We start from the raw sequence: 137,418 nt of genomic DNA, 5'->3' as shown, positions 1-137,418 counted from the left end.
GGACTCGCCTGCCCCTGCCAGAGGTGGGTCTTGGGGGGGGAGGGAGGCACCCCCATCCTCCCTCAAATGTCCCCATCACATGTCCCCAAGATGGGGCAAAAAAGCCAGCGCTGCAGGGCCTGCCCTTTCCCCCTTGTCTCTAATCTCGGTTTTGCCCGTTTCCGAGGAAAGGAGGCTGCCACCAGCATGCCATGTGGCTGCCACCCTCTGCTCCCCAGCACTCACGTTGCTGCTGGGGGACCTCTGTGTTGGGGGACACCAGTGTCCCCCGAGCAGTGCCTGCCAGGAGGAAAGCTATGGCCCCAGGTTGCTCATCCTCTCGCTCGTGTCGGTGTGAACACGCCACGTGGCTTAAGAAGAAGAAGCCAGAATACCAAATGGCTGGACTCATGGTCCTGCCGACACCCGGGGGACCACCGGCCACCACCGCATCGCCTGGCCGAGGCTCTCCCTCCGCGGCACAGCCTGCACGCCCAGGACAGTCCCCAGCTCCTTCCTCAGTCACACCAGCCCTGCCTGGCATCGCCCTTGCTCCCACCCGCTGCTCACCTCCAGCCTCCGCCGAGCCGCTGCCCCGCTCGCCCGCCGAGCCGCTGCCCGTGGGTGCCGGGAGGACGGGAGCAGGCGGGCGAGGGCTCGGTGCTGCGATCTGCCTCCCCGGCGGCGCTGGGCTGAGCCAGTGCTCGGCCCTCCCCGCGGTTACAACACAGCGCCCTTTCCCCTCTCCAGGCAGGCTGCCGCTGCAGGAAATGTCCTTTTTTAATAGCGGCTGGGATTTGTTTCCTCCCTGAAATTCCCCGGCCCCACGAGGCCAGCCGCGAGGCCAGGCCTGGGCTTTTGAGGGAAGCCTGAACCCCCCAGCTCGAGGGCTCTGCCGCCAGCGCCTCGGGGCTGCCCCGCTCTCCAGAGCAGGGCTGAGGGCAGTGGGCAATGCTCAGCCCCCTGCGGGGACCCTTTCCTCTCCCCCTGGCCCCCAACAGCCTGATCTCCACCAGCTGTCGGGGCTCCATCCCTGCCCCGGCCAAGCTTTCATCCAGCTCTGGTCATCAGCTACCCAAGCAGCCCTGATGCCACCGCCCGCTGGCCGAGGGACTCATTGCTGGGTGACACCAGGCAGGGTAAATCCTGCCCAAGGACACCCCCAGGTGCCCCCTCCTGGGTGGCAAGGGCTGGGATGATGGAGGGGAACGTGCTCTTGCTGGAAGGACTCACCCAACTCTATAGAAATTTAAGGGACTGACCCCAGGGCAGCTGCTGCTGCCTGTTGGGCGTCCCTCGCCGGCAGCGATCACACAGGGATGCTGCTCGCTGTCGCTTTGCAGCACAAGCTGGTGGCAGGACAGCTCCAACGCTCCTTCCCACCTTCCAGCTCTCCCAGCATCTCCATCCTGTCCCCCACGGACCATGGTGGCCTCCACAGAGGAGAGGTGCCTCCTCGCTCCCCTCCTCCCTCCCTCCCTCACCAGCGCTGGTATTAAATCAAAGGTTTATGAGAAAATGGAGGGGCCAAGGGAGATCCTAATCTGGTCGCAGGCTGATTAACCCCGAGTTCAGGCTGGATGCTCAGCTATAAATAGCTCTGCCTTCCCTTTCCCATCTCCCGGGGCTGCGGCGTGCCTGCCCTTTTATGGGCAAAAAGGCAGATTTGGAGAGTGAGCGGCCCCCATCTCCCATGCTGGGGGCGAGCCAAGGGGGCCCAGGGGGATGCTGCTCTTTCTCGCTGGGCTTTGCTGGGATAAATTATAATGCCAAGAACAAAGGAGCAGGTTTGGGGGGCTGAGAGCAGGGGATGGGTGCAGAGGGGAGAGCGCATCTGGTTTGTGCTCCTTCCTCCCGGGCAGGCTCGCCTGGTGCCAGAGCAAGGGAGAAATCGCCTGGTTTGGTGTCTGTGTGGAGGGCCAGGGTCGCCCGCACCCCGCTGGGTGGTAGCATGGTGGGGACAGCGGGAGGGAGCCCAGGGACTGACGAGGCCTCTGCCACCTCCAGGCTGCAAACAGAAGCTGACATCTCCCTGTTTGTCACCCCGGGGCAGGGGACCGACCCCGCCATCCCTGCCCAGCCACCACTGTGCCCAGTCGGTGAACCCACTGGTTCCTGCAAAGCCGCTGGTGCCAGCTGCTGCAGCGAGGGGCTGAAACCCTCCAGCCACACTGGAGCCTGGCTTGGGGGTGAGAAAGAGCCTCCAGAGGGGCAAGAGCAGCAGGAAGGGGGTTCACGGCTGGAAGATCACAACCAAGGAAGAGCCAAGGCACACAGCAGCCCAGTCATCGCCTTTCCCACAGCCTCGGCTCTTCTCCGCTGCCCCCAGCCCACCGACCACCATCTCCCCATCCTCAGCTGGTTTCCTCCTCCCAGAGCTGCCTCCCGCTCCGCGAGGCAGCACAGCCCCGGCCTCTCCCCAGCCTGCGCTGGAAGGTGTTTCGGGGTGCGGGGAGCCCACCGGCCGGGGCTGATGTCTGGTGTCCCCGGTGCCGGCCCCGGGGCGCACGGAGCGTGGGAGCGGGTGCCGGCACCAGCCCTCCCGCTCTGTTTACACGTCACATTCCTGGTCCGGAGGAAGTGGTGCAGGGGTGAAGTCCCAGCGGGAACAGGCCGTCACGTCACCGGCCTCCAGCCCTCGCTGGGAAGGGCTGGTGGGAACCCAGAGCACTGCAGGGAGAGCTCCCCGCGGACACTGTTCTCAAGAAGTGCGGGGCGGCTGCTCCAGCATCCTCCTTGCTCCCTGGGCTCGGCTCCTCACCCCGCTCTCGCAGGGCTCCCAGCCAGAGCTGGCCGGAGGAGCGGGCGGAGGGGATGCTCCTGGGCATGGCAGGCATGCAGGAGCTCACCCGAGGCCAGCAAAGAGCCTGGAGTGGGAGCGGGCAGGGAGCAGCGAGGGTCCCTCTCCTCCCGCGGAGGCATGGCCGTGGCGTGGCTGGAGCTCATTATGCTGCCAGTGCTCTTGGCTGCTTATCAGGGCTTTATCATCTTATCTCTGCTCCAGCAAGGGAGAGGGGGAGAGGGGGGGTGTGCAGCATTGCCTGGACATGAGAGGAGCCGGGTTAGTAAATCACTTCCCCCACAGGCCCCAGCTCTCCCAGCCCTGCCTGCTGCCCGCCCGGCCGAGCAGGAAAAGACGCTAAAAGAAAATGCCCTGAATGGGTCGAGCTCTCAGCAAGCAGGAGATGGGATGTGGAAAAAGATCGAGCACAAAAGTTAAACCAGGACTGATGCTCAGGCACCGTTTCCCTGCAGCGCCCGCAGAGCCGGGCTGCCCGTGCCTGCAGACCCTCCAGCAGGGTTGGCCGGGGGGGGGATGGTGCAGCTCCTCTGCTCCGGTGTGGCAGAGGTGGAGGTGGGGAATAATAAAAACGAGATCTAAAAAATAAGGTTCAAAAAAGGAGGGGAAAAAAAGCAAGGGCAAATCTGCAATGAGGGATCCCAGGTAAGAAGGCCAGGCTGGAAGAGAGAGATGTTGCCCCGTGTACCAGCGACTAGCCAGTCGGTCCCACAGCAAGGACCAGAGTGACCCATTGGCTACCACGGAGCATCTGCCCCACGCATGGCATGGCGGGTCCCACAGCCCCAGACCTGTCCGCTGCCGTCCCTGGTCCAAGGGGAGCTGCTCATCCACCTCCAGCAGAGCTCAGCCCAGGGAGAGGCGCTGCGGACCTTCACCACCTGGCCCTGCGTTGCCCACCGTGATGGGGTGTTCCAGCAGAGCAGGGAGATGCTCCCTCCCAGCGCTCTCGGGGTGCAGACCTGGCCACCTGCACGCTGCTGACCGGCACCCCCAGACCCTGCTGCCCGGGGTGGGAGGCCTCCGGCATTGCCAGCACATCCCACCGCCCTGCAGCCGCTGGGGAAGGAGTTATCAGAGCTGTCACACCCCGATCCCAACACAGCCTCAGCCGGGGCCGAGCCCCCTGAGATTCACAGGGCAGATTGCTGGGGTAGATGGCACTGTGCACAGCCCGGAGGAGGACAGTGCCCCGCAGGGCTGGCCCTGCCCCGGGCAGCCCCACCAGCATGCTGCCTCCCGGCACACCGACCATCTCCTGCAGCCCCGGCACTGCATGGCACTGTGCTCCCCTGCTTCAGCGACCGCAGGACAGGGAGGACGTTGGTGCTCAGCACCTCCTGCCTCGCTGTCTCACACCGAGCAGAGCCTGGGCAGGCTGGCTGCCCCCCGCTCAGTCCCACCGCACACGGGTCTGCTCACCTGCCCAGCTGACAGCGTGCACAGCGTGCACCTGGTGCGGGCACGGGGCTGGCCCGGGGGGCTTGCCACCCCTCCAGAAACCCCCTCGCCATCCCCACGGGCAAAGTGACCGTCTCCAGCTTGTCCACCAGCATAAAGCAGCTTTGTTTCTCAGCTCCACACAGCAGCAGGAAGATGCTCGCTGGAGCCTGGCCCTGCTGCACCGGCGCTGCGATGGGCACCCACCGTGCTGCTCTGCAGAGGCCAGCTCTGTCCCGGTGCTGCTGCTTCTCCCTGCCCCAGGACAGCACTGGCACAGCCTTGCATGGCCACATCAGCTCCGTGCTCAGCTCTGCCGGCTGCATGGGCTGAGTGTGTGCAGCGGGGGTTTGGCTGCTGCTGTCAGGAAGAGTCCCTGTCTGTCCCTGGGGCAGCCCAGGGCACCCACCGGCCCCTTTCCCTGCCCAGGCTGGTGTGGCTGGGGTGTGGGGCAGAAAAGCCCAGTTCCCCCAGGTAACTGTGTCCCTGACTCCGCATGGGGTCTGACCCCAGCCTCTGCCCGTTGTCTCCGTGACCATGACTGTGCCAGGTGAGCCTGGCCCCGCACCTGCTGCCCCTGTCCTGAGCCAAAGGGATGGAGTACCCCGGGGGGCTGGGGGGGCACTGGCACCTCCCAGCCGGTGACCCCCTTGGTGTCTGGTAGGGGAGGAGGAGGAGGAGGAGGCCCTACTCCCCTGCACCCTCCTTGAGCCAGGCTGGCAGACACTGCCCCAGCTCCCTGGGACATCCCCAGAGCCGGGCAGGCAGCACGTCTCCATGGCCCGGGGGACGCCAGAGGCATGGAGGCAGGGCTGAGTTGAGCCCTGTGAATGTACGTGGTCCTGGGCAGGCAAAGGGGTTCGGGGTTCAGGAGAGGTGAGTGCTCCCCCAGCACCCGCTGGCCTGCAGCCACGGGACGTGCGTTGGGCTTCATCTCCCCTGGCTGGAGCCTTCCCCTGCGCAGGATGTGCTCCGCTCGCCTCCTCTGCGTGCTCCTGGCCAAGGTCAAAGGATGGTGAAATGGCTCCAGAGCTCAGATTTCCAGCCTCTTGCCTCATTGTTTGCTGCTCGACTCCGGCTCGCTCATGAAGACGAGCTTTCGCTGCTTCTGCCCCGCACAGGTTGAGGTGCCGGGGCTGCCCCAGGGAGCACGCTGGGGTCCCCAGCCCAGTGTTCAGCCCCCTGCTCTGCCTGTGCCCCTGCCTGGCAGCAGCCCTCCCCTGCCAGTAGGCACAGTGTGCCGCGGGCTGGTGGCAAGGCTCAGCGTGGCCGTGCTCACCGGGAGCTGCGGCAGGCTGCATCGCCGGGCTCCAGGCACCGGCTGCCCCCAGCTCAGCCCCGGGAGAGGACGAGCAGCAGGACACCGGGGGTGAGCAAAGGCGGGTTTCGCTGGGGATACAGAGGAACAAGCCTCAGAAAAGCCTGATCAGGAACAAGGCTGGTTCTCAGATAGAAAAGCAGACCAAGAAAAGGGGAAAAAAACACCCCCTTAATCATCTCCAGACTGTCTCTTGACAAGCATGGAGGGAAATGCCACTCTATCCAGCAGCCACCCAGAGCTGCAGCCTGTCTAGACACAGCCTTCCCCGAATTCCTGCTGATAACTACTTGGGAAATCTTTTGTGGAGGTGTCTGCCTGTTTTTGCTGGAAATTAACTTCTCTCCCGTCGGCCGGCAGCAGGGACACCATGGCATTGCCCTTCGGCAGGGCAGCCTGGCCGGCGTGTGGAGGCGGGGGAGCCGGGGCAGGCACAGGCAGGGTAGCCCTGTGCCTGGGACACTGCCGCTGGGACAGGGACACAGGCCATGTTGCACTGGTGGGTCCCTGTCCCCATGTGCAGCATCCCAGTGCTGAGATGCCGCAACTTCCCCGTGAGCAGCCGGTGACAGCAGGAAGCCTTCGAGGCAGAGCAGGATGGGGACAGACTGGGACCATGGTGGCCACGGCTGCCCTGATTGGTTACAGTGCCCTGGTTACTGTCACTGTCCCTTTGCAGAGGGACACACAGCCCCTACAGGAGCTTGCACTCCCAGGGATGGCACTGCACCCTGTCTGGACCTGCTGTCCTTGTGCTGGACCGGAGTGACAGCTGGTGGTTGTCCCTGGGGCAGTGGGAGATGCCCTGCAGAGGAAGGAGGCGGGGGGACATGGCAGCTTGCTGCCACATGCCCGCCAGGCACGGTGTCCCCAGGTGACCTGCTGGGAGAGGACAGCCACTGCTGCGCCCTGGGAGCGGGGGGACGGTGCGGCGCGCAGGCAGCCATAACCCAGGCAAAGGCAGCACCGTGTCCTGGGAGGGATGGGCAGGGAGGAGGCACAGCCCAGAGAGCCTCAGGAGCCTTCGCAAGGCCAAGCTCAAGGCTGTCTAGAAACAACCCGTGTCCGTCCTCCCATGCCATACGGGGCCAGCAGCCCTGCCATCGCCTGCTGCACACCCCATGCCCTCTCCATCAGCCCTGCGTCAGGCTGGGGCTCAGCCGCTGGCTCCCACAGGGTGACCATGCTTGGCAGCTGCTGCTGCAGCTCCAGGGGGCTGAGGATGCGGCATCCATTCACCCAGTGAGCGACGGAGCCGGGGAAACGCCGGCGGCCTGGAGCATGCCAGCAGTGCCGGCTGTGGGCCATGACAGGGGAGCAGAGTGAGGTGGAGGCACCAGCTGGGCTGGGGTGCCGAGGGCTGTGGGTCGTGGGGTGCTCTTGGTCGGCATGAGTGCTCCGGGTAGGGTGGCTTCAGCACCCTGTGAGCCTCCGGCAGTGAGCCCCGGCCCCGTCCCCTCTGCAGTCTGCGCTCCCCAAACAACGGCAGCAGCAGAGCCGGCCGGAGGAGCCGAGCAAGCGGCCCGTGGCCCTGCTGCACGGGGAGCCCACCCGGGCTCGCCTCTGGCTTCCCGTTTTTTCCATCCTAGACATACACAGAGCACACAGCAATTCCTCCCCCAGCCCTGGGATGGCCCTTCCCTGCCTCCAAAAATCTGGGTGAGCCCTGCCAAGCCCCTCTCCCAGGGCCAGGACGGAGCTGTGGGGACAGACTTTGGGGCACCTCTTTGCTCAGGACCTCCTGGCCCCGAGGCGGCTCCGGCCTCTCCTTGCCAGCTCCGTGCCCAGCGGGTTTCCCTCAGGCACCCCATGGCCGTGCTCCACTCGCCTCCCTCCCTCCTCGGGCACAGCATCCATGCACTTGGGGTGGGGGCACCCCTGCCCACCTCCCTGCAGCCGGCTGGGCTGAGCACCCACGGCTGGCAGAGGGGGATGCTGGAGGAGCCGTGCCCACACCCGGGGCAGGCACCAGGCAGAGCAGGAGCACCCATGCTGCTGGGGAGTCTCAGCACCAACCACCCCCTGTCCCCGCCGCCCCACGCACCCAGCACGCCCGCCCGTGCACCCACCCGCTCCCTCCATCCACGGGCACCTACCTGCCGCCCCTCACCTGCGGTGGGGCACCGCGGGGACACGGGCACACGCCCGCCACCTCCTCCCGGCACATTATAACCCGCCACTGGGACCCCGGCACTGCCAGACGGGGTTTTTTAAGCGGCTGGCATGGGAGCCCTCGGCAAAAAACTCCTTCCAGGCTGCTCAGAAGCTGGAAAAACCTTTTTCTTTTTACCTTATATGAGCTGCAGGAGGAGGCCAGGCTGCCGACGGGCACCGCTGTCAGGGGCGCCGAGGGGATCCATTGGCTGGGGTGCCGTCACGTGGCCCCGCCGCCGCGACCCGCCGCCGCGCAGCCGAGTGTTGCTTTTACCCCCTAAGGAAGGGCTGCTTGACAATTTTCATATTTCTTCTAAATTTGGAGATTTCAGACAATGCTGGGAGGCTTGGCTCGGGATGCCAGAGGCCCATGTGGAAGTCATTAAGTCGGAGAGGGGGAGCGAGGGAAGGAGGGCTGGGGGGAGCGGGGGGGAGGAGAGCGGCCAGGGCTGCGCTGGCTGCCAGCGACGCGCCTGGGAACCCAGGCCATCCCGCCCGGAGAAAGTTGTTTGCAATAACTGACTTCCTCCGGGCCCCGGGACCGCGCACGGGGGGGACGCGCATCCCACCGCCGGTGGGGCGGGGGTCCGGTGGGGCAGGCTGTCCGTGGGGCTGGGGAGCCGGGGCGGTGCTGGCGTCTGTCCCGCCGGCCGGGGGAAGGAAGCGGAGATGCTCCCTGGCCTGGCTGGAGATGGCTCGTGATTCCCATTACTTTGAAAAGCTCCATCTGGCCTGGGAAAAAAGGCATTTCGGCGGCCATGGGGCTCTTGCCGGGCTGCCCGTGTGCGCGGGTGAGATCCCTGCGTGCCGGTGGGGCTGGGAGCCCCGTGGGACGGCGGTGGCCAGGCCAGGGCTGCCGGGTTGGATGCACGTGGCACCTTTCCCCGGGTTTTAGCAGCACGGGGAGCTGGTGTGGGAGCTCCATCACACGGGGCTGCGTTGGCCCTCGCCCCTCCTGGCCCCGCATGTACCATGAGGCCATGTATGGCCTCCAGCCGGCTCTGGGGCCCCATTAATGAGCAGCCAGTTGGCAGCTCGGGAGGGAAACACCTGGCACTGAAGCGCCTTCATCCTCCTGCACCGTCCATCAGCCCCCGGCATGGCGAGGAAGGGGGTCGCCTCTGCTCCAGACACCGCTGCCCTGCCCCGAGCCCCTCCGAGTGACACGGCTGCTTGCAGGGCTGTGCTGGGCTAATCCGGGCAGCAAAGCCAGCAGCGGAGCGGGGCTCCGAAGGAGGAGGAAGCAGTCGCTGCGAGGTCCTCTGCAGCAAGCGATAACCGAGGGAGAGCTGGGGAGCAAGGGAGGGCACCAACAGCTTCTCCCCTGGGTTTTCCAAGGTGGTATCACTCCCCGGTGGAGCAAAGGGCTGGTCTCTGGGGTGTCATGCCCTGAGAGGTCCCCTGGCTCATGGGAAGGAGCTCGATCCTGAGCCATGCATGGTGGCAGCAGCTGCTGAGTGCTCTGGCTGCCTGGGGATGTGCATGCACTGCCCGAGCCTCAGTGGGGACAAACGTGGAGCAAGAGTCTGGCAGGGCAGGACTTCCACCAGGAACATATCCCGGAGGGGCCAGGAAAGGAGAAGGGTCCTACCATCCCTGGGCCCCTGAGCCTGGGAGCTGCGGCAGCCTCAAATCCAGGACCAGGACCCCTCTGCCATCGTGCCAGGCTTTGTACAGCAATGGTGTGGAGTGCTTGGCGTCCCTCCTGCTTCCCCCAGACTTATGCACCACCTCAGCACCAAAGCTACAGGAGCCAAACATCCCTGCAGCACCTCTGTGTCCCCCCTGGGACATCCCTCCCACACTGAGGCCGTGGCCAGCCACCAGCCACACCACTAGCCCCACACTCATGCAAACCGGGTGGCCACCAGCCTGGCACAGCTCTGGATGTCTGTGGGCATCTCTGGAGGGTCAGGGCTGGAAACGAAGCCCTGCTGCCCGCAGCTGGCAGGGACATGGGTGCTCAGAGCCATCCACCTCCCCTGGACGAGGTGAGAGAGAGCAAGCTGGCAAAGCCAGCCCTGAACTCACTGGCCTGGTTAGGCTCAGCTGCTGGAGAAACACCCACCGCTGGAAAGACGGAGCGTGGGCAAGTCACTTTGGGAGTTAAAGAGGCGAGGAGGGGAGGCAGTGGCTGGCCAGGCTGCTGCGGAGCACCCGGCTGTGCCAGCTGGCTCTGGGGATGGCACCCCGAGGTGCGAGCTGGGGACAGCGGGGAGCAAAACCAGTGCAGAGGAGCTGTACCAGCAGCGGGGCTCAGCCGAGCGAGGGGCGAGTTGTCCAGAGGTTGCTGCCCTGCCAGCTGCAGCGGAGAAGCAGCAGGAAACCCGACTGTGCTTGTTGCAGCACTGCACACACACACACTCACATGCACACACTCACACCCTCCCTCCACCCGAGGCACCCCGCGGCAGTGAGCCCCGCAGCCAGGCCATCACAAACCAGGCAGGTGCAGGCACGGCCGTGTGCCCAGCCCTGCTCCCTGCTCTGCACGGGTGCGGACCAGGCATGGGAAAGCAGCTGCCAGCACAGCCCCAGAGGATGCTCAGCATCTGCCAGGAGAGCAGGGACTGGCGTGGCAGTGTCCCAACCTGCCAGCACCGTGCCCCAGCCCCAGGGAGAGGCAGCTGGTGTCCTCCAAGGAGCCAGAGCCACCAGCGAGGTACCTGGCTGGGAGTACGAAGGACTTCCCTGGGGCTGCTGGCTGCAGGCTGGGGGGAAAAAAGCCCTGCCTGTTTCAGTCCCTGCACACACAGATGCCGTGGCCTGTGGCAGGACAAGCCTTGATCTTGCCACGGCCCAGGATCAGCCGGCTCCCAGCTGGCCTGCCTGCAGTCACCGGGGCCGAGCCCGGGCTAGGCTGGGCGTGCGAAGGGAGCCCAGCCCTACCGCTTGCCGCCCCGCAGCTGGGGCACCCTGCTCCCTCCGCGGCAGATAAGCCCTGGTGCACAGCACAGAGCTAGGGCAGCACGTGTGGCACGTCCCCAGGACACGCTGGGGCTCCTCCCTGGGCGCAGAGCCCTCCCACGCTGCATCCGACCCCTGTACCCCTTGCTGTGTCGGGCACCCTGTGCCCGCAGGTACCGAGCTCATCCCCATCCCGTGCCCTGGCAGCCCAGCAGCCTCCCAGGAGCCAGCACTGTGCCGGCATCTCCCAGCCCCCTCTGCTCACCGTCCCCTCTCCCCTTGCTCGGCCGTGCAGCCCCTGCTCTCGGTGGGCTGGCTTTGAGTGAAGCACAACTAACTGCTGCCATTAAACAAACCCTATAATTAGAAACCAGGTTTCCTAAATGAAGTGAAAAATGTAACGTTACCCTCTGTTTGTTCGCTGGATGCTGCTCTCTTGTTCCATGACCCAGAGGGGTCGTGCCCTGTGGTTTCTGAGAAGCCTTAATAAGGTAATGTTTAGGAGGTTACTATCTTTACAACTCTTGTCTTATTACAACTCCATAAGAAAAACATTTGGGGCAAAGCAGGATTCCTCGGCGCGGGTTTTTGCTACTCCTTCGCTAAGACTCTGCCCAGCGTTCCCTCCTCGCGGCAGATTCAGTTTCAGTATCTCCACAAAAGCTATATATTTTTCCCACCCCCCCACCAACCTCCAGCCCCCTCAGATGGGCGTGAGAGCCTGGGTGGTCCTGGGCAGCTGGGACAGCCCCGCTCCCGTCGCAGTGAGGGGGACAGCTGGCTGCTGGCTGTTCGTGGGGCAATGCCGTGGGACAGCGACGGAGCAGGAGCCCCTGGGCAGGCTCTGCGGGGCTGCTCCCTCCTTCCCGAGAGCCCAGGGAGGGATAAGAGAAACCCCTCTCCCGCGAGCCCTGCTAACGTCCAAACACACCAAATTTACAGCCTCGGTGTCTGCTGCCCGACAGCCGGGGGGGCTGCGGGGGGCAGGCAAGCATTTCTCAGCCCGTGTGTTATTACAGCCCAGAGCAGGCAGCCCCTGCCTCCCTCACCCCCAAGCACGCACCGGCTCTGTGGCAGGGGCAGGACGGTGTGATTAATGGGCGAGCTGGGCTGGAGCAGCTCTGAAGGTGACCTTCAGGACCTGCCTGTGCTGCTTTGTAAACCCCTTCCCTCCATGGGCTGTTAAAACAGCAGCACGTAGGAGCAGAGGATGGGCACCAGGGCAGAGACTTTCTGCCCTGACTTCAAACCACCAGTTCCCACCCCCGGTGACAAGTCCCCAGGAGCTCGGGGGTCCCGGCATGTGCTGCAGTGGCCCCATGCCCAGGGCCGCAGGGAGGTTTGACTTGAGCACGACCTGCCAGGGCAGACGTCAGTGCCACCGTCGAGCTTTCCATTTACCTCCGCCCTCTGCCTTTCCCTGGGAAACTGGGAACTTGGATGCCTGCCCCTAAGCAAAAGCCGCCAAAGCCCTAAAAATAAGAGGCTTTCTCCTCGCAGACCTGGAGGGCATCACTGACCTGGAAGCACGTCCCTGGGAGCTCCCTCCAGCCCCGTGGCCTTGCAGGGAGGGCGGTGGGGATGGCTCCAGGCTGCTCCGTGTGCCCCGCATGGGGCTGGAGGGCCAGCCCTTCCCACAGCCAGGAGCTGGATGCAGAGAGCATCCTGGCAGGACTGTGTCTCGCCTTTGCCATCCAGCACGAAATGCAGCCGCCCCTCCAAAGCGCTCAGGGCTTGGTGTCCAACCACCGCGTTGGCTGCCTTAGGCTGCAGGGGGAAGTAAAACTGGGTTATTTGGAAACCCAGCATTGCCCGTCCATGCTCTGCGCTGTACAGGCTGAGGACAGGAGCCCAAAGGGCTGGGGGAGGCGAGAGGGCAAGCACAGGGCACACGGAGGGAGGAGGGCATGGGGCCGGGTGATAGGCTTGGCAGGCTGATAGGACCCCTGGGAGGCTGATAGTGCCTTGGCAGTCCCTGCAGCCTCCCTGCCTGGAGGAGACCACGGCTCTGCCCTGCTCGGTCCTACGGGGAGCTGGGGCTGCCCCATGCAGAGCACCCAGAGGGGTCCCACAGGGACCAGGGTCTGTCCCTGCTGTGCCCTTGCACTGGCCCCTCCAGTCCTGCCCCACTGCTGCCATAGGGTGAGCCAGGTGTGGTGCAGCCGGAGCAGGGAGGTGCTGGGGCAGCTGCCTGCACCCCTGCACCGCCCGGGCGCCGTGCCTGGCAGGGACGGAAGGAAGCGGGTGTTTCCAGCACGGGGAGAGGGAGAGCAGGCTTTTTCCATCAGGTGCTCTGTCTCCAGGAGCAGAAAGGAAAAGAAAACAAAAGGCAGGAGAGGAGCGGGGCAGGAGGAACCTGCACGTCTGGATCATGTAACCGGCGACGTGCTGTAAACGCTGGGCGGCTGATGGATGCGCCGGCGGGGCCGCGGCAGGATGTGCTGGACACGCACCCTCCTCCCAGCCTTGCGGGCCCAGCGCTGCCGGCAGCCGCTCTCCCGACGCCTCCGGCCCCCCGCGAGCCTCCAGCCCAGGGTGGGCAGGCTGGGGTGCTGCTGGCCCCAGCCCCAAGGACAGCCCTGCACAGCTCTGTCTCCTGACGCCAAAGCCTGGCTGTTATCTCACGGCCGTGATCCAAAGGGCGTGATTTACAGACAGCCCCCAGCATCACCCAGCCACCCGCCCGAGGAGGCAGAAGGGCCTCCGAGACAGCTGGATTAGGCCTGTATAAATAACACTGTCCTTTGATGCAGAACTTGACGCAGCAAGACCCGGGGCTGCAGACAGCTCATCCAGTCCCTCGCAGAGCCACCGTGGTCACCCCTCCTGCCTGCGGCACCCCGGGGCGGCTCCACGGCCACGGACCCGCATCGGGCAATGCCCTTTCCTTCCCGCAGGAAACCCTTCCCCGGGTGGGGACTCTGGGGACAGCGCCAGCGTCACGGGGGTGCGGGAGGGGACGGGTCCGTGTCCCACGGATGGCTGCCCCGGGGACGGCACCCACCCCGCTCGATGCCAGCAATGATTTCCTGGCCGCCCTCGCCAGCCGGGCCGCGGCTCTGTGTTTATGCAACGGCAGGAGCCGGCAGAATTAAGCACTTTTTGTTTTTCCCTTTTTTGAGAACAGGGAGTTTTAATTCCCACCAAACAATGTTCTTTTTCCAGCAAGCTTAAAATAAGCCTTTTTGGCCTGGGCGTCTCTGGAGCCGCTCACGCACCGAGCGGGCCTTTGTGCAAATATGGCTGTGAGTGCCGCGCTGCTGGCCCGGCTGGGCCCTACCTGCCGGGGGGCAGCGGGGGGACGGGGAGGGCCCCGGGCTGGCCCCCGCACCGGCGGCCCTGGCCCCAGCCCTCCTCCCCGCCGCGGCGTGGGGCTGGCTCTGGCGAGGTCGGCTCGCCGAGCACACTTGTGTCTGATGAGTGGAAAATGTTGCTCATCAGAGATAGGAGGTGCCGCGGTCGTGCCAGGGCTCCCCGCCGGCCCCAGCCGCCTGGCCCACGGGCGGGTGGGCGCTCGGGTGTGTGCTCAGGTGTGCTGGGACCTCACAAACCCTGTGGAGCATCCGGGCTCGGGAGCAGCCTGGTGCCCGGAGAACCACAGAATCACAGAATCAGCAAGGTTGGAAGAGATCTCTGGGATCATCAAGTCCAGCCTTTGACCTAACACCACTGTGTCAACTAGACCATGGCACTAAGTGCCACATCCAGTCTTTTCTTAAACACCTCCAGGGATGGTGACTCCACCACCTCCCTGGGTAGCCCGTTCCAATGTCTAATAACCCTTTCTGTGAAGAAATTTTTCCTGATGTCTAACCTGAACCTCCCCTGGAGCATCTTGAGGCTACATCCTCTAGTCCTGTTACTAGTTGCCTGGGAGAAGAGGCCAACCCCCACCTCACTACAACCTCCTTTCAGGTAGTTGTAGAGAGTGATAAGGTTTCCCCTCAGCCTCCTTTTCTCCAGGCTAAACAATCCCAGTTCCCCCAGCTGCTCCTCATAGGACACACCCTCCAGACCCTTCACCAGCTTTGTTGCCCTCCTCTGGACTCCTCCAGCACCTCAATGCGGGCCATGCCCCGCAGCGTGGCACCAGCAGTGATGCTGCCCACTGCCCACCACGGGCAGAGGGGACCGCAGACCCTATGCCAGCAGCTCCCGCCCCGACAGGGACATTCCTGCTTGTGAAAAAAGGCAAAAAGCTATTTTCTGCCAGCTTGGGAACTGTGGTCTGATCCCCCCCATTCCCTTACCTGCAGCCCCCGTTGTGTGCTCCGCCGTGTGCTCCCTGGCCAGCACATCCTTTCCCGCTGAGCATGGCCAGCTGCCCTGCATCCCTCTACCCCGGGGGACCTGGGGCTTGGCTGGGGACACAGCAGCGGGTTCTGTGATTGTTACCCTGGGAAATACGTGCCTGGGTTTACTTGGGGCAGGAAGAACCCATCTTCACGGCCCCTCCTGCCCTCTCTGGGGGCCTGTTCCCACTCTCCAGGCTCTGCTTTCCACCCCAGTTTCCCAGGGCAGCGGGGCAGTGTGGTGGGGAGGTAGCAGGGATGAGCACGTACAACAAAACCCGAAAGCACATCCCCTCTCCCCCCCCAGGTAACCCGCTCCCAGGGGAGCCGTGCGGGGGTTTACAGCCCTTCCTGGCCACTTACTCCTTCGCCTCTCCCCATGGGGCTGACCCCAGGGCACCCTGCTCCCACACCATGGACAGCACAGGCACACGGAGCCCATCAGCCACCCCATCCCAGCTGGGAGGCAGGGGCTGGCCATGACCCAGCCGCCCGCGCACCCCGGCCCCTTCCCTCATGTGAGGCAGTGGGGAAAAGCTGACCGTGCCTGCCCCCGCCTCCCCCAGCTTATCAAATTTGGCCATGTCTGAAAAGCTCTGGTTTCCTTTTCACCAAAAAGATCAAAACTGGGTAACTGGCTGCCGGTGTGGATGCCTCTGAGCCTCTCTCATGTGTAAACAGCATTGCCGAGCGCTGACACAACGCAGGCGGCTGCGGCACTCGCAGGCAGCCAGCACCCTCCGGGCCTGGGGCTGCCCGCTGGCCCTTCTGGGGGGGTCACGGAATAGGGGGTGCAGGCAGGGGCTGGCTCAGCACCCCAGAAAAGGCTGGTGGCAGAGGGCTGGGTGCTACCGTACCACCCAGGGCGGCAAAGGCAGTGGGCTGCAGGGCCCCTGCTACGGCCAGGTCCCCTCTACCAGGTCCCCAAGGTGACAGAAGGGACACGCTGTGCTCAGTGCACAGCATCAGGCCGCACCAGAGGGGATGGCAAGGACCCCGAAATACTGTGCTGGGGCTGTCCTTGGGGACGTGAACGTGGGCCAGGGCTCCCCTGCGGGTGGGAGCAGCCAGGCTGCGTTCCCTGCTGCACCCTGGGGATGGCGGGGCTGGGAGGAGGAGAGGGGCAGTGTGAGTTGGGGGTGCAGTGAGTTTTACCCCATTTGTGGGGTTTTCTAGAGGCCCAGTTCCCAGACTGGGAAAAGGAGGTGGAAATTTCCCACCACGCTACAAAGCACAAGGGCCTTCAAACCCCTGGGGACGTACGGTGAGATGGGAGGCAGTGGGAAACTCAACACGTGCTGCTGCAAAAGCTGTGGAGGGAGCGGGGTGAAAGAGTGAAAACACCCGAGAGAGGTGGAGCAGCCCCCCAGGGCCACCCAGCCTGTGGGGACAGGAGCCCTAACGATGTAAAGGGCCCCTCCAAGGGACCCTGCTGTCCATGAGCATGGGGCACAGCACTGGGCACCCCCGGTCCCACGGCTGGCTTGGGCTGGCAGGGCAGAAAGGATGCAGGGAGGGATGGAGGGAGGGATGGAGGGAGATGAGGAGGGATGCAGGGAGGGATGCAGGGAGGAATGGAGAGGAGGAGGGATGCAGAGGGAAGGAGGGATGCAGGGGGAAGGAGGGAGGCCGGCGGCGCGGTTGAGTGGCGGACAGCACCATCGTGTGGCTCAGCGGCTGCCTGGCCGCAGGGACAGGGACAGCCCAGGGCAGGGGGGCTGCAATGCCGGGCTCCTGCAGCCCCCGGCCCACGCCCAGCACCAGCCCCCTCCCCTTTTCCCTCGCCCCTGGGACGCGGCGGCACAACCGGCACTTCCCGTGCCTCAGTTTCCCCACCCGCAGCACCCTGCACCCCAGTGCTTGGCCCGGGAAGCCTGAGCAGCACAGCATGGGGGGGGGCGGGCAGCACCCCACCACTGACACCCACCACCGACACCCACCGCCCTGCAGCTCCGGGGCCCAGCCCCAAGGCCAGCCGTGAGCAGAGCTGGTGTGTCCCCACTGCCAGGGTTTGGGGACAGGTCTGAGGACAGCAAGAAGGGAAGGGTTTGGGGGCAGACAGACCAGGGGTGCAGAAAGTCATGGGTGCCATTGCCTCACCGCTGGGCAGAAGGGCCTGGTGGCTCCTGGGGACACCAGAGCTGGTGGTGGCACAGGGATGACGGCAGGCCCTCAGCTGTCCCCACAGGGACAGCAGGACAGCCCCAGGCTACCTGCCCACCCTGCTTCCGGGGCAGGACACAGCCCACCCTGGTCCTCACACCAGCCGCTGCTCTCCCAGCCCAGCAGCCATGTCCCTCCTAACCCCAACCGCCATGTCCCTCCTTTGCCCCGGTATGGCTGTGACCACGCTGGTGGCACCACCAGAGCCCAAATCCCCTCCCCCGGGCAGGGCTTTGCCCAGCAAGCCCCTCGGGGCTGCCCGGTCCAGGTGGGACCCGCCACTGCCCTCAGCCCCAGCCGCAGGTGGAGCCAGCGCCTGGGGAGGCGGTGGGTGGCCGAGTCCCAGACCACGCTGGCCCCCAGCCCCGCCGGCGCCGAGGCTCCCTGGCACCTCGGGGACCGGACACACCTCCGGCGGAGCGCAGCCGGAGCTGGGGCTTTCCCTTTTTAGCTCCCCAGCTCTGGCCACACGGCAGGACGGCGGCCGGCAGCCCCTCCGCCGCCATGGAGCGGGCTCCAAACCTGGTAGGTGACTGCGCGGCGGCTCGGGGCTCGCTCCTTGTTTTCCTTCTTTAATATAATTATTTGCACGCTTGTTTACGGGTGGCTCCCTGGGTTTGTTTGCTTTGGCGATGCACACTGAGGGCTGCCAGGCCCCACGCTCCCACGCCTGGCACGGCGAGGATGCAACAGCCTCGGAGAGAAAAGCTGTGACAGTGACCGGACAGCGCGGCACCGGAGGGGGAACACAGCCCCGGCTGCGCGGTCCCTGCCCTGGGCACCGCACGCCCACGGGACGGGCTGCGGGACGGCGGGCAGGGTGCGGGATGGCGGGCAGGGTGCGGGCCGGCGGGCAGGGTGCGGGGCTGGCTGCGGCCAGCTGCAGGGACACGAACAGCAGGGGACTACAGAAAAGCAACTTTGTTCGCTGCTGGGCAGCCTGCCGGGTGTCAGCACACGGGAGCCGGGCCCTGCGAGGCCGGAGGGAGAAGGAAAGGAAAAAGCATCTTTCTTTCTCTCTCACCGTCCTCGGAGCACAGAGGGAGGGAGAGGAGGGTTTGGATAAAGATCCCATTCTTGACTGTCTCATCTCTAAAGCTCCTTTTAAACCAGAGGCTGCCCAGGTACAGCCCGAGCTGAGCACGTACCCATCCCTCCCAGCACGCAGCCGTCGGGGTGGGCAGGGAAGGGACCGGGCACCACTCAGATGGCACAGGCAGGGGCACTTTGGGCAACGCAAATTGCCAGCTGCAACCAGGGCGAGGGGCTTTGCAGCCACACGCGTGAGCTGGGGCTTGGGCTAGGGGCTCACCACGACCACGTGCCCACCACCCCTGCAAACTGCCCTCGTGTGCTTCCACGGGTCTCGCCCACAGGCCAGCGTTGCCCTTTGGGGGTTGTGTCTGCCACCCCAAAGGTAATGCAGTCCTGCCATGGCCTGGTGACCTGTGGGAGGTGGGAGAGCTGCCCTTCCACACCAGCCCTGGGCAGCCATGCACCATCCTCCTTCCTCCTCAGCTTCTCCTCTGCATCTTCACCTTTGCCATGGTCGTGGTCCCTGAAGCGAAGGACCAAAGCAAGACAGCAAAGGGCAGGAGAAGGGGCCCATCACGGCCCCCCACGGCCGCTCCTGCCCTGGCCTGGGCCCCAGACGACCCCTACACCTCCATGGCAGACTACGAGCGCAGCATCCAGGACATGGTGCGCCAGCTGAGGAACAGCTCCGAGCCAGGAGACACCAAGTGCCAGGTCAACCTGAGGCTCTGGAGGTCCAACAGGAGGAGCCTGTCCCCCTGGGCCTACAGGTGAGCTTGGGGCAGGGACCTTGGGGACATGCATAGTGGCTCCGTGCCAGCAAGCGCCGTGGCGGCCACGGCTCCAGCATCACAGGGCTGCGGTGGCTGCTGGGGGTGCGATGCGATGCAGCATCCCGCTTCACCCCGCAGAGGCATTGCCCTGCCCGTCCCCAGCCACCCGCCGCCTCCCATCTTACCATCTCTCCAGCCATGTCTTGCTTTCCCTCTCCTCCAGCATAAACCACGACGCAACACGGATCCCGGCAGACATCCCCGAGGCCCGATGCCTCTGCACCGGCTGCATCAACCCCTTCACAATGCAGGAGGACCGCACCATGGCCAGCATTCCCATCTACAGCCGGCTGCCTGTCCGCCGCCTGCTCTGCCAGGTGCTGGGCGAGGTCGGGCACAAGGCCTCTGGGAAGAAGTGTCACAAGAAGTACCAGACGGTCATGGAGACCATCGCTGTGGGCTGCACCTGCATCTTCTGAGGTTGCAGAGCTAACCCCTGCAGCCACGCGTGGGCATCTAACCAGCTTGCTCTTGCTTCCTGAGCTTGCCCAGCCCTCTGGGAGAGGGTCGCCCAGCCGAGCATCAGGGCGAGGAGAGCCCCTGTGCAAGGAGGTGGCAGCTCCAAGAGCTCCCCGAAATCCCCCTGCAGCCTTCATCAGCCTCAGCCCAAGCAGCAGCTTTGGGGACACCCAGCTCTGCAGCCGGCCTCGCAGCAAGACACTGCCCCGAGCCCCCTCACCTCCACAGAGGAGCTCAGCAGGGTGGGCTGGGGGAAAGAGGGAGGCAGCTGCCCCAGACCCCTCTGACTGGGCAGGATCAGGCCTCCTCCCTCCCCAAAGTCCCCGTGTGCCTTTGTTCGCTCCATCAGTGCAACAGCCCGGCCCTCCCCAGCCCTCCCCTGCCCACCTCCGAGTTCCTCTGTGCTGGGCTGGGCAGCCCAGGGAGGGGGGAGGCGGGGGGTGGTTTGGGCGGCTTGAGGTCCGCAATAAAGCGCATCGCTGGCCCCTGTCTGAGCCGCCCCTTGCCTCAGCCCGTCGTGCTGCCCCCCGGGGTGGGTGCTGCCCAGCCTTCCCCAGCGAGGCTCTTCTGCCCCCCAAAACACAGCCGAGCCCTGGGCTCGGGGAAGCCTGGATGCTCCTGGACACAGGGAGCACCCAGCAGCAGGCACCTCACTGCAAGCCAGGACCTGTGACAGCCCACCCTGCACGCCCATCCCCGGGGTGCCAGGCCGGTGAGCAGGGCTAGGCTCCACCCATGCATGGCACGGGAAAGGCCACGGGACCTCCTGCCCCAGCCAGGGGTCAGCCCCTGCCACCGAGTTTCCTGGGGGCAAGGCCAGAAAGGTGGGAAAGGCAGAGCAGGAGCAGCTCGCTGGGGCACAGGTCCCTGTTCCTGCCATCTGCTGCTGACACCAGCCAGCCTTGTCCTTGAAAGCCCCCAGAGGTCCCTCCAAAGAACAGATGTGCAGTGGCCTTTTTTCATAGGAAAAGGCACAGCGTCCTTCCAGTAGAGCCTGGGGAGGGGGAACAGTGAAACTGAGGCACGTGGCACAGACACGCAGCAACACTGGGCAGGGACTGTATTCCTGCAGGCAACACACGTTCAAGTCGTCCAGGACACAGCCCGTCCCCTCTCCCCCAGCCCTAAACCCTTGGTGTTCCCAAGGCAATAAATACTCCCCAGGCTACTACATGCAGAATCTCCCAGCCCACCGCACGCCCCGGGCGTCACAGCTCGGTCTTCACCTTGTGCATCAAGTCCTTCTGGTCAATTTTCTCCAGGTCCTGATGCCAGCGGTTGTAAGCCAGCAGGGCCACGTTTTTGGCTGCCACCGCTATCATCTCCATGGAGCTGGCCACCCACTCCACGCCACTGAGGTAGAAGAGGTTTTCATGGAGCATGATGGGCGGGAGGGACTTGGCGGCATCGTAGCGAGGATACGCCTGCCACTCTGTCACCTGCACCGAGTAGTAGGACCTGAAGAGGGTCTTCAGCTGCTGCTTGTCCAGTGGCTGCTGGGAGAGGACACGCCACACCGCGGCCTCCTGGGGCTGCTTGCGACGGAAAGCCGCTGAGATGTTGACAGGACAGATGTTGTCCATGGCGTTGAAGAAGAGGTCGGGGGTGTCGGTGGTGAGGATGCTGGCGAAGGGGAAGAGCTTGGGGTCGGGGAAGCCGAAGTAGGAGGAGTTGAGGTAGCCGTGCACCACGGAGGTGACGGAGGGCTGGAAGGCTCCAGGGAAGTCAGCGATGGGCGGCTCAAAGTTCTCAAAGGTGAAGTTGCTCCTGCTGGGGTGCAGGGGAATCGTCACCACCACCATGTCGTAGAAAGCCGAGCCCTGGCCTTCACTGCCCTCGTAGTGCACCTGGTAGAGGGCTCTCCCCTCTGAGAAGAGACGGACAGTCAGGAGTAGCCCTGAGCCCCAAGTGGTATTGCCCTGGCCCCCTTTTTTCTAGCACAGCCTTCATCCCCTGGTTTTCCAGTACACACCAGTGCTGGACCACAGCATCTGATGGTTATGGATGAGTTGCTGATGCTTTAGGGCAACAGAAAGAGCATTTTATCAAGCCTGTGAAAGTTTCCAGAGAAGCCCGGCCTAGTGGGGCATGGAGGATTGGGGCAGTGCAGCCCACCCGCCAAACCCCAGCTATCCAGCCCTTCCACTGTGCTGGGCTGGGGAGCAAGCAAGGATGGTGCCATATAAGGGACCTGAGGGACCTCATGAAGGAGGGAGAGGAACTCCAGGGCCAAGGTCTGTACCGTAGGGCCCCCACCAGATCAGACGAGGGGAGGGAAGGAGATGGACAGACCCTCCAGGCCCTTGCCCAAACGCTTTACCAGGACCAAGATGCTCACCAGCCTCCCAAGGCTCCCCCTCTGCCCCAGCACCCCCATGCTGCCACCACCCACCTCCCGCCCCAGCGGCACCCAGAGCAGACCCCACGCCCAGGCTCACCCGAGCTGTGCAGAGAGATGCCCGTCACCCTGGCCGGGATGACGTTGGCTTTGGTCAGCTTCAGGAGACCCGAACACACGAGCTTGTTGCCTCCTTCCACCGCCCAGGTGCTGCCCTGGGCCCCCGCCAGCGACATCGCTCCTGCAGAGAGGAAGAGGAGGGTGGCTCAGCAGCCTGCCCGCAGAGGGGATGCCAGGAAGGAGAGGGGGTCCCCGGTTTCACCTGCGAAGGCAGGCACCAGCACCGACTGCCCATAGCTGGAGCGCAGGACGGCCGCGATGACGTCGTCCACGAAGCGCTGCGTGACTCCCACCTCCAGCAAGGACTCGGCCACCGAGCGCTGCGTCATGTTGACGAAGGCTTCACCCCCCAGCGAGCGCAGCAGCTCCTCCAGGCTGGAGAAGGCGTAGCCGTATGCCTGGTACTTGTAGATCCTGGAGGGGACAGGAGCACAGGGCACCCGGTGATGCCCCAGTGCTGGGGAAGACCCCTTGTGCCGCTCCAGCCCCACAGGCTCTCCTACCTCATGAACTTCTCCATCACCTCCTCCACCCACATCTGCAGGCGCAGGAAGCTGATGCCATAGTGCCACCAGAGACGGAAGAGGTTGAGCAGGTACCAGTCGGTCTCCTCCAGGACGAAGTGCTCCCCGCTGAATATGGCGCTTTTCCCCGCCACCTCACGCCGGTGCTTGAGGCCTGCGGGGAGCAGAGGGGTCCTGGCCCCACCAGGCTGGCACGCCACCCTGGGGCTGGCCAGCCGCTGGGAAAGGCCAGTGCCAGACACTGCCGCAGAGAGGATGCAGGCAAAGGTGCTCTCAGAGGAGCATCAGGGAGCATGAGGCCCCAGGGCACTGGGACCCTACCCAGACTCTATATGTCGGGGCATCCTGTGGATTTGCTGCTGCGTACTGGGACAAACTGGTGGGAGTTCCTGAACACCCCACCCCCCCCCGCCAAACTCCACCAGGACCCCTCGCCCTGATCCTCTGCTGGGCCACCCCATCTCTTCCAGGGTACAACAGGGCCAAGGGCGCAGGGACAGCAAGGGGGCCGAGGCGGACTGGGAGGAGCCCTCCCCACCGCCCCAGTGCACAGCCCGGGGGCACCCCAGCCCCCTGCCCCGGGAGGGAGGCCACGCAAGCGCTGGGGTGCCCGCACTCACCCAGGATCTTCACGAACTCCTGCATGTGGAGGCTGAGGGCGTGGATGGAGGCTGCCCTGCTCTCGTACTGCTGCTTGTTGACGGTGACGGTGGCCAGCCGCCCGCCCGCGCCTGCCGCCTCGTACACGTCCAGCTGCACCTGCGGCCCGAAGTGCTGCTGCAGGAAGTAGGCGACGGCCGAGCCGCCCAGCCCGGCGCCCACCACGGCTGCGGGCAGAGAGGGGCGAGGGCGGCCGGGTCAGCGGCGCGCCCCGAGGGAGCAGCGGGGGGATGCTGCCCCCCCCCCCCCCCCCCGCCCCGCCCGGACCCCCGGGACCCCCGGCCGCGGGGAGGGAAGGGGCCAGCGCCGCCGGCGAGGGCGGGGATGCCGCGGGGGCGGCGCAGGGATGCTCCGCGGCGTACGGGTGCCGGAGCTCCCCTCTCCCACCCCCGGAGGCAGGCAGGGAGGAGGCCGGGTGCTGCCGGTACCCGCGACGGGTGCCCTCTCCCCACCCCGCACGCTTTCCCCCCTCCCCGCTCCTACCGATGCTGCGCGGCGGGGCGCGGGCGGCGACGGGCGCAGCCAGGGAGGGCGGCGAGGGCCGGCAGGAGCAGCGCGGCGGGCGGCGGGGCCATGGACGCGGAGAGCGGGGCCCGGCAGCGCCCGCCCCCGGCCCGCCCCCTCACCGCAGGCTCGGCCCCCGCGCCCCTCGCTACCGCCCCGCCCCGCCCGGGCAGCGGCTCGGCCCCGGGGCGGGCGGCGCGGTCCGGGCGAGCAGGACCAGGCCTGCCCCGGCGCGTCTGCCGGCGACGAGGCGAGGAGCGGGGAGGGGAGCGGGCCTTGTGCCGGCGGAGCGGGGGTGCGCAGCGCCCGGCGCCCCGGGGCACAGCGGCGGTACGGCAGCGGGCCTGTGACAGTCGCCTCCCAGCGCTCGCCCTCGGAGAACCGCACCGAGGGTCACGGGAGGCTCAACGTCCAGCAGCGCTGGGTGCGGCCCACGAACAGCCCCAGGCAGAGCCCCGGCGAGGATCCCCGGTGCCCTCCGGTCCTCACACGCCAGCAGCAGCCCACTCGCAAACAACCCAGCGCTGAACCAAGGGCCCAAACCCAGGGCCCCCCCCGGCACCCCCACTGCGAGCGTGCTGGGGGCTGCACCGGTGGGCAGGGCTCGGGCCAAGCTGCTGCCGGAGAATGTTTTCCACGTGGGGCGAAGGCGCGGTGCTCAGTACCCGGCTGAGGGGAGCAGGATGGATCCTGCAGTGGCTCATGCATCAGCAGGGGCACTTCAAGCTTTCGCTTGCCCTTTCTGCCCTGGGCAAAACAAGGCGCCCGACAGCCAGCAGCTTGTGCCATGGGGATCCCATGTGGGAGCTTGCTGCTACTTGGATTACAAAAGGTAGCAAAGGCTGAGCAAAAGCTCTGGAACAGGTAGGGCATGTAATGACAGACCCAGAGCCTGGTGTAGCCCAGGGCTGGCTCCGTACCTGGTGACAAAATTTAGTTTGAGAATCGGTCATTGGAACTTTGTCTCAGGAGAAACACAACACAAGCTGCTTCAGAGCTCCTGCATGGGGTAGCAAGCACCACCTAGAAACTCAGGCGTGAACATTTTGGCGGGGGGGGGGGGAGGCACAGCCAAAAACTACTGCTGCTCAGCCCACCCAAGTCCTTACAACAGGTAGTATCAACCCACCAGGATGGGGAGACAACGTTCCCAAAGCAGCTTAAAACACAGCACACAAATAACTTTGCAGCATGCCTCAGGTTTTAACAAGCTCTTACTTAACCAGCCTGATTTCACCGTGGTTGTGGGCGACAAAGAGATCTGGCTGTACACGCAGCACAGCTCCCAGGAGCTGGGTCAGCACCGCTCCCCATCGCCGCCCTCCACGGCAGAGCGTGCCCTGCCTGCAGGCATTCTGCAATACCCTGCTGTAAGCAAAACGCTCTTCCCCATGCTCAGGAACTCCAGTGCTTTTCAGCAGATGGAGGTGGCTGTGGTTTGAAAACTCCCAGCTCTCACTGGTGCTGCAGAGAAAAATCAGCAGAGCCCGAACTAAGGCAGCAGCAGGCAGCAGCATGGCCTGGCCTGGGCTGGTTAGTGGGCACCGAGCAATGCTGGCACAGCTGGGAAGAGCCCATACAACAGGATGTGGTCCCTGCTGACCCAAGGGGGCTTTGCTGGCAGATCTTTAGCACAAAAATTGAGATCTCACCCCAGAAACACCATTTGTAAATGGTCTTTTGCAAAGGTTGTTTTCTAGTGAGCAGTGCCCAGGGGCATTCAGAGCTTCAGGAGGACAAGGCAAGCAAGGCCCATTGACGTGGCACCAAGTGCTACGAGACTAAGGCAAAACCGGGAATGGAGGCCCGGCTATTTTTGCAGAGGACACGCAAAGGGAGAATGAGATCTGCTACAATCACACCCCCACAGAGAAAGCCTGTTCTTCTCTCCAACGAATCCTTGAAATGATAACCCGCCCGTGGGTTAACAAGCATTAACACACAGTGCGCATTAAGCCATGTGAGTCGAGCTGCCGTACAGTCTGCCTGCTGCAGCACACTGCACACAAAAGGGCAAAAATGCAGCAAAGCAGAGCTCTGAGAATGGCAAAAATAGAACCAGGCATCAAGTATGTCAACTGTTAGCAGAGGCTCCGCAGAATGAACCGCCGCCAACGGCTTGGCAGATACCTTGCTCTACACGATGGTCCATGTACCGGGAACAGACATGGAAGCAGGCATGGAAGTACCAGCACACCACACACCCGGGGAGTTTATCAGTGCAGAAATCCCTCACAACTCACCAGCGTGAGGAAAGGTGACACGCACGCACGGGTGCATCTCTTGGAGTCCACCTAAAGGCTTGTTAATGACATGTTCAACAAAGTTCTCCACTGCTATGGACTACAGCCCTTATTTTAGACAACCAGAACACTGAGAAACCTTTCAACCCGCAGTCCCACCGAGAGCCACAGTCGGAATGAGCAGCAGTTTGTGGCAGGGAAAAAAGGAAAAAGAAGCAACTGCAATTCTTTTTTTTTTTTTAATTAGCAAATGGACAGTTATCTGGACATCTACAGGAAATCAGCTCTTTCCAACATTAACTCAAATGTCGTTGTCAATTACTTGCACCACTCCCACGCTTCAGTCTTTGTCTTTTCATACAGCCAGAACCTTTGGGTAAACAAAGAGCACAGAAACACAAAAAAATACAATATATACAGGCTTCCCCCCCAACTAAAGGGACTCAGATTTTTGGACATTAGCAACGCTTTGTTCATTTGACTTTGCAAGTAATATAGAAACATTTCAAGTTTGAAAATAAAAAAAAATACTACAATATTCACATATAAAACTTAAATACATTTGTTTAAAAATTAAAGGACTGCTAATAGCTATTGATTTATCCCAGCTGGCTCTTTCAACAGAAGCTCTGCTGACGAAGCACTGAGAATTTAAGGTTCACAAAGTGACATTCACATTCTGCACTGCTCCTGGTCAGTTAAGATGCTGCCACACTCATGAGACAGTGCCACTGCAGACTCGTCCAGGAGTTCAACTCAAATACGTCCCACTCACAGGGCATGGCAAGGTCACAGACCAAGACAAACGCCCACGTACAGTGGGGCTGCCCATCTCCTGAGAGCACAACTGCAGGTCCACCCATCACCACCGCACGCACGTCTCATCTAGTTGTCTGCATTCCCAGCCTGAGCTCTTCAGTGCATGGCTGAGTGAACAGAATGGAATTGACTAAGAGGTACGGGACAACTCCTCTCCTCTGCTATTCCGTCCCTGCTAACGTATTCCTGTGCTTTATTAAATAGTCGTTGAACAAAGTGACTGGAGAGAAAAAGCGCATGGGTCAGTCTCCTCCCTGGTGTAACTCTGCAGAGTGCAATGGAATCGCACCAACGGGGACTCTGCCCCACCATGCTGAGTGTGCAAGCTTTACACAAACAGGGCAGACAAGGGAGCAAGAACCTACAAAGGAGAAATTCAATCCACCCTGACACAATCTCATCCATGATAAAAGAGATCATTAAGTGTGCTTGAAAGGCAAGAGAATCAAATTTTGCCTAGGAAATCTGGATTCTGTGATGGAATCCAGGTTTGGTTACTTCATTTTCACTTCACCATTCAAAGGAAGCAGAAACTAGGACAAACGACAGGTACAGTATTTCTCTCTTTGGTAACTTCTGTAAAAGAATCTCTACGCAATGGGCACGTCTTAGAGTAATCATAAAAGCTCGATAATATCTTGTAGAAGTTTCATAGATTGAAAAAAACTGGGGCATGAACAGGGAGATGAGCTTGCCCAAACTGAAATGGGGCCTGTAGGAGGGTGAGAAAGACTGCACAGGAACTGGATCATTCAGATTCCTGCTCTAGGCACACAACAGTGCCTCAGTGAAAGCACAAGCTGAATCAATAACCTCTTATTACAGACAGAAGGTCTGGAGTGCATTTTAGGGTACTTTAAGGCAAAAAAATGGGTGAATACTAGCTGAGGAGACAGGCAGGCCTGGCAAATAGTGTGGAAGTGGATCAGGTAGCTGTAGCATACTTTTACAGTCAAGTGGCTCTGTGGGTCAGTTTAAAGAGGATTTGGATCCCATCACTTCTGGTCACACACTACTTTTAAATCTGGCTCAGGTAAGCTGCAGCCTTTCTATGACCGAAAACTACCTGTTGTGTAAAATGCCTTTGCTTTTGTTTAGTTCCTTATAAATATTCACATTCAAAGTTAGGTTCCATAAGCAGCTCTCCCCTCATACTGCAAAAAGACTCAGCTGATATAGCAGGGGCTGAAGAGGCAGCAGAGAACCCAGCCACTCCTTCCAGCTGAAGACACAGTTTCCTCGGAACAGGCTGCAGACAGTCTTGAGGCAGAACAGCAAGACCTGCACTGCCACGCTTTGTATTTTACCTTTCTTTGTCCTGAGTAACAGCGTAACCTGGTGACCCAGTCAGCACGTAGACCAGCAAAACAATGACCAGGAAGTCCTGTATAGCTCTGAGATTTCCAACAACGTGATAAAACAAGAGCACTGAACAAGTGGTTTGTCCAAAGCGATCTAACGCTGCCATGAAGCACTGTTTCAGGGTTGAAATCTGAAGTACCTGCCTGAAAACCTAACACCGCAGAGGCAGAAAACCGCACTTCAAGAAGTATCCACTACCGAGTCACCCACATACAGCTGTCACTAAAGCAGCTTGCAGGGAGCATCTCAGAAATGAGCATCTTCCTTAAAATCCTGGCACACCAACCAACTAGCTGCACATAGTCTCCCCAGATGAAAGTGTCGATAGCTGCCAATTGAAGGCTGCGGTAATCTTGAAGTCCACCACAAAAGGATTATGCAACTGAAGCCTGCAAAGGAATGGGAGAAGAATAAGCTTTCTTCCAAACCAGTGATGGCATCCACCGTAAGGTGGATCTCAAATAACTGTGAGGCCACAGATCCAATTCCAGAAAGTAAAAAGGCAGGAATTAACAAATCAGGACAAACAACCTGAAAACAACCATTCCTGCCTTGGTTTTGTGTAGTGCAGACCACAGGCTGGTTCATATAACCCTTCTGTTGTTATACTGCTTGCTGCTCTGTAAAGAGTTAAATTCTGATCTTACTCACTGACTGCATCCTTTCAGCTGAGATAAATGGACTCCCAGGCAAAAGGACCACTGGGAAACACATATGCCATGCTGTGACAACATGCCTCCAAGAGGACGGCTTGAGGTCAGCTTTCACTTCCTCAGCCTTCTGCTTCTCTTGCTTTCTTGTCACTGCTGCTAAAATTGGTTCAAGGGCACTTGAGACTTTTAGTAGAAAAGATTTTTCTCCCTGCATCAAACCCCAAAAGGTTTAATATTTATTATGACCATGCAAAAGCAGAATCTGAATGTGAACTGGAAGTTAGTGTTAACCGAGTACCATTACTGGGGAACTGAGAAAATAAAACAGTCCAGATTTCCTGCTTAAGGGCATATCTGCATTTTGCCAGCAGCTGCAACAAAGAGCATATCGTTTACCATGCTTGAACACTGCACAAATACCCACCAGGGAAAAGAGATCCCTCCCCTCTAAAATATACTTTTTGGTTGGAGAAGGAGAGATTTGAGAAGTTTTCTGGCTCCACCAAGAACCACTATTGCCTGTTTTACCTTTAGGAACAAGGAGGCCAGCTGAAGTTTTACCTGGAGAACAAATATTAACACGTTAAAATTTGACCGAACAACTGAATTCTCTTTAAAACCTCATCCCTATTCAACTGTAGTATGACAGAGATTTCATTAATTCGGGATTGTTTTCCTGAAGTGACATGAGAAAAAGCTGCCCCTAAATGTCACTTCAAGTGATCATCTTCATTCCCACCTGAGGGGTCTGGGGACAAGGGAAGACACCAAAACCAGCCTGATAATAATACTCAGCCCTTTGGGCTTTTCCTCTTCTGAGTGCTTTGCAAAGAAAAAGCCTCACCACATCCCTGTGAGGTAGGTCAACGAGTATTATTATATTCCCTTAACACAGATATAGAAACTGAGGCAGAGAAGTTACTTTCCTGAAGGCCACTGCAGGAGTCTGTCTCAGAGATGGAACCAGGAGACGATTCCTCAGCTCTCAGAGAATTTCCCTTTCTCTCCCGTATCTCCCCTCTTCCCCACACAAGTCTTAATGGAGAAATGAGGAACGGAGAAAGAGGCTACAGCGCCATGTTTCTGACAACTAGCAGAACTCCTAGTACTACTCCACATACTCCAAAAAGGATTATTAAATATACAAGTACCTTAATTCATGGCAAAACGAATGCACACATTATAAAGAAGCCAACATAGAATACAAACCTAGCTTAATAAATAAGTAAAGACATGCAGCTGCAGTTGTGACTGAGTGCTGAGGGGTCCTCAGCTCAGTAAGGTCCCAGATGCCAATGGGTAAGCCCACGTCATTCCTGTGACTCTACTGCCACGCCGACAAGTGCGTGTCTGATAGTGCGACCATGGAGTTTATAGCCATCCTGAGTCACCAGTGCTATCGTGCCCGGCTGCATTCCCTCGGCTGGTACATGGCAAACTATTTCATGGTCATATGGATCGTATTTGCCACCAACAGGGTTCATCTTCTGAAGGCCATGTTTGGCAAACACACTTTGCAATTTGGCCTCTATGAGGGAGAGGCCTTCATAGATTTTCTTCAGGGTTGGATTTGGATTACAAGGCTCTGCTTCTTCCGCGGCACTCTCGGCAGTCTTCTCCAAGATATCCGCTACCTCCACAAGGTCTCTGCAGAAACTCTGGATCCCTACAGGCACAAAGAAGCAAGAAGTAAGTGAAGGGCAGTTTAGAGAACATACAGAGCTACAGTACCAATGACAGGCACAAAGTCACAGCAGTTTGAAAGCACCTTTAAAGGTGCTAATTGATTTGAACTGTTACTTCAGCAAAAGCAGTGTCTTCTGTATCCTGTAGGCAAAGTTTTATCATTGCATGGGTAGTAATCTAAAGACTCCCCAAATCCAGGTATATGCAGGAAAGGTACATCTATACACATCAACATATATATATATATATAAAATACCTGACAAAGCAGAGCATTAGTATTTCACTCGAAAAAGTTCTTGCAACTAAGACATGTCATTTAGGACACTGTTCCACACCCTCTCATAAGAGTCCCACAGACATAAATATTTTGCCAAGCAACTCACACAAATGCCCTTGCACACCGGGAACAAACACAATGGGGGGAAGTAAAAACAATACATGACCATTCAAAAGGACATCCACAATTTTATTCATAAGTTAAAACTACTGTGAAAGGACCGGACAAAATGGTCCTTGGGTCAGTCATGAGAAAGTCATACAGTCTTTTTCATTAGAAGAATGGGTTTAGGTCATATACACTTCCAGAAGTGGTGTATTACGCTGTGCAGAAATTTCAGGAAAAGCAGGCTCCCTCAGTTACACAGATGCATAACTACCTTACTGGAAAGACACATTAGGAAAACAGAGAAAGAGAAACCATACTTTGGTGCTGTCTATACCTGTACATACATGTTTGAACGTGCACAGAACAAAGCATGAAGGAGAAGCAACAAAGGAGCAGACAGAAGCAGACTGATTACCAACCATTTCCTCTTGTACCAGATCTGTTTTAATGCTTTACAGACCCTTGTGCCTCACTCCACGAGCAACTTCTAATACAGAACCTCATTTTTCTTATAATCTGAAACATAATGCATCTAAAATTCAAAGAGCTAGAGAAAAAAAACAACTCAAAACCAATGGTGCTGATTATCCCACAACTCAACAGCCATTTTATAGCACAATGGGTGGACTGGTAAGAAAAATACAGCAGCTCTAATTTCAAAGCTACTGCATTTAACTAACAAAAAATCTCCCGAGATTCATAAATTATGGAGAATAACAGTTTCTCATTCTCAGAGATGGTGCTGGCAGAGTGCAACGATTAAGCAGCAGTTTCTTCCCCCTTCACCTGCCTCCATTGTCAAAGCTACAAATCCAGCTCACTTCATTTAGCTCACTGCTAAAATATTTATTATAGAAGTTTTAAAGAACACCTGATATAGGAACTGACAACCTTTGTCCCAGGCAGGATCTATCTCCTGAAAGCTAGAGCAGAATAGAAGAGGCTGTTAGTATAGTAAAGGAGATCACAACCTGATGACACAGCTAAGAGTATGAAATACATCCTGCCAGAGCCAATTCTCAGGATACAGAAGAACCTGTAATTTCAACCAAGTGAGCAGAACTACACTCAATTGCATGGGGTTTGTTTTATTAAAAAAAGATCACAAAACAGTCACTGAGATAAACCTGATAGGACACAGCTGGACATACAGAAAAAATAGCGAGTAAGCCCAGGCACCAAGAATCCAGGCCAACACCATGACAGATTTTACAATGAACGAGGGCAGGATGGGGGGAGAGAAAAGCTGCTGATCAGCATTTTATGCTCAGGCAGGCAGGCCACCGCGGCGAACACAGCTTTGCCTCACTTTGCTTACCAAAGAGCTTGGCATCTTCCACAAACTTCTGAGTTCTCCTCCGGACATTCTCAGAATCTGCCAAAGCTTTCCGGTATCGCTCCTGTAACCACAATGGCAAGGGGAGACATCAAACGAGGAGGTAAAACCCATTTCCTGACAAGCTGGCAATCCCTTAGAAACAATTTAAAAGAGCCCACTTCACACTGGAAGGTTGTGCTGGGCTCCTGCGTTTTCATTACATGGAAACCCAAGACCCTCTCCGACTGATTAATCAGGACAACTTCAACTCCCACAAAAGACCCACGTGAAGGGCAGAAGCATTCAGGGCGCAGCTCAGTTGAACACATTGTCAGGCTGCTGCTTTTCGCATGACTCACTGCGGCTATGGAGACACTCCTTTCTCTAGCAGGCAAGTTATGGTCTCAGCAACAGATTTGCAACCAGCTGATTTATCGCTTGGTGCAGTAGTACTCTCATGGCGACTATCTGCAGAATTGTGTGCCCAGTGCTGTGATATTTAATCCTCTCCTTAATCACAGCTGTTCTTCAAAGTCCCTATAACATGATCCCTACCATTTCCACCAGACCACTGTCACTAAAGAGGACTTTCCTTCTCAGACAATCTGGATCCAGTGCGACACAATGTGATGCTAATCAGGACAAAGCTACTGCCATTCCCTCTGTAGTATGCTGTGAAAGAATTGACCAGACCATCTCCAACATACAGTTTTGCCTGCCAGGATCATACTATCAGTGTCTTGCTCCTAGGTACTACTGACAGATGAGGGAAGAACATCTCAGGGAGGCAGACTGTACTTTCACAGAGCACCCTCTCACACAGCACAGCTGCTCTGAAGGCTCCCACAGCACAGCAGCATTGTGTGCGTGTTCTAGGGCTTACAGAAAAAGCTAGGGCTGAAAGGCAGACCGAGTCAACGGGACTAAATGGAAGACACCATGATGCACCAGCAGCATACTCACAGTTAAATCCCGGACTTGCTCTTCCAATTTGATGGCTTTGTGCTCTAAGGCACAGTCAGAAAGGGGATGCTTGGGCTCCTCACGGGGATCTTCTGGGCCACACTCATCTCCAGTACTTCTCTGCTGAGCTGCAGTGCTGAAAACACATGGGGACTCCCTGAAATACAAACTAGTGACAAAGAAGGAAAGTTAAGTAATGACAGGGTCAAAAAGAATTCTAGTTTAATGTCATTACTAAAAGCAGGCCTACTTAAAAAAGGTACACAGGATTCTAGATAAAATTTTAGCTCTTTTCAGAAAATATCAACAACTAGCACAGAAACACAGCGACAGATGCTTTGAAAAATTCTTTTATTTCAGACTCACATGTCACTACAGAGGCTGTACACCACTTCTTTGACATACCTCGAAGAGAGTCACATTTTCACAGGAAAACAAGTTGTGGGTTCATTTTTGCTGACCTCCCAGTACAGGTGGTCAATACCAGATGACAAACTCAGAACATTTTGCAAGGTAGTCTTGGAAAATGAGGCAAGTGGTATAAAGCTGTTTTTACAGTTATTTAAAAACCCCCAAATGTTCTGAGCAAAATTCAGTAAGTTCTGCAAACCCAGGGCACTTGACAAGGTAGGCAGGCAGAGCCTAGCCTGCTACCTAAGATGGTGCAAGCGACTGCAAAAGCCACACCAGCAGAATGGCTGTGGATTTCTGTGGAGCAATTCAACAAGTAAGGAAACACCTACACATCTCAAACTGCTGGCTGATGGCGGGTCCAATTCTCAGGTGCTCTGACCCATTTGTTCTCCTGGGTGCAAACAGACATAGTATTTGGTGTATTCAGTGTTCCTCCTATTGAATGAAAAGGAGGAGAGCTTGAACCTTTTGCCAATCAGTTCTTACAAAGTAGGAATCGCTAGACTGTGCCCAGCTTTCATGTCCACTGCACAAAGAACAGTTCAGAAGCCAAAGATGGCTGTCAGAGACATGACCAAGGTGTGTGCAGCCCAGATGTTCTGAGGCCTTACGCCAGGACCTTCACAACTCTATTAGCTGTGTTTGGAAAAGGGACTGAACATGCCAACTGAAAATTGTCCCTAATATTCTCCAACAGTTCTGAACACTTCAACTGATTTTATCTCTACTGGCAATGAAAGAGTCCCACAGGCAAAAGCAACCAAAACAAGCCCAAGGCTCAGGTGCTGAAGCCTACCTTATTTCCAATGACTTTTTCATCCTAAGTAGGCTTTTCAACTAAAAAGCACACTTGTCAGCGGTTGGTGCTGGTACAGCAGGTGGAGCTTGTCCAGGCAGCGGACTCCACAACTTGCAGATGAAATGATGAAACAACCAAAGAGTCACATAATTGGATTGAGCTCTATAAACACTGCCTAGGTGCTTAGCAGCTTATTTTATACTGTAACAATCTCATAGGTTTCCCAAAAACCAGAAAATAGAAGTCTGGCTGAAAACAGTTTGGTGAAAAGATGATCAAAACCAGCATGCAAGACACTTTGAAAAATAAAGGAAATATTTTTCACTTCACTCTGTTCTTTTCCAGAAAGCCCTTCACCTGCAGTAACAATGCTGCCACTCCAACAGCAAAACCAAGAGGTTTCACTCCCCCTCCTATACCACCTGCTTTTACAAACCGACCTAGACAGGACCCATTCCTGCCAGCACGAGGCCAAAGCCTCAGCCCACCTCCCTCTCACGCCTTACATCAGGAAGAGAGCCTGCAGAAGAAAGTTCAATTTACTTCCAAACCAGCTTCATTCAGGAAACATTTTAGTATATGCTTAACAAGGAAGGGTGTCTCCTTTTTTTGGGAACACCTGGGCTCCTCCTCTGAGCAGGGCTTTCAACATCACCTTTAACAGAGGGGTTTTGCATATACTAAGTACACACCTACCCAGTGAAATGCAGTATGGCACAGAAATCACTGCACTGGCACTGACTCCTGTGTTTATGCAGCACAATTCAACACTGCACAGAGATACTAATTGAGGCCCCAGAATCAATATAGCCGAGTTCACATTACCAGGCCTGCACCATTAAGCTTTCTTACTTTTCAGCAAGGCTATATTTCTTGGGTACAAAGTCGCAGAAATGCACAGCTTTTGTTTCTGGGTCTATCAAATCAGTCATGAGACCCAAGTGTTGTTCAGCAACCCAGCTAAGCTGAGCTTACAGCAGCAACTGGAAGGGACAGGTTTGCTCCCCTTACTCCAGTACCGGAGCTGTGCAGAATGAAGGCTCAGAGAGTTAAACCAGCTGAAAACTAACCCTGCAAAACAAAAAGACTTTTCTGTCTGGGTCCCTGAATAGGTTTGCTGACAGATCAGATGAGTGCAAGTGCCAGTACAAAAGAGAAGACAAACACGTGAAGCCTGGCGAGATGTGGGAGGGAGAATATGGGGAAGGGAAGAGGTGTCTCCCTTTGGGTGGCAGCCAGGACTTAGGCTGGCTCAGCTCTATGACCAAAGCACAGTTTAAGAGATTTGTATCTGCCCAAAGACCACCAAGCATCTCCTACCACTCCCTGCTTAGCAGCCCAGATGTTCCCTATTTTATCTTTAATACAAGGTTGCTGAACGTCCCACAACACTAATGACAAACTTCCTTTTCCCACCTGAAGACATTTGCATATGCAATTTTTTTAGTACGTGGGTACTTAAAACACGATCAGCATGTCACACCACTCCTTTTCAACACATTACATGCCAAATACAAGTCTGAAAGTGCTTCTGCTACATACACTTGCTCTAGAATACGACGTTCCTTGCACTAATCTTTAAAGAACCAGGCAAGGGGCTGTCACTAGGCCCTTTTCAAAAAGCTGCCCAGCCACTGCGGTTCTGGGTTCCAGGAATGCCAACACAGAAGAAACCCCCAAATTTTAACCCTGGCTGCAAAGAGATCTGTTTGGGGCACAAGACCCCATCTTGAATGATTTTTAAGATGCTTGTCACATTTGCTTTGTTGACTAGTTAACATAGCGCTTCTTCAAAGTTACAGAAAGTAGACTAAACCGGAGGTGAGGACAGAGCAGGACTCCTTCACCAAGCCTTCAAAATAACCCCTGAAGCCTTAAACAACTGCAAAGCTTTCTTTCTAAATAAAAGGTGTGTTCGTGGTAAGCACCAACTACAAGCTTTGTCCTTTATCATCTCACATTTCGTTTGAAGTGCTGCAGGGATGGAAATTAGCCATGCTACAGATGAACCAAAGAACCTGAAATGCAGCTGAGAAAGCAGCCTTGCTAGGCACCTCACAGGTTAGGCTCCTGTGTCTTAAAGAAGCTACACAAATGAGTTAACTCTTCTGCACCCAAGAAGCAAAGGTTAGTGAGTCATTTCCCTCTGCAAGGGATTTACACTACACTAATGGGTGTGTTTCGGTGTGTAGGAGGAGAGGGGCATGAATGAGCTGGTGCCTCAGCTACAGGGACCTGCCTACGTGAAGCAGAGAGCTGCCTGCATGGACTCCTTTCTCCAGCTTGTGAAACCAAGTCACAGAACACTCCCCCGTGCAGTGAAATGCCTCGGGTATCACGTGCTGTTCAGACAAGCCTGCCTTAAAAGTTGCAGGCAAGAAACAAGAACCACAGACTGACCCCAAAGGGAATTCTTAAGAGGGACTATGATGCAGAATTGAAAATGGCGCTCAATTTACTTCTTGCTCCAGGATGAAAGAAATGCTCCGCTAAAAATGGCAAGTGCTATTTACAGTCTGTCCACTGCACTGTGCTCCATCTTCTAAACACAGTCATGATCACAGCTGCCCTAAAAATAGGCAGAAATCCCACTGGAGGAAGTTGACACATCCTGAAGTGACAGACACGTGGAAGTCCCAGAGCGTGTGAAGGGATTATACAACTAAGCTGGTGACACAAAAAGATTTACAAACTGATGTCACAGAAAGCCAAACAGATAGATGTAGCAGATAAGTTGATTGTATCCATATGGTTTAAGCCAGTTGTCCTTAAATATTAGAATTTAAATGATGAGAACAGGCCTCTGTGGTCAGAACAATAGCATCACCTCTTTCTGGAGCACAGGCACCATGCTGGAACATCCAACACCGACTCTTGTCATGTTCCCTCTGAGCACAAGGGTGCTATCCCATCTCCCCTTAAGCACTCCCTCCTCCTCCTCCCAAAGCACACAAGTGCTGAGACACACAGAAACATCTGCATTAGTGTTTTAGCTCAGATGAGCGTGCTTTGGAAGGCAATATCCTAATTACCCCCAATTACTGTGCTCTGTTTCATCAGGGAGTGATACCAGAGATTAATACTATGTGGATTCCTCTTCGATGAAACTGGAGAACAAGCTTGTGCAGCACTCCTTAACGCAGGATGGCTGTAAACTGGGCAGCAGGCTCCCAGACTACAGCGAGTCCACGGCAAGAAGTCCCCGAGGTGCGTCCAGCACGGGTGTCTGGGCCCCACCACCCACTGCTCCACCGTACGGAGCCGCTCCTTGTTGGCTGTGACACGAGCACAGCCAGAGAACTTGCCTACAAAGAGGAGTTTCACACTGACAGCAGGTTCTGGCCATCCTCCACGAAGGAAGCCTGCTCACCTCCCATCAGACCAAGTCACCTATTTCCAACTCGGTGCACCTTTTGAGAGGGGCAAAGCAATTTTCACATGTATAAAAGCTGAAAGACTTTCAGACATACATCTTTACATTTAGTCCCAAACACGGTTGCTTCCATTATGTGCTGCAGAATTATTTTATTGTATTTAAATGGTCCTTTGTTTTTTGTTTTTTTTTTTTCAGAGAGAAAACTCTAGGACAAACTATCATGCATTTTGACTTTTTTTTTTTTTCCTCTTTTCACCTGCCCACATTTCACTTGAATAACCAAAGCAGCTGTTATGGATTTCACCTTTAAAAGACATATTCCACAATGTCCAAAAATATGACTGGACATTGTTTTTCTGTCTAAATATTGACACAATTACCCTGACCCTCTTCCCTTGAGCATCTAAACCACGCTGAAAGTACAGGTGCTGCATCACTACCAAACATAAAACCCGAGGAGCACACTGAAGATATGGTTGGTGAATAAATGAGCCAGATGGGCAAGAAGAGACACAGAAATCACCCGTGGATACACGTAACGGCAGGAAACAACGTCACAACGTGACTTACTGACCGCAGAAACGCTTCTCCCCTTAAAAAAAAAAACGAAAATGAATTTTGCCTTAAAATGTCAACTTTCACAGGGAAGAGCTTGCTTATTGAGAGCCCATGTCTGTTCCAGGCCTTCTGGGGAGCTAAGGGCCGGCAGCGTGCCCCTCAGGCGGGGCAAAGCGGAGACCTCCGGGGGGACGGAGCCCCGCGCCGACCCACACGCGCCGGGCCCGGGGCGCTGCCACGTCTCGCACCGAGCCCGCCACGGGAGGGGAGGGGTCAGCGCGGCGGCCGGTAACGGCTGAGGGAGCGGGACGACACAGCTCCCCCCCCCCCCCCGCCCCCGCACTCACACCGCCTCACGTACCTGCCGCCCCGCGGCGAGCCGCCGAGGGAGAGGACGGTCCCGAAGCGCCGCAGAGAGCGGGCGGCCATGGCCCCGCAGAGCGGCTGACTGAGGGAGGGAGGGGAGGGACGCGCCGGCACCGCCCGCCAACTACAGCTCCCAGCAGCCCCTGCGGCGGACTACGAGTCCCGGCGGGCAGCGCCGCAGCGGGGGATGGCGGGAGGCTGCGGGACACCAGGACCCCGGGACACCAGGACCCCGGGGCTGGGGCTGGGCACGCTGCTCACGCCGCCGCTGGCTGCGCAGCTTAGAGGCGTAATAACACCACAGGGTTCACCTCTTGTGCAATAAAGACTGAGAAGGGCTTGGGCCAGCAAGCTGACCTGGAGTGGGACAAATGGCGAATAAATCATAGAATCACAGACTGGTCTGGGTTGGAAGGGACCTTAAATATCATCTAGTTCCAACCCCCCCGCCACGGGCAGGGACACCTTCCACTAGACCAGGTTGCTCCAAGCCCCGTCCAACCTGGCCTTGAACACTGCCGGGAAGGGGGCAGCCACAGCTTCTCTGGGCAGCCTGGGCCAGTATCTCACCACCCTCATAGGAAAGAACTTCTTCCTAATATCTCATCTAAATCCACCCTCTTTCAGTTTAAAACTGTTACCCCCTCATCCTATCACTACACACCCTTGTAAAAAGTCCCTCTCTAGCTTTCATGTAGCCCCTTCAGGTACTGGAAGGTGCTATAAGGTCTCCCCGGAGCCTTCTCCAGGCTGAACAGCCCCAGCTCTCTCAGCCTGTCTTCAGAGGAATAATAAACATTAAAAACACCTCCAAAACCTTGGCCAAGTGTGTCTTTTAACTTAGGGCTACCTCATGGGGGGGCCTACAGGAAAGACAGGGAGGGACTGTCTATCAGGGCATGTAGTGATAGGATGAGGGGTAATAGTTTTAAACTGAAGGAGGGGACGAGCCCACCCCAGACCTATCCTGGACCATTTCACCATGAGTTCACCCACCGTGCTCCCTCCAGCCAGAGGATGGGATGTGCCAGTGTTTTTATTAAAAGCTGCTTACCTGGTTACTAACAAGAGGGTTTTGAAAGAGCGATCTCAAAAGGTTAATTGTGGCAGTCGTTAGCATGAGTGAGTGATGGGCCTGCTCCCTTGTTCTCGCCACAAAATCCTTGGCCTTTCCTTTTTATTCCTGTCCCTTGTTTCTGCCTGTGCTAAATGACCTTCTCCTATTTCTCTTTTTTTTTGTTCCAGTCCCCTCATTTGAAAGCACTGTTTTTTTTAATTTTTAAACTTCCCTTCACTCCATTTTGACCACATGCCTTGGCAAACTGTGTCTGACTGCAGCAGCAATACTGTGGAAGTGCTGTTGGCCAGGAGACAACCCCATCACTTTCCCTGCTGCCCCGAAAGCTAGGATGGGGCAAGGGCAGAGCGAGCCACGCTGCCTCCAGCCTCCGCCCTTTGCAGCACTTCTGTTTAGCAAGGTTGAAAGCTATCCACCATTAATTTGCTTTCAAATGCTGACACTTGAGCTTTGTTCATTCCCAAGGGAAGCCAGCATGCCCTCACCCTTACTGCCTGGAGGACAAGAAGGAAATATTAGACAAGGGTACTTGGTTGAGGCACAGCGAGCTCGAGACACGAGGAACCCTGAGATAAGACCCTGCGGAGCTGGAAGCAGTGAGCAGGGCGAATGATCAGCGTCTCCAAAGTGTCTGGTTCTGAATGCCAACACCGAGGCAGCCAAAAATCCCCAACGAGTCCGTGGTCACTTTGGAAAGTGTTAGCTTGGCCTCCAGCGTTCCCAGGGTGGCACAAGCTGATCCTGATAAATATGAGCGCCTGCCGGGCAGCGCTGACTGCCAGCCCCCAGGCTCTCCCCTCCTTCCTTCTGCACCACCACAGGCACATACACCTTGCGCCAAACTCCCGGCCCCGGGGGAAGCTCCCCCCAAAGGTGGGTTTCCCAGCAGTATGCGACACTGATCCGCAAAGGACTCCCCTTCCCCACCCACCTCCCAAATCCCCCTCCCGCACCCTTCCCCATGGTTTATAGTGTTGCCCACGAGGCAGACGGTGCCACAGTGACGGGGCGTGGGAGGGCATCCCTCCCCGCATGCCTTCCCAGCACCCTCCCGGCGCCTTGGATAAAGGGGGCTTGTAGCTCCTCCATGAGCCCCAGTGTGCAGTGGGGGCTCAGCGGGTGTTCCTGCAGCCAGGCTTAAGTCTGCTTCTTTTCCCATTCCTGCGCAGAAAGGAGAAAAGCAGGGGATGAGGAGACATCACTGGAGAAGTCAGCACTGAGCCCTTCAAGGGCTTCCCTCCCCACTGCTGCCCTGGTCACCGTAGAGGCAATGCTGTCCCCCCTGCCCACCCAGCCCTGCACCTTCCAAATCTCTCTGCAAGCTGGGCTCGTGCCAGCAATGAGTGCCACTAAGCTGGGCCAGCCTGGCTGCAGGGCACCCTGTCAGTACCCCCGGCTTTTGGGGTAGGGAGCGTCCCCCATCCCCAAATTCTATGGTCAAGGAAGGGGGACAGGATAAAGGATGAGATTTTCCATGGGGCCAGGGAGGAGAGGGGGAGCGCAGCAGGACCTTGGCCTTCCGCAGCACGTTTCCCTTATTGGCAGGGAGGATGGAGGGACTTCTTTTCCTCAGTTCGGCTGCACAGTTAACGGGGACCGAGTGCTCAGAGGGGCTCCCGTTTGGCTTATTTGTAGCTTCCTGTGGAAAAGGGTGAGAAAGAAAGAGGAGGATTTAGGAGATCCAGGGAGCAAGGACAGCCAGTTAAAAAAGAAAAAGCTCAAACTGTCATGAGGTCAAAACTGATGTGGCCAAACTTAACTGACACTCTGCTTCCCACCTCTATCCCCAATGGGACAAAGCATCAGGGTTGTCACTTCCTCCCCACGTGCTGCTCCCCCTGCCACCCCAAGCACCGTGCTGGGGGAAGCTGGCGCTGCCAGAGTGAGGAAGAAGGGATGCGTACCCCATTCTCAGCCTTGCCGGTCACAGCGAGCCCCAGGGCCGGCCCTCCCGCCAGCGACTGCTTCAGCTGCTCCTTCACTTCGGTCAGCTTGAGCTCCAGGTCGACACGGCGCTCCTCCTTCTGCCGGCACTGCTCCTCCAGCTCCGCCACCTGCTGCTCCAGGTCCTGCAGCTTCGTCCCTGCTTGCACAAGCACACCCAGCTCAGCACCTTCGCCCGGGGAAGAGGTCGTGAGGATGGAGAAGCCACCCATCCTCCTGGACGGGGACGCTAGATGGGGCTGCCAGCCCGGCAGCGTGCTGCAGCCGGCCTGGCTCGCGGCCACAATGCCACCGCCAGCCCAGCATCCCCAGCCCAGCCCAGCTCTGCAGCCTTCCCCCTGCACCCGAGTGCCTTCGAGCAGCCCCGGCCACAGCACTTGGACGGCACCGACCTACCCGTGCTGCCCTTCAGGGCTTCCCGCAGCTCTCGCTTCTCTTTCCGCAGCAACACTAGCTCGCTGCGGATCGATGCTTTCTCCTTCTCCAACTTCTCCTTCTCCGTCAGAAATCGCCTGGCATCCTCCTCAGCCCGGTTCTTCCCGTACCTGTACTGGTTGGCATCTGCACGCACAAGGAGAGCCTGTCATGGAGGCTGTGGCCCTGGCTGCACCGGTGCCACCCACAGCCCAGCTGAGCTGGCGCAGCACAACCCATCACCCATGTGCTGGAGCCGACCAGCCCCAGCCTGGCCGCAGACCCCCTTGGGGGAACAGCGTCCTCCTGCACTGGCCAGGGCCCCCCCGCTGAGGTTTGCAGCTGAGGGCCCCCACTCACTCGACGCGTGCCTCTTCACTTTGACTTGCGGGTCCACCCGCCGTGACTTCTCGCTGCAGGAGGAGGCATGGCGCTTCACCTGGGCTCCTGCTGGCCGCCCCGGCTCCTCCTCGGCCTGTGGTGGGGACGGGAGGGGGAGCGTGCTGAAATACCTGTGGGGCCATCGCAGCCTGGCCGAGGCTACCCGAGGCATCTTCTGTAGCCCGGACACAGTGATGGGAGGGGGCGAGCCCCTGAGCCACACTCACCTGAACCTTCTCGTAGGGGACGTCATCGTACACCACACGAGAGGAGTCTGGCCGGTGGTCCTGGGAGGAGCTGGCCCACCTGCGGGAGGAGGGATGGGTCTTTCTTTCCAGGACATCCCTGCCAGCCCCCCAGTGAGACCTTGCATCTCAGAGGGCTTCCTGCTTTGCTCTCCCAGCTTCACTCACGAGCACTCTACCTTTCCCTCCCCTACCATGCATATCCCTTAAGTCCTTCATCCTTTCCATCCTGCCCAAGGGAAGCTGCCTGCTTTGGGAACCACCAACCCCTGGGATTCTGTCCCTCTCTGAGATCACAGCACAAACTGTGTCCCAGTCTGTGCCTTTTCTAGGGAGCACCCAGGGCTGAGGATCGCCACCCCCAGCCCACCGCTCTGCCCCCGGCACAGCCCATGGCACAGCAGGAGAGCAGCCTTACAGGTAGGAGTGCCTCACAGCCGTCACTATGTTGGCAATCGTCTCCACATCCACATAGTCATAGTGCAAGGCCTCCGGTGCCGTCTGCGAGCCTGTCTCCACCAAGAGGAGACCCAGCCAGCGGCCCAGGTCTTCTGAGCAGCTTGCCTGTAGGAGGGAGGAAAGGGTTGGGGTACATGCCAAGGTCCCGGCCCCTCGCCCTCGCTCCTGCCTCCCAACACAAAGTCCCACTGCAGAGAAGGGCCCTCCGACATAAAGCATGTGGAACTGTCACGGTTTAAAGTACATGGGCATGTACAAGAGGTCCCAGTCCCAAACCCCCAGCTGCCCCCCTGCAACCTGCTTGCTTCAGCCCTGCCAGCCTCCTCCCTGCCTCCAGCCCACGGCTGCCCGAGGCTCACCCAAACGATGCCCTGGTCTTCCTTAACATGCAGGGGAGAGGAAAACAAGGCACCGCTTGCATGAAAGCATTGATTATCCCAGGACATGCTCCCCCAGCTTGGCAACCCCCTCGTCATGGGACCAGCACACCCTGCCCACCCTGCTGCCTGCTCACCTCTAGTGCAGCCACCTCCTGCCCGTTGCGAAGGATGCGGAAGGCAAAGGGGTGTTTGGGGCCCAGCCCCGGGACCACCTCGCAGCCCCGGAGGACGATGGCGTTCACGTGGGTCCGCAGGTCAGTGCGGTCCTTGTGGAAGTAGAGGGTGTTGCCCTTCAGGCGACACCAGCGCTCCTTCCAGCACTGGTTAACCAGGACGCTGAGGTAGCCTGGGGGACGGCAGGGCCGAGGGAAGGGTCTCAGCGCCTGCTTGGGCAGGCTTTAATGAGACATGGCTGTCCAGAGCTTATGGCATGGCTCCCTACTCATTTGGTCCTTCTGTGCCTCAGTTTCCCCACAGAGAGCCAGCTGGGACACCCACACAGTCACCTGAGCCTCTTTTCTGGGACACAGGTGACCCCTCACCCCTTCCCCACGCACCACAGGAATTTGCAGAGCCAGGACCAGCACCATTTCGTATCCCAAAGGAGCATCACAGCTCTCCATCAGCTTGGTGAGATTGCCCCCACCCCACTGCCCCCTTAGCCCCCGCCTACCCCCCCATACGGCCAGGCTAGGGGGAAGGGTGCCAGATCCCCACCACTCCCAGCCCCTGTGAGCAAAGGTCCATCTCTGCCCCCAGCCCGCACGAACCACAGCAGGGGATGTCCTCCTCGGTGGAGGAGGTCTGCGTGTCCTCGGGGGAAGGCTTCTTCTTGGAGAAGCTGATGATCCTGGTGATCTTCTTCCCTGCTGCCCGACTCATCGAGCCCTTCAGGTCAGCCAAGCCGCTCTTTTTGCCCTTTGCTGGAAGGAGAACAAAGTAGCTGTGTGTCCCGGGCGCACGTCACCGCATCCCCCCTCACCTGGAGAGGATGCTCCCCTGCTGTGGTGCACACAGCTGGCCCCAACAAGCCCGCCTGGCTGGGGGCAGGGGCCGTACCGTGCTCACCGGGCTCTCTGCGGGATGCTGGGGACCCGGTCTCGCCCGTCGCCACGCTGTCTGAGTCGGAGGTGTGCTTCTCCTGCGAGAGCCGCTGCGGGGGAGCACAGCAGGCACCTTGTCAGCAGCGGCCCCCTGCGCAGCCCCCAGTGACGGCCACTATCGGCCCTTTGTCCCTCCTGCCCGGGGCTGGGATGTCCCCCCGGTGCTGGGGGAGCCCCATAAGCCCGGCAGACCTGCTGCAAGGACGGGAAGGGCCCCCCCGCACAGCACCCGGAGCTCGGTGCTCCCCCTGGCCCCCATTCCCCAGGCTCGGCCGCAGCAGCCCCACGCAGCACCTTGGCAGGGCAGTGAGAAACCGTCACCTTATCCAGGTCCATCTTGCACGGCATCACCGGGGAGGTGGGGGCTTCCATCCCACCCGCTGCCGGACTGCTCGCTTCCTTTATCACCTGCGGAGACAGCCCCCAGCAGCCGCTCAGAACGGACCCGAGGGCCAGGGCTCCTTTCCCTGGCTCAGCGCACTCCTGCCTCACTGCCAGAGCCGGGCTGAACCTCGGGGAGCGAGGTCCTGGTCTCTGCAGGACAGGACAGTGAGCGCTGCTCGGGGCACAAGCCTGGCTTGCCCCGGGGGATTGCGTAATCCTTGGCCCCTTCAACACTGCAACAAGTCTTGCAGATTTTGTCAGAGATTTTGGAGATCTCAGAGGTGAAGGACTTGGGTGCCAAGCCACACAGCCATCCTGCCAGCGCAGGACACCTCACAACCCCCTGTTTTACAGGCAGGCACAGCGTGGCTTGCCCAGGCCGTGTAAAATGACCCTGTTCTCCCACGTTTGGGGTACAGCTGGGTTTGTGGTGTGCACAGAGGCTCCTTTCCCACCCACGGCCCCTTCCCTGCGGCCGCTGCATCCCGCCCCTGAACAAAGGCAGGAAAGGGCCACGGGGAAGAGGAGGGGAAGAGCAAACACCCCCACACCGAGGGGCTATCAGCGCCGGAGACGCCCAGGCCCTGGGAAGCAGCTGGCCAGCCTCCCCCCAGACGATAAGAGACAGGAGCAAAGCCCCCTTCCCCTTCCAGCGGGGCAAGACCTTTCCCAGGGCAGCCCCCTCCCCGCCCCAGCCAGGGAGGATGCTGAGGAGAGCCTGCGGCCCCCCGGGCGAAGCGGGGGGTAGCCGTGGTACCTTCAGCCACTCCTCAGCCTGCTCCTTGCTCTGCACGGCCAGCACCAGCGCCTCGGCCCCCGGCAGCGAGAACCGCAGCTCGTGCTTCTTGCGCCGCCCGTCCTTGGGGACGTAGATGACGTTGCAGGTGCCCAGGGGCACCTCCACATGTGGCTGCCGGTCCTTGGAGCTCTTGTAGCACTAGGGGAAGCAAAGGGAACAGCTCAAGGCTCAGCCGAAACCTGCCTGTCCCGCTGCCATGCCGGGTAGAGCTGGTGTCCCTCTCAGGGTCCCTCACAGGTGGCACAGATGGAGGTGGCTCAGTCTCTGCGACAGCCTCGGTGGCGGAGGGCTGCAGGGTGCCCTGTCACTCTGTGGGGTCCCAAAAGAGGGGAGCCCTCTGTTCACTTGAAAGGGGAGCGAGGGCAGCCCCTGCATGTGCTCTGCGGGCAGTCGCAGCCTTGGGGCAGGGTCTTGGCTTGGATAGTGCTATTTTTCTATAGCCTGGACCTGACCTCCCTCCCAGCCCACCAGTGGGTTTCTGTCCCCCGCCAGCTCTGGGCTCACCAGCAGCTTGCTGTCCCGTATGATGGTGAGCTGCTTGGCCCACTGTCCGAAGCGCTTCTTGCGCAACAGGAAAGCGCAAATCCTGCAATCCTTCACCAGGTTCATGGAGGCTTCCTCCGATGGCCACTGGTGTGTCAGCTGCTGGCCCTTCCCCTCCTCCTCCTCCTCGTCATACGACTCGTAAGAGCTGCTCATTGCATCCGAGTCATTGTCTGGAAGGAAGCAGGAGAGTCACCCCAAATGTCACCCCCGGGCCCTGCCTGCCGGGCATGCTCGCACGCTGCCAGGTCTCCCCGTGCCCAGCGGGGTCCAGCACAGAGCCTGGGCTGGGTGCCGTGATGGACGGACTCCATGTCAGCCTCTGACAACAGCAGTGTTTTGACCCCAGCCATCTCCATTTCCCTTCCAAACCAGACAGGATGCTCGTGGGCCAAATGCCAGTCCCAGGTGCATCTAACCAGACTCCTGGGCTGGCCTATTTCTTTGCAAGCCTCAAACCTCGAAAGCCTGGATTAAACCTTCTACGCGCTGTGGTGTCCCTGCCCCGGCTCTCCTCTGCCGTGGCAGAGGCAGCTCACACAGGGCAAAAGAGCTGCATAGGCAGCGACGTCCCCTCCCCATGCTGGTGACAGATGGCACCGATGACATCCCTTCTGCAGCACGAGGGCTCTGGCTTGCGTGACAAACAGCACTCCACGCTCCTCGCTTTTTGCCCAGCAGCCTCTGATACGCGAGAAGTTCTCCAGCCTCAGCCCCACCAGCCCCCAGCCCAGCCCTCAAGCCCCCATCTTGGGGCTGGACTTTGCCGAAGCTCTCCCCTCCCCGGCGAGGGTACCCAGATACCTACAGGAGTTTTTTTGCTCCCCGTTCATCCTGGTGACGGGGTAGTTGCTGTCTGCATCCTCGTAATAGCCATCCATGATGGAGTTGGGAGGGCTGGAGCTGTCTGCGGAGGAAGCAGAGGGCAGCTGGGGCTTTACACCTGGTTCCCCCCCAAGGATGCTCCGAGCAGCGAGCCTGCGAGCTGGGGCAGAGCAAAGCACATCCTCCCAGCACTGGTCCCCCCACAGCTCTGGCCTCTCCCCATCACCCCCTTCCCAGTCCAGCTGGAGCAAAAAACTCCTTGCAATAACAGCGCAGCGGGATGGGAAGGAAGTGGGACAGGAGCGATGCCGGTGGGAGCAGCGACGTTTCCTTCCCTGGGACAAGGCGTCACGCCCGCCGAGGGCTGCCTGCTCTGCTGGGCGGGCAGGCAGCTGGGGGGATGCAGCGGGCAGCTCGGGGGGTCCCCCCACCCTCCTGCCACCCTGGCATGGAGCGGGACTCACTGCGGGAGGTGATGTACTCGGGAGCCTTGCCGGGGCCCAGGGGCAGGGCTTCCTCATAGTAATCCTCAGGAGGGGGAGTAGTGGGCAGCGGTGGAGCAGGGTCCACGGGAACCTACAGCAGAAACACCACCAACATTAGCCAGGCAGTGGGGAGGGTCACGAGTCCCAGCAGCTACCGCGGTGGCAAGGGACAGGAAGGGGTCCCAGCCCCGGCCACCGCCCCAGGCAGGTGCAGAGCAGACCCCGCAGGTGGGCAGTCAGGGACTCACGGTTTTTGCTGTCTGGCTCCTTGCCAGCTCCAAGCCAACGCCATCACCGGTGTCCCCCTCCTCCTCCTGCATGTCCTGGAGATCTCGCAGGTCACAGTCTGCCCAGGGGTAAGTGGAGAGGGTGAACGGAGCAGGAAACCCCAGAGCTGCCCTCCCCAGCCATGCCCTCTCCAGGGGCCCCCAAGGCAGGCACCCACGGCCCTTCACTGGGAAGGTGCTGGGAGATGGGCACCGCTGGTAAACGCATCTGGGCCGGGGTGTGCATGGACCCTGCCATGGCCAGCCCCTACGCAGCTCCAGGGGAGTGGGAGCAAGTGCCCGGGGTGAGAGTGCCCACCCCAGGCACAAGGACACAGCTTTCACTCTCCTCCCCTGGGGCACCCCAAGAGTCCCCGCTGTCAGCAGGGACCCCGGGGCCAGCACTACACCCACCCAGCGTGACCCCTGGCCTGTCACTCTGGGTCGTCCACACGTACCAAACTCCTCGAAGAGCGACTCCACGAAGCTGGTGCCATTGCTCAGGGACGCCGTGTTGACGTACATGTAGTTCCCGTCCTTGCCTGGGAGCGAGGGGATGTTCTCAGCCCGGGGGTGGGCAGGGTGGCCAGGGCGAGCACCAGCACCCCTCCTCCCCACAAACACCAACCCAAGGACACAGGCCAGCCCACCCCACCGTGCTCGGGGCACTCCTCCGGAGCAGGCGCCTGGGGATGGAGGAGCCCCCAGGGCTGCTGCTGCCCCCCAGGAGGGCAGGAAGGTGGGAAGGCTGTGAAGCCCCAGGTGCACGGCCCTCGTGGCCTTCCCGCGGAAACCCCTGCGCTCAGCAGAACCCGGCGGCAGGAAGACCTCTGCGAAACAGCCTTTCCGCAGGGAGCGGCCCCCCCCCAGCCACGGCAGGGCTGACGCCAGCCCCTGCGCCCGGAGCGGGGGAGAAGCTGGGAAGCGAGAGCGGGGAGCAAAGTGCCCCGAGGGGCTGAGCAGGTGCTGGGCGCTGGGCACAGGGGCGGCTCATCCCTGCCCTGCAGATGGTTTTCCCTGCCCCGCTGGGGTTTTGGCCCAGGGCAGGTGCTGGGGACACCCACTGCCCCTGGGGACAGCCACCAGGACCACGGGAGTGGGACACAGACCTGCCGGTGGCTGCAGCTTCTGCAGGATGGTGGAGACAGCCAGCTTCTTCTCCTGCGTGGTGGCACTCAGGTACTCGTGGTCCAGCAGCTTGAGCAAGACACTGAGCTCTGGCAGGAGCTGGTCCAGCACTGGGGGGAGCAGGAAAAAGCCCATCAGCCGGGGTGATGGGCTGGTCTTTCCCAGCTGGCCCAGCATGGCTCAGGCGGTGTTTGCTTAGTGCGCACGTGCTCCTTCCACGCACAAGCTCTTCCACCTGCACGTAGACACCGGGATGCAGCCTGCTGAGCCCGTGAACGGAAACACCAGCTCTGCAGGGCTACTGGAACGCTATCAAAGGGCTCTGTACACATTTTTCCAAGTAGATAAAACTACACCTTTCTCTGCCCAACAGCACGTCATTGCTGCTGGTGCCCCCTCACTGTGGCAGGTGCTGGGTGGTGACGAAGGGAAGGAAGGAAGGAAAGGAAACCCAGATGCCATCTCCAGGGCCACCTGGCAATGCCACCCAGGGAGATATCCTCCCACCCCTCGCCTGCTGGAGGACATTCGTATTCCCCTGCTGTGCTCAGACCACCCGTGACCTCCCAGCCCAGTGCCACCTCCACAGGGTCCCCATACACAGGCTAGAGTCAGGGCTCACCAACAGCAGCTCCTCTGCCCTGCTGTCACTCCTCCCCATACCATCCCAGCTCATCCACACCACTCCAAGGCCACCCCACTCTTCCCTCCAGGCATTGAGTCACTGCCCCAAGGACAGTCCTTGCCCCACACAGGCACCTGAATGGTGCCCGGGGAGCGGATGGGGACTGCAGCACAGGAGGGGCTCTTCCCACCCGGCTTTACATTAGCTGAGCCTCAGACCAACACACACAGTCCCAGGACAGCCAAGAGGGTCAGAGCAGCTGAAATCTTGGCAAAAGGAACTGCACCAGAAGCCACCGCTTGTCCGCTTTCCAGTGTGTGGGATCCCAGCACCCACCAGCTGATGCCTGAACACAGCATCAGCCTGGCAGAGAGAAACAGGCAGGGGAGATGGGGAGCGCCCAGCAAAAAGCAGGAAAAGAGAATCCACAGCAAATCACCATCACAGGCACAACACATAAAATTGTGGGTCTTCTCTTTGATGTGCTGATTCATGGGGTTACCTGTGCAGCAAGGCGCCAGAAAACACTTGGGCGTTTGCATATCAGAGCAGGGCTACAAAAAACCCCTCATCACTGAAAGCAGTATTTATGGTGCTGGCAGCAGCTGACCGACAGCTTTGGGAAAACATGTTGGCCAGGGATAGGGAGGACGGGGAGGACTTGAATAAGGTGAGCCCTGGACTCCTGATCTCTCATGAGCTCCCACACCCCCAGTCCTGCACGTGCACCAACATCCTCATCCCAGGTCTCTTCCTGTACCTTATCTCCTCCGAGCAGGATAAGACAAAACTGAGCTGGATCCAAAGCCAAGCTCCTGTTTTACCCAGGACCATGCACCTGCCCAGCTCCACTGGCATCCAGGGTAGGTCCTGCAGGGTCCAGCACCTGCGGGAGAGGCCAAGCATAGCGACACCAGCAAACCTGCAGCTCTGGAGGCTGCAGAGGGCAGAAAAAAAAAGCTGCAGTTTCTTGCAGTGCAAGCGTGAGCAGGATCCCTTCTCTTGGCAGCAACCAAAAGTCATCGCAGCGCAGCTGGGGCAGCACGCAGCTGGCTTTGGGTCTCCAGGGACAGGAGGAGAGGCCAGAGGTGACCGCAGAGGCAGCTTGGATGTGCTGCCTGATGGCGATGGCTTGCAGGGAGGGGAGAGCGCGTGTCCCAGCAGCACGGAGCATCAGGGATGCCCTGCCTGGGCTGTACCCGTCCCCGCTGCTGCCCCTCCGAGCTCTGCCAGGAGAAGGGCCCCAGCAGGGCAGAGCTGGGCAGCAGTGAGGGCTGGGATGGGGCATATTTCCCAGGGGAAGGGCAGGATGCTGTGCTCCTGCAGCTGATGGGATCCTCGTTACTCATGTTCTTTAACGAGCTTCTGCTGGGCCCTATCCAAACACCACATCCTCTCTGCCCAACACCCATCAAAAACTGGGCTGCTACAGGCTTGACCGAGGATTTTGGGTGCCCACCTTCCACCCATGCGAGCCACGGCCCGGAGCGACTCTCCCAGGATGGGTGGGGAGCAGGCTGGCACTGCTGCCCAAAGCAGGGACAGCACAGTAAAACCAGCTGCTGTTTCAAAGGTTTTCGTCTGAAGGGAAGCCCAACACGAGTGGGTTGATGCACATCAGCACCCAGCCAAGACGAGCCCCCGGGCAAGGAGGCAGCGTGCCCGGCCCCAGATCGCTGCCTCACCAGGACACGAGGCAGGATGCGGCTCACAAGTCTCTTCCTGCTGCCCCAGCCGATGGGCTTCTATCTCCACAGACCTTCTGCTTCCTCCTCCCTCCCCAGCGCCAAGCTAAACAGCAGCCTCAGCCCTTTCGGCAAGAGCAGCTTTGCCAGTGCCCATCTCTGGTGGTCAGGCCAAACCAGGACAGGCAGCCCCCAGGCAGGGGAGAAGCCTCAGCACAGCTCCAGAAGGAGCAAGCAAGCCTGGGGACTGGCAGCATCCCCCAGCCCACGGGGAAGGAGAGGGCAGCCACAGGGGGAGTGGGGTTCCTTCTCCTTGAGCTCGAAAAACACCCCACAGCAGACAGGCAGCCACGAGCCCCAGGTCCTGCTGATGCTCTGCTTGTTGCCCCCCTCCAGAAAGCACCTCCTGGGGTGGGGACCTGCTCTGGCCCTGCGAGTGCCTCATACACGTGAGCGAGGGTAAGCACTCGGCTCCCACAGCCCTCTCCTTGCCCCTCTGCAGAGGCAGAAGGGGAGGGAAGAGGGGCAGATCTTCCCTGGGATGTTCTCAGAGTGCTGCCCAGGCAGGATGGGAGCAGGGTCCTGCTCAGCAATGCAGTGGTGGCCTCCAGGCCAGGTGAGACATCCTCCTCTGCAGGGCTTGGCGGGGCAGGGGACTAGCAAAGAAGCAGCTGGGACAAAAAAGCAAGATGCTCCCCTGTCCACCCAGCACCTGCAAGCATCTAGGGAGTCACCCATCTTCGTGCTGCCCCAGCTCAGCAGGCTCCCAGCTGGCCCTGAGCTCCCACAGAAGAGATGGGGACCATGTATGTTCCCTACATTGGCTTCCCACAGCACACTGAAGCCTAGGCCACGGGGCTCACCAGCATCCCCATCCCCTGCCGCGTGTAGGACATCTCCCGTCACAGCTTCGGATCAGCCAAGGGCAAAAGGGCAAGCGGGTTTCTATTAATAGTGACAAAGCAGGCGGCGAGGGGGGCGAGGAGACCCCGCTGCTCACAAGGAATGAGAGCGCCCGATAAGCGAGGTTTGTCGCCCGGCGTGGCAGGCGGGTGAGCTCATCGGCAACGCCCCGAGCGCCAGCTCTGAGCCAGGGCACACGGAGCACGGCACAGGGCGAGCACTGAAGGCGCCTTTGTTTCCCCCCAGCTGAGCTGTCCCCTCCATCTCCCTTGTTAAACATCCTCCAAATACAAGGGGTGGGGAGGGGGGGCTGTCAAAGGGGCCTGTGATCGCAGGAGGGTGCATGGGCTGAGCCCAGCCTCTGCCTGGGGAAGCGGAGGAAGGGAAGGAATTAATTTCCTACGCTTGTTAGGCTCCCAGCCGAAATAAGGTTAATGGGGTGGCTGCAGGAAGCAAGGGGAGATTGCTCCAGGGCTGCTGTGTGGAGGATGTGACTGACCCAAGGTCACCTGGTGAGCAGGGACTGGCACGTTCCTGCTGCAATAGCTGGTGGGAGCGAGCACAGACCCCGCGCCAGCCACCGTCCATGCCCACGCCACGGTGGGCAGGGCACCAGGCTCGTGTGCCGAGGGTGGGCGCTGGTGTCGGGGCACAACCCTGCCCTTGGGGGCTCTGGCAACTGCAACGTGAAACCATGGAGCCCAGGGACAGAGGTGGTGGCAGGACATCAGAGGGCTCCTGGGGGAAGGTGGCACGACGTCAGGGCAGCACGACATCAGGGCGGCCACAGGCGCTGAGCAGGTGACAGCCAAAGAGGGACCTTGCGTCCCCCGGCGCCGAGCCACCGCCTCGCTCGTGGGACACCTCCGGCCTCGCGCCTGCCTCTGGTGCTGACAAATGGCTCCCACCTGCTGCTTTCTTCTGGGGCTTCTCTTGCAACCAAAATCCTGGGGGGCTGCACCGCTTCGCTGGGCTCAGGCTTTGGACACAGACGTCCCAGGACAGGGAGAGACGCCAGCCTCCCCTCCCAGAAACTCACTCCACGTTTGCAGCCTGTCCCACTGCCGTGGAGGGGTGGGGAGATGTCGGAGAGGTCTCTGAGCCTGGGAAGGCCAAGAGCCGTGGCAGCAGATGGCTTTAGCGTTAGCTAACTCGGGCTGGATGGGCTGGGGGGGGACCCAGGGGAGCTTTGCTGGGACGGGGTGACCTGGGGGACCAGCACCAGGACGCTGCTGCTGTTCAGGACAACGGGGCAGTATTTCCTCTGCTGCTAAAGCCTGCCCTAGAAGCAGCACCAAGCGTGATGCTGGCAGAGGAGCTGCATCCCCTCCAGCACCCCACCACCTCTCTCCACCCTGCACCCAGGCCAGTTCTATTTTTAGACCCTGCAAGCGCTCCCCCCCTTAGGGACCCGCGTCCACAGCGCGGAGATAAGGGTCCGGGCGCAGCCTGCAGCTGCAGAGCCCATCTCCCCCTCCCTGGCCTCTGCTCCGTCACAGGAGCAAAAATCGGGTCTTGCTCCAGCAACCTGCAGAGAGGAGGAAGAGGAGGAGGAGGAAGAGGCTCGGGCCAAGCCAAAGCAGGAGTTTCCTGGTGTACGGACTCAGCTTTTGCAGGGGGAGAGATAAGACAATACACGTGGAGTTGTCACCCCAAGCAAAGCCGGTCAGCAGCCTGAAAGAGAGCCCTGGGGAGGGGAGATGCTGCTTCCCAGCACCGTAAGGCTGTGAGGCTGCTGCAGTGGGAGGTGCACGGGGACCCCCGTCCTCCGCCTGCCCCCGGCCACGCTTCCTCCTGTGCCAGGTGAAGGCTGGGGGCAAGGGGGGCCGGGGGGAAATCGGATGCTGGGAGTAACAGCCATTGTTTGTAGCTAAAATAAAAACCAAGCAAAAATAAATCCTTCCTGTTGGCGCGGGCAGGGCCCTGGGACGCTCTGCCTGCCTGCGCAGGGCTCCTTAGAGCCGCCCCCGGCAGTAAACAAACGGTTCTAGCTCCTGGGATGCCATAAATAGGGGGGGTGTGGGCCAGGGAAGTGGGCACAGCCGGGGGCTACCCCGGCACCCAGTGACAGCAGCGGAGATGCCCCAGCCCAGGAGGAGCCCTGCAGGGAGGTCACCTTCCCTGCGGGACAAACAGACCCAGCGCTGCCAGGGGAGCTGCTTGCAGCCCCCAAACTGCTCTGCCCTCTCCACGGGCTGATGTTGAGCTGCCTGCAAGAGACACCCAGGCGCTGGGATGTGCCTCCACACCTCGCTGCTTGCCCCCAGCCTCCTCCTGCCCCAGCACGGGCTGCGGGCATCACCGGAGGGGTGATGCCCGAGGTGGGTGCTGACAGCCCCCTCCAGCGCCCTGCTTCCCACCCCAGCAGGGCCAGCTTTCCGCTGCCGCTGCTCCCTGAGGAAGACCACGGCCTCCTGAGCTCTTTGCTGAGCTCCCGGGGCAGTTCCTGTTCCCACTCCCGTTCCCAAGGAGGTTTCTTTCCGACGGGGAGGAGGCAGGCGCGCAGCCGGCAAGGAAGCGCCTCGGTGGGGGCGGTGCGGCGCTCCCAGAATTGTTCCTTTGTGCAGAAGGCAGGAGGACAGACCGCTGCCTGCCTGCACCCTGCCTGCACCCTGCCTGCGGCCACCGCTCCTCCGGGGTGGGCAGGACGAGCGCCCTGCCAAGCAGGCAGGAGGAGGGCAGTGCTCAGCCCCCGGGGAGAGCAGGGGCGAGCAGGGTGTCCCTGCCAGCCACCATCACCAGCTGGGCATGGGGCAAACTGGGATGACTGGGACGGGCTGGTGGGGCCAGGAACACCAGCCTGGAAAGTATCTCCTCCTGCCAGCACGGCTATCTGTACAGCTATGGAGCAACTTGGCGTGCTCCAGCCCAGAGGGTTTTTAGAGAAGAGCCAACTATTAACGATCACACTTGAGCTCTGGCAACATCCCGTAACAGCGGAAGATTTGCTAAGGGGCCACTCGATGCACATGAATCATCTCCTCCCTGGAAATAAGGGCCCCTTGAGTGAGGCGGATGAGGGGAGCGTCTGACTCGACATCCAACAGTGCCAGCCCCCCACCCTCCCCGGCTCTCCAACTGCCCCACCAGTGCCTCTTCCCACCCCTCGCTGCGATTAACCTCCTTGCCGTTAGCCCCAGGACCCCAGAAGCTGTCCCTGCTCCCCCAGTGGCTCCCAGCTCGGGTACCACAGCATCCCTGGGCATTGTGGAGCACAAGGTGAGCTCAAACCTTTTGACACATGCCCCAAACTCCCGGCACCTCCCTGCCGCCTCCCCACCACCCCACAGCACACCCCACACTCTGCCAAGCCAGGCTGCAGCAGGCAGGGCAAGAACGCACATCTCCTGCGGAGCTCATTATTGTGACCTTACAATAACTAATATTCTTAGCTGATAACCTTGGGAAATCAGTCCTGGGAGATGAACGTGAAACCTGCTTGCTCAAGGGGGCAGAAGGTCCCCCACTAGCTCTCCCTCCCAGCACAGTCACCCACTGGCTTCTCCTCTTACATGAAGGAGCCCGCAGGGTTCGCAGTGCCCCTCTGTCCCGTTCCAGCCCTGGGAGAAGGGCCGATGAGCCATCAGAGAGGTAACACAGCGAGAAGGCTGCCCTGGCTGCCCTGCTGAGCCTGCTCTGTCTGCGGCCCCATCTGCTCTGGGCGCACGCCCCAGCGCTGGCAGCGGCTCAGGGCGGGGGGTCCCTTCCCAGCACGGCCCCAGTGGCACGGCCAGCTCAGCCGCCTACAGCAGCGCTTGTGTGAAGGGTCCTGCGTCTGGCCCAGTCTCCTGGGTATAAATAGCTCTGCAGAAAGCCTTATCGCATGGCCTTGCTCCCAGCCGCTCGCCAACCTCAGCAGGGACCGGCCGAGCAGCAAGTCCAACCTGCGCCACACTCTCCGCCACGCTCTCCCCAAGCCCTCCTGCTTCACCCTGGCCTTCTGTGCCGAAGAACCTTCTCGGGGTCCTTACCACCCCCCAAAAAGCGGAGAAGAGCAAGGGGAACTGCGGCGCACGCCCGGGGCTGGCGCTGTGCCTGGTGCACCCAGCCAGTGCCGAGAGCCCGGGCACGAGGGGATCAGCCACAGGAGCAAGACCCCAAACATCCCCATCCCAACGCACTCTTTTCTGGAGGAGAGACAGTTTCACATCCTCCCCACAGTCTGGCGCGTGAAAACAGGAGGCCTGAATAGAGAGAATTGTAACAGCAGAGGCCGACAGAGCTTGCACAGGGCAAAAATTATCACCCTTGCTCACGCCCCTGCTAGCCCACAACCATCGCTCACTGCTGCGAGGCCAGTCAGGCCTCTTCTCTATACAACCGGATTAAAGGAGAAACTGCCGCACAAGGGGACCACGGTGGTTCCCCTCACACCCAGCCCCGTGCCGCACACCCCTCGCAGCAGGTCCCCCAGAGGCGTGCTGCCTGCGGCGCAGCCCCACGCCGGGCTGGGGCTCCCCGGGCGATGCCCACGCTCAGAGCGTGGCTGTGGGTGGGAAATCTCCCCCGCGCCCAGGGCTGCGGCATTCCCCCAGGGCTGCGGCACCCTCTCCCCGTGTGGCGCCCAGTCCCCTTGAGCACGGGGGGTGTCACCTCCCCAGGGAGCCCCCAGCAGAGTCCGGGGACATCGGAGGGGCCTAGGCTCTCTGAACTGCCATTGCTGCTGGATGGAAGCCCTGGGGCAGCCCGTGGTGGGTTGCAGGGTGTGTCATTCCTCACAGTAGCTCACACTGAAGCGGAGCGGCTTCACTAGTGGTGCAGGTAATAATTAACAGGCTGATTAAATCACCCACAAACATCTCCCGTGACCCAGGCAGATAATGACCCTCCGGTGCCCCCTGCTGCAGCCTGAGCCCTTCTCCCGGGGCTGCTGGGGCTGTCCCCCCTGCTGATGGCATGGCGGACAAGGACAGCAGTGGTTTGCTTTATCTCCCCAAAAGCAAACTTTATCCCTCTAACCCGAAGAAGCTGCAGCTGCCCAAAGCCCAGAGGAGCAGAGGGCGGTTTCTGGATCAGTAAGAAGTCGAGCAAATAAAAGCACCCAGGTGAGGTATTGCTGAGTGACCCTGCTCACGTCCCCACGCGGGGCACAGGCAGCCTCCTCCCTCTGCCTGCTCTGACCCTGCCCCAGACCCCCCAACCCCGGGGGCTCCTAACCCCAGGTACAAGTTGTTTCCAGCCACAGCTCAGCCCAGTCAACACAGCCCTGCAAATACACGTGGACCAGGTTCAGTCCTGCCAGGCTACGTTTCAAAGCTCGGTGCCAGCCTCAGCGGGCGCATGGAGGATGCTTGGCAGGGCCGGGCTGGGAGCAGGGCTCGGAGGCTGCTGGCTAGAGAACGAGTTTAAATAATGAATGAAAAAGAGAAGTTTGAGATGCCCTTTAAAGGAATAGTCAGGCAGGGGCGAGACCTGCTGCGTAATGTATAAAAACAACAAGCTTCAGGCAGAGGGGAGATGTTAGGATTAGCCAGAACCCAGAATAAACTGTGTTTTCTCCAACCAAAATTTTGGTGTCAGCCTTTTCCAAACAAACTCCGCAGCGCAGGGAGCAGCAGGTTGGCCTGGGCTCCCCTCGGGCACCGGTGCCACAGCCATCTGCCCACGCCTGTGACATCTCTGTGCGGGCAGAGGGCTGGGAAGCCGCTCCGGGTCACACCTTCCTGCCCGCTGCTATCTCGGGGCTGGGGGGACCCGAAGCTCTCACCTCTCTGCAGCCCTTTGTCTCCACCAAACCTCAGGCTCCAGGACAGCAGGAATTACAGCTAATTACAGGCACCGTGGTGGGAAACACGCTGGCTCAGCACCCCAGTGCTGATGGTGGCTCTCCCTCAGACATGCCCTCCCCACTGCCCTGCAGCCAGGCAGGCACAGCCACGTTACCTGGTGGGTCCTCCAGCCCCCAAATCTCCAGAATGGACACCCCAGCCCCACAGATGGAGGTGGAAAGCTCTCTGCATCCCAAAAGGCTGCTCCCCATGTCCTGTACATCCCTTTTCCCGAAGCCAAGACCTAAAACATCTCGGATGCAATACCCGACCCGCAGGAGTGAGACTCAGGGAGGCTGTCAGGGCTGACACATCTTTCTAGGAGGAAGAGTCACACAAGGCGGTTGTGCCTGGACCCTCAGAAGCAGAGGAGGGTCGGGACCCTCCCCGAGCAGGGTGTGGGCAGGGAGGGCATGGGATTTGCAGGCAGGAGCTGGTGGATCAGCCACCAGCCAGCTCTGCTTTCCCAAATGCTCTCCACCACATTGCACAATGCGGACCCCTCTTTTCTGCAGCAGTGGGAGGAGAAACCACAGACCCCTGTGAGGGAAATATCCCCACGGAGCTGGGAGCGGGAGACAAGCACCCAGCCTTCTGTGTTAGCATCCCTGCCTGGACCCCAGCAATGCCCAGGAGCTCCGCAGCTGTGTCAGGCACGAGTCCCCCTGCCCAGTGGGGCAATTGGGACCCTCTCAGTGGCCACCCCAGCCCTGTCCCTGCAGGAAAGCAATGTTCCCAGGCCAGGGCACAGCAGACGGTCTGTGTGTTTGGTGGCCGGGGCCGTGCTGCCCCGGAGGACCCTCGGAGGGCAGGATAAGCGTGTTTTCTCAGCTGAGAACAGCCCTTCCCTTTCCTTCCCTTTCCTTCCCTTGCCCAGGCCGGGAGCATCAGGTGCAGAGGCAAAGCCATGGGCCGGCAGCGACAGCATTTCCTACCCGCTTAACCCCTGTGGGGCAGGGAGGCAGGAAAGCCAGTTTATCCCAGTGGGAAAGCTGGGAAGCTTGAGCACAGGGGAAGATGGGACTGCTCGTTATTGCTGATGGCCCCGTCGGTGCCGGGACTGGTTCACCATATCTGCTTTTAACTCCAGGACACAAAAGCCAGCTAGCAAACCTGTTCCTAGGTAACTTCTATTCCTGGCTCTGTGCTTTACAACCTCGGTTCCCCAAAGTGTACGATGACACTGGGACCACATGAAAACAGGAGGCTGAACCCACTGGACAAGGAGCCAAAAAGGGGCTGTTCCCCCATCACCAAGTTGGGTGGGTTTAATGTTCAAAAAAAACCCAAAGCCATTCTTCAAGCTGCTCCTTACACATCTCCTGCTAATTGCCAGCAATCACAGCATACCAGTGTCTCCCAGAGCTCCCTCCTATCACTTCCAGGATCACATGCACATGAAACCCACTTCAAAAAAAAAAAAAGTATTTTGGGCATGGAAACCCCTTGCAGCAAAGCTCTGTTTTCGTTCCAAACTGTTACGAAATGTCAGTGCTCTCCCTCGCCTGCCAAAGAGCCTGCCTTTGATGCGATGGGAGGCATATCAGGAGCAAGGATGGAAGGGGCTGCAGCAGCCGTGCCGTGGGGGGAGCCTGGGGGAGGGAGGGCCAAAGGAGTTATTTTCATCCTTCCCCAGCATGGAGGCTGCAGATCATCAGCGCGGTGTCTGTGGAGGGACCCCAGCTCCCCGAATGCCGCCGCTGTCAGCGCCGCAGGGTGACGAGAGGCAGGCTGTCGGTGGCTGTGGGTGCCCTCCCCGCGGGTGCCCGGGCGGGGGTGCCGGCCCCTCGTTTGCACAGCAGCAGGGCAGGGCTGGCAGAGGCAATGCAGAGCTCCTGGGGAGGTTTCCAACCGAAATGTCCTGCTCCTGCCCTGGAAGAGTGACATTTAATAGATGTTTTGCAGGACTGACAGCTGTGCTGTTAATCTTCACTGGAAGAAGGTTCCTTACGTGCAGGAGATGCGTGTTCCTCAGGAGAGTGCTTTAGCTGTGCCAGACCAGACAGTAGCTGGTGTAGGGAAGGGTTAAGGGGTTAGGACATGAGTCTGGGATGCCAGAAACCACTTCAAGCCTCCACTCTGCTAAATCATTATCTCCTGTCCCCAGCAAGTTATTTGGCTACTGAACAACAGGCAAATCTTGGGTCAAGCCCAGTTTTCACTCCCTGTCCCTCTCTGAAAAGCCATCCTGCTGTTTGGAATGAGACAACCTCTTCAAAACCTTAAACAAAGTTTTCCTGGGCTGGGATAAGACCTGGCTGCAAGCTGCAGGCGAGAGGATCTCAGGCACATGGGTGCCCAGCGCTGCTCCGTACAGCGTGCGTCAGCCCCACGGCTCGGCACATTCGCACCGGAAAGCGGCGTTTCCAGGTCAAGATCCGGGAAGGAGGCAGGTTTTCCAGACAGCCCAGGCAGATAGGACAGTCCCCAGGGTCCCTGGCTGGAGGACGCTGCCCCCGCAGCAGGCAGTAAGGGCACCGGCCCGCTCCATCCCCTCTCCAGCAGCCCCTGCCGCAGCAGGCACAGCCAGGCTGGCTGCCACAGGGATCCAGTACCTACAGCGAGACCCATTTCCCCCAGTTAAGGGCAGCATTGCACATGGAAGGATACTGGAAGGTACAGGGGAAAAATAACTCCAGTGTCTCCTGCTTCGCTTGGCATCAGCATCCCCGGGGCCACCCTCCCAGCCGCTTTGCCCCGCACGGTGGGGCCGGGGCAGCCCGTGGTGGGCTCAGCCACCTTCCCTGCACGCTCCCTGGCTATAAACAGGCCCCGGGCAGCTGAGTTTCCAGCGGAAGGAATGGCTGCAATGCGGGGGAGAGCTCGGCACTTGCCCGGCACGGTAACAGCTGGCCCGATCTGTGCTTCTCACCCACTCCGCACCCCCTTCCACTGGGCTACGTGTGTGGGGCGGGTGGGATTCCTGGTCAGGAATGATCCGGGCTGCCTCCCACCAATCCCACAGCCTCCCCATTCCTGTGGGCGAGCTGGAGCCAAGTTTATCCCTGACACATCTCCGCCGGCTTTGCTGGATTTAGACCCCCAGATAACTTTGGTGCAGGACCTAAATTCTGGAGGCACAAAAGGTCAGGGAAGAGTCACTAATGAGGAGAAGCCATGTGTGAGCACAGCCGTGCTCGAGCAGAGGCTCGTGGCACAGATCACCTCCCAAATCACGCACACGTGCACTTCTCCATCAGCACAACCTGAAACAACTCCACAAACAGCCCACAGCACAGATTCCCCAGGTCAGATGCTGGTGTAGAGCTGAGCCCCGCAGCAGGTGCTGCCCAGCCTGCCGGGGGAGGCAGCAGGTTCGGCTGGAGTGTGGAAAACAATGAAGAAGCTGGTGGGTCATAAAGCAAGAGCAAGTCAGGGGCTGAGCAGAGCTCCAGGTGAAGAAAGCGGCTGCCAGAGAGCAGGCAGAGGCTGGGAACGGGGCACAGAGCTCCTACCCACCTCTGGCCAGCACCCCTTGCACTAGGAAAGGGAGCCTGGCGAGACCCCCACACCTTCCCTCCACGAGCTGCATCCCCCAGAGGGATCCAGTGGCTCTGAGTGATGAGCAGGAGGGTCTGGAGGAGGTTTACATTAGCCAAGAGCCATCCAGGTGCCAACAGCAATTCATTACAAGCACTCAAAGCAAAGCAGGCAGGCACTGCCGCCACTACCATAGAAGGCACCAGCGAGGGGGATAAAACAGCAGAGCGGCTCTCCCCAGCAGGGCTGGCCCGCGGAGTGGCTACACCGTGCCCAGGCCTGTCCCCACGATGCTCCAGGATGGTTTCTGCAGTGTGCTGGGCACCCCCTGCCCTGCCCTGCAGTGAGGTCCCGGGTTTGATTTTTGGGGTGAGCTGGGATGCAAACAGAGTAACATCTCACCAGCAAGGGAATGGGGAAGCCGAGACCCTCTGCTGTCCCCTCTCCCCTCTCCCCATCGATGAGGTCCTCTGGGACCCTGAAGGACAGCTCTGGCATCATCCATCATTTGACAACACTCCCCCTTCCACAACATCACCCTCCTTCAGAGCCAGCAAAGCCACCCTGGCAGGCAGGACAAGCCGCAGCCATGGGGGAAGGCTGCCCCTGTCACCATCCCTGTCCCCTCCCAGCCTGCTGGGCACTAACACTGCTCTCCAAGCACCAACACCACAAGCTGCAGCCCAAAAGTCAAACTCTCTCATGCTGCATTTCTACTCTGGAAACACCACCCCATCTTTTTACACGGGGAAGGGGAACTCTTGACCCTCGGGGCTTTCTGGTGCTGACCCAGAGCTGCAGACACAGCATTGCCTGAACCACCCTGAGAACTTCAGCGTGGTCCCAGCCTGCAGAGGTGGACCGATGCAGCGAGCAGCAATCCCATAACTTCCCCTAACAAGGAAAGGGATGCGCGACCCCCAGCCCCCCGGGACCGGGACGGGCATCCCCGGTCCCGTCCCGTCCCCCCTTACCGCTGAGACGGTCCATGGTCCCGGAGCCGCGGGCAGCACCGGCCACCCCCGGAGAGCAGCGGACGGGCGAGTGTCACCGGTAGCAGCAGCGCGGGGGGGGCCGGGTCTTGGCTTTAGAAGGGGCCAATGGCTTCATCCGCCCCTCCCTCCGGTGCACGGCAGCGCCCAGCACCGGCACGGCTCGGCACGGCATCGAGAGACCTCCTGCAAGAGTTTGTCGTCCCCCCGCCATCGCTGGTGACCCCCCCTCCAGGTGCAGCCCTGCAGCACCCAACCTCCCTCCACCCTCCTTACACAGATGAGGGTGTTCCAGGGTTCCCTCCCACCCCGTGCATCCCCCACCCTACACCACATGTGTATCCTTGAGCATCCCCAGTAGTGGCAGCACCCAGAGATCCCCTCCCCGAGGGTGGGGGTCCACCTCCCCCTGCCCGCTGCCTGCCCGTGGGGGTTGTTGGTTTGGGCAATTCCAGTTTGGGTAAAGATCCAGGGTCAAGGCCCCCCCCCCGCCCAAAGGCACACCCATTGAGCAAGCACAGTGCCCCCGTACCCCCTTGCCCCCTGCTCCCCCCCACCCCAAATCCCTTCATATCTGCTCCCTGATGGGGTCCTTCATGTGCCCAGCCTCTGACCAGCCATGGTGCTCATGCCACCGTCACTGACACACCCCCCCCAACAAAGACCTCAGGGGACACCTGGGCTTGGGACAGTTGTGGGGTGAGAGAGTGTCCTGCGTATGGAGAGCACGTGGCAGAAGGGACGGTGACTCCTGGCATCCCCAGGGACAATTTCTCACAGCCTCAGGGGCTGCAGCTGAGCCCTCCTCTGGGGACAGCAGGCTGTGACAGAGATGTCATTCAGTTTCACACGTACCCAGTTATCACTTGGGAAATAAATAATTGAAATATTAGACGTGCATTAGCAACTGGCCTCGAGGGCTTCCCCATTCGGGGCACCCTTAGCCCAGGACAGTACGGAGGCAGCAGCCCCTCTCGCACCCCGCTGTGCCCGGCTGGGAGCCAGCTCTGCCCTGCTCCCCAGGCAGCTCCTGCTGGTCCCTCCCTTCTGGATCGAGCCCCATTTTCCTCTCGTAATGCGGGGTCACCTCTGGGGCTGTGGTTGGGGCACAGGGCACACGGCTCCAGCTGCTTTGTGGCTGGAACTTGTGAAACAGCCCCAGGAGAGCGTGGGCTCAGGCAGGGATGGTTTCCAGGGCAGGCGCTGACGCCCCAGCCACTGCTCGCTGGGTGCAGAGAGGTGCTCTCTGCACACCCCGGGGCAACGGGAGCCCACGAGGGTCCCACGGGGTGTCTGTTGCCCCTGAACGGCATGGGCCAGAGAGACTTCCTTGGCTCTGGGAGATGGCACTGAGCCCTGCCTCAGTTTCCCCATCTTTGACATGCAGGTAGTTGCAGGGAAGAGTTAGTTACTGTCCATAAAATACTTTGAAAATTAAAAGAGTCCTGTTGCTGTGTTATTATTATTAATAACAATATCCTCCAGGCTTTATCACTGAAACTGCTGCTGGAGATGGAAGTTTCTTATAGCCACAAACGGTTGAGCTTGATTTAAGGAGCCGTAGTTTATGTGAGTAAAATCATTATAAATAAAATTGGTTCATTTACTGCTGCACTAAAGCAGACAGGAGCAATCACCAGTGCAATATTGCCATCTCCACCTCGGTCCCCAGCCTCTTCCATGCCAGCGTAAAGCTCCCGGAGCTGGGGCTGCTGCTGATGGGAGATCTCCTGCCCCGAGCACCCTGTCACACCCCTGCAAGGGGACCCACATGTCTCTCTTGCCTCACACAGGAACCTGGTGATGGCTTTTTGGGCAACCAGCTGGGTGGCCTCAGCACCCAAACAGTGCTGGTGCTGATGGCAGGGAAGGCATTTGATCCACCTGATGGGGGACATCAGGACAGGAGGGTTTCAAAGAGGACAAGAACAGGCAGAAGGAAAGCCAGCCCGTGGCATAGTGAATGTGAGACCCTTGCTGTCCCCTCGGAGGAACCCTGCTGACCCAGCTCTTGCAGAGGTGGCCCGTGGCTTGCTGGCCTGTTTGGGACTGCTCAGTCGTGCGGTATGCCTGAAAATGGTGCCAGAGAAGCAAATAGGAAACCAGAGCAGCACAGATGACAGCAGGAAAGATGTTTGTGTAGGAACAACCCTATTAGTTTAAAAAAAAAAATACACAGAAGCAAAAAAAAAAATCCCAATAGTTTGCAGTGAGTGAATGCTGAATGGCCCTGGTAACGGCCTTCATTCCTGGAGGCTGGCAGAGGGATTCATCGGGGACACAGACATCAGTGATGGGGTAAATTCAGGAAAACCCCCACAAAAGGCCCAGCAGTTGGTGGGACTGGCACCCCCTGTCCCAGCCTTGCCCCCAGCTCCTGGCCAGACTGCTCCCACCACTGCTCCCATGGGTGCCCAGACCCCCGAGCAGCAGGGCTGGGTGCTCACACCACCCCGGCCCCAGGACCGGGCGGCATCGCAGCGCATCTGCTCTCGGGGCTGTCCACCCTGGACAAACCTGAAGAGCAGCAAGAAACTGCACAAGGGAGGCGGCGGCTGGGGTTGCTCTCATTGAAGCAGGGCTTGGTTTTGGGGCGGTACGGAAAGCAGCCATCCCAGCACTTTGGGAGGAGAAACTGGCTCCTCTTGTCCCCATGCCCCAAGCTCTGTGTTTCTGGTCCTGAGGGTGAGGCTGAAGGTGGCCCCTGTGCAGGGAGGGCATTTCCTGCAATCGTACCCAGTGCCTTTTCCAACCCATACGTAACTACACAGACCAGCTGAGCAGAGGGGGACACGACCCCCCCATCCCAGAGCCCCACGCTCTCCCCCAGCCCTGGGTGCCGTGGCTGCAGCAAGAAAAGCCACCCGTGCCCCGTGCCCCCGTGGGGCAGCAGTGACAGACACCAAGTGCTTTGGGGCACACGTGGCTTTAGCCCCTGGGAGAACCCAAGGACCGATACAGAAACCGGGCTGGAAAAGAAAAGGAAACAAAGAGCATAAAATGATCTGCGAGACTCCACTTCACTCTCAGGGGTGCAGAGGGCGCCTCTGCCCCGTACAGCACCGAGAATCATACAGAGCTGCCATATAGAGATCTGTCTATGTATATATTTATAGGTATGTATATATTTATAGTGCACTGCATTTAAAACAGCCGGGCCTGCTTCTTCAGCTCGTTCCTCTTCCACAGGGCCAGGCGGTCGAACTCGGCCATGGTCATGCCGAAGATCTGGTAGAACTCCTCCTGGGAGAGGTGGCGCTGGGGAGAGAGGGGACACTGGGACAGGGCTGGGGACCGCGGCCACCACCTGGGGCCAGCGGCCACCACGCGGGCTGCAGTGGGGCGGGAGGGCATGCGAAGGGGTCTGATGGCAGCCCCTGCCCAGCTGGGTGCAATGGGGCACTACAACCCCCAGCAGTGCTCCTTGGGAGAAGGGGAGCACTCGGCTCCCTCCTGCTCCTGCCGAATGCACTTGTGCCGTGGGCATGGTGACAGCTCTGCCCACCCAGCGGAGCAGCAGGACCACCGTGACAGTGTGCTGGCACATGTGTGCTCCTGGGGAGCCGTGGAGATGCTCCTCACACATCCACAAGCCCCTCACAGCCCCATGCTGCCTGCTGGGGCTAAGGGGACACCCCACGGGACTGGGTCTCTCTAAGCCCCAAGATTGTCCCCAGTGGAAAAGGCTTCCCTCACCTCTAACCGAGTCCTGTCCACATCTTTGGGTAGCTGGTTCCTCCCCCTCGTCTTCACCAGGAGCAGCTCGTAAGGGTATATCTGCACAGGGACAGGAAGACCATGGGGTAGCTCCGGAACCAGAAGAGGACAGTTGGGGTACACACAGGAACGGGGCCATGGGGTCACCAAGGCAATGCCTTCCCCTGCCACATTTAGCAGTGTTTGGGTGACACAGCTGGCCCAAGGGCATGGATGGGACAAGGCAGAGGGGGACTTGCTCTCTGGGTGACTCTAATCTTTGAACCAATTGGTGGCTCTGAAATAGCAACCTGAAGGTCTCCTGCTTGTTCTTCAAAGCCAGGAGAGACCCAGGGACTAGTGTGAGCAAGGAACCACGAGCACAGCCACCCTCTTCCCTTCCTCACTGGGGAGAGACTTCTGCTCAGCCAAGCGCTTGGGACCCTGGCAGGAAGGGAAGGTCTCTGGTCGGAGCCCCGCAGTCCCAGGACGGGGCTCTCAGGGCGGGCATCGAGTGGGAGGAAGGTGGGGCATTGCGGGCAGAGGGCAAAGCTTCCTCCTGAAGGGCCTGGGGACACACAGGCACGTCTCTGGGGCTTCCTCTGGGTGGTACTTGCGCCTCCGGCTGGCAGCCGCTCCTTGGAGTGGGAGCATCTTACCTTGTACTCTGCGGGGAGAGAAAAAAGACAAGAGAGACATGAGCCACGCTGACCCCTCCACTGCCAGGATCCTCCTCCCAGAGCTGTGGGGACCCCCACCTGCCTCCCCCTTCTCCCTCCAGCCTGGACCCCATTTTCTGGAGCTGCCTGCAGTGGGGTAGGCAGCCCCATGGCATGTGGCTCCATGCCTACGGGGTCCCCTGCCCGCGCTGCTCCCCAGCCCTGCAGCGCCTTACCTCGCATCCCCCAGTTCACGGCATTCGTGCTGTCGTAGTGGAAAAGCTCAGCACTGGGAGGCTGCGGGAGGGATACAAGGAGGGAAGAGTAAGAGGAGGTCCCCTCCAGATTCTCAGCACAGCACCTCCCGTGTCCCCAGGGAGGAAGGCACCCACCCACCCCAAAGCAGGACCCGGTCCCCACACCCAGCAGTGGGGAAACTGAGGCACAAGGAGGTGAAGTGACAAGGCCAGGTCACACAGGGGCAGGACCAGGTCTGCCGACCCCCAGCAGTTGCTGCCCCAGGGTATAAAGCAAAGCTCTCACACTGGGAAGCAACACCAGTGCCCCTCTGAAACGGCCCTGCACGACATTCAGGGCAGGCACCTCTGTCCTGCAGTGCCTGGACAGGGCACTTTGGTCCCCAATAAGGGTCATTTTAGATTGGCACACACCAGGAGTGACAACAAGGGTGCAGAGAAGGGGCGAGCAGGACACCCTAGTCCTGAAAGGGGAGCACGAGGGGCTTTGAGGAGCCTGGGGACAACGATGAAGGGTGCAGAGAAGCCTGGCAGCGGCCGGATGCAGACAGGAGGCACTTACCCTGTGCAGCCCGTTCCTCCGATAGGCAGGGAGGGAGGCTGACTTAGAAATGAGGGGATCTGCAAACAAGCCACCAAGGTACATAAGGGAAAGTGCAGGGGCAAGCCCCACACCCTGGGAGAGCACCCGCCAGGCCAAGCCTACCTGTGTGCTCACACATCCCTACCCAGCTCCAAATTCACCCGGCTCTGTCTCCTTCCAGCTCCAGGTCATTTCCAGCCTGGCTTCCTCCTGTGCTGATATTCCTCAACCCAAAATCCCTTTCCCATGGCAGCCCTCCCGCCTCATCCTTCAGCACAACACGATCTCCTCTCCATTTCTCTGACTTGACCTCTCCCAGCACTGCCACCAGCTCTGCCCTGGCCCAGCCTTTCAAGGGCTCCTGCTTCTCTCCCCTTCTTCCCCACCACAGTCCCAGCATCTCCTCCAGCTCAGGCTCTGGTCCCCGCAGCCACAGGGGACCAGCACAGAGGGCTGTGAGCTCACACACTCACCGCTGTCGGCCAGGTAGTGCGTCCGGGGAGCTGCAAGGAGAGCAAAGCCGGGCGTCAGGGCGGACCGAGCGCCCCGCGCCACGCAGAGCTGCCCGGCTGCCAGCCCCGCGGGTCCTCCCGGGGCTCCTGAGCACCTCCGAACAGCCCCAGCTCTGTGAGGGCAGGTGTGCCACGAGGAAGGAGAGCATGGAGCGGCCAGTGGCATCCGTGCTGCCAGGGTCCTCAACGCCGCCAGCCCCCCTGGAGCCCCAAGGGCAGAGGGGGTGGGTGCCCTGGGTGCTGTGCAGTGCGAGCAACACAAGCAAGAATGGCAGCCCCGGGGCCAGTCAGCAGGTCTGGGGTGCCAGGAGGTCCCAGATGTGCCGTTAACAAGGAGGTACACACACAGCGAGCCCAAACCAGCTCAGAGCAAGCCCAGCATGGCTGTGCTGTGAGATTCCCAAGGGACCCTACGACCACTCCATGAGGCACCTCACGAGGCTGCCCGGACAGACTGCGAACACCCTCCGGGCGATGCCCCATCCCAGCCAGGGCACAGGGAACGGATGGAGCCCTCCAGAGAGGAAAAGAGCCTCCCAAATCCAACTCTGGTGCCCAGCACCTCTCCCACCACTCCTTCCCAGTCCCCTGTTCTTCCCTCTCCACCCCAACAGACTTCCCCCAGGGGCTGGGTGGGATGGACAGACGGACAGGGCTGTCCTTACAGCCGTTGAGGGAGCCCTCGTAGCCAGCCGTGTGCAGGGCTTCTCTGCTGCTGGCGGAGCTGCGAGGGGGTGTCCAGGGGTCTGCGTAGGAGTTGGACCGAGCCTTCATCTCCTCCCGCAGGATCAGCCTGCCGATGCTGCTCTGGATCTGGGCAGGGAGGGAAAGATGCTTCGCACCCCTCCTTTCCCTGCCCAGCCCTCCCTGACCACCGGCACATCGCGCAGGGCACGGCACCTCCCGGCACAGCCTCGGCATCTCCCATCTGCTCCCTTGTCCCCGAGGATGGGGTGCTGGGGTGGGGTGGCTCGGCAAGGCACTGTGCTCCCCCTCCTTCAGGCCAAGGGGAGAAGGATGGTGGTGGCCCCTTCTCGGGTGGCACAGCTGGGCTGGGCCTCCTCCCCAAAGCCAACCGCCATGGGGGCGGCTTGCTGCCGGCTCTCCCCTGCCAGGCTGCGGGCAGGGACATCACTCACCTTGTGCATGCCCCGGTCGTACCCATCCTCCTCGCCTCCTGACGAGAACCTCCGGGCTCGTGGGGCTGCAAGGAGACACATGGCAGGGTCAGATGGAGCGAAGATGGGGGCAGGCAGGGAGGAGACAGTCCCCAGCTGCATGGGGACAGCTGAGTCCCAAGGGCTTCTAGGATTTTGGAGTCACTTTGGCAGGTATCTCAGCCCAACCCCACCTTCAGGTCCAGACCCAACTCAGGAGGGGTTCTCTCCCAGGGAATGGCTGGGTTTTGGGGCAGGAATGGGTTTCCCTTTCCCCCTGCCCAGTGGGGGGCTGTTACCTTTGGGGGAGCCTTGGAAGGACCAGTACTCTGACTCGGAGTGGTAGTACGGGTCCGGGGAGTAGGCAGGGCTATACTTGGATGACTGTGCGATGTCTTCGCTGGTTTTGCTTTTCGTGGCTGCAGGGAGGTTGTCTGCAAAAGGAGCAGGCAGAGCTGTAACGAGGACCCCGTGTCCCGCCGGCAGGACTTGCAAAGATCCACCCCGGGACGAAGGCAAATCCTCCTGCCTCCCCTCTCCCCAGTGGCCACCAGCAATTTATGTCCGGGACAGCACAGAGCAGAGCTGGGAATCCCTTTTGAAACTGCTGACACCTCCTGGAGACAAGGGTACAGAGGCAGCCAGCGGGGCCGGTGACAAGCAGAGGGGCTGTCGCTGACGTGGCTGGGAAGGGACCCGAATGGCTCATAGCCCACAGCACCACGACAAGCTCTGTCTCCTGCAGAGCGCTCACCCCAGCCCCAGCACCACCAGTGCCACCAGCCTCCCTATGCCCGGGGCTGTCCTGTCACCCGGAGAGCGGTGAGGGGATGGAGGAAGGCTCAGTGCCGCGGGGCAAGGGCTCTGCCGGGGGAAGGCAGCAGCGGGCTGTGCAGGGTGGGGAGGAGAGGGGCGATCCCAGCAGCTCTGGCAGGGGCTGGGCCCCCCACGGCAGGGCCACAGAGCTCTGCTCAGGCTGGGGACCGAGCCCTGGAGGCACACGTGGGAAACCCAAGGCAGAGCCCTGCTCCTTTCCCCCAGAGGCCAGGGGCTCGCAGGGGAAGGAGCACCAAGGACAGACTGTGGCAGAGCCATCCCACCACCCCAAGCGGGCACAGGGACCCTGCCAACGGAGCTACTTACAGCAGCGGGTGCAGCCAGCAGCGGGGCGGTGGGAGTTGGGCAGGTGGGGAGAGAGAGCCCAGGGAGAGGGAGGAGACACAGTTACTGCTCGGGGGGAGCTGCTGTCCCTCTACGCGCCGAGGCAAGCGGGGACAGTGCAAGCCACCCCACTGACACCGAACACCCCCATGCTTCCTCCCCACACCTCAACACCCCCCAGGCCTGTTCTACCCTGGAGCATCCATCCAGGATGGGCTGTGATTTTTCTGCAGGGCTCCATCTGAAACTGCAAATTACCTTCTTCATCCCCTTCCCACGGCTGCTCTGGCTCCTGGCATCAGCAGCGGCCACCCTTGTCCCCTCTGCCACCCCTCCATGCCCTCGCTCCCCCTCCCACAGCTATCCCTGTCCCCCACGCCACTGGCAGCCTTCGCCTCCATCCCTCACAGCGGGGATGCGGTCCCAAGCTGCCCTTTTCTTGCACTGAACCCTGCACTCTGCTGCCCACAGGAGAAGCAGGAGCATCAGCCCTCCAGAGCCCAGCACCCCAACACCTCGCCTTGACGCCTGCTCCCACCTCCCACTCTGCCCCTAAACGCGACTCAGCCAGCCCAAGCCCCGCTTGCCCTGCGGAGCGGAGGCCGGTGCGCAGCACGCAGACCGTACCGTGCCGCTTATAGATGGGAGGTTTCCGGTAGATGTTGCTCTCGCCGGCAGCTGGTGGAGGAAGAAAGAAAGGGAGGGAAGAAAGAAGGGAAGAAAGGAAGAAGGGGAGGTCAGCATGGGCATGCTGAGTGGACAGGACAGAGGTCCTGCGGGAGATGCTACCCTCACGCCACGTTTCCATCACACAACCACCTCCGGGCCCATGTGCCCCCGGGAGCGCAGCCCCGGGCCAGGCGGGCGCAGGATGGGCGGCAGGAGCGCGGTGCCGGGGCTGCCCTCGGGCAGCGGGGCGCGGAGGACATGCGGTGGGTGCCCCAGCGCCAGCATGCACGGCGGGGCGGCGGGCACTGCCAGCCCCGGGAGGGACGGCACCACCAGAGCCACCGGCCGCCCCTTCCAGCCAGGCACCAGGGCTCACGCTGGTGCGGCTCCTCGGGGGTGCCAGCGCCTGGAAGAGCCCCCTGCGAGCTACCTGGGGTGCAACATCAGCCAAAGCCTCTTTCCGCAGCCGAGAGAGACAAGAGCGAGCTGGGAGGGAAAGCGAAGTGGAGCTGAGAGCTACAGCCCCGCGCAGGGCAGGCAGTGGAGCAGGGAGGGGGCCATCCATAAACCACCGACCGGCAGCGGGGCCGAACCCTGGCAGGGGTGGGGTGGGGTGGGATGGGAGCAGGGGACCATGGTGGGGAGCCTCTAAGTGTCCTCACGGTGCTGTCCCAGGGCATCAGCTATACGCTGTGGAGGGTCCCACGCTCTGGAGGAGGACAAGGGCAGCGGGAAATGCCTACAGCTGAGCAGGGTGGTCTGGGGCTCTGGCCCCCCTGTGCGTGCTGAAGGATGGATGGGCAGCTCTGCCCGCTTCCCTCCCCACTCTCCCTTTCTACCCGCTCCGTCCCCGTCCCCGTGGGCTCTGCGTGGCTGGGAGCGGGTGGTGGCCCTTACCTGGTGGCCCCCTGCAATCCCTGCAGAAGGGGAGCAGGCATCTGGCAAGCCCAGAAGACTCTGGGGGGAGGGAGCGGCGGGCCCTGGGGGGAGTATAAAATAGTCATCTGTAGCGGGTGGGTGCGGAAGGGCCCCCGGCAGACACGCTTCGGCTCGTGGGCCTGGGGGGAGGCAGGGGAGGGGGCAGGCTCTCTGCAGGGGACTCGTCTTCGTGTGGGGGATGGAAGAAGGTCAGGGAAGAGGGAGAAGAGGGACATTGCGAGGACCAAGCAGACTCTGGGCGGCTCTGGGACGTCTGGGTGGTGATGGGGAGGGAGGAGGGCTCAAGCTGCAGGTCCTGTTTATGGATGGCCTCTACCAGGGGTAGATCCTGCTGCCAGCTGGCTCTAGGCAGGCAGCGGAGCTACGCATGCGACACAGGGGGGACGGCACATGCGGGCATGCCACAGACACGGCGCTTCCCCGGGGACCAGGGTGCTCCAGAGCCTACCTGGGATGTGGAAATGCTTGGGCGCTTGGTATGAGGTTGGAGTGGAGGACCTCACATCTAACTGGCTATAGTAGGGGGAGCTGCGCCCGCTCTCGGTGCCTACGCGGTGCCGAGCAGAAGCAGCCATAAGTGACCGAGAGAGAGAACAAGAGGCAGAAGAAAATGGGTGTTAAATGCAGCGGTGTTAGAAGAGCGGGGGGCGACCCATGTCGGGGGGTGATGGGGACGTGCATCAGGCTGCGGTCCAGGACGGGGCATGATGGAGCAGGGGGAGATTTCCCACATCTCCAGAGGAAGGTGGGATGCAGAGGAAACCCCACGGGCGGGTGCTATGACAGGGCAGCGGGCTGCCCCACCGCTGCCGAGGGGAAAGCTGAGCGTGCTGCAGAGGCAAACAGCGACGGGCCCTTGGCGGTGCAGCTGGGGGAATGCGGGACCTCCAGGCTTACTGACCTCAGTTTTTCCCAGTCGTTCCTCCCCAGCTTCAAAGGACAGGAGACACGGCACAGACACACTCTGCTTTCCCCCCAGACACGCTCCAGGGCGTGCACACGTGTGTGTGTGTAAGGACCCCCCTTACAGCACTGGCTGGGCACAAGCACTCTTGTGCACACCCCTCCCAGAGCTACCAAGCCAGCTGAGGGGTCTTCATTGGGCCTAGGGCTTACCTACCTCCCCACCCTATCCTCCATGAGCCCCAGCTCAGGTCTGAGCCAGGACAAAGCCTCCTCGGCCTCTCTCGCTGCTCTCAAGGCAAGTCAGGGGAACCAGAGGATGCCCACAGCAGAGCTGGGCACTGCCCCACAGCTCCTGTTGCTGTTAGTCCCCATGGACCTCCCCAGTCCTCCTGCCTGCTTGCCAGAGGAGGGACCACCAAGGTCCCCTGGGAGAAGCAGGGGACAGTTTGGTGACCCCCCGCTCCACTTGGGGCTCTGAGCTTAGCCCATCCTGGGGTTGCAGCAGAAATCCTCACCTGAGCGGTAGAAATGGTGGGGGGACCTCGGCATGGTGGGGGACATGCCCTGGCGGCTGTAGGTGGGGGAGTCGATGTAGCCAGGGCTGGAGGCTCGCCTCTGCCGCATGTCAAAGCTCTCGTAGATGTCCTGGGGCCGGGGAAAGAGGTAGAGAGAAGCGGGGTTAGAGCGGGCGGGACTAGGGACGAGGCAGGCCAGTGCCTCGGCAGCCCTGCGGGTAGGTGTCCCACAGACGGGGGTGCCCATGCTTGTGGCAGCCCGGGAGGGTGCATGCTCTGTGGTGGGACACGCTGGGCAGCGTGTGTGTCCCCTGCGGCTGGAGGGGGGCCCCAGGCTGCTCTGCCTCCCTGCTGCCAAAGTACAGGCGGCAAAGCCCAGGGTTTGGGACCAGGTGACAGTGTCTGGCCAGAGGCTTTCACCCCCTTGCCTGGAGATCGTCCCCTTCCCCTGTGCTTGTTCCCAATTACTGGTGTCCTCCTCCACGGGGCAGAAGCTGCACTCTGGGTCTGCTCTGCTGGGCAGGGCTTGCACGCTGCTCTCCCTGGGGCCCGAAGGACAGGACCCTCCTGGACAGGGTCCCCCCATCTCCCCCCACCTCGGGGCAGCACCCGGCAGGGGGACGTTCAGCAGAGCCCCAGCGTTCCCTGGGCAGAGGGACGCCCTGTGGCAGCAGCAGGTGACAGAACCCCGGTGCCCGCCTGGGGCATTACCTGCGAGTACGGGGAGAGGGTCCCCAGGGACTGGAGGCGGCAGGAGGCAAAGAGGGGACAGAGAGAGAGACAGCACGCAGTTAAGGGGAGCAGTGACAGACTGGGGTCCCACAGCAGCTCATTTCCCCTGTGTCACAGCCCCATCACAGCTGCCAGGCAGCGGGGGCGGCTGGTGGCACAGCCGGAGCCCAACTGTGGCAGGGAGCCCCTGGCCAGGAGAGGAGCTGGCGTGAGGATGGCACCTCCTGACCCGGCAGCCTGCACCCTTCTCAGAGAGCTCGGTGGAGCAGCTACAAGCGGGAAGGCGGCCGCTGGCCCCACGGTGCTCCACAGCGGGCCGTGGCCGTGCTGCCTGCACCATCACCAGGGGGCTGGGGGAAACCAGACTTGTGACAAGCCTGGGGACTGGAGATGCCAGAGATGCTGCTGCTGGCGGTTACAAAGTCCTCTTCCAGGACCACCTCAGGTCCCCCCATCTCTGTGTGAGCTACTCAGACCCTCTTCTTCCACGGATTTACTGAAATCATCCAGCAGCCCCAGCCTGCCTGGGAGAGCAGGGTAAAGCAGTCCCATGCCGTGTGCTGCTTGGGCATCACCTCATCAGACACTTGGCAAAAACACACCGACCAAGGCCCCTTCCCCCTGCTGCAGGGCCAGCACCCAACAGCAGCGGCCCTGCCGTGCTCCAGAGATGCTGTGCTGGGGCTGGGTGGCCAGCAGGATTGCTTGCCAGGGGCCAGGCTTTGGGCTGAGCCTGCTGGCCATCTGCCCCTCCACCCTGGAGGGATGCACATGTGCTGCGTGCCCTCCTCCCCTCCTGCTGCGGGCTGCGATGGGCGAGCTCCCTGCCACGTCACCCCTGAGGGTGACATCTCCTCCTGCCCAGCGCTGTCCCGTCACGTCGGGTCTGCAGCACAGTGTGGGCAGGGCGCTGCCATCACCTGATAAGGTCCCTGGTTTCTTTCTTACTCTACAGTAGCAGCACCAAGGTTTCCCTTCCAGCCCAGGCCCTCTTCCCAGTGATGGGGAGCCCCCAGGAGAGGCCTTACCCCGCTCCTGCCTCCCTGCAGTATTCCCACTGGAGTCAGTGTACCCACATGCAGTTTTCCCCACTGCCCTGAACAGGGGCCCGGCTCCCTGGGCAGCCTGGCATGGGGTGTATCGACACTCAGTACCTCCCCATAGCTATATCTCTCCAGCGTCTCGTCCGACATGTATCTGTGATAGGGCTCGTAGGAAATGAGGTCAGGACGCTGCACTTCATAGATGGCTTTAATCTTGGGAAGAGCTGCCAGGTCTTTGTAATTAAGGATCTCATTATCCACTTTAGCCTAGGGAGAGGGAGAGACAGAGAGACAGAAAGGAAGAGGAGGAGAGGAGGAAGAGGCTGGAGTGCACAGTGTGGAGCCAGCACAGAGCAGACAGAGCCCACCGTCACCCCAGCAGCAGGAAGAGGTAAGAGGAGACACCCAAGAGGCAGCAGCGGGACAGGGCAGAGGAGCTGGGAGGGTGGGACTGTGCCCCTCCAAGTGCTCCTGGTCTGTGCCAACGGCACTGGCATCACGGCATGCTGGTGGGGCAAGGGGCCACAGCTTGTCCGTGCTGTCCCCAGACGCTGGGCTTGTCCCCGGGGGATGCCTCACACTGCAGAGCAGCACCGGGAACTGCCGCTCTCTTCCCTTGGGCCAGAGCATCCATCCTGCCCTGCGCGGACGAGGGGCAGAGCTGTACTTACGCAGATGACGCGGTTCGGGGAGCCGATGCTGGAACCGGGGGGTGAGATGGAGGTTTCTGATGTCCTTCTGTGCTGTGGAGGCAGAGGAGCGGAGGACAGGTGAGAGCACGGCAGGGAGGGAGCCCTGAGCAGGCACAATGCAGGTGCAGCCAGCAAATCGTTGGTTTTGGGGCTGAAATTCACTCAAGGTCCAGTTCCTCTCCCCTTTCTTCCACTTGCTGCCGGTGCCCATGGCCGTGGCAGCCTGCCCGGCCATCCCGCTCTGCGCCCTGGCCTCTCTCAGGGCCAGATCCGGAGTCAGGCGAGTGGCCTGGCAAGACCCAGCAGGCAGCTGTCCCCGTGGCCAGCTGGGCACAGAGAGGGAGCAATAGCTCGAGGGGTGCGGGGGTTTGGTGAGGGGACCGCTGTGCCCCTCCCCGGCTGTGGCACGGGCTGGTGCCAGCCAGGCAGCACGTCCCCACTAACAGCCACAGCCACTCGCCATGCTCTGGGCAGCGGGGACAGAGCTGGTGCCAGCCTCGGGCAGCCAGCCCGGGCTGGGACACTGCCCCAACAGCTCACCTCCAGCAGGGACGCGGGGCAGCGTCACCGGGACGTGCCACCTCTCGGAGATGCCCCTCACCCTGCTGCCTACCTTTAGCTTCTTCTCTGCTCTGGCCGCCTGCTTGCAGATCGGGTGCCACACTTCGGAGCCTGCAACGCAGCCAAGGGAAAGCATTTCAGCTCCACGCACAGCTCAGCCCCACTGCTAGGGATCATCCAGCTCCCCCTGCCATGGGGGAGTCCTGTCCTGTCCCTGCCACCTCCAGCACTGACCTGCCGCCCACAGTGCCCTGGGGGAACATGTCAGTGCCCTCCCGACCAGCAGCTGCATTGAGCAACCGGTGTTAGAGGAGCACAACCCCTGCGTGCCGGGGGGCAGCTCCCGGGGGGGGCCTGCAGGGGCAGGAGGCAGGAACCGGAGTCTCTCCCTGGGGAGCGGAGCAGGAGGGAGGTGGTGAGCCCCCAGGATGCAGAGGGGCGTCACCTGCTGGGTCCCACCAGCTTTCCTGGGCGCCTTCTCCACTAGATCACAGCCACAGGCACAGAGCCCTTGAGAAGGCAGGGCAGGGGGGACTGCGTGTCCGCACTAAGAAATGAAACAGTTCCCAAGCACCGATACGTAGCGGCCAACACTACTGAACTGTGACAGCAAACCCAGGTGTGTTTTTGGCACAGCCCAAGCAGTGCTCAGCCAGGCAGCTCCTGCTGGTTAAACCCAGGGTAACACTGAGCTCAGGGCATCCACAGCCCCTCGCAACCAGCAAAGGCACCGAGCTTTGCTCCGGTGTGCCCCGGGATGGCTGAGCACACCCATCCTGCTGCCCACGACGGGGCCTCGCTGGGACCCCCACCCCAGCTCTCTCAATGCACAATTCCCCCTTTGCCACCCATGGGATCATTAGTGACTCAGGGTGACAGGCAAGCACAGGTTATGGAGAGAAAACGAACCCTCCCTCTGCGCTGGAAGTAGCCCCTAGGGCAGCTCCAGGTGGGGATGGGCTCCTGCCAAAACCAAACTCAAACCATCCGGCTGGGCTGAGCAAAAGCCTTACCCCTCCGGTGCTGCCGCAGCGTAACCTGGCCGGGTGGAGTTGGGGGTGGCGGGGAAGGGGTCCTGGACCACCCTCCCCTGGGGCTGGGGACGCAGGCAGCCAGGCACCCTGTGCCCACCCCAGCCTCTGTTCGCTGGGCACAGGCCAGGACACATCCAGGCGTGCCCGGCAGCGCTCCCCAGCTGTGCAGGGGACTTGCAGGGAGCAAAAAGCTGCCGAAGAGGAGCAAAGTCTCCTCCAGCTCAGCAGCAGGGAAGGTTTCATGGAGAGAAACTATTGCCACGTGGCCCAGGAAGAGCGCAGGGGCTGGGGAGCAGCGGAGGAGTCTCTGGCACTGCTGCGCAGAGACCCTTTCGGCATCGACCGCCACAGGGACCAGACCCCTGAACACCCCCGCAGCCAGCACAGCCCCGCACGGCCACGCTGGCCCACGCTGGGCAGGGGAGTCCTTCCTGGGTGCAGCGGGATCCCTACCTGTGAGGTACATCTCCTCTCCTTCCGTGAACATCTGGTGGCAGCGGACACATCTGGCACAGGTGGGGTGGTAGTGCTTCCCTCCTGCCTGCGAGGGCGAGCAGAGAGCGGGGGCCCCTGAGCAAGGCAGGACATGGCGACCTGCTCGCGTCCCTGAGGGCGCCTGGCCCTGGCATCGCTCGCTGCTGCGGACAATGACAAGGTGAGTGGGGCACAACCGCCCAGGGCGGCCTCGGAGACCGCCCCAACACACGGAGAGAACCAGAGACCACTTCATCACTACTGCTTCTGATCTGCTGGACTACGAGTCAGACTGGGAACCTTCTGCTCACCTCGAACTGCCCAACACACAGGGAAGCAGAGCCAGGAGGTCCCAACCCCCCAAGGAAAGTACCCCTACAAACGCCACCCCTAATAAATTGTCCTTGCACTCTGGAAATAACTGAGATCCTCCACAGGAACACTCAGCCAAGCTTTGTACCAGCTCCTTCCCTCTACAGCTTTGAAGAAAAACAGCAAATTTGGCCCAGGATGTCACAGCAGGGATGCAGTAAAGGGAGAAGAAGGGCTACAAAGATAAACCTCGCAAAGCAGACCCTCCCTGGCTACCACTGCCAGCCCCTCTCCCTAAAGAAACTCTTCTTCTGTGAAGCCATGCCCAAACTTCAGCGCTAGTGACACGCTATTCCCCAGCTGAGCAGGAGCTGAGCTGCTCCCATGGCTTTAACTGGTAGCTCGTTTCCACTCAAAGTGTCTGCTAACATGTCAATTATAGGCTCGCTTTCTGGGCTGGGAGCTGGAAGGCAGGAGCTGGCTCAGGGCAGGAGGGATCTGGGCTGCACTGGTACAGCTCGACCCCAAAGGACATTTTACTCCCATAATAATCCAAGAGAAGAGCATGGATAATTTAAGGCAGCAGAGGGAAGACGAGGCTCTCGCTGACAAAGAAAGGGGTTGTGATAGAGGGGGCTGGAGCTGGTTTGAAACAGGGAGGATCAACAGGAAAGTTTGCTGTGAGGATAACTGAGAATCTGCCAGTTGATTGCCCATAAAAATCAACTTGGAATTCGATGTCCTTGGCAGATGGCAGCCAGTGGCTTTTCCCCTCTGGTTTATGACAAAAATGAGTGGAAGGTTTTAGGGCAGGCAGGGGAGATGAGCGGAGAGTTTGGACCCTTCTTCCTTTCATTGCAGCGCACCCCAGTCCAGGGAGGGGACAGCCCTGCACCCCAGGCACCTTCCTGTGCCAGCTGGCAGCAGCACAATGCACTCCTGGGCTGGCCCAAGTGAGTCCACCGCCCAAACATCCCCAGTTCATACCCAAAAGCTTTTTAACACAGCAGGAAAGTCACCGGAGGGAGGGCTGCAGAGACAGACCCACCCTGAACACAGAGGAGCAGCAAGGAAGGCTCCAGTCCCAGTCCCCCAGGCTCTCCGGTGGGATGGGAGAAGTCCTCCCCACAGCAGCCCCAGCAAGCAGCCGCCCTGAGCCCCGGCCCAGCCACAGCACCCCATGGCACGGGCTTCGCCAGCCTGAGCAAACACACCGGCTGGTTCCAGGCTATGCACATCCTAAACCATTTTCACCCCTAAAAGCCTTGTCTGGAGCCCCCGCTGTCACTGACATTGTGCCAACGGGCTCACCGTGTCTCACGCCCATTGCTCCAGGGAGGTGACCCACCGCCCCACCAAGGCAGAGGCTCCCTAAGGACGGCCGGTTCCTCCTGCTCTGCCCCAGCCCCTGAGCACAAAGCCCTGCCTGGGCAGCTGCCCGCGCAGCACCTGCCAGCACCCCTCTGCAGCGGGCACCCACCAGCCAGCGCCGTGCACCCACGGCACGCACCCTGAGCTGCAGCAGTTGGAGGAGACGGCCATAAACACAGGGAAAAAGAGATGAAGAATACCCCAGCTAAAGCCCAGCTCCCCCACACTTCAGGCCAGCGTGCCTGCAGTTCCCATAACTTGTATTTCCAGCTGGCTGGAGAGAGCTAATGCAGGGGACATGGGGCCCTGGGGACTGATGTGCCGCCTTCCCCCATCCCTCTGTGAATCTGGGATGGGTTTGGTGCTCTCGGACCCTCTTAGTACCCCCAAAGGCCTGGTGTGCTGATATAAGGAAAAAGAACCCCCATATATATATTCCTATACGGCTGCTCTCCCAGGTCAGACCATGCCAAAAGGGGATGCTTTGCAGATCAGGGTGTGGATGCGGAGGGGGGCTGGCTGCTCCCCCAGCAGTATGCCAGCCCAGTCCCAATTTTCATGTCAACACAGACCTTCTCTAAAAACCACCCGACATCTCAACACCCACCACTCCCCCTCTAGGAACAACTCTCCAAACCATGCACAAACCTTGTTCCTTTTAGATTGCTTAATATTACAGCTCGTAAAAGGCTGGCAGAGGCTGCAAGGGAAGAGACCTGCTCGTTATCACTGGGGCTCCCTTAAAGACTCATTAATCATCCAAGCCTGGCTGCAGGGCTCAGAGGGGCTGGGAAAGCCCGGAGGCTGCTGGGATGGCACGAGAAGGCTCCGTAAGGCCTAAAATTATTTAAAGGCGCCCTTTCCATTTCACGCTCTGCCAGAGAAGACAATTAAAGTCTGTGGCTTTACAGATGATTCAATACTGCGAGCAGGCACGTAGCTGGGGAGGGTGGGGAGCGGGGGCTGAGCCCTGGCTGCGGAGAGGCGAGGGGTGCCCGGGGTGCCGCAGGTTCCGTGGTGCTCGCCTCCGGCACCCAAACCCTACGCTCCTCTCGGCTCCGTGACGGTGCCTGCAAGCAGGTGGCACCTTGGCTCTGCCCACAGACACCCTGCCACCAAGGCACGTTACTTCCAGCCCACAGAGTCCCACTGCACAAGGAGGGGTCCCGTGCCCGGGCGTGGGCACGGCAGGCAAGGTGCCGACGTGAGATGGCTGCTGCCTGGAGCATCTCGTGGGATTCAGCCAGCTTCTTCCCCCAGCCTGGCATGGGCAGGCAGAGCTGGCTGACCCCTCCAGACAGGGAGGACCGATGCTGGGAGCAGAGCTGGGGATGGAGGGCACAGGGGGAGGAGGAGAGAACTAGAGCTACTGCCAGGAGAGGCGGAGGTGAGGGACAGCAGGGAGGGCTGTCCCCTCGTCACCACCCCAGGGCCATCTCCAGCTTGCATGGGGGTGTCGCTGCCCCCACACCCGTCACGCCCTACAGAGCTGCTCCGTCCGTCCCCTCAGACACGCAGCAGCAGGATCATCCCATGCTCGTGCTGACCCTGCTGCGGCTGCACCAAGCGAGGAAAATCCCAAGGGCAATGCAACAAGTGGCTCAGAGGCAGCCGTGCCCGACGGTGCCAGCCAGGCTGGCGGCACGGTCTCCAAGCCCGGGGCAGGGTTCCCAGGCCCCCTCGGACTCCTCTCACCCACCCCACATACCATGTAACACCCAGCCTGCTGGCCCTGCTGGGGTGGCCAAGGATGCTCTGTCCTGGCAGCGGTTATCGGGGGCCGGACTGCCCAGGGCAGCAGCGGCAGGGGTTCGTTGTCAGCGGAGCCTCTGGCTTCGCCCTGCCCCGTTCAGATGTTTGCTGACCAAGTGGCCCCACGATGGGCAGCGGGCCCTCGGCCCCCGCTGCAGTGCTGAGCTCACGCAGAGCGGCCAGCGCTGGGACTGCTGCCGAAGCCCGGAGTCAGCAGAAAACCCTCCCAGGCAGAGACAGCTCCCTGGAGAGGGGGAAGACGCTGGAGGGGTCCTGGCACCTCGCTGCAGCTTCAGGAGAGGTCCCCTGGCCAGGCTGGGTGCTCTCAGGCCAGCCCAGCCGGCAGGACCAGAGCGGGTGACCCCTTCGTCATAGGCTGGGAGTGAAACAAGCTGGAGGGGTCCTGGAACAGCTCTCAGCAGGCTGGAGACCTACACAGCCACTGCCACTCCAGCCTGCAGCACCCACAGCCTGGTTCACTGGGGAGCCACGGTACCTCTGATTTTGGGATGCAGCTTCCTATTGCTGCTGTCTGGGGATGGCAGAGATGCGGGTGCCAATGACGCCCCGGGAGCATTTCCCTGCCGCTCAGCTGCACAGAAGGGAAGGTCTCAGGAGTGACTGAGCACGCTTTCAGCATCGCTGCCTCTACGCCACTGCAGCCTGGCTCCCTGGTATCACCAGGGGGTCTAAAGATCAAAACAGGCTTCATTCTGACATCTTTCTCTCTGCCTTCTGAGGCTTTAGTTTACCCTCAGACTGGATTTTCTGTGGGTTTTTTTTTTTTCCTCCCCCCCTGCAAACATTACAGTAGAAACAGAAAGCATGAGAGGACACCTCACCTCCAGGAGCAGGGACTGCAGGCAGGACCTGACCGCCTGGCTGATGGGAAGGACCAGCCCTTATGGACCTCTCCATCCCTCCCCAACAGCAACCCCCACTCCCTCCACTGGCTGTGCAGCTCCATCATCGCCCAAAACATGCTCCACAGCCACCTGCACCCATGCCTTGCTGTGGGATCCCTGCATCCCTTGGTGGCTCTGCTGGAGCAGCTCCTGCTAGCCAGTACCCTGGCCCTGAGCAAAGCTCCCTACAGATTCGGCCCAGGGCAGGGGCTGCCCTGCAAAGGGGTGTGCAGTGGGGACGGCTGCCTGCGGGCAGGGTGCTGCAGCCCCTCGCCCAGGCTCCGCAGCGGGCAGCCGTGCTGGATGTGTTTCCAAGGCAACAGGCAGGCTGCCTGCGCAGGGATGCGCGCAGAAGGAGGGCTGGGGTGAGTGTGGTGGGGACCCTCCAGAGCCAGGCACGGTAGCAGCTGGTTAAGGCTAGTGTCCCCACATCTTGGGCTCTGGACACATCCCAGCACACACAGGCCACTGTGCGCCCTGGCTGCTTCTGGAGCTCCAGTACCCCAGCCACCCCTCCCCAAAGGTCTGCAGCATGGTGGTGCTCCTTCCCCCACTCCCACCCTCCAGAGAAGGTGGTCAGACTGTGTCCACCCACCCACCGAAGGGACAACCATGGCCCCAAGAGAGCGAGGGTAGCATGACAGGGGCGCAGGATGATGAAACTCACACGCCTCCCCAAGGCATGCACCTCGAGGCGGGACGCACATGGTCCCTCTTACAGACCAAGACGGGGTGGCCGTGGCCCCAGGACTCACCTCCAGGACCCTGCCGCTGATGTACCCGTTGCAGGTCTCACACTTGATGCCGAACTGCGCATGGTAGTCAGACTCGCAGTATGGGACACCATCCCTTTGGGAGAGGGAGGAGAAAGGGGTGAGCCGGCCTGGGGACCCCCTCGCCGCAGCCCCAGCCCCGGGGGGCCCAGCCCGCAATGGCAGGCAGCACGGTGGCACTCACTTGCTGATGTACTCGCCAGTGAGGATGATCCCACACGTTTGGCACTTGAAGCAGCTGACGTGCCACTGCTTCTCCAGGGCCAGAAGGGACTGGCCTTGCTTGATCTCCTCCTTGCAGCCGGCGCAGTCTGGGGGCACAGAAGGAGAAGGTAGCGCCTGGGACCACTGCAGCTCCCCGGCAGGGACACCCACATCTGCTGGCCTACACCGAGGCACCCCGGCCATTTAACCCAGCACACCCCTTGCACCCAGAGAACCCCCTAGAAATAGGGCTTGGTGCCGGTATAAACACCCTGCTCCTGACACCGCCCCAGAAGCAGCCCCTTGGGGATCATTTCTTTACGTGGAATCATTTCTTTACGGGAATATGCCTTTGCTTGTTCCCAGCAAAGGAGCCAGGAGCAAAGCCTTCTCCTGGAGCTGGGACCTCCGAGGCACCGCTGGCACCCAGCCACCCCGGCCGAGCACCCGCCGCAGCACGGAGCCGGGTCTCCCTGCAGGGTGGTGAGCTCTGGCTGGGGCGAGTGCGTGGGCTGCCGGGGCTGGGGTGCCCTGGCCGGTCCCCGGGGGCTCCCCTCGGGTGGGAGCGGTGGGAAGCAGAGGAAGGGCTGTGCTCTCCGGCAGCCGCGTCCGGCCCCGTGCAGTATTTACGAGACTCCCTTCCTTCCCCGCTTCCCCTGGCTCCTGCCAAGGCTGGGAGCAGGAAGCACATGGGCCTCGGACCCCTGACCTTGACTCCTCCTTGTCCTCTTCTCCCCCTGGGCAGCAGGTTTGCCCGGGTGGGGTTTCTCCTTAACCCCCTCCCTGCTGCGGCACTGCGCAGGCAGCCCGAGCAGGCACACTGTGCCACACAGCCCACCCCCAGGCAGCTCTGCACCAGGTCCCTGTCCGCTGGACACAGCTGGGCGGGCAGATTTTCGACCCCTGTCAACAAGCAGGCTGCTGAGCCTGCATCCCTTCCCTCTTTCACACGGGTGCTGCTGGTTTTCGAGTTGCTCGCAGGACTGGAGATGCTGGGAGAGGGTCAGCATCCTTCTTCTAGGGATGTCCTCCCTGCAGAGCGCTCCATCGCGGGCTCCAGCAGGCACAGCTCCCCTGCCACCCCGTCTGGTGGCACTGCCAGAGCCACCAGGACACCAGGGGCACACGCAGGCAGCAGGCTTCATCTGGCTGCTGCCTGCAGCTGCCCGTGGCCAAAGCACGGTGCCCTTGGGTAACCCCGCACTGCGGCCTGGGGAGGAGCGTGGGTGGGACAGGGAGGGGAAGGGAGAGGAAGGCAGGCAAGAGGCAGAGCATGCGGCCGCCCTTCCCCTGCCCTGCCCCGGGGGACAGCGGGGTGCTGAGGGCTGGCCACAGCCCACCCCGGGGCAGCTCAGGGTGCTGATGGGGGAGCCTCGTCCTCTGGCTGGGGCTCATTCAAACCCCGCCACATCCCCTACCTGCACCAAGGCCACGGTGAGGGCTGAGGGGAGGCAGCTTGGGGGGGCTCCCAGGGACCCATCACCACCAACTCACAACTCAATCCAAACAGCCACCACCAGTGTCACCACAGTGACTGGTTGACAAGGACCATGGGTGACACCACAGCCCTGGGTCCAGCCCTGGCTGCAGGGCTCGGCTCCAGACACTGGTGCTCCAAGGCTTGCTGAGCTGCAGCAGCAAGTGCCCCCCCGACCCTCCCATGGCTCAGCCCGCTGACGTGGCAGCGTTTGGGCACCACAGTGTGACACAGCTCCTGTCTCTCCCTGCCTTCTGCCACCTGCCCACACACTGTGCTGAGACAGCTCCCCTGGGACCTGGCAGCAGCAAACACAGGGCATATGGGAGACAGCAAAGCAGGGATGTTAATGCTGCAGTCCCCTCGCTCCCGACACGGGCTGAAGCTCCATGCCGCAGGGGTGCTCTGCCAGCCCCGACACAGCAACCATGGGATGCTCTGCAGTGGCCTGGGGCAGAGAGCCAGCAGCAAGGAGAGACGTGGGGGGCAAAGCCCCATGAGAGGGGAATGGCATGAAGAGAGGATATCCCAAGGAACAACCTGGGGTCAAAACCAAGGCCAAATCCACCCAAAAAAGAGCCTGTCCGTTGCTCTTGCCGAGTTGTACCTTAGGTCCATCAGTGCAAGGGGGTGAGTGTAAGAAGCCTTTTCAGCGCTTGTAGAAGCAGCAAGTAATGCCAGCGTCGGGAAAGCCAGGAGAGCTGTCCCGTGGCTGGCACTCAGACAGAGACCTTGGTGCAGCTGGACACAAAGCAACACCTCGGCACTGCCTCAGAGCAAACCCAGCTCCAAAACCTCCCTGGTGCCCCAGACAGCACCCGCCATGGTGGTGGCACCCACCCAGGTCACAAACAGGCCAAGGGAGTTTCCGAAACCAGCGGTGACCTGCAGTCCTGGGTGGAGCCGCGGGACTACCCTGTTCCTCCTCTGAAACCTCTGCGAACGCCCGTGGCTCCGTGCAGCACTGCACGCTGGCCCAAAGCCCGGCCTGTCACCCCCTCAAGCGCCATCCAGGGGCACGTGGTCCCTCTCCTTGCAGCCACCACGTAACACGAGGGCAGTCAACTTACGGCTGGGCCCGTGGATCTTGATGGGCTTGGTGCTGATGAGAGAGTGGGAACAGTTTTGGCAGACGCAGTCCTTCCCGCTGAACGTGACCTTGTCTCCGATGGGGAATGGCTTCCTGTGGCCAAAGAGAGGTGGGCAGGTGTGAGCTGCTCGCTCCCCTCCATGCAGTGCCTGGGGCTGCTGTGAGCTCCATCCTCAGGGGCCAGCGGGACCCGTGGCACCAGGGGGCAAAGGGGCTCCAGGCAAGGGCTACAAGGGGAGGCAGCGAGTGAGCATGCGTGCTGGGGCAGGAGGACCGAGGCAGGCATTAAGGCAGGTCTCCATGCCGCAAAGGGAAGGGCCGGAGCCATCTCATTGCCTCACAAGGGTTTCCACTAAGAAAACGCAGACGAGGTGACTGCTGCGGCGCTGAGCGGGGAACAAGGGGCTGCGGGTTGACGAACAGCCCTCTCCCTGGTGCACCGCCAAGGGCTGCGCAGGGCTGCTGCAGGGGGTCACACACCCTTGGTGACGGCTTCAGCTCACCTGCAGGTGCTGCAGACAAAGCACTTGGGGTGGTAGGTCCTCCCCAGGGCAGAGATGACCTCTCCGGTGATGAAGTCCCCACAGCTGTCACAGCGGGTCCCGTAGAGCTGCTGGTAGTCGTGGGTGCAGATGTACTCCTGGTTCTTAAAGAAGAAGCCCGACTGGGCCAGGTCGCAGCCGCACACTGCGGGAGGAGGACACGCACCCGTCAAAGGGGCAGGGGCAGGTCCAGCCCCAGGGCTCGGCCGGGATCTCCCAGCCCACCTCTGCTGCCTCTCCAGCAGCGGCCCCAGGCCATCCCTGAAGACACAGCTTTCTGCAGGTATCTCGGAGGCTTTCCTGTCCCACCAGGCACGCTGGGGTCCTCTCCCAGCACCACAAGGTGTCAGTGTTGGGCTGTGGCGGGGTGCAGGATGGGGCTGTGGCGGGGTACAGGATGGGGCTGCCCTGACGGCCGGGGCTGGGAGCTCCCAGAGAAACCCCAGCGCCAGGAAGGGAACTCCTGCAGACCCCACTCACCATGCACAAACCATGGGCCAGCCCATGGCATCCCCACCTGGATGCACGGCGCCTGAATGGGGCTTAGCCCCTCCATCTGACACTCTCATGGTGTCAGGAAGCTGAGAACAGGACTGGCAAAGAATTGGGCATGCCCTAGGGACAGCTGGGGAGAGGTATTCTCCACACCCTGGGGCATGGCCTTCTCCATGATGAGCCATCTCCACTCCCTTGCCTGGACATGAAGCTGTGCCCTCATGGGAACAAGTCCTGGGACACACTGGGGCTGGAGCTCTAACTGCTTGTTTTTCCATAGGTGTCCAGCCCAACCTTGCTTCCTTCCCGGCTGTGGGAACCGTGGGTGGTGCACAGCCCATCAGAGTAACGCAAGGAGACCTGGCAAGCCCTGGCCCTCAGTGTCATTTCCCTCCTACACCTCCTCCATCCACAGAGAGCGCTCCGGACCCTGGAAGGCACCTCAGGAGTGTCACAGGGACCAGGTCCTGGGGCCTTTGCACGATGCCCATCACCTGTCCTGCAAGGTGACAGGGTGGAGGGGGGAACCACAGCATGGGATGCTTTACAACCTACAGAAGCAGCCACTGGCCTGGTTGTGAGCAGCTGCTTCAATAAACACACCAAGGGGCCCTTCAGCATCAGCTCTGGGCTGTCAGCTTTTACAGCTCCCCAGCTCTCCTCTTGTGCTCAGGGAGGATGCGAGCAACCTCTCTCCTCTCTTTCTGCCAGGCCCTGGGGGCTGCCGAGCCCCAGCAGCATCCCCTGGCACCTTGGTCACATCCCACATGTGGGTGGCAGTGATCTGTCACCCACCCCAGACCCGTCAGGAGCCGCTCTGGGCATCTCCCCCACCTTGCTGCCTCTCAGCCAGGCTGGTGACACCTCCTCCTCCTCTCGATCTGGGGGCAGGCAGGCGGCTGAAGGACGCGGTGGCCCCCGCAGATCACAGATGGGTCGTGGGTATGTTTGGGACCGGCACAGCGTGGGCTGTTGGCATTCGGGCAGCTCAAAGGTAGTGGCGATACCCAGGTCTCGGCCACCCCTGTTCAGAGCCCGCCAGCTCTGGCATCACGCAGGGGCACGGCCTGCACTGTGTCACCCCAACGCCACCACCTCCCCGCCTGCACCACGCCACATCCACCCCTGTGGGAAGCTGCCGCCCCCAGCGTGTGACCACACCTCCATGGGCCAGCTAGGTCTGTACCCAGCCTTCTCCTTTCCAGACTGCACTCAGGGCCATGGGGCAACCTGGCCACCAGCTCTTCGGGCACCGTCCTACCTTGGCAGGTGAAGCAGCGGATGTGGAAGTGATTGCTCTGGACACGCACCACCTCTCCCTTGCAGGTGTCCCCGCAGCGGTAGCACTGGATGACGGTGGAGCTGCTCCCAGGGGTGTAGGGGTTCTGCTGATAGGGAACTGCTGGCAGAAAGGAGGGAGGGGAAAAGCAAGAGAGGGGAAGGGTCTGTTAGCACTTGGGACACAGCCAGGCGTCGTGGCACTGACCTCAGCTGGGCAGCTGCAGAAGAGCACTCCAGCGACTGCGACACAGCAGCCAGACATCAGGCCATCGCTAAGGGCGAAGGACAGCCGAGACCACGTCAGCACCCAGGAACTCCGGGCTGGGTGCACACACCTGTCTGGATTCGGGATTTCCCTGTCCCCCACAAAAGAGCCACTACGCATGGCTGGCTCACAGGTCTGCAGCCCTCAGTGCTGTGCAGTGCAATGGGCACTGCTCCCTGGACAATCAAGTCACCACACCATGGCCCCAAACCACGCAGAGCTCCCCGGATGCTCTCCTATCTCCTAAGCAGGTGCAGAAGGACAACACAAGGACCATCTACCCCCCGGCTCTGCTCCGCTCAGCCCTCGGGCAGGCCTGGCTTGCTGCTGCCCTGCTCAGGAGCATGCCAGTGAGCACTGATTTGGCAGCAGCATGGGAAGGAACTGTTGTTTTTTTGGAGCTTCCACTTGTTTGGTTAGGAACTGGATGAAGAAATCATTTTTCAAGGAGCTTTCAAACATCACAGCAATTGAGCGTTTGGCCCTGGGAGGACTCTCACCTCCTCGGCCAGGAGCAGCATCCCGGCCCCGCTGCTCCTTCCGGAGCGGCACGTGCAGGCTCCGCGCTGAGCCGGGGGCCGCAGGGGAGGGCAACACGGCTCCCCCGGAGCTATGGGCGAGAGCCGACCTGCTGCTGCTGCAGGCGGTCCTGGGACCCACCACCACTCCTCATCCGCCTCCAGCAGCTCTGCACCCCACCACAATGATCTGCAGCCTCGTCCCACGCTCCAGGGGAGGAACTGTCTGGAGCAGAGGGTCTTCGTGCTGCCTCAGCACAATGCCCAAACACACAGAACACATTTTAAAGAGCAGCTCCTGCTTCCCCTGCCCCACCAGCAAGGGCACAAGCTGCTCGCAGGAGCTCCGGGCTGGCTGACACCACACTAACCTCTGCAGGCAGGGGCCAAGCAGCAAAGGACTCGTTTGCTGTAAGGTTTCAGAGAGGGACCTGCAGTTTGGGCAACTCGAGCAGTGAAGGGCAGGACTTCAATGGACCGGAGACTTTCTGACCGAGTGCTGAACTGCATTCCCAGGAACAAGAGAAGCAGCTGATTGAAACCTGGCATGTGAGCTCCCTCCAGAGCAGGGAGGAAGGGGCACAGGACAGAGGAGATCACTCATCAGAGAGGCTCCCCGATCACCGCTGGGCAGATCAGGTGACAGGGAACAGAAACAGCCCATTATTGGCTTCAAAGGCAAAGAAAGAGAAGTCAAAATGACATTGAGACTGTCTCACAGTAAAATCCCATCCCATACGCCAAGTGCCCAGGGACACGCTCTGCGGACGTGCAGCCCTGCTCACCACTGGGAGAATGGGCTGACCCTCCCTGACCGCTGCTCATCTCCTGGGGCTACAGAGCTGCTGGGGACCAGCTGCCTTGCCAAGTCCCACCTGCGGGCTGCAAGGAAAGCCAAGGTGCTTCCCTATGAGTGCCCCCCAGCAAAGCTCAGGCTCCAGCCTTGACACGAGCTTCCGAGAGTTGCTGGGACATCCCTCCTGACCGTGCTCCTGCTGGCCAAGAGCTCCCAGAGGCCACCAGAGGAACGTGAGGTGCTAAAGGGTACAACAGAGAAGCTACGAAACGGGAGTCAGGCCTGGAGCCCAGACCAGCAGAGACACTAACTAGTCTAGATCTAAATCACTTTATGAGATCCCAGACACAACGAAGGACACCTGTGAAGGCAGCAGGGTACCCCCACCCATGCTTCTGCAGGGAGGCACAAGCCCTGGGAAGGGGAGTCCAGGACCTCCTGCCGCAGCAGCTGCCCATGAACTCTGCAGCAGCCTGGGAGGACCCAGGGCTGACCCCAACAGGATCTCCCGAGGCTGGAATAAATGGGTGATCTCTTCTGTAAGGGTCTCCAGCAGAGCAAGAGTTACAGCACTGAAACTTCCTCCCACACACCCTGTGCTCGCACCCGAGAACGAAGCAGAAGCCAAGCCCTGGGACAGAGCCACAGCAATCCACAAAGCTTGGAGAGAAAAGCAGGAGGGAGGTGGGGTGAAAGGCTGGGAATTAATCAGCACTTAAACAAACATTAATAATAAAAAAGGAGGAAGGAAAAAAAAAAAATTGATGTCAGAAAATGCAGGCATCACCTATTCCGGGCTTCTGGTCTCTAGAGGAAACTTCTTGGTGACCATAGCAACACATCACCAAGCCCTGCACTGGCGGGTCTGATGGGAGGGAAGGCAGAGGGAAAGGGGATGAGGGTGGCAGAGATGCTTATAGCTGCGTTACACCACTGCCAGCGATGAAACCGATACGGTCACTCCTACTTGTGCCCATGGAAATGGGTCAGGACCCGGCTTAGGGCACCGTCGCCCTCCCGCCTGCCGGCTTTGTTCAGCCCTAAGCCGAAAGCTCCCTCATTTGTGATTAACCTCCGGCCCATGCTGGAATTCTGCTCCGGGAACATTAATGCATTGTTTTGGTGGGGCTCTGCTTGTTTTCGAGCAGGCAGCTGCCCGCCTCATGGCCTCGCGCAGGAAGTATTACACATCACAACACACCTCTGAGCAGAGGGACAGCTGAGCAGGGCAAAGCTCATTACACCAAAATAATCCAGTAATAATATAAGTAGCATTAGTGGCCTCACAGGCTGAGATACAGTGGTCGGGGTGAGGGGCTGGGAGCTGCCCAAGGAATGCCTTAATCTCACCCCAGTTTGCTCCCACTTTTGCTGGCAGAGTGGGAACCGAAGCTGGCTTCACTCAGCCACGATGCATTTGTGCTCCACAACGCAGCACAAAAGGCTGCCCAGGGCCGGGTTCCCCCGGCGCTGTCCCATGTCCCGGCTGGCGCTTGACCTGCAGAGCCGCCGTGGCCACGGCCGGGCAGCGAGCTGCTGCGCGGGGCTGTGTGGGCACAGAGCCGATCCCCACTGATCCGGATTAAGGAGGCACGATCCGGTCAGGGATCGGTGCCCTGTGCGGTCCTAGGGACAGACAGCAGCAGCCATATGCAAGCAAGGGAGCTCGTGACGTGGTGGGGGGGGAGAGGGTGCCCCCAAACAACACCCAAGGCTGTGCAGAGCAGCTTTGTCCCCTGGGAGGGCAGAGGGACCTTGCCCAAGAGATCCCCCGAGCCACACTGCAGTGAGCAATCTGCAAGTTCCTGCTGGGCATCCCCAGGCAATCCCCCTCCTCCCTTCCCAGAGCACCCACCTTCCACTTCAGGAGGGTCAAGAACCTTGTTTGCCTTCCTGTCCTCTTCCCGCACGGTGTCCCAGCAGCACAGGGGAACACTGAACCCTGCCTCTGAAACGCTTTGAGCCCTTCAGGAGGGGCAGGCTGATGGGAGATGATCCCCATGCACCTTAGAGGGATGGCAGCCCAACACCGACACAGATAACTGGGCACAGCCCCTCAGCGTGGGCTCAGGGCTGACACAACACAAGCTCCCCCAGCTGCTCGGGACCCCCACCCAGGCAGACCCATGTACCACATACCCCAGCAGCAACCCAGAACCAAGTTCCCAGGAGCACAAGCTACAAGGAACAGGACACTCAGAGGCATTTATAAAGATCCATCCACCATCCCTTACTAGGATCAGACCAAGTCCTGCTAGTTTCCCACCCATCTCCCTCTCCCTGCCCCATTAGCCCTCCAGGAAGGTCAATTAGGCAAAAACTGCTGCAGGTGGGTTTTGCATCATTAGCAACAGGTAACTGGAAGCTCCCACCCAGCTCGGAGAGCCTGCCCTGACACCGTGTTTGCTGTCAGCATGTTTATGAGACAGCATCTCCACAGGGGGATGGGGAAGCCCGATGTAATTAATTACCAAAAATTAATATTTGCACAATGCTTGGAGAGCCACAGGTGAAGGGGATTGTGGAAAAGCCAAGCGTTCACCCTTTAATTAGTAACTAGAGGCAGTGCCACCGTGGGAAGCTGAGGTGGGTGGGTGGGGTGCTGCCAGGGCTGGGGGCTGGCATGTGCAGCGAGGTGTGAGCAAGCCAGTGCTGGCCACGTGTGGGGACATGTCCCCACTGGGTGCTGTGGATGCCAGCACGGGGCTGGCTCCAGGTACGCCTGGGTGAGACCTGAGCTGGGGTGTATGCTGGGGGGTGAGGGGGGGCCACAGTGGTGTGGTGAGGGTCCTCACACCTCCGCGGGGGTGAGCCCCCTTCCAGCAGCCGCTGCCTCCCGCTCCTCCCCGCTGCCTTGCAGGGAGCGATTCAGGGCAGCCATCCTCTGCGCTCCCTGCACTAAGGGGGGGCTGTAAATCACCCTCGCCAAAACCCACTGGGGGCGGTGGGACCAGCATGGCACGGGGGGTGCGCAGGATGCGGCTCGCCCAGGGAGGGTGAGCAGAGCTGGGGACCCCCGCCGGGCACCCAAACCCCGAGGGGGGCTTGGCTGGCAGACCCCGCGCCCTCGTGTCCCCAGGGAAGGGCCGATGCCATGGCACTGGGCGAGGGCGAGGAGGGGGCCGGGAGCGCGACGGGGGCCAGGGCGGCTCAGGAAGAGGAAGCCCGGCCCCGCCAGCGCATCGGCCCGGAGATGTGGAGGCCGAGGGGCGGCAATGACTGGCCAGAAAGGAATTTTGCTGGAAGCGCTGGAGGCTGAGGGAGAGGCTGGGGCGAAGCGCTGGCGATGGGACATGATGTGCTGGGGTGAAGCACTGGCAATGGGACATGATGTGCTGGAGCGAAGCGCTGGCGATGGGACATGATGTGCTGGAGCGAAGCACTGGTGATGGGACATGATGTGCCAGGCTGGGGGCGGAGAGCGAGGGACGCAAAAGAAACTCCTGCTGGGATGCAGGGAGGAAGAGATGGCACGCCAGGAGCCTGCACCCCAAATCCTCTTGCCTCAGAGAGGATGCGGGGCAGCCTGGCCGGCTCCAAGCCCTGTGGGAGGCGAGGGGGAGGATTTCCCCTCCAGGCAGGAGCCATGCTGTGTCCCCAGGGCGGCCCGGGAGGAAGGGTGGGAGCTCCAGTGGCCGCGGGATATGGGTTTCTCATCAGCAGCAGGGCTGAGGGCTCCTGCCTGCCATCCTGCAGCGGCCAAAGAGCTCGGCCGTGGCCGTAAAAACGCCTTGGGGAGGAAGGGAAAGACGGGCTTGGAGCCAAATGGTGTTGGTGCCGCAGGCAGGCACGGGGACTGCCGCAGCCGGCCAGCCTGCGGGGCTGCCTCTGGCCCCGGCGCGGGGAACGACCCTGCTCCGGCTGCTCCCCGCTCCGGCTCCCTGCCAGGAGGGTGACGGTGGGGAAAGGTGCTGGGGGCCGTCGGCAGCAGACAGACGGGTAAGGGGCACCCTGCTATGCCAGCGCTGGTGGCCCAGCTGAAAGCGCAGCCAAATTACCCCTGAAATAGGGGACGGGGCCAGCAGTGGGGGGGCTCAGCTCCGGTGAGAAGTCTGGCACCTGCTGTGACACCTGCACGGCCACCCCGGCGCTCAGGCAGCCAGCCGCTGCTTTCCACCGAGCTTCTGCAGACAACAGTCATTTCAATCAAGGAGAAAATTATATATTTGCCTTTGGTCAAAATATTTTCTCTTCTGATTTTTCCCCTCAGCAAAACCCAGGCGTGTCGCCTGATTCCTTACTTAAAATTTAGGTTTTTGGGCTGGGGCAGGCCAGGCGCTCCCGATAAAGGAACGGGATGAGTGCAGGTGCCACAGATCTGCTGTGGGACAGGGTGAGCCTGGAGCAGCTCTGGCTGCTTCTCCCAACGTTTGCATTGCATTCCCTGCTGTCCCCCCGCATGCAGCGCAGGGAGCGTGGGCTGGGAGCGACAGGGACCAGCCGCCTCACGCCGACCAGGCACCGAGGTATTTCCAAGCCATCAGAAAACTGTCCTGTCAGCCAGCACGAGTGTCATGCAGGCAGGATTATGAACGCCCGTCAGGTCCACACCAGCCTCTCCTCTCCCAGTTCGCAGGCAGAGCCATCTGCGACTTACAGCTAAAAACCCTCCGCTGTGTCACAGCTCCTAATCCAGCCCTAGGCTCCCCTAATTAGATCATGACCAATTATTGCTTCCACCTGCCTCACGCTGTCCCCTTGCCCCCCACCACCGTCACTCCTGCACCATGTCACCTCCCTCAGCATGACACAGGACACAAACAAGACGTGGGTGTCGTGAGGACGGCAGCCAGCGGGGCCGGAGTGGCAGATGCCACCATGGGCGAGGGCACGTGGCTGCCGGCAGCAGGACGGGGCTGGGACGGGGACGCTGGGACAGCACCGGCATCTCATGGGGGAGGGAGTCCTCTTTAGCCGTGTATCGTGGAGAGGACCTGCATGAGCGTGGCTGGATATCACAGAGGATAAGGGCAGCTTGGTCCTTCCTGGCTAAGCTCTGTGCACGTCCTTTGCAGAGGTAGGTCAAGGATGCGGGCAGAGGTGCCAGCCCCGTACTCCCACTCAACAGCACCCTCGCTGCTTCCCGTCCACCGTGTGCCACCACCCACCCACTGCCTCTCCCAGAGGGCTGGCAGCCAGGCGAAACCACTGCGACAGGCTCCTTATGAGCTCAAACACACGTTCTGGCCCCGCTCCAGCCCCCGACCCTGGGGCTCACTGTGGATTTGAACCTCGGGATGTTCGAAGGCTCAGGCCGTGCCTTGGCAGGACCGCAGGTGGGAAGGATGGGGGCCGGGGGTGCAGGCACAGCCCAGGGAGCCAGCAGCACCCTGCTTTGCACCGTGCGGGCAGTGCTGCCCATGCAGAGGGGTGCAGCGGGCAGGACCGGCCTCTCCTCTTGCTCTGCTCCCCAGGCTCCCAGCACTGTACTGGGAAGCAAAGCAGCCAGTGCTGGGGGTGTTCCCCAGTGCTGGGGGGGGTTCCCAGAGCTCACGTCAAGCTGGAGCTGGGAGGAGGCAGCAAACTTGTCTCTATCACACAGACTTGAGTGGTGGCAGCCACTGTGGCCGGGCAGCGACGTGGGAAGGTGCCCAAACGGGTGCCAAAGCCTCGCGCTAACAGCAGGGGCATGGCAGGACCTGGTGCTGGGGCGGGAGTGGGTCTGTGGGGGGGACACACTGCTATCACTGTGAAAAGAGAGAGAAGGGAGGTTAAGAACACAGTTGGAGGAGACAAAGGAGAAGGGGAAGATAAAGATGGAAGCAGAGAAAGAAAGGTTAGAAGGAAAAAGGGCAAAAAGACGGTGCAGTGAATAGCGAGGGCCCTGCCTGTGCAGCAGAGCTCGTTTCTGGCTGCGTTCATGGAAATTATTCCCCAGACGCGAGTGCTGAGGAAGCCGGCGATTGTCCCCCCGTGCTGCCCCAGCTGCGGCAGCTGCCCGTGCCCGCCTGCGGGATGGCTGCTCCCCAGCACCAGCAGCCCCGGCAGGGCCGTAACGTGTCGGGGACACCCAAAGACCCTGTGGCAGGTTTGACCTCCTGCCCTGCAGAAACCTGCAACCCCCCGGGGAACCCCCCTGCCACCACCAGCCCACTGCCAGCAGGGCCACGGGGTGTGCTGGGCGAGAGGCCCCAGGATGTCCCTGGTTTGCTGAAAGCACCGGCTGCTACAATCGTGATTTTTCCAGATTCTCAAGAAAAAAAGAGGAAAAAGTTGCTCTTCTAGTTCTTGTATCTGCAGGGAAATTTGAAGACCTCTGTGCAGAGCAGCACAACAGAAAGCCTCCTGTAGTGCTCCCGAGCTTCCCCAGCCTGACAGCTGTTCCCCAGGCTGCCGGGAGCTGGCGAGCCAGGGAACACGGTGTCCTGTCCCAACAGCCCCCAGCACCCAGCCCGGCAGTGGCCAGGAGCACCACGGGGATGAGCCCGTGCATGGCATCCTCACTCGCAGGGCTGCAGTGACAGTCACACCCAGAGCACCACTGATGCGAGAGTCATCGCCTGTCAGGTCCCTTCACCGCTCACTGGGCAAAGGAGGAGGATGAGCACCCTGCCGCAGGCTAAGCAGCATCCCCAGCCCCACGCTGACCTGTGCTGTGGGGTGGGTGCCTGGCGCTGGGCTGCACCCCCCGCTACCGATGCTCTCACCTTGCCTGCGCAGAGGCACCGGGGATTTCAACAGCGTTCGCTTCCCAGCGCAGAACCACCCTTTAAAGTTTAATCGGCGCTCACCAGCCCCTGCCACTAAATAAATGAAAAAGCAGAGGGCTTGGCGGGCACAAGCCTCCCCTGCCTGGCAAGCGCTGCGGCACGGGACCGGTGTCTCTCGAGAGCTTCACTAGCACCTTCCCTTTCCAGGATGGCTGCGCGGGGACTGGCGGAGGGCGAGGGGCTGGGAGTGCGGCTTTGCACCCCTGTGCACGGGAGCTCAGGGGGCACGGAGCTCAGGAGGGGGCTGGAGCAAGGCAGGAGGTCTTGAGGGTGTAACACCGGAGGATAACGCATGTAAGGAGTTTAATGTGTGCGGCAGAACACAAGTGCCTGCAGCCACATCAGCGCATGGCTTGGTGCTGTGTGTGTGCCCTCCGCGCCGGCTGCTTTTCTCCCATCTCCAACAAGCGCTGCTGGGGTCTTTTTTTTCCCACATAATACTTGCACAGCTTGTCATGGCAACAAGATCTCCTTGAACTGCAATTGCAGCCGGGACGCCTGGTGCTAGCACGTCTGCCTGTCTGCAGCCCCTTCCAGAAGAGCCCTGGGCTCCACAGACCCCCAGACTGGGTGCGAGCGGGACACCCGAGGGCGGGCGGCAGCCTGCCTCCCCGTGCCAGGCCCAGGCTGCCCCCAGCCAGGATGCAACTGGGTTTGGGGGATTTTTTGCCATGACTAACAGACAGCACCAAGCAGTTCCTCCCACTTCATCCCTTCCAGGAAGGGTCTGCAGGATGCTCAGCCCCACTGCGCTGGGCCAGCTGCTGCCCACCTCGCACACGGCCCCCCCAGCCCCGCAGCAGCGATTTGCAGGAGGAACCAAAGAACTGGGCGATGTGGGAGAAGGAAGGCTGTGCATCCAGCAGCCCCCTCCCACGGGCAGGGGCTGGGGCTGCTCCCCCCACAGTCACCCTCCTGGGCACAGCGCTCAGAGCTGCAGGCAAAATCCTGCTCTGCCCCAGCACCACGCTTGCTCCTCTCTCCACAAGCAATATTGCTCTTCTCATCCTAACACGCAGTTTCACACTCAGAGCGCCTGTCCCATCAGGGCCCCCGGGGCTGCATCCCAAAACTGACACCGAGTGCTCCAAATAACCACGCAGGTCAGAGACGAGGAGCTCAGTCCGTCCGAGGGCTCACAGCACAGACCCCCCAGCACCTGGCGCACCGTATCTCATGCAGGCTGAACGCGCCGCAGCCGCCTGCAGCTCTCCCATGGCGTGCCCCGTCTCCCAGGCAGGCACGGTATTTCCACCGAGCGTGGGGCTGGAGACGTAGCACTCAACAGGGAATTGCAGGTTCTAGGAGTGGCGATAAATCTCCAAAAGGCACAGCTCCAATTTCACAGTAACTATTTAATTCCCCTCCCCATTATCCCTGAGAATATTTTAGCAGTTCTTGGCGTCTTGGGGAGATGAAGAGAAGGGATAGATTACATTTTAATTAATAATGGCTGAAATGCATGGCTGCCCAGGGCAGGAGCTGTGGTGAGCCCGGAGCAGGGAGTTATGCCGAACAGGAGGGGATGGCACGGCAGTGCCCAGGTGCCGGAGGGCTGGTACTGGGTCCTGCCCCGGGACGGCTCCGGCAGGACAGCTGGGAGCAGCCCCCTCTGTCCCCTGCCTAGGCAGGAGCAAGGATGCTTTGCACCTCTGCAAGCCAGGCGGATACTTTCCTTCTTTTTAAAATCTTTGCGAGGACATTAGCTAGTCACAGCCCCGAAGCTCACGCCCTGCTCTGACACGAGGTCAGACTCCTGCAGGAGTCCCAAACCAGCCCGGTGAAGGGCAAGCCACCCCGATGGTGAAGCATGCTTTCGGGGTGAGCAGGACTGCTCCTTGCTGGTGTGGCCGCCTGTAGCCCGGGCAAGACAAGTTTCCCTGCATTTGGCTGTCCAACTGCTCTCTAGATCTGCCACTGTGGTGTGAAGTTCCCACTAGCAGCTTGGGACTAGCAGTGCTGGGAAGCGAGATGCTTCCCCCAGCATGTGGGACATGCATCTCCATCCCCTGATAACTATGAGGTGACTCGTGCTGCCAGCTCTGCCAGTTTTCCCACCCCCTGCAAGAGCAGCCCGGCCAGGAAAGCACCACCGCTTGCAGAGGTGCAGCAGGGGTGGGTGGAGGGGACCCGATCAGACCTGCTCTGGTCCCATGAGCAAGCCTCCAGGGCCCTGGGGCATCACTGCAGCACAGCTGGACCAGATCCCAGCTCCACTGGGCTCCCCACAGCCACACTGATGTCCCTGCACAAGGCACTTTCACCCCCAAGCTTGGGTGCCAGAGCCACTCCCCACAGGACATGCAGGGCTGGGAAGGGCTTGATTCAGACACCCCGAAGCACCCTACAGCTCCCACAGTCGGGGTCAGGAGCCCCAGTGCCACCCACGGCCTGGGAGCCGGCCGAGCCGTGCAGGCACTGGCACCAAGGCAGCGCAGAGCCCGCAGCCAGGCAGGGCACCGTGCTGGTGCATCAGCCTGCAGGCACAAGCTGGCGTAGGGCTTGGGAGCTGCGTGGAGCTGCCCGGGAGTGCCGGCTACTATTGATTTGCTTTGCTTTCAAGAAAAACAGAGCAGTGAAGCCATGGGGGAGAGGGGGTGAGAGGCATGTGAGCTGAAGGAGAGATGGAGGCTGCAGACAGCAAACAGGCACCCCCAGGGGCCAAATCCAGAGCACACGCACTGCCCAGAGCTCTTCTCTCACCCCCTTGCCCCAGCAGAGATGACAGAGGTGCCCCACCACCGCGGGGACACACGCACTCGGACACCCGGAGTAGATGCCTGCATGTACGCACATCAGCTCTTCACTCGGAGGCTGCTACGATGCTGGATCCGGGCCCAGAAAGCCAGAACAGGTCCCTCCTGAGGGATTGCCTCCTGATTCAGAGGGTCAGACGCAATTTAGGAGGTCTGATGAAGCAATAAGCAGCAGGAGCGAGGCCCAGGGTGACGCAGGGATGTGGTAGCCAGCGGGGAGCTGCAGAGAGCCCCCAGCCTCGTGCCGTGCGTCCCAGCCCTGCAGTGGGGGGTCACAGCCCTCCGGGTTCAGAGCCCTCGCAGCACCCGCCGGGAGAGACAAGACCAGGCTGCTACCGTGCTGCACAAAACCCACCCTTTTACACACAAAACCAACAACAATCTGGCCAGGGACACAGAGAGAGCCGACAAACACCCTCCTGCCCTCTCGCACGTCTCTCTGGAGCATCCCCTGCCTGCCATGCCGGGGCTGCTCCCACCAGCCTCCGCCTCCCCGGCAGATGTGCAGCACTCTCCGGGATCAGCATTTTGGGCTGCGGAAAGGTTTCTTTGAGGCAGGCGAGGAGGGATCCCTGCTGAGAGGCTGAAGACGGGATTTCATCTTTACATCTGGTTCAGCTTACAAAAATCTTGCCCAAGCTGCTATAGAGACAAATAAATTGTGTACGAGCGAGGGGGCGTGAGGCGGATGAACGCATCCTGCACACAGACACACTGCACGTCCATGGCTTCAGCTCTGCCCAGGTCCCAAAGCAGGGCTGGGGTGGGGACTACCCTGGGACAGGGATCTGGGCAAGCACAAACCCACCCAAGTGGTCACGGAGACACACGGCTGCCCTTGGTGGCCCTCTGCGGATCCCAGGTGCAGAAGGACCACCTGAGGCCATGGTCTCTGGAGGACACCATGCTGCAGCGTACAGCCAAACCCTTGGCAGCAGCATCCCTCTGCCCTGCTGCTGGACCCTGCCATCCCCAGGGCATGCATGCCCCATGGGGTGACACGCAGTCCCAGCCCCGAATCTCCAGTGCAATGGGATGCTGCAGAGCAAGACCAAATATGAAAGCCTTCCCCACACCCCCTCCTCCACTGTGACCATGCCACGACATCCCCCTCCCTCAGCACACATGCCCACTGCATCCCGCCCACCCTCTGGGTGTGCCGCCAAACCAGGAGGTGGCAGGACCTTCAGGCCACCTGATTGCCACACAGATTCCACCAGCCTCCTCCTTCCCACTGCTGCCCTTGGCCACCCCAGCCTGTCTCCTGCCCACCTGGGGTGATGCTGGCCGGGGAGGGGACCTGGCAGGGTGGTCTCAAGGGAGGCAGCCCTCCTGGCAGCCAGGCACCAGCCGGAGCTCATCACCTCCCCCAGATCTTATTCATGAGGCATGACAAGTGGGTGAGCTACAGCCAGCCAAACGGCTCACCCAGCAGCCTCAGACAGTGAGAACGCAGGAGGTGTGTGCCTCGGCGGGGGGCTGGACCCAGCCCCAGCCCACACGATGCTGTTCTCTGCTCTAACCAGGCTGGACAGGTTTGAGGGGTCCATGCGGGTGGACGCCCTTGGGTCCTACAGTCAAGGGGTGCCAGATGTGCGTGGGTAGAAGCGACTGAACTCGAGGTCCTGGCCAAAAGATGAAAACCGTTAGCTCGTCATTTTGCCGAGGCCAAATTTCCTGCTCAATAGAGTCTGTGTCCAGTGCTGGGAGGCAGCCCGTGCTGTGTGGGAGCGCAGCGAGCCCGGCGGACTCTCCCCTCCGCCGCCAAAGCCCACCCTGCTGCCAGCCTGGGATGCAGCAGCCTGGGTGAGCTTCAGCAGGAAAGATCCATCCCGGCCAAAAAGGAAAAAAAAAAACAAACCAACCCACAACCCTGAAAGCAGCAAAGGGGCTTTCTGAGGAAGGGAAAGGGCAAAGGAGCTGTCAGATGGTCTCCGACACGGTGGCATCTCCAGCTGGGCCTTGGAGGGGGCTGTGGAGTCAGTGCCAGGGTGTCCGGGACAGGAGCTGACACAATGGAAACATTTAGGCTGGTTCCTCGCACGCACGCAAATGCGCCGGAGACAGCCAGGACAGAAAGGAGCTTATTTCTGGCTGATGCACGGAGGGATTTTCTGCTTGCTGCTGTGTTTTGTATTTGCGGCTTCCCGTATGGAAATGCTTTTTCCCTTTAACCTCCACCCACAAGCCCAATGGATTTGTTGCAGTTTTCAAAACATATGGTGCATGCATCAAAAACATAAAGGATGCTATATTTAAAATATTACAAAGCAAGGCAGGAGCCAGCGTTTTTAAACTAGGGCAGTGTCTGAGAGTGAAAAATGCAAGGATTTAGGATTTTCTATACCCGATCAGACAAACAGCCCCGTTAGACGAGATAGAGCCAGGCTGGCAACCCGCCACCTTGCAGCAGACTGTTGCTTCCATAGTCTGGTACGTGATTTTGGGAGAGGATCCACCCGGTCAGCCCGCGCGTTTGCACCCTGCTATTTCGGAGGGACCACAGTGCTGCTGAGCCCAGCAGCTCTCTGCCCTGCTCACTGTTTAGCATCCAGCCGGTACTTGGCAAGGTGGTCTGCACGTGATGCTCTAGACAGCCCCAAACCATCAGGCACTGAGCTAATTTCCTGCTGGATTCTTCCATGATCAGTTGATCCCCTGATGGGCTGAATACCTCCTGTATTACTCCACTAATCACTCTGTGCGTGGCATCATTTATCTGGCCAATACAAGCCTTCTGCAGGCACGGGTTTGAAGACCAGAGACTCCTCCATGTCTTTTCTCCAGGCTGGAGCTTGTTCTCGTATTCTGCAGAGTGCAGTACACTCAGTTGTTTTATTTTAAACCATATTCACACTGGCATTGTAACTCCAACCTGGGAGACTGCGTCACAGCCAGGGAATGAGGGGCGTTGGATTTGCTATTTTTAACTCTTTCTGCTCCAGGGAGGGATCTGAAATCAAATCTCTGTCCAGAGACACTGTACAGACATTAATGCAATGAAATGGGAATTTGGACTGGAGGTGACAGCTGGCAAAGCGAGCACCTGGCATCACAGAGGGGACAATCTCCCCATAAATAGGATGCATGGAAGGGGTATATGTTACAGACGCTCTCAATGCCATCAGTGCATGCTCAGAGGGACAGGAGGTTCAAGACCAGTCACCCCCCAACCCAGTCCCATTCCAGGGGATGAATTACAGCTCAGGGCTGGCAGCAAAACACCATCAGGAGCTTCCCCAGAAGGCTCCAAATTCCTCTATCCACTCTTACATCCTGGGAAGGTGCCTTCTAAAACAACTGGGATCTCATCAGCCGTGCTCGTGCAAGGGGGGGCAACACAGCCCAGGCTGCAGCACGAAGGGCACTGCCACATCCCCTCGGAGCCCTGCTAAACCATCAAACTGCCTGCAAACCGCGGGGTCAGAAGAGACAAAACATACACCTGCAGTCAATTAATACGGACTATCCCACAAAAACTGTGCAAACCCTCTTTCAGGGAAGGGCTCAGCAGAGCCCCAGCCCTCCTGGCCCCCGTGGGGTCCTTGCAGCCAGGAGCCATGCAGCACAGAGGGTGTTTACTGCTTTTCTTAATCTACTGTGATCCCCACTCTAATTCTGTTAAAGGTAGCAAATGGACCCTTTAAGTGGTCATAAAAAAGATTGCACCCACCCCCATGGAGCTTATCTGAGACACCTGGCCGTGCATATGGGTGGCAGAGAGGGGACAGACGCCAGGGCTGTGCGGGTGGGGGGTGCAGCGGGGACAGCAGCGTGCCAGGGAGAGCCCCATGGCCACCAACAGCTTTCAGGCACCACAAGCACTGCAGGATGGTGCAAGGCATCAGACAGGAGCACTGACCCGCAGGCTCCTCTGGATAGTGCTAGAAAACACCACGACACCAGCCCCTTGCTGCCCGATGTCCACCTCACGCACCCTGTCCTTAGTGCCCGCGGTTGGGGTAAAACCCCGTGGGACAGAGCATCTTTTACCAGCTATGGAGAGCATGGCCCCTTGGCCCTGCAACGGTCAACAGAAAGGTACCCCAGAGGGGACACGCTCCCCTTCCAGCAGCACCCCTGAGCACAGTGACAAGGGGCTGGCCAACAGCGGTGACAAGTGCCCAATGGCAGCATCTGAGACCTCTCCGTGAGCCACGGCCCCAACCCACCCTCCAGAGACGAAAGGTGGGTTCAGAGGGAGGAAACTCCCTCCCTGCAATGCAAGGATGCACTAGAGTCTGCAGGATGGAGAAGGCTGGAGTGGTCATGGGCCACCCCTGGTGCAGAGCCAGCACATGGCTCTTGTCATCTGCAAGCCCTGCGCGGGGCTGTCTCCTCGCACACGTAGGTGTGTGCTCACGCAGGCGTGCACGGCCAGCCACCACCACAGCCCGGCCTCCCCGCTCCTCCGCTGGCAGCTGCCGCGGGCTCATGTCCATCCCGCTGCCCCGGGAGGGGCAGGTCCCCCTCCGAGGGCTCCTGCGCAGGCTGGCGAGGCACTCCGGCCTCACCCAAAGCTGTCAGCACTTAGCTTCTGCCATGTGTCGGTTTCAGTTGGCCAGAAACAGAGCTTTTGATATTAAAAGACAGCAGTTTTTGTTCTTCTTGCCATCTGTATGTTTGTGTGTTTCCCCCACCACCATAATTAGCAGGCTGGGCTCTAGCCAGGCTCAGGAGGAGATCTTAGTAGACGTCTTCCCAGCAATTTGAACAGCTTCATTGTTTCTTTTATGGATCCCCTAGTGCAATCCCATCACCGAGATCATCCCAGCCCAGGCTGACGCTCCCAGCAGAGGCAGCAGGGATGGGGAGGCTGCACTCCAAGAAGCACCAGCCCCTGCAGCCGCAAGGGCCAGCACCCAAGCAGCACAGGTGAGGGGTGAGACCCCACACCATGGAAGGCAGCGGAAGCTTTGCTGCACTCCTGCCACATCCCCCAGCAGGGACCTGTGTCACCAGCCCCTCCGGAGCCCTGCCAGAACAAGCCCAGCGCTCTGCCCTCCAGGGCATGCACCACTGCTGCCAGCTGTATGCTATTTGTAAAATCAAGAGGGTAAAATAAATCAGTGTGGCCTCAACAACAAACAGAGCCCAGCTGATGCCTGGAATCTCCCTCCAGCTCTGAAGGAAGCTGGCAGCACCACATCCCGCTAGCCCAGGGCCAGCCACCTCCTCTGTGCTGGCCCAAGGGTGGTCAGGACCCAAGCAAGCCCAACAAGACCTCAGTTTCCACCCCAGGCCAGCACTGCTGAGAGCCTCTGCACGGGTTTTGGCAGCTGCATCTCTCCTCCCCAAGCACACCTACTCCCACACACCTTGGGCAAGCCAGGCTTGCTCCAGGTGCATGGTCTCCTGCAGTTGCTCCTGCTGCCCTCGCTGCAAACCCCAGCACAAAGAGTAGGGAAGGGCAGGGCCGTGCACAGAGATGTTTGCGAAGTGCTCGTGTTCAAGCGGCTCTGGCAGCAGGGAGCCGGGATGTGCTGGGTGCCCCGTGTAGGGTCACGGGAGAGGAGCGTTGGTGTCACTGTAACTGCTCCGCCCCGGCAAACCATATCCTGGTTTCAGGCTGTCTGATAAACAGACTTGAGCTTGCACATACACAGACATCTGCCTGAGGCAAAGAGCAGGACAGAAACGCACAAGCAAATTTGGCAACTTTATGTGAATTAAATGTGTGTTTAATTGCGATTTAGGGGGGGGGTTGCAATAGGAATTGATTATCAAAATCTGATTATTTATGGGGGTTTAGCAACTATACAGGAGATTAATGTTGTCTCCAGCATAAATCCTCAGTAAATATATGTTTCCTCAGTAATCAGCTAATAACACATCATCCTAATTATCTCATGAAAGGGGCACAGAAGCTCTGACAAATACTGAAAAGATATATCGTTGTCTGCAAAGCAGCATCAGAAAGCCACAAGCCACACTCTGCCTCCAAACCATGTCTCCACTCGTGCCTTCCAACATCAGACCACGGCCAAGGGACGCATCCAAGTCCCCGCTGCCAGCCTTAGTCCTCCATGTCACGGGCAAAGACCAGATCTGGGATCCAGACAACACTTTGCCCAAAGACATGGGGAGGCTTGCACACCAGGGCCCTGAGCCTGGCCAAGGCAAGGTCAAGTCACCACAGTCACTTGCATGGCAACAGGTGAATGATAACAAGAGAAGCAATAGCATGGCTCCTAGGGTGGGAAAAAGAAGCTTATTCCCAAGAGCAAGAGGAAAGGGGCACAGGTCCTGCAACAGGGCACAGCTCTGTATTTATACAGTTTTCTATTCCTCTCTGCTGGCAGGCAGTGGTGCCCCATTAAACCTAAAGGGACTGCCTGGGCTGCAGCAGCTTCTCTATTTTCCTTAAGTAGCACTTGCTCATTAAAAACATATTTATTGAAGATTAACAGTTCTGGCAGCAATATGTGAATAAAGCTGTGCCACGCAGCCAGCCCTGCTACTGCCTCTCCCTGCACGAGGTGCTGCACAGCCCCATCCTGAGCTGGTGAGGGCCAGCCCGTGCCCTGACCTGTCCTCTCTCTGGACACCAGGATGTGTGTCCCCAGGGACCTCCATCCCTGGGAGGAGGCGGCAGCTGGTCCCTCTGAGGTGCAGGAGGGCACTCCCCAAGGCCAGGGCAGGCGCAGGACCACAGCTCCAGGATGCAGAGATGCTCCCGCAGTCACCATGGCAACCCCAGTACACAGCCAGGGCGAACAAAGCTGACAGGAGAGAAACAGAAAAAGGAAGGAGAGAAGGAAGTGGGGAGAGCAAATAAGAAGGAAAGGGAAACAGCCTAAAGTCATGGAGCAAAGGCTGGGCAGGAGGGAACGATGGAGTGGGAAAGCACAGGCATCGTGGAAAAGAAAGAAGAGAAAAGCTGCCTTTAGGCTGCTCACCTTGGGACGACCTTCAGCAAGGCCACCCAGTGTGTACACTGAGTGCACCACTGAGACGCTGTCAGCTCCACTGTGACCATCCCAGCAAAGGGTCCCTCCAGGACACGGCACGGCCCCACTACCAGTTCCCAGGCTGGGAGGCTGAGGCTGTGCTGTGGGACAACCCACTGTGGGGCAGGCAGCACCCTGCTAGAGACCCAGGAGGCTGCAAGGAGCCCTGCCCACGCCCAGGGGCAGCTCTCAAACCCCAAACTGAAGAGACCCGCAAGGTGATGGGTAGATGGGTGTCTGGGGCCAGGTTATTCAGCACCTTCCTTCTTCCACCAGCACCAACAGATTGGCCCAGCCTTTGGTCACAGCACATCACACACAGCATTGCTAGCTCAGGGCTGCCCATGCTCCCACTCCCCACTGCACCCCAGTTCTGGGGTCCAAGCCCATTTCTCAGCCCAGCTGCGCCAGCTGTTAGTCCTGCTACTTCCCAAGCAGAGCAGGGCTGCCTGCGTCCCCAGAACCCCCAACACGGCATTTCAGAGGCCAGACCCCCAAGGGGGGCACAGGGCCCTTTGGAGCAACAGCCAGTCCCAACCCCATAGCCACGGGCCATCTCCACGGCTGGCTGTGAAAGGAGCCCAGAGGCAGCAGGGGACAAGGTACGCTCCATCGCATGGCTTGGGGCTCACCTGAGCCCCTAACCCAAGGTCAGAATAGGAGGCAGAGGTGTAACCACAAACACTGACATAAGCCTTTGTACTGCAAGAACCCAAGCTGTGTACCCTGCCAAACCATGCTCTGCTCTCACCTCTCTGTCCCACTTCATTAAAGGCAGAGAATTAAAAAACAGACGTCAAGGTCTGGGTCAAAATGCAGCAACTACAACCTCTCTTAGCCTAAACGGAAAATAACGTCCCACTTGGCTGTTTATTCAAACGAAATAACAAATCCCATAGGGAAGCTCCCTCTCTGCTGAACCGCCTTCGTGATAGCTGAATGCTAAACACAGAAACAGCCTCTTGCAGGTGGATAGCAAGTGCCAGGGCAGTGCCTCAACCCACCGACCATGGGGATGAGAGCAGGTACCCATGGAGCAGGAGGTGGTCGGCAGGGCTGACTGTACAAGAAAGCCCAGCAGGAATGGGATAAAAACTGAGAAAAGCACTGGGTGAAACAGCTCAGCCATTTTAGCAAAGAGAAGATGAGAGAAACCACCGAAGTAATTAGTGCAGATGCTCCAGGAACAGCTGGAGCAGGGCAGCAGGCGACAGGCACCAGGAGAGCAGTGCTGGGGGAGCACAGCACCCGTCCCCGCTGCGGTGCAGGGCTGTCTCGGCAGGTAAAAGCACACCTCTGCCCTGGTGCTCACACAACACTCTCAAAGGGGCTTAACATCCCCCCCAGCCACATCCTGAGCCTCCGTCTGGTAGGACACAGGGTGGCCCAGCGATGGGGCCAAGAGGCACCAAGCAGGGCTCGGTGCTGGGCAGGGACAAACCAGGCTGGGGACAGCAGGGGACACGGCAGGACGAGGCATATCTAGAACAATAAACTCCTGTGAGCGTACGAGGGGTTTCGGCACAGACGTAATCCTCTCCCCTCCTCCTTCCCTCACTCATGTTCTCATGTTCTCTCCTCAGCTCCTTCGTACGCCCAGAAGCCCGACTTCAAAAGGAGGTGGGGGCTGCCAGTGCAGGCAGCAGCAGGCAGGCAGACACGGCTGTCTCCTGCTAAAAGCTTTTGGTGCCTTTCATCAGGGTTGGGGGAAAAACAGCCTTCAACATCGGGCTGGAGGCAAATGGCCAAGCCCTGGCATCAGGTCCTGCTGCCCAGCAGCCCTGTTCTCCCAACATGGGCCAGCCAGAGATTTAACCCTCCCTCCCAGACAGGGTGGGTTTAGCCCTCCCCATCCCACCTCCCTGCTATATATACACGTAAATAAATCCATCTGTGTACAGTAAGCACCAGAGATCCTCTTAACCCTCCACGCTCTCCACTCTGTAGCAGGGGCTAAGCGCTGCCACCCCGTGCCACAGGCGCAGGAATTGGGGCATTCTCTGGTAACAAACCCATTCATGCAGCTCAACTCGCCCGTGCTGTTCTGGAAGCCACATCTCCCAGCTCCTCATTAGTGACAATTAACACACAATCAATGGGCCCCAAAGAGCTGGCACTTTCCAGGGAACAAGTCCCCTTTCAACTGGGGAAAATTAACATGTGCTTTGTCATGCACATTTTGGGCTCAAATGAGCCAAAACCTGCCTACCAAGGAACAGAATTATTTCCCAAACCAGACCCTTTATGCCACCTGACCAGCCAAGTGGGGAGCGAGGGCTGGGGCAGCCCCAGATGACCTCTCTTGGCAAGCCCTTGCTCTGCCACATGCCCGTGGGATGCTCTCGCAGCAGCTCAAAGGGCAGGCAAGGTGAGAGCAGGGACTGGGGGTACCCCCTGCCTTGGGGAGGGTAACATGCACCCACCAGCAAGGACTGTGCTGCTGGCTCAGAACCACCCACTGCTCCTCCAGAAGTTATTTCAGACCAGGTGAGAAGCTCCTCATAGTCAGCAGAAGCCAGCCAGGGCAGGAGGCACCTCTTCACCCTGCCTCCTTCACCAAACCCCAGGGCAGCCCCTTGCCTGGGGAGGGTGGAGACCTCAGCACCCACAGAGGGTGGCTGGGCTCGGACTTCAGCTCCCATGCTCCAGCATTAAAAAAAGCTGTGGGCTTGAGAAATACAGCGAGATCTGTGCACAGATGAGCAGCAACCCTTCGCAAGAGGCCAGCGCAAGGACCAGGCAAGCACACGCTCTCCGGCTTCACCATTCCCCAGCCCAGAGCCAGGCAGGGCTGACCCATCCCCAGCCTCTGCTTCCCTGGGTATTTGCCTAGATGATGAAGAAGAAAAAAAGACAGACAAGAAAGCAAGAGGGAGACAGCCTGGATGTGACAGGCTGGCAAGTTTGACAGAGGAGTCTTGTTAGCAGTGTTTTTCCCCCGCAGTTCGAGCGGGGGAAAAGCCAAGGAATGCTTCCCAGCAGCCTGCACCAAACGAGCCCGGCTGCCCAGAGCTTTAATTGCCAGCGGCAGAGCAGGGGCAGGCAGCAGCAGCTCAGGGGCCCAGGAGGACAGAGAGCAGAGCAATGCTGATGGCTTCTGCTGCAGCACAAGCTCCATCCTCATGCCCCAGGCTGAGGGGTCTCTCCAGCCACCCTCCTCCAGCACGAGGGGTGCAGCTGACCCTGCGCTGTGCCTGCCAGGGGCTGAGCTTGGGGTGTTTCACCCCAAGGCTGCAACACCCCAATAAGCGCACACTGTGCCTTGTGCCACTGGGTGTTTGGGACTGCAGGCCTGGGCCAGCTTGGGTGCAAGCCTGCAGCTCAGCGGGGGCCCGGGGATGTGGGATCGGCAACCACCACAGCAGACCTCCACCAGCTCCCCAGGGGAAGGAGAGGAAGGAGCTGGCAGATCTCTAAGCTGACTAAGAGCTCTGAGTGCCCAGTGGCTCTGCTGTACCAAGCACAAGCCAAAGCAATTAGCATTTCTTGGAGACACTCCGTGTAATCTTCTGAGTGATGGGGAGAGCTGCCACAAGCACAGAGAAGGGCTCGGAGCCGCTCCCCAGGACTGGGGACACGCTGTGCTGGCAGTGACGCAAGGCAGAGCAGGGCTGTCCCACCAAAGGGACCTCCTGCCAGCGGCTCTGGGACCGCTGCTCCAGCCAGGAGTGGGGTCACTGCGCCCCCACCCAGCCACCACGGCTCTGCCACGGCCCCAGACCCACCAGATCTTGCCTCTGGGTGCTGCAAGCTGTCAGGCAGCAGAGAGTCAGAAGACAGAGCAGAGGCAGCTCTTGGCATCTTTCTTGGAGCACAGCCCAGGTGGGAAAGGCCACCCTGGGGAAAGCCAGGGCCAGGACCAACCTCATCCATCAGCTCCCAGGCAAGGCTCTCAGCCTGAGCCTCGAGGCAGGCGAGGAGCACGGATGAGCCTGGAGCTGTTTGGGGAATCATGCAGGAGCAGCAGCAGCCAGCCCAGGCCAGCCCAGCCATCCAAGAGCCATGGATTATTTTTAATGGCTACTTGCAGAACACAGTGAGCGCCCACAGGACAGACAGCCTGAGCTGATGCTCAGCCCATCCCTCTCCCCAGCACGTGCAAGGAGCATATCTCACAGCCAGGCTTTTTATAGGGTTTCCCATTCCTGCTGGGCATGCAGCTCAGTATGACCACACCACCCCCCTCCCCCTCAGTAATCACTCACATGCCGTTCACTAAAGTCTTTCCATTCCTTCTCTAGCTGTTTCCTCTTCTCTCCTTATTAGGGATCCACCTACCTATCCATCTTCTCATTCTCTCCCCCTCTGCAGCTATTTTTAAAATGCCATAAAAGCCTTCAACTGGTAGCATCCTCAGGGATGCAAGGGATTTTATATGTGACCCATCACGAGCCATCATCACCACATAACTCACCATGCAGGCAGTGACTTCTCTTTTTTCAAAAGCAGGGGAGGGGAGAACATCCACACTCAGTCCCTCAGCTCTCCCTGGCCAGCTCACCCAGAGCAGCACTGCCAGGCACCTCCTGCCCCGGATGGGAAGGATCAGGTCCAACCCATTCCTCTGCCACGGGGGCAGCTGGGCCAGACGGTGGGGCAACAGTGCAAGTCCTCTTAAGCAGGATCTGTGGGTGTATGAAGGGATGGTTTTGCTCACTGAATACAAGGCTCTGAGCTGGGGATGATCCAGGTTCGTGCCTTAGCATCTGCCACCAGATGAAGGAGAGCTTCCTTGCTGAGAAGACGGCTGTGTTTCTCCCTATATGCCCATGCATGTGTAAGCTGCTCTACTGCTTGGTTCCCATGCTGGCTGATGGTCAAGAGGTGGGGGATATGTTGGTGCTGCCAGCAAAACTCCCTCCAAAGGCACAGCCTGCCCCAAGAGCTGAATCTCTGGTGACAGCCTGGATAGATAAGGAGGACCAAGGTTTTCCTGATCAGCCCAAACCTCCAGCCCAGCCTGGATGGAGGGAGTGAAGAAAAACATTCAGAGACCACACAGGCACTGCGCCAGCACCATAAAAGCCACTTTTCTCTCCGCAATCTGGTTATTCCCTACAGAAGAGCTGCCTTCCCTTTCTCTCCCAAAGGTCTGCCCAGAGACCTGACACATGTACCAAAGACACCCCCTTGCCCTGGCCCATCCAGCCACCTGCACCCCAGCACAGCGTGGCAGGAGCCGAAGGCAGGTTGCTAAATCTTCACCCCAGGGGGAAGGCTCCCTGCACAAGCCGCTGGCTGCCGCTGCCAGCAAGGCGCTGGCACGCTGACCCAGCCGCAGGACACCAGCCTCGGCGGCTGCCAGATGGGATCAGGCTGTGCGTAACCTGGGAGGTGTCAACACGCTCCGTGTCACCGGCGGGACCTGCAGGAGCCCTTTTGACCAAGCGCTGGGTGTGCCTGTGACGGAGGCAGCAGGTCTCCATCAGCCCGAACTTGGTCACATCGCTCTCAGACGATGCTTGGGTGATGTGGCTATTTATAGCACGTAGGAGATTAGAGGGAGCTCATCTTACCTTGCTCCACCTTCTTCATTGTCTGAGGACCGGGAGCTGATGCAGAAGGTGCTGAGGCAGAGGGGCGACGGGGAGGGACACCCCACAGCCCCTGGCACAGTGCAGCAGGGAGGGAGGGACCAGCGCTGCGCCGTGATCTGAGCGCAGGCGAGAGGCTGTGTGAGCGCAGACAAGAGCTGGGGAAGCCTGTACTCTGTCACACTCAGACTGCTGCAATACGAGCAGAGAGAGGGAAAATCCGGAGCAGAGCTGCCTGCTCGGACGGCAGAAGCTGGTGCCGAGCTGCCCAGCACGCTGCCTGCCCAGCACTGCCCACGCTGGCTCCCGTGGCCCTGTGCAGGCAGCTGCCCTACACGGGCTGCATTTGAGCTGGGTGCTGGGAGCAAGCGGGGTCTGCACCACCTCCGGAGGGGCTCTGGGACCTCTGCCTGCCCCAGCCCCAATTGCTTTCCATGCCTTTGCTCTACTCATCACCTGACCATTGATCCCCAGTTCATAGGGCAAGCACGAACCATGGGGACCTGCTGTAGGTCCTTCCTGGCAGCCCAAAGTCCTGTTTGCTCGTGTAGTCACGCACAGACATCCTGGCTGATGCAGACCTTGCAGCCACACCAGCCTGCTGAGAAAGCCACGCACGCCCCAGCTGGGCACCGCTGCGGCCAAGCCAGCCGGAGGTTGTTTAACCCAGGAAGAGCCCTCAGCGATTCAGCGCAGCAGGAGACAGGCAGGGCAGCAGCAGCAGACAGACAAGCCCTGATCCAGCCCTGCCTCGTGGCCAAGGCAAGGAAGCCCCTTCTTTCAGAGAGGGGCTGCTGGGGGAGGCAGCAAGCTCTGGGGCTTGGATGGGCTGCAGCTCCAGATCTGCAACAGAAACGGGTTTACACACCTAGCTTCCTTCCCTCCTCCTCCTCTTCTAAAGCTTTTAGCAAGGAAAAGTCGTTGACCAGGGGGTGAAACACAGCCACCCTGTGCCAGCCACCCTGCTGGGACCCTCCCTGCCTCCGCTGAGAATCCGGGCTGGGGAGCAGCTGCGACAGGGAGATCCCCACCACGGCGCCCGGCATGTCCCAGCAAGTGCTGCTGAGCCAGGGAACAACCCACCCGATCCCGCAGCTGCTTTAAAATATCTCCCCTTTGTAAGCAAGTGCCTCTGGGCTGGGCAGTGCTCCCCGGGACGCCTCTGCACAGAGGGGTCCCCAGGGCTGGCAGGGGGATGGATGTCAGGAGAAAAGCAGCAAGATCTTCCGGGTCAGCTAGCACGGAACATGGATGCTGGTAAGGACAGGCAGGACCTTGCAATGTGCTTTTGCTAGCAAGATGCTACAAGTGCATCTGTGAAGGGTGCTGTACCACAGAGCCTGGCACATGTACTTCAGGAGCTCATGCTTCAGGTCCTAGTCTAGGTTGTGCTTGTCTCATCCCACAGCAGACTGCAGCCTGGCTGCACGTATCTGAGGAACACTCAGAATTCACTGCTGTGAGAACAGGTCACACTCTGAAACTTAAATTCAGATTGCAATGGACTCAAGTTGGGCTGAGGAAGGGCTCCGGGGCTGACATCGCACCAGCAAAGCCTTTCTTGCCCCACAGCAGTGTAGTGCTCTCCAAAACGTGCCACTTGTTGCCAAGAAAGAACACAGAAGCCAACAGGATGGCTTCAAACCTTCAAACACATGCTCCCCTCTTACGCTGTCCTGTTCCTTACAGAAACCTTCCCCCCCAAGGACTTTCCTGGTTGTCCAAGTCTCAGAAACAAGATCATTCAAAATGGAAATGGAACAAAATGTCCATGAACAGAAAAACAAGTGATGCCCAGGGCTCAGAGGACTTGCCAGGGTAGAAAGGGTAAGGAGAAAGGTCAGACAGGCTGCATAAGGAAACCATAGCACCAGCTCCTTTTTCTTTCAGATCTCTGCCCCAGGCAGCACAGAAGGCACATCAATTCCCACGCCAGGGCTTATGGCTGATACTGATAAAGCATTCAGAAGACTATGCCTGAACAGAAAAATGCGTGTATAAACTATGGCCCACCAAAAACCCGAGCCACCATCAAATAAATGGGAGCTGTGCACCCAAGTTTGCTGCCATGCTAGATCGGTTTGGCCCTGTTAAGCTTCAGGCAGCCCTTTTCCAGAAAGCAAGGCATGTCCATCAGGGCTGTGCATCAGTGCACTGAAGCTCTTCTACGTCCCCAGTGATTTACTGAGCCTACAGACTCAAGAGGCAGAGATGCGGGGCACAGGAGGACTTGGGACAGCCTAGGTGTCCTCCAAGAACCACCTTCCCTGCTGCAGGCTGCCAGTCACCCTGCCACACTTGCCCTGAGCTGCTCACAAGCAAACTCCCTGGGCCTGAAACATCTGGACTTGGGCTCTGCCTTCCCTGTGGCTACTGTGGGCATTCCTAGTCCCCTTTCATCCTTCAAAGCTCTATCCTTCCCCCTCACTCCGTCTGAGTCCTTGCCATCACCAGTCTACCCCCAGGATGCTTTCTGGAGGTGCTGCAGTGCTCACAACTGAGAGGCACTGATGTATTTAGTCTAAAAATATCTAATTAGATGTTCCAACCACTTCATTATGGCACAGTCATGACAGGACTGCAGGGTCTGGCAGGAACTTGGTGGGTTTGCCTCCACTCCTTCGCAGCTTTGCGGAGACCAAAGGCAGCACCACACTGACTCCTTGCTGATAACAGTACAGTCTGTCATTAGTCCAGCCTACTGGCATCACAAATACAATTATCTGGCTAAACTGATTGTCACTTTGTCATTCGAAAACTTGCTATTTATTTTATAAGAGCATGGTAGTCCCTTGAAATAATTCAATTGACTTTACAGCATGCACTTCATTGGCCTGCAGGGCCACTTTCCATGGCTTCTGCTCTTCAAAGGGCAAGCTGCCAAGAAAGATGGTTTGCAGGAGAGCCTGAACAAAGCTTGGAGAGAGGACAGAGTCCATCCACCAGCCTGAGGACAGAGAAGCTGCCTGGGCTCTGAATTTGCTGGCACCAAAGTGAATGCAATGGATGATTGTCCCTTTGCTAGGCTGCCCAGGAGAACAGAAGGGACAATTTGTATTAGGTTGCTTGTGGCAGTAGGGTCAGGCTTGGATGTTAATTGAGAGGACTAAGATGTGGGTGGAGAGCCTGGAGCTCCCTTTGGTGCCCAAATTCTGCAAAATGCAGTGTTAGAGCCCTCCTTAGAAGCATGGATGCTAGGTAATGTTCATGGCTGGGTTTGGAGAGAACATACTAGGAAGGCAGCTTTCCATCTCTTGCAAGACTCTGACTTGCATCTGTGTCCCTCCTTTCTTCTGTCCCACCTGCACCCATACCTTGAACTCTGAGTCTTCTCCAGTCTTTCTGAAAGCTCTCCTTCTACAAGCCTCCTCCACGATAACCTGCCAGAGAAGGAAGAGCTCTGCCTGGAGACCTGCCTCTTTCCCCACTGCATGTGAAGAGCCTGTCCAGCAGCTCTTGAGGGGAGCAGGGGTGAGGAGCATGAGGGCTTATCCAGAGCCAGAGCCCATCTCACCAAGCACCCAGGGACCAGGCAGCAGCACCCCTGCTCTGGTCAGTATCTCACTCTGCTGGGTCCTCCCTCACTGGAGCTGTGCTTTGTCTGTCCCCAGTTCACTGCATGCCTGTGGCAGCCTCCAGCATTGAAAGATGAAACATGAACCAGCATTGACCAAGAACCATGAGTGCTATGCCTGAAAAGGCTCATCTGTACCATAACCTCCTTCAGGCTTGGTGTCAACCCGCAAAAAACTAGAGCCTCCTCACAGGGAGGATGCTGACACTGCTCATCACACCAACAGGCTGGTCCCTCCAGGTTCACTGCACTTCTGAACACAGTAGAAACACCATGAACTCCTCAGCAGGTCCTGCCCCACAGGCTGGGGAAGGCTGGTGAATCACCCTGCCTGATGAGCCCTACAGAGCAGAGCTGGAGCTTCCAGAGATGTGCAGCACCATGTGATTCCTCTTTAATTACACAGGGACTTAACAGAGTTTGCTGGTAAACACCTTGTAACCACATGTGCATAGAGATTACTGGGTAATTATGCTTAGTGGATCACCATGTAATAGGGAGCATGATTTAGGAAAGACAAAAATAACCAAGCAAACATGCTGCATTCATCAGTATCTGTCATGGAGCCTTCCTGCCCAAATGCTTAGCTGGCCAGCCTTGCCTCCTGTCTCCTTCCCCAGCTTTCTGAGACTAGGGGAGCCTCCGAGCAGGAATTTGAGAGGTGCCAGGGGCTGGAATGGTCTGGGGAAACTTTCCACTTCACATACCAAACCTTCTGCAATAGCTCTTCGTGCTCTGACAGGCTGTCAGCTGCTCAGAGGAAAGAAGATGGGGAATAGATGGTACCAGTTCCCCCCACCCTGAATTAACTTGCCATGGGGACAGATTCTGGTCTTCCTCTTCAGGGTGCATGTTGGAGACAGAAAGGAGTCTGGAAGATCTCTGGATTGTGAACCAGTTTCAATCACCCGTTGCAACATTGACCCACAGCCTGCCAAACCTGGTTCAACCCAGGAGTTACGTGTGTCTTTTCTCAAACCAGGGTGGCCCATAACAGGGAGCACCTTGCTTCTGACAAGACCAGTGCCAAGACTTCCAGCAGCCCCCCTCCCACCCCAACAGAGCTGGGCCAAAGAGACAATGTGCCAATGCCATCTCCCATGGGTCCCACCAGGGTGACCCCTACTCACAGACCATACTCACTGCATGGACCCACAGCACCCAAACCTGATGGCTACCTTCAAAGCAGCAGAAGGGATTATTCATACTTATTTCAGAGTCCTAAATCCCTGGGGCAGTTGACAGCTTCAACCCTCTGCCTTTTAATGAGCACAAACACAGCACTGGTCACGTTAAACTCCACGCACCAGCCTAGTTTCTGAGGGAGATGCTGAACCCAGAACATAAGAGATTTCAGGGGGCTATTTTTAAGGGATGTTCTCTTGGGCAAGGGTTTGTACTACAGGATCCAGCTTCAATAGAAACGCAGAGCAGCACTGATAGACCTGTTGATGAATGTATGAATCCATTTGCAACCAATTAGCAGTGCTAACCAGAGTGGGAGGTATACATAGCACAGTTAATGTAAATATCAACACTGTGCCCTCCAAATGCTCGCTGCACACCTGGTGAGCCCAGGAGGAGAGGCCACCTTTCCAGCCAGCACAACCCTTGCACCCGCAGGGCCACCTGGTCTGCTCTGCAGCCTCAGGATACGAATTTACGCCCAAGATCAAGGGCCTTTTCCTCTTCACCCTAAAAGCAAGATTTCCATATGGCTTTGACTTCCCTGCATCACGAGAGAGATGACGACATGGGGCCTCCAACCCTGGGACCTATGCCAGGGTGAAAAGCAAACCCCTGTCCCCTCAGCAAGGGCAGGTGAGACTTCCACATGCTGTGCACAAAGCATCTCCAGAGCTACTCCTGTACAGCCTGGCAAACCCTGCACAGAGCTCCCCGGTGGCCTCACAGATAGTTCTGCACAACAGCATGGCTTGAGGGCAGCTGTGGCCCACAGCCCCAGGTTTCTTGCCTCATGTCAGCTTCAGACAGGACAGAAGTGTTATCAAACTGCACCAAGTAAAATGGAAAGGAGTGGTGGGAATTCACAGATCAGATGGTGGCATCTTATCCTCAGCCGCACATCTCCTTGATTTTCCAGCCCAAAATTTTGGTCCTGCAGCCACAGGTACACCTGTACATCATCACCCCATGCCCAGTCTCACTTCATCATCCATCCTCCTTCTCTTCCTATGTCTCCCTCTCTACTCAAATCTGCACAGGTAGGGTCCTGTGCACCAGGAGAGAGACCAGACTGGGGAGGATGGGGTGCAGCTGAGTCTGCTGGCTGGATCCCACCAAACCTGAGCTCTCAGGCACTACAGGGGCTGGGGGGCGGGGGGGGGGGAAACAACTAAAACAACACAGAGAGCAGCAGGGCTGGCCATGCCTGGGAGGCAGAGCTACAAGCAAGGCTGGGAAGCCCCTGATGAGCAAGTGGCACTGAGCTGCCCTGAGCCACTGGCTGCTAGCAAAGGGCTGCAAAAGCCACGGCAGGTCACTGCCAGGTAGCATCAGTGGGGTGAAACAGAGATGGCACAGAGGGCACTGACCCAAGGCTCCTGGGCTCCTTTTTTGCCTCACAGGAACATGGACCTGAGGGATACAGGCTGGGTAGGGATGCACAGAGCTGAGCCAAGCAGCAGCAAGAGGGGAGAGACAGCTTTTGGCAACCTTCACACCTGCCACAGAACATGCTGACGGAAGAGATGTACCCGCACCCCATGCCTTGCTCACAGAACCAGCTAGGAGAGGATCGTGCCATTGCTAAGAAGAGACATGAGCCAGCATTTGGGTATGGGAAGCCCTGCTTTGAGCCCCTCAGCTACTGGGAAAGAGTTCGGAAGCCTTATGAGGCAAAGCCCACTGTCTTGCAGGGCTTGCACAGCCCTTGTACCAGGTGTGGCCCCAAAGGGACCATAAGTAATCAGTAAGCAATCAACTCAAAGCTCAGGAAGTGGTCAGCAGATGTTAAAGTTCACAAACCTTTACTAAAACACATGGCTACTCAGAAAGAGGCAATGGGAGTATTTAGGCAAAAATTGCAAAGCCATCCAAAGGGCCGGGCGAGAGCCACGGTGGCAGCCTGCTGCTGGCAAATCCAGCAGCTGAGGCACTGCTGGGTGATGTGCCCAAGGTCACAGAGCAAGGCAGTGGCAGAAGGAGGAGCATCTCCCAGGAGACTCCCAGCTCCACGCTCACTGCCTGCCCGGTGGCCTCCTCCCATGAGTCATGTCAGAGCAACAGGCAGCACGTTTGGGTTTGCTGGCACCTCTCTCTGTGGGGGAGGACCCAGTGAAGGAGTTCTGTGGCACAATCAGATAGCTGTAACACACCAGCGCCATAAACAGCCCTTATCACCATTGACAGCCAAGCTGGCTACTCAAAGCTGGAAAGGAATGCCAAAAGGAACCAACATGCATTCATCAAAACTGGATTAGAGGAAGCTTAACAGTGCCACCTGACCGCTGCGGTCACCGACCCCAGCAAGCACTGTGTGCCATCCCAGCCCTCCGCACCAGAGCTGAGCTCATCACCCAGAGAGGCAGAGGGAGGACCCTTTGTTATCAGGCATCCAGCACACTCAGAAAGAATCAGTCCCTATTGTTTCCTACCTGGGCACCGCCAGCCCCGCTCCCCAGGAAGGGGGCTAGCTCCTGTCCCAGGTGTGGCTCATGCACAGGGCACCTGGAAAGTTTTCTCACCTCTGACGCAGCCCAACAGAGCTGGAATCACCTGTTCTGTTGCCTTGCAGCATGCCAAGGCATTTTTCATGGTGTTTTGCTTGGGAACCACCCCAAGCCCTTGGATTGAGAAATCTCAACACACCAATGCAATGGAGAAGTCACTGCTCTGCTGCTTTCTGCCTGGGGGAGTCCTCCTTCCTTCACACAGCCTCCAGGACCCACAGGAGGGAGGGCACCTTCCCTGGGCTGGTATCCCAGGAGGAAGACCCTCAGGTGGCCATCAGGATCAACTCCTTTGGCTGGGGGCTCACTGCTTTTAAAGGAATGTATCAAAGCTGTGGTAGCAAGGTGGGTACAGCTGTCACATTATATCAGCAAGGAAAAAGAAATTGATTGTGACTTGATCAAACCTGATCAGTCTTTCCAGACTTTGCAACAAGGACAAAACCAGAAGTAACCAGACTAGTACCAGGTGCCAGTTCTCATCTTATGCAGCACATTTCCAAGCTCTGCTTCTTTAGGAATTCATACACAGCGCATGAGTGCCTCTGTCCCTGTCTTACACACACAATAGAAACACCCACATCCCCAGCTGCAGAAGGTACATGTTTTTTGTATTGCACCTGTGCTTTGCTCAGCTCCCTGGTTTCTGGGTCTCTCCTTACCCTGCTCTTCCTCCCCATCAGCTGTTACCCCTAAGTCCATTTATATGTAGGCAGGAGCATCAGCAAGTGAGCCTGCTGCCTGTCAAGTGTGCTCCTGGCTCCCTCTCACCATGTTGCATATCGACATGTTAGTCCATGATCTGCCCTCCAAACCCCAGAAATACAAGCCAAGAAGTATTCAGTGGAGATAAGCACCACAGCTTAGCCCACAGGAAAGAAGGGCCAGCAAAGCCAGACCCTGCCAGAAAGCAAAAGGCAGGCAGGAAAATAATAATAATAAAAAAAAATCCATCCCATTAGGCTTGTCAACCCTGTTGTGACATTTTCTTTCCGATTCCTCCCAGACAGATCCGTGCAGTATCAGCCCAGTTCCCACAGCAAAGACAAGGGAAAGCCGTACTTACTGCTCGTGCTCATCTTGCCGGTCCTCCTCCGTCCTTCTCATTCAACAAAAGGGGCAAAGATGCTCTTTAAATCCTCTTTTTCCTCCGCCCCCCCGGCAGTGGGAGGAGGTTGCCTCTCTCCTTTCTAGGAGAGATATTTCTGTGCGACCCACCGGCTACCGCATCCCCCGGCAGCCCCGCCACGCAGCAGGGCTGGCCCCACGGCTGCGCTGCTCTCGCTCCCGGGCGGCAAGGTCACGGGCGGCTGCGGCGAGGGGGCGAGGCGGGGACGTCCGGGACCAGCCCGGGGGAGGGACCCAGCGGGGCCCCAGGCGCGGCGCTGCCATGCACTGCGGAGCGCGGCGCGGCCGCTGCTCTTATAGCGGGTGTGGAGCCGCGGCGGGGGCCGCGCAGCGCCGGCCCGCCCCGCCCCGCCCCGGCGGCTCAGCCCGCGGACGGCGGCGCCCGGCGGGGCAGCGCGGAGCGGCGCGGGGGGCGGCGGCGGCGGCCTGGCCCCGGGGGGCGGCTGCGGGACGCGCCGCCTCGGCACCGCCGCCATCTGCTGGGCACCGCCCGCCCGCTGCCCTGCCCGCTGCCCTGCCCGCAGCCCTGCCCGCAGCCCTACCTCCGGTCCGGCCCTACCCACCGCCCTGCCTGCAGCCCTGCCCGCTGTCCAGCCCTGCTTGCTGCACTACCCTGCTGTTCCTGCTACCCTGTCTTCAACCCTGCCCGCTGCCCTGCCTGGTGACCTGCTCGCTGCCCTGCTGTCAGCCCTGCCTGCAGCCCTGCCTGTGGCTCCCGGGGCTCCTTGCCGCGGGGCTCCCCACACACACGCACCGTGGGGCTCCAGCCCGGCCGGGCACTGCCCCCATCCAGCCCTGGGTGGGGCCGGCTGCTGTTCCCGCACCGCTCGCTCTCCGGCTTGGCCCTGTGGTGGCTGAGCGTGCCAAGGAGCGCTGTCCCAGGACAGGCATGGTGGGGAGGGGTACAATGTATGCTGAAAAACTGGATTTCCTCTGGTGCCAAGGTTCCCCTCCGGCAGCTGGCCAGGCTGGCCACTCCCAGCTGTCCTGGCAGTCCCACGCAAGGCGACCTGGGTGGCTGTCACACACCAGGGGCAGGGAGGGGGCTGTGGGTGTCTGCACAGCACTTGGCTGCAGGATGGAGAGCGGGCTCTTCCCTCTCGATCAGCAAGCAGCCTTCTCTGCCGGCAGCGCGTCAGGATTTCCTGAAGGGCTTCACAGCCGTTAGCTCCGTGTTCTGTTCCTGAGCCACTATCTATCAGAATAAAGCCTTACCCAGCGGAGCTGCTCCCAGGGTGGGAGCTCAGACGGGGCTGTGCCCCTCCTGCCTGCGGAGCCCCAGAGAAGCTGCGCTGCGATTCAAAGAGGCGAGCTACGATCTTGCCGCTAATGAAAGGGGTTTTTCATGCAGCGTGACAGGCGCCGCGTCTCTCCCGCTCCTGGGGCTGGAGTGCCGCCCAGAGAGGGCCTTTGGCTTTCCCTTTCTCTTGCTGTTTTATTTACGGCAGCAGATGTTTGTGGTGACATGACAAGACAGGTAGCAGGTCGTGTGAGCTATGCCTGTGCTGCGAGTGACACAGCCAGCTTGCTGCCAGCCCTGCTGCCTGTCCCCTTCGGCTCTGTCCTCTCTCGAGAGGCATCAGGCGGGTGGAAAGAGTGCGGGCAGAGGTCTGGGGAGAGGTCCGGGGGTCCCTGCAGGGCTGAGGGGAACAGGCACGGGGGATACAGCACAGTGGGATGGCTCAGGCTCATGGCGCTGATTTGGGGCCCTTTGTGAAGTTTCCCTGTGCCTGACAAGTGCCCAGGGTGTCCCCTCCTCGAGCGGAGAGCGCAGGACCCCAGCGCGGCAAGGCTCACGCCTATCGTATCAGTAACGTCCATTTGGAGAGTCAATAAAGCAGACACGATGTGAGCTGGTCCCCATGGTTCAGCGAGCTAATTAAGCTTCTTCCGCTGACCTGGTTTCCAAATCTTGTTAACTTGCTGCCTTTAGAACAACTTGAAATTTCCAGCACAGACAGGCTGGGATTGCAGAGGGCTGCGGAGGAGGATGGGGTGCTTTGGCCGAGCTCAGGGGGCACCAGCGCAGGACCTCTTCCCCTTTGTGCCCTCCCAGCTGGATGGTCCCAACACGTGGAGCTGTGCCGTGGGGAAGGGGCCGCGGGCACTGCCAGCGGGGCAGGTGGGCAGGGCATCGGGTGCCCCCCACCATGGGATTTTTGGGTTTCAGCACTGGTGAGCTGACAGCAGGGAGCTCAAACCCCTGCCACCCCCCAGCTTGGCCAGTGGCTCCCACACAAGGACCTGGACCCCGGTCGGGCTGCGGAAGGGACCTGTCATGCAGGGCACTGCTCAGAGCCCATCACCATCAGCGCTGTCCCAGGGTGTTTTGGAAATCCCATTTCCTTTTCTTTGACTGAGGAAACTGCCTGCAAAAGCTGCCATAAAAGCGTGTTAGGGATGCCTGAGACAAGAAGTCAGAAATGAGGCAATGTCAGGATGCTACAGCAGCCTCCTTTCATCCCTTTGTGTCTGTGCATTGCAACACAGTCTTTCACGGCAATTATTAGATGCGTATTTTTCCCATAAGGCGCCTGCCTCCTTCGGTACCCAGCATGTGCCTCGTAGCTCAGGCTGTGCAGAGGAAGCTGCTGCCGGCAGGACCCTGCATCGTTCAGTGAAAAGGGACACGCTAGTGGTGGGTGTAAGAGGACAGAAGGAAAAAAGGTGCTATTTTAATTTAATTTTACTGTCGGGTTCCCTGGATACTAGGTTTCTTATCCCTGTGTCCTTCACCTTGTGAGATGCTGAGAGAGTCACCTGAACTAAACTTTCCCCACCTGGTCCATAACTGTGTTTCTTCTCTCCTGATGCCTGACTCGAGCACCAGCTGGCTGATTACTGGGAGAGCTGGAAGTTGCTGGCCGCATGTGAAATAACCAGGAGCTGGGCTCAAAATGTATCTTGTGCTATACCAACACCAGGAACTTGGAGAAATCGGACCCACCACGTCTGCAGCTGGTGACCTGGGAAGCCACCACCCGCATGTTTCTGCTCGAGGCTGCGCTCAGCCGCTGTCCCTGGGAGGGGATGTTGGTCCCCGGGGCTGGACAGGCAGCCCCCACCCTGCTGCCGCAGAGCGGACTGCCTGGGGAAGGCCCCAGGGAAGGGGACACCTCCTCACTCCTGCGTGACTTGGGGACCAGGTGGGGAATGGAGAAGGGAACGCAAAGGAAATATTGGATAGCAGGTCCCAAGGCCAGGAGAGACAGGGTTAGGAGAGGTAGGAGAGTTAAAAGATCACGTAAGCATCTCTGTCCTCAAAGTGTATGGAGGGATGGTTCAGCAGCAGCCTTAGCTCTGGCATTTCTGTTTTACTCAAAGCCGCAGCATCCCTTTCAGCACACCTGGGTACAGACACATACATACGTACATGTTTGCAAACACACATGGGACAGCTTTCAGAGGTCTCTCTATAGCGGCCCCAGGCTTTCTACCCACTTTCCTTCCCCTTCAACTGGTAGTCATCTTGGTGAACAACCTTCACTGCTGGGCCCCATGAATCCCAGTTGCAGGAGGAGTGAAAATCCCTTGCCCAGAGATCCCAGCTGCAGCCCTTGCTCCAGGGTGCCGTAGCACAAATGAGTCTGTCTGTCCCAGAGGCACCAGCTGCCCGAACGCACCCCTGCCAGCCCCAGCTCCTGACAGACCTGGCTGCGTGTGCACTGGCAGTGAGAGGCTCTCCTTTCTCAGCAAGAAGATTTAAGTCCAAACAACAGCAGCGAGATGCCCGCGGGGACCCCAGCGCAGCACAGCCCGACGCCTCACGTGGAGCACTGGGCAGGCTGCGGAGAAACAGGACTCTGACTCGTCGGAAGCTGGTGACATTTTCCAAAAAAAGCCTGTAAGTCCGGGGCTGTAATGTTCCCAAAAGGCAGCAATGAAGCCTAAGGGGTCTGGAGACCCCATTATACCACAGCACATGGTCTGTGTCATGAGATGGAGGAAATTCTGCAGCACTGGGCAGTTCCCCACACGTTTTTCTCATGTCCCCTGCCTCCCCTGTGAGGTGGGATCTGGCAGAGGTAAAGTCAGGAGTGGTCAGATACTGCTGCCCGCTGCCCTGGTGCAAAGCCAGACCTGCTGTTCTAGTGAAGTCAGAATTATGTTCCAGATGATGGACATCAGCATTTTACTTTGTGAATCCCTGGAAAACATAGCAAGTGGGACCAGAGGCAGTGAACTGGGCAGTGAGTGTTTTAAGAGGGGGCCCTGGGAGGGTATGGTGGGACCTGACAGCACAGTTGGTGCCTCATCCAGCACAGGACCCCACTCCTCTTCCTCAGTCACAGCAACCACCAAGTCATTCGCCAGTGGTTTGGCTTTCTTCCAGTTTACACAGCAGCACAACAGCCCTTCCCAGCAACTCCCTGTGTCGGCCGGAGGAGACACAGACAGGCAGAGGCAGATGTTCCCCAAGCTGCCTGCATTAAAGTGATAATCAAATGATAGATTATTTTCAAGCAAACTCGCATTTTCACTCATTGATTTTAGTGCTGTGCAAATAGTTTCAGCGAAAAAAAAATACCCAGACAGTGGAGAACGGTTGTGAGCTGGATCTGCTCCAGGCGATGCTGGTGTGCACCATAGCCCATCAGTAACCTGTAGCCATCCTGCAAAGCCAGGAGGGATGCCTACGCCGTGCACGGGAGGAGCTACGGATCCTCTGGCATTATCTGTCTTATCATCGCAGGGGCTGAAACCCTAGGTTAAGCGCAACAAATGTTCCCAAATCAAAAGCAGACGAGTTAAAACAAGTGTTGCAGAAGCTCTAGAGTGACTTGTCCTACATGTCAGGAGTGCTGGGCCTTCACCTCCCCTCCTGAAAGATCAGGACACCAGGAGAAGAGAGGTGATGCATGATCCGTCTAGGGGAGGGTTGATGGCAAAGGCTTTAGGGCATTGGAAACCAGGGTTTGTCCTAAAACCTGCAAATCTTTCACTCTCTAGCCCTTCAGGAGAGCTAATGTCCCTGCGCAGACCGCTGCCGCAGCAGCACGCCCGAAAAGCCAAGGAGCACACTGTTGGGGCACGCAGCACGGCTGGGGCTCCCAGGCAATATCAGGGCTCATTGCCTAAGGTCAAGCATCTCAGGGCTGCTTCACTTCCCCCTCTGCGTGTGTAGCTGAGTTTGTGTATTCTGTGCTGGCGCAGCCCCTGCTCCCGACCCTGCTGCGGGGCGAGGGGGACCCACCGGGGACAGCTGCCCCACAAAGCCCGGCTAGCAGCTCCCGCAGAGCAGCATCAGCAAAGTGATGCAAAGGCAGATAGAGACCAGCTGCAGCTCTGGCCCCCGAGGTGCCTGACCTGCTTTCCCATTGCCAGCTATGTTTCAGCCCATTAAAGGTCATTGGAAGTTGGGTTTATTTTTAGTTTTCCCTTTTAAGTTGTCCTGAAGCAGCGAGGACTGATGGAAGGAAGAAACACCCTCCCTCCCATCAGCCGTTAGGTCAGGATCCCGAGATGTTGTTAATGGACAGCCTTGCCCATCACGAGCCGCCTGCGAGAAGCCCAGCCCTTGGACCTCTCCGCTCGTGAAAGCTGGCTGGCACATCTCCCGTCTTCCCGGAGCTCCTCGGGGAGCACCACCTTCTCAGAAAGAGCAATTTAGCCTTGGCAAACACTGCTTCTTATTGCTGGAGTGGCATCATCACGATAACTTGTTTTTCCTTTTGTTCCTCATATTGTTTCATGGGGAAACTGAGAATCAGGGTGATTCCAAGAGAATTTGCAGGGACCTTCAGGCTGGATCATGTCACTCCTCGCTCCGGGGACTGGCAGCAAAGCTCAGACCAGGTCTCCGGACCATGCTGCCTGTGCAGTTCAGAAGGAGACTGAACAATGTAATTAAGAAAAGATAATTTCTTTTTATACTTCTAAGCATAGAAAATACTGCAGAATGGTTAGCCTCGGGTAAGTAGCGGGTTATCTCTTTTCTAGGAAAGCTCTTTTTTTTTTTCCCTGGTTCTAAAAATGGAATGCAGACACTTAAATTCCCGGAGAACAAAACTGAGAAAACACAACGGGATTTGAATCAAAGTGTTTGGACTAATTAGCTGAAGCTGAAAGCTTTCATTCTGATTTCAGCCTTGGCTTTATGTACAAAAAATTAAAGCAGCAAAGCTTTGTAAGTTGAAAAATCGAAATGTTCCACCCCGAAAATATCAAAACAAGATGCTTAGCCTCGCTGAGCTGCTGTGTTGCTTTCTAAAAGGAAAAGGCATCAAGATCAACACCTTTACAAGCAGCTTGGATCATTAAGAGCTTCAAAAAAAAACCTGGATCAGCATAAGCAATTAATAGCTTAATCTTTTTTTCTTCCAAAGGAAAGTCTAAAAAGATTGATTTTTTCCAAATTATCGAAAGATTTCTTTAAACATATTCCCTGTACTGTATGGTTAAGCTTGAGCTCGAGCTTTGCGAATTAGATGGGGTGGTTCATACGGATCACGTCTTTGGTGGGGCTCCGCGGAGGGCACTGCTTGTACCCACGCTCGCCGGGCTGGCGGGGAGAGCAGCGCTGGGTTTGCTTTTCGGTGCTACACGTGCGGGAGATGGCTATTCAGCCCCGTGCAACTCCTGTCGTAGATGTTGGAAGGAAAAGTAATGTGGAGGGTGGGATTTTATACGTGTTTGTAGTCTAAAGAGGAACAAAATGTGTTTTTGTGACTATCTTCCTACTGTGGGTGAAATTGAAAAATGAAAAATTGGAGATCTGGGGGGTTGTGCTCACTTTGTCATTTTTCGTTCTCCTTCCTCGTCCTGTTCATTCTGTTTCAATGGCAAAATAGGAACGAGGTAAAAGCAGAGGCAGGGGAGAATAATAAAGCAAAAGAGAGACTAGAAGAGAGAAATACGGGGAAATTGAGACATTAACATGAAATATTTTGAAAGTTTTATTTTCTAGAGATATTTCCAAACATTTCCTTTGGAAACCTCTCCAAGGAGAACAACTTTGATGTTTTTCCTTCTGATTTTCAGCAGCTCTACCCAACGCAGCACCTGAACGAACCCTGGCCGCACATACCAGGCGGGGTTTGCCTGGCGCGTTACCTGACCCGTGGTGTCTTTAACATAGAGACAATAAAATCGCCGCTGGAAATGAGTGTGGCTCCGCTGACTGCTCCCCAGCGCGGTGCACGGGGGCTGGATTTTGCAAGTCAGCAACTGGTGGTTCCCAGCCGTGAGCTCACAGCAGTCCCTTGCAGATGGACTTGAGACAGTCATCTTTCCCGGAGATGTCCTCCAGACCCAGCTGGTCACACCTGTGTCCCCTCTGAGCCCGACGTGAGGGGACGCCGGTGCCTTATTTCGGAGCCTTCCCTCGTTTTTCCCTGTGAGCCCAGTTCCGCAGTCGCACAGCGCTTGCCCCATCCTGGGGTTGTTTCCCCACGCTGTGGGCCAGGCGCAGGCTGTGGGCAGCGGGCTGGGGCCTGCTCCTCGTTCTTGCGAGGCTTGGACAGCGCGGGAGCAGGACGCTGTGGCACGGGAGCTGCTGCCATCTAATGGCTCTGAAAATTTAATATGCAGGAGGGGGAGAGCCCGGCTACACTGTGCACCTCGGTAGCTACCAGCTCATGAGCTCTCCCGTGGGCTGCAGGGCTGCTGGGGGGCACGCTGAGCCTGAAAAGCAGCGCAACGTCCCCTAAGGTGACACTGGGCACAGAGGGGATGGCAGAGGTGGGGCGTTCCTATTTCAAAGCCTAGGACAAGATCCTGAGAGGTGATGCTTGCTGGTGCACCTTCCTGGGGGAGGTCGAATGCACCGTCACTCCCTGCCGCCTGCATACTGGAGGCAGCAGGGTTTGCATGCTGAAGGTCAGCATCCCAAACTCACCGCGTGAGAGGTGATGGGAGTCTCCCAGCAGCCAAGAGCAGCACTCAGCCCATTGCCCCTTCTGCGGTGGGGAGCTGGGCCATGCAGCGAGTCCCAGGCAGGGCTGTGCTCCCAACACCGGCTGTGCCCGGTGCTGCATGTCCCTGGATGGCAGACCCCCACCCTCCCAGGTGGGGACGCCCAGTCCCCACGTGGCAGAACCCCACTGCACTCACACACCTCCGCTGTGCCGACAGGGACACCGGCTGCGGTGCCCTGACACAGGTCCCACACACACACCTCTGGGTGGAAGAGCAGCGCCTGGCTCGTGTCTCCCAGCCAGCATCTGCACGCCAGCGGCTCCCAGACCAGTCTGCAGCTTGCAGGAAACCAGCTCAGATTCGCCTTTCCTGGGCACGTAGCCCTGATGCAATGGCTTTCCAAGCACCTTCGCAGAGAAAGGCACAGTGCCACCTTTTCCAGTTTATCGGACGGGAATAGCACAGCCTCTGGGATTAGCGACAGCTCCCCACCACACCGGGGACATGTCAGAGAGACCTTCCTCTGCTGTTCCCAGCACAGCCTGATGGCTGTGGGCTACCTGGGGCCATGGGAAAACCTGTCCAGCACATACAAAGCCACAATGCAAAGGCTGAGATGGCTGCTTGCAAATAGCCATGTCCAGCCAGGGCTTTCCCTGCAGCCCTCTGTCCGGTGAGCAGCCACCTCACGTGGGCCAGCAGAGAGGATCTTCTTCAGGTCACTCCAGGCCCAGAGAGGTGGGCAAGGCAGGAGGACTCCCACTCGGATCCTGCCTGAACTCACCACCCCAATGTGGGCTGCAGGCGTTTGTCTGCACCCCAGGTCCTGCCTGGCCATACTCAGGGAGGTCTCAGTGTCCCTCAGAGACTGGCAGCTGTCTACAAGCTACCTGCCATCAATTCTCCTGCATTATTGATAGGCTTAAGGCCATTTAATGTTCTGGCCAGTGCTGGGCAGAGATACTTCCAGCCTGGGAGAAGAGCAGGGATGAGAGGCCAAGGAGAGAAGCTGTGACTGGATGGGGCAGCAGGAAGTGTGGAGCTGGGGGACCTCTTTGCAGCAGCTCTTCCATCAGCCAAGAGAGATCAGGTGGCCAAGAGACACTTTTCATCATCTGGGAACCCTCTTCTGCTGTGAACACCAGGTGGATCTGACTGCCAGCTGTGAGTCCGTCCATGTGGGGCTGATCCCTGGGGTGTGTGGCCATCTTGGCTGGGTGCACGGCAGGGCCAGGTTTCACGGTGGTGGGAGAGCTGAGAAAGTGGTGTTGAGGGTGAGAGGGGACACAACGGCTCCAGGCAAGGCACTGGTTAGAGGGGCGGTGGGAAGGGCTCCTCTTCTGCAGGTGACATGGAGAGCAGCCCCTGCTCCATCCCAGGAGAGTCAGGGGTCTGGGACTGGGCTGCCTGGGGAAGTGGGATGAGCTGGGAATGTCAGAAGCTCATGACACATCTCCTCATGTCCCCTTGTGCCCTCCGCCGGGGCGCAGGCATCGTTGTGCAGGATGGAGTTGCTGGGGGGGCAGAGCCTGGCACCCCACCCCGCATCCCTGCAACCTTGTCGTAGTGCAGGCGGGAGAGACCTGACAGGAGTCAGAGGGAACTGGGAGGAGTATCCCGAGGGTGTGCGGCAGTTTCATGAGCTGTTAGCTCAGATCTCGTAGAGGACGCGAGGCCCAGGCTACCTCTGCGACCTTGGAAGAAGCTGTTCTAGAGGCAGAAAGAGGTTTTCCCTGATAGTCCTGTGCCTAAAAACTGCTGTGATGTGTGATGCTGTGGCTGTGCCCCTGCAACCATTGCCAAAGCAGTGGTGGTGCTGGAAGGTCCCACAGCTCTGCCTGTGCCTGGGCAAGGGTGCCCGAGCAAGGCAGCACGCCGGAGCAGGGGCTGCTGCGGGCAGGATGGCTGAGGAAGGGATGCAATGATCAGAAGAGCTCAGAAAGGCTTCGAGAGGCAGCACCGTGGGGCTGTATGCTTGCAACTGCTATTCCTTGCCACTCTCCTACACCTTATCATTAAGCTCTCTGTAGCAAAACCAGTGCCTCTGAGACACCTGGACATGGGACTATACAGTGGGGCTTTCCCTGACTCATCCAACCTTCCTGCAAGCTGACCTGGAAAAAACCCAAGGATGTTTGCACAGGGGTGAACTAGAGGTTCCTTTCAGCAACACAGCACCAGGCAGGGGCTGCAGTGACCTTCCAACCCCGAGCTCAGCTGGCTGGCTCTGGTCCTTCCTTCTTCCTTCCCATGTCTTATCTGTGGCCTCCACTTCCCTGGCTCTGTCTCCACGCAGTCTGGAGGCTGCCCTGGGAGGTGACGCCGCGCCACTGCCTTTGAAGCAGCGGTCATGGTGGGAGAGGCGCAGGCAGAGCAGGGAGGATGCTCGGGGTTCACACCTCGATGCTAGGGAGGACACCTCGAAGCGGCACCCAGGGCTGCTCCCAGCACAGCTCCCTGGCTGCTGTGTGTGCCAAAGGGTGGTCCCAGCCTCCTGACCCACCCTGCACGGGCCGATACACAGGGTCTGTTTTCCAAGAGCGCTGACTTCCTCTGCCTCTGGCTGGAAACAATGCAGAGGAGCAGGCCTCAGCATTTCTTGAAAATTAAGCGCCGAGTTCAGCTTAGTTCGTCCCCGGAGCCCGCTTAACCCTTTAGTTGCCGGATGGAGCAAATTCCTGGTGTAGGCAGCAGCTCTGGATTGCCATGTGCTGCCCAGGGCAGAGAAAATTAAAAAGGGTCTTGGAGGTGGAAGAAAAGTCTGGAGTGAGGGCAGTCAGTGAAAAGAAATGCCTTAAAGCCAGACCTGCCTGGCTGCATTTCAGTGACTTGCCACGCTGGTTTTGCTGCAAAACGGCTGCTCTTCCCCTGTGTCCTGCAGCCGTGCATGACCCCACTCCTTCCAGAGCTGCCCCCGGCTGCGGGCACACCGGGAGAGATGCTGTCCCAACACCACCCAGTCTTGGGCACACAAGGGTATGAGTGGAGGCACTCGGGGTCAGGTCCCTCTCCCCGACGCTCCTGTCCCCCACCCGAGCAGGCAGGCACTGGCGTGCAGCCTGGAGGGCCCGGGGTTGCTGGGGAGGAGTCATGGCGCAGGCAGGTGCTTGTCACGGCTCTGCGCCCATTTGCAGGGGGTGAAAGCAAAAGCAGAGAGTGCAAGAATGAGGAAATGTCCCCGCTGACCCTGCTGGCTCCTGCCACTGTCCCCGTGGCTCCCGCGGCTGCAGTCGGTGCTGGGGCTGGGTAGGCTTTCAGGGGACGAGGGCAGGAGAGCACTGCTCCACCTAATGCCAAAACGGGTCCCCCTACCCACGGCAGAGAGTCAAACCTATGAAACACGAGTTTGTTTGACCTGAAACAAAATGTTTCATCTTGTTTGTTTTCTTTTTTCCGTGACCAAAGTCAGGTTTAGGCTGACTTCCTTTTTCTTTCAGGTTCATTTTTCAATAACAAAGTGAAAAGCAGTGAGGCTTTGTTTTGAACCTGCCAAGGAGCGGTCAACTTCTGAGTGCTCCCAGAAGGAAACAGGAATATTAGAAAAGCTTTATATTAGCTTTTTCATTGTTTTCAAAAGAAAAAAAAAATTCCTGTATTTTCTCTGCTTAGCCCTGTTTGCGGAGTTTAGCCGGGGTGCACAAATACTGCTGGGTCCACAGATCTCCTCTTCTGTGGTGTCTGTATTTGCAGAAGGGGGTTTTCAGAGTCTGAGCGCCTCTGCCACCTCCCCGGGGTGCCTGAGCCATGGCGCAGGTAGAGCCTCTCCTCGGGGCTTTGCTGTAGCAGAGGCAGCTGGTGCCCAGCGAGGACGGCAGGTCACGAGCCGCGAGGACGGCAGGTCACGAGCCCCAAGGAAGCTGGGGCTGGGAGCAGGGGACAGGTGAGTCCGGGGGCCTCCTCACCGGCCCTTGTTTACTGCAGAGCCGGGGTGAAGGTGGTGCCTGGGTGTTCATGCTTCCCCTCGGGAGCCGGCGGTCCGCCGGCGTGCTGGGCTGTTTATAGCATAGCTCCGGGTAACTCATTGACCTCCACGCCAGCGGCTCTGCTGGGAAGCGGAGGTTCCCGAGATGATAAGCGGCTCTTGGAAGAAATTCCTTTCCTCGTGCGAGGGAGTGGCAGCGCTGGGCACGCTCGCCCGCCTCGCAGACACGTACACAGCCCTGCGCACACGCGCGGGCGCGCTGCGTCCCGGCGCCAGCAGCATTCCCTCGGGGGACCCGACTTGGAGAGATTGGAGCTTCGTGGGCAAGAGTTCTCCGGGAGGAAAGCGGTGCTGGGGAGCAGGGCGAGGGGCCCTGTGCAGGCGTGTGCGGAGGAGCAGGTCAGTAGAGCCGCTTGCACCGCTCTGCCCTTGCAGCTGCTGTGCCGGGTCTCTCGCTGGGTGCCAGCCACATGCCTGCGCCCTGTGTCCCCAGCTGAGCAAACACAGCCGGGACGCGGCAGCTGCAGGTGGCTGGAGCAGTCCGGTGCAGGGACACGGCTGTGAAAATCCAGGTCAGGGCAGAGAGTTTGCCTTTTTGGTCCTGGCTGAATTTGAGGCTGAGATGCGGTGGTGATGAGCGTGCTGGGGAAGGATAGGTTTGTTTTGGGTCCTTTGTACCCAGGAACTGATAGGAGAAGGACAGGAGAAATCACAGCAGACACGCTGGACGTAGGAAAGCGGATTTGGTCCCAGGGAAGGGTGCTGCTGCGTGACAGCCCTGGAGACCAATAGTGTCTACATCCCGCAGACAAAGGGTGCCCAGCCAGTTGCCCTGCCTCCTGGCTTGTGCCGTGGGGAGGGAAGCATGGCCAGCTCCTGCTTTGCCTACAGAGGCTGCCCGGCTGGCATGGCTACACTGGGTCCGCAAAGGGAGCAGAGACCCCGGGGAGCTGGCACAGGCAGAGACCCCCGGGAAATTGCTTCTGTGCTTATTGGGACCGGGCTTCTCCAGGGAGGCCAGGCTGAGGGCTTCCGCAGCAGCAATGGGGGAGTCTCCAGGGGAGGTCCAGGAGTGGTAAGCAGCGGGGCAGGGAGTAGAATGGGAGGGTTTTGGGTTGCTGACCAAAAGGGAAATTCCATTTCAGGTCAAACAGGAGGCTGATACCTTTGCTAGTAGTGGGGTGGGTTTGGTCACTAAGTTATCCAGGTAAACTTAAAAGCAAAAAGAAATTTCAAAACCACAAAGGTAGGCATTTTTGTTTAGAAAATGAAACATAACATTCTGTTAATTTAAAAAAAAAATTTATTATTTTCCCCTGGGTAGAGGAATTTTACACTATTGTTGAGCAGGTATTGCTAAAACCAACAGCATTCTGAGTGAAGCAAAAAGCTTTGTCTGAAAACACCTGCCCTGTTTGAGCGCTGACCACTTTGATAACACGGACCCAAAATATCTTTTGTGTAAAGGTGTGCCTGACTCCGTTACAGAAGCTTGGGCTGTGTGCTCTGATCACAGGCAGGCTGAAACCCATGCCTGGATCTGAATTCCTCCTCTGGTTCCCGCACCTTCAGAGCATCCCTAGGTCACCTGGGGGAGTTTTCTAAATGCGGAGCTTCCCAGGGCTGGCGTGCAACAGGAACAGACAGTGTCCTTGCCACAGGGAGAGCAGCGCCAGCCTGTCCCAGCAGCTCACTTTTGTGAAGGTCCCTGTGGCCACACAGCTTTGCATGGGAAACATCAGCTTGACTTTAGCACACAAAGAAGGAGCTACAGCGCTTTGCACCCTAATGTCTGGGGCTCAGGAGGCCGAGTGAGCTGCAGTGAGGAGGATGAGGAGGATGGTCCCTTCTCCAGGCAACCCCAGCATTTTGACATCTGGTTTCTCCTGATAAGGACTAGAAACCCCCACTCTTTCAGCCTTCTCCCAGGCAGGCAGGCTGGTGCCTGGCCAGGGCTGCACAGGAGCATTGCTCGGTGCAACCTTCCCTGCAAAGCCTTTTGGTTTGACTTCACTTTTGTTAGAAGTTTCCCAGCCAGCTCCATGAACATGGACTCCATCCTGCCACAGCCTGTCCCACAGCTAGCTGCTCCTCATGCTTTGCTTTAGGGGTATCACAGTGGTGCCAGGCAGCCCCAGTCATGGCACAGGAATCTGTCTGTTGAGAAATTACTCACTGGAGTAAGTGCTCACTACTCTGGAGAAGCTCAAGGCCTTGTTATGTATTGGGATGCAGCCTGGCTGTCCAGGAGAGCCAGAAATGCTCCTGGAGCACACCACAGCAAACAAGTCACTGCTGTGGTGGCACTGGCATTGGCTGGTTGCTGAAGTAAAGGTCCATCCCTAAAACACCTCCCTATCTGTGACTTCTCTGCCTAGACCTTTTGGGTTTTATTTTGCAGGGGCTGTGTTGCTCTTCCCCAGAGATGCTCTGCAGACATCTGTCACCCATAGTGCAGTGAGACCACGCAGCTGGTCCTGAGTCCTGGAGGCTGGGGAAGGTCAGAGCATGTGAGCGAAGAGGGAATAAGACACCGTCCTGGGCAGCCCAAGGAATCCCGCACAGCATCCAAATTGGTCCCTCCTGGTGTTCGCATCTGGGGTTCAGACAGTTGTGATCTCAGAGGTGGGATGAGCCCTGCTAGCCCCGCAGGAGCCCACAGTGTCTGTGCTCGCAGAGAACTCATCTGTGGCTTGCCTGGAAGTAGCTCTGCTCTGCTGAGGTCGGCGTGGAGCGGGTGGTGCTGCCAGCTGCCCTCGCTGTGAAACGGGCAGAGCACCGGCTCGGCCAGGCAGGAAGGGGGCCCAGGAACGGCTGCACAGCCAGCCCTAGATGGAGGGTGCTGGACGAGCCCCAGCGGGACATCCCCGCAGGTGAGGCAGGTGCTTGCAGCAGTGTCAGGAACAGGGCTGCCTTTGGAGGTGGCGGGGGATCAGCATTGGAGCTCCTGGAGAGGCCAGCTGGAAGCTCGGGCAGGCTCCGCAGACCATGGGGCTCCCCATGCCACGGCCAGCGGGAGGAATGAGAGGAATGTGCCACGTGGGCTGGGCGACACTCTCCCAAAGGCAAGGGCGAGAGCGGAGCCCAGGGCAACAGCAGGGCCAGCACAGGGCAGACCTTATTGCAGCCTTTCAGTACCTAAAGGGGGCTTAAGGATAGAGAGAGGCTTTTTACTAGGGCCTGTAGTGACAGGACAAGGGACAATGTTTTTAAATTGAGAGAGAATAGATTTAGATTAGATATTAGGAAGAAATTCTTTACTATGAGGGTGGTAAAACACTGGAATATGTTGCCCAGAGGAGCTGTGGATGCCCCCTCCCTGGAAGTGTTCAAGGCCAGGTTGGATGGGGCTCCTGCCCATAGCAGAGGGGTTGGAACAAGGTCTTTAAAGGTCCCTTGGGAGACTTCAACTTACCAGATGTCTGCTGCAAATACAATACAGCAAACAGTCTAGGAGGTTCCTGACCTGTGCAGAAGATAACTCCCTGACACAGTCAGTGAGTGAGCCACCCAGGGAAGGTGCCCCACTGGACCTGTTGTTTGTGAACAGAGAAGGACTTGTGGGTGATGTGATGGTTGGAGGCCACCTGGGGCATAGTGGTCATGAAATGACAGAGTTTTCGATTCTTGGAGGATCAAGGCATGTGGTTACCAGAACTGCTACCTTGGACAGTACCAGAGGGCAGACTTTGGCCTGTTTAGGGGCCTGGTTGACAGAGTCCCTTGGGTGGCAGTCCTGAAGGGCAAAGGAGCTCAGAAGGCTGGACATTCTTCAGGAAGAAAATCTTCAAGGTGCAGGAGCAGGCTGCCCTATATGCCAAAAGATGAGCCAGTGGGAAGGAAGACCGACCTGGCTGACCAGAGAGCTTTGGCTAGCACTCAGGGAAAAAAAAGAGAGTTTATGACCTTTGGAAGAAGGGGCAGGCAATTCAGGAGGACTAGAAAGACATTGTGAGGCTATACAGGGAGAAAATTAGAAGGGCCAAAGCCCAGCTAGAACTTAATCTGGCTACTGCTGTAAAAGACAATAAAAAAAGTCTCTATAAATACATTAACAACTGAAGGAGAATCTCCCTCCTTTATTTGATGCAGGGAGAAACATAGTGACAAGGTACTTAATGCCTTCTTTGCCTCAGTCTTTAGTAGTAAGACCAGTTGTTCTCGGGGTACCCAGTCCCCTGAGCTGGAAGACAGGGACAGGGAGCAGAAGGAAGCCTCATAACCCAAGGGAAAATATTTAATGACCTGCTACACCACTTAGACACACACAGGTCTATGGGGCCAGATGGGATCCACCCAAGGGTACTGAGGGAGCTGGCAGAAGTGCTCAGCAAGCCACTTTCCAGCATTTATCAACAGTCTTGGCTAACGGGGGGGGTCCCAGTTGACTGGAGGTTAGCAAATGTGATGCCCATCTACAAGAAGAAACTGACTGCTCATGGCTTGGATGGGCGTACGCTTCACTGGGTGAAAAACTGACTGGATGGCCAGGCCCAAAGAGTTGTGGTGAATGGAGTTAAATCCAGTGGCGGCCGGTCACAAGTGGTGTTCCCCAGGGCTCAGTGTTGAGGCTAGTTCTGTTTGATACCTTTATCAATGATCTGGACCAGGGAATCGAGTGCACCCTCAGTCAATTTGTAGACGACACCAAGTTCGGTGGGAGCGTTGATCTGCTTGAGGGTAGGAAGGCTCTGCAGAGGGATGTGGACAGGCTGGATTGATGGGCTGAGGGCAACTGTACAAGAATCAACAGGCTACCTGCTGGGTCCTGCACTTGGGTCATAACAACCCCGTGCAATGCTACAGGCTTGGGGAAGAGTGACTGGAAATCTGCCTGGCAGAAAAGGACCTGGGGGTGTTGGTTGACAGCTGGCTGAATATGAGCCAGCAGTGTGCCCAGGTGGCCAAGAAGAGGCCAATCTCTTCTCTCAAGTAACAAATGATAGGACAAGAGGAAACGGCCTCAAGTTGTGCCAGGGAAGGTTTAGTTTGGGTATCAGGAAAAATTTCTTCACCAAAAGGGTTATCCAGCACTGGAACAGGCTGCTCAGGGAAGTGGTGGAGTCACCATCCCTGGAGGTATTTAAAAGATGGGTAGACGTGGCACTTAAGGACATGGTTTAGTGGTGGACTTGACAGTGTTAGGTTTACGGGTGGACTCAATGATTTTAAAGGTCTTTTCTAACCTAACTGGTGCTATGACTCTATGATTCTAACCCAAACCATTCTCTGACTCTGTGCCCATCGCCCCCGCCTCGCCGGCAGACAGTGCCCGCTCAAAAGGCGCATTGTGCATTGTGCGTGGGGCCGAGCCGCGGTGCCGGCCGGGCAGTGAGCAGCACGCTCACCCCTGCCAGCACAGCAGCAGCCCGCTGGCTCGGGGCTGGTGGTGTTGCTGGACACATGGGCTGCTGCTTGGGGACCCCCTGGCACGAGGACCTGTCCCTGGGGTGCACAGGTAAGCTGTCCGTGGGGGTGCCACGGCCCTGCTCTGTCTGAGCGGGGCTGTGAGACCTGTGGCTGCAGAGCTCACCCCGCTGACGGGGCTGCTGGGGAGACTCCGGCGCTG

General features: G+C 59.2%; 5 protein-coding genes across 16 annotated transcripts; 1 reads left to right on the top strand and 4 right to left on the bottom strand.

Moving 5' to 3' along the window:
* The first annotated feature begins 17,502 nt into the window (after positions 1-17,502).
* Positions 17,503-19,772, top strand: IL17B (interleukin 17B). The gene is made up of 3 exons (XM_068409486.1): positions 17,503-17,578; positions 18,572-18,858; positions 19,085-19,772. The coding sequence occupies exons 1-3, from the start codon at positions 17,558-17,560 to the stop codon at positions 19,338-19,340; spliced, it is 564 nt and encodes a 187-aa protein (XP_068265587.1). The 5' UTR covers positions 17,503-17,557; the 3' UTR covers positions 19,341-19,772.
* A 651-nt stretch (positions 19,773-20,423) lies between these two features.
* Positions 20,424-23,597, bottom strand: PCYOX1L (prenylcysteine oxidase 1 like). The gene is given in 7 exon segments (XM_068409210.1): positions 20,424-21,247; positions 21,819-21,959; positions 22,041-22,252; positions 22,342-22,516; positions 22,983-23,189; positions 23,506-23,549; positions 23,551-23,597. Coding segments are annotated over 7 exon segments (1,485 nt in total). The 3' UTR covers positions 20,424-20,588.
* A 2,428-nt stretch (positions 23,598-26,025) lies between these two features.
* On the bottom strand, positions 26,026-40,463 carry GRPEL2 (GrpE like 2, mitochondrial). 3 transcript variants are annotated; one of them, XR_011048880.1, is made up of 5 exons: positions 38,464-40,463; positions 32,956-33,124; positions 31,993-32,074; positions 29,813-30,269; positions 26,026-29,164 (listed from the first exon to the last, which is right to left on the bottom strand). XR_011048880.1 is itself a non-coding variant. In XM_068409449.1 (4 exons), the coding sequence occupies exons 1-4, from the start codon at positions 38,529-38,531 to the stop codon at positions 29,914-29,916; spliced, it is 675 nt and encodes a 224-aa protein (XP_068265550.1). In that variant the 5' UTR covers positions 38,532-40,463; the 3' UTR covers positions 26,026-29,913. The 3 variants fall into 3 exon arrangements, 1 of the variants encoding a protein (XP_068265550.1); XR_011048881.1 differs by having other exon boundaries at positions 26,026-28,339; XM_068409449.1 differs by having other exon boundaries at positions 26,026-30,269.
* Positions 40,464-40,514: 51 nt separating this feature from the next.
* Positions 40,515-62,403, bottom strand: AFAP1L1 (actin filament associated protein 1 like 1). Of its 2 annotated transcripts, none has more exons than XM_068408799.1 (19): positions 62,338-62,403; positions 48,884-49,012; positions 48,233-48,316; positions 47,757-47,854; positions 47,488-47,599; positions 47,007-47,105; positions 46,160-46,371; positions 45,614-45,793; positions 44,794-44,880; positions 44,429-44,522; positions 44,140-44,292; positions 43,504-43,715; positions 42,949-43,094; positions 42,513-42,591; positions 42,265-42,379; positions 41,887-42,051; positions 41,451-41,629; positions 41,057-41,185; positions 40,515-40,707 (listed from the first exon to the last, which is right to left on the bottom strand). In XM_068408799.1, exons 1-19 carry the CDS (start codon positions 62,351-62,353, stop codon positions 40,684-40,686), a joined length of 2,313 nt encoding a protein of 770 aa, XP_068264900.1. In that variant the 5' UTR covers positions 62,354-62,403; the 3' UTR covers positions 40,515-40,683. The 2 variants fall into 2 exon arrangements, with proteins under 2 accessions (XP_068264900.1, XP_068264901.1); XM_068408800.1 differs by having other exon boundaries at positions 44,438-44,522.
* A 3,039-nt stretch (positions 62,404-65,442) lies between these two features.
* ABLIM3 (actin binding LIM protein family member 3) lies at positions 65,443-120,360 on the bottom strand. Of its 9 annotated transcripts, XM_068408547.1 has the most exons (23): positions 120,009-120,360; positions 88,128-88,268; positions 86,333-86,516; positions 85,810-85,922; positions 83,243-83,369; positions 83,041-83,134; positions 77,925-78,012; positions 76,490-76,548; positions 75,856-75,927; positions 75,296-75,451; positions 74,121-74,150; positions 73,410-73,539; positions 72,437-72,535; positions 71,008-71,058; positions 69,519-69,653; positions 69,202-69,266; positions 68,728-68,875; positions 68,024-68,053; positions 67,530-67,588; positions 66,947-67,007; positions 66,711-66,718; positions 66,052-66,132; positions 65,443-65,613 (listed from the first exon to the last, which is right to left on the bottom strand). In XM_068408547.1, the coding sequence occupies exons 1-23, from the start codon at positions 120,019-120,021 to the stop codon at positions 65,500-65,502; spliced, it is 2,058 nt and encodes a 685-aa protein (XP_068264648.1). In that variant the 5' UTR covers positions 120,022-120,360; the 3' UTR covers positions 65,443-65,499. The 9 variants fall into 9 exon arrangements, with proteins under 9 accessions (XP_068264648.1, XP_068264640.1, XP_068264642.1 ...); XM_068408539.1 differs by lacking the exons at positions 65,443-65,613; positions 66,052-66,132 and having other exon boundaries at positions 66,167-66,718; XM_068408541.1 differs by lacking the exons at positions 65,443-65,613; positions 66,052-66,132 and having other exon boundaries at positions 66,167-66,718; positions 69,519-69,638.
* Between the last annotated feature and the right edge of the window lie 17,058 nt (positions 120,361-137,418).

Source organism: Nyctibius grandis, chromosome 10 (genome assembly GCF_013368605.1).
Source record: "Nyctibius grandis isolate bNycGra1 chromosome 10, bNycGra1.pri, whole genome shotgun sequence".
Classification (NCBI taxonomy): Eukaryota; Metazoa; Chordata; class Aves; order Nyctibiiformes; family Nyctibiidae; genus Nyctibius; species Nyctibius grandis.
The sequence above is the reverse complement of the archived record's forward strand: the minus strand, read 5'-3'. Positions and strand labels throughout refer to the sequence as shown.

Excerpts from the sequence above, each read along its gene's own strand:
- GRPEL2 (XM_068409449.1), bottom strand. The coding sequence starts at position 38,531 with ATGGCCGCCCGCTCTCTGCGGCGCTTCGGGACCGTCCTCTCCCTCGGC. Across the intron at positions 33,125-38,463 it reads GGCTCGCCGCGGGGCGGCAG|TTTGTATTTCAGGGAGTCCC; the intron begins GTACGTGAGGCG and ends CTTTGTCACTAG. Across the intron at positions 30,270-31,992 it reads GGAAGATGCCAAGCTCTTTG|GGATCCAGAGTTTCTGCAGA; the intron begins GTAAGCAAAGTG and ends TTGTGCCTGTAG.
- AFAP1L1 (XM_068408799.1), bottom strand. Across the intron at positions 46,372-47,006 it reads CGGGGAGCAAAAAAACTCCT|ACAATGACTCGGATGCAATG; the intron begins GTAGGTATCTGG and ends GCTTCCTTCCAG. Across the intron at positions 43,095-43,503 it reads AGGAGGTGGCTGCACTAGAG|GCAAGCTGCTCAGAAGACCT; the intron begins GTGAGCAGGCAG and ends TCCCTCCTACAG.
- ABLIM3 (XM_068408539.1), bottom strand. Across the intron at positions 68,876-69,201 it reads ACGACCGGGGCATGCACAAG|ATCCAGAGCAGCATCGGCAG; the intron begins GTGAGTGATGTC and ends CTCCCTGCCCAG. Across the intron at positions 66,719-66,946 it reads CGTGAACTGGGGGATGCGAG|AGTACAAGGTAAGATGCTCC; the intron begins GTAAGGCGCTGC and ends CTCTCCCCGCAG.
- IL17B (XM_068409486.1), top strand. The coding sequence starts at position 17,558 with ATGGAGCGGGCTCCAAACCTG. Across the intron at positions 17,579-18,571 it reads TGGAGCGGGCTCCAAACCTG|CTTCTCCTCTGCATCTTCAC; the intron begins GTAGGTGACTGC and ends CTTCCTCCTCAG. Across the intron at positions 18,859-19,084 it reads CTGTCCCCCTGGGCCTACAG|CATAAACCACGACGCAACAC; the intron begins GTGAGCTTGGGG and ends CCTCTCCTCCAG.